Below are 144,179 nucleotides of genomic sequence, written 5' to 3'. Positions count from 1 at the left end.
TGAATAACGGTCCTACCTTTACCATTCAATGTTTCATATGTAACAACTTTGGTCATAACTCAGACATGTGCAGAATAATGATAAATAATTTTTAGAATAAGAGATGCTATGCTTGTGGAATATTAGGACACATTTCTAATCAATGTAGGATGAGACAAAATTAGATGAACTTCAGGCCTATGCAGGGAAATGTTGTTTGTCATGCATGCAAAAAATCCAATCAAACTGCAAAATATTGTAGAAGCAAGAATGCGATCAAGAATGCTATGGTAGACAAGAACAGACTAGATGATAAAAGTAAAGCGAAGTTTGTGTTACCAAATTTTGCACATGCCAAATTTAGTGCCCTAATGAAGCCTTTCATTCATTCATTTTGAAAAAGGTCAAATCATGAATGAGAAATCAGAAATGCACTCTTTCTATCTAACTTGTTTGCTTCATGTGTAGATACAGGAAAAGTAAGATAGCATGTGGGTTTAAAATGTGGCTCCCATGAGGGTTGAGCTCAGCATGCTGTAGATCATAGAGATATTATGCTCCATTGTAGATGAAATGGTGTGGTTTTAAAAATCGTAAGGCCAAAAGAAACTCAGAGCAAATGTAATCGACCTGTGTAAAGTTTTTACTTGGGTGCCAAAGAGGGTTTTAAAAGGTCAGAGAACTTCCAAGCATTTTCAGTTGCCAGGTAGGAAGACCATTTATCCCACATTGGCTGCACAAAGGGAGTCTATCACTTTTAAATATGAGATCATAAGTAACTATAGTGTCAAAGCTTACGGGATTTTGGCAAGTGGGGGATTAAGGAAGTGGTTGACCCCGCATTCATGCGCATCTCAAGGTGTCCTAATTTTGTGATCAGTTGGCAGGAAGAGACTAAACGTCGAGCAAGTAAGGAAGATTGAATGTAGATTAGAGTCAATCCAATGGCTGTCGCTATGTCACGATGGTCAGATGCTCACCAGATATCATTGCAACTTGGCGATTGATGACGTGGTGGGGTAGAGAGTATAAGACCAAGGACAGGTGGCAGACAGGTGGCGGTCTAGTGGTGATTGATGACATGGCACAGATGGGTGGCTTATCAAGAAGACCTTGGTCATAATGAATCCCAAAAAGGTTTCACCGAAGGCTCAATTCCATCAACATAGGGTATATCGAAGAAATCGGAAGCAGTCCCGTCGAAAGAATAATATTGATGAAACTGCAGGTTCGATGAGACTTGTAAATGGCTCACTGAGGGAGTTGTTTGGCAGAAAGAATGATATCTGACAAAACAAGATGTGTGGTAGGCCTGATAGATAGGTGGTGCCTAGGTGGATCTTTGGAGCTAATCAGAGGGTACCACATGTTGACATGTGGCACAAGAGAGAAAATCAGCTGAGGTTAAAGGTCAAGCAAGTTGAAACAAGATCAATGGTGATGCAAGAGATCTGAGGGCCATCGCTATACTACATGATGAAGATGCTCAATGGTTATCCCCCGTAACATAGTGACTAGCGATGTGGTATTTGAGGTGGCCATCTAGGTGGGTTCAGAATGAATGCGAATGCACCACATAGTAGAGATTAGATGAAGAACAAAGTCAGATGGTAGGGCATGAACCCTAGAACCAACTAGGAAGTGACATGTGGTGAACCTAACATAAAAGTAGGTGAAATGCAAATATCATTGGCCATCAGAATAAGTGTTTTAGTGCTAACCTGATGATCCGATGAAGAAAGCAATGCTAGTTACAATCAGAAGCCAAAAGTGGTGGCAAGCAACGTAGTGTCCAGGGATCCATGCGTAATGAGAAGAGAAGTCATCAGGTAGTTTGAGGTTTGGTTACCTAGCTTAGAGCAAGTCTGCATGAGTCTTTCTTGTGATATTGAGGTGATAAGGATTGATTTTTGAGTGCCACATGGGTCAACCCTTAGTTGACTAATAATTGGAACTGAACTACCCACTTAAGAGCAAGTTTGCATGAGTTTTTTTTTTATGTTTTAAAGCCTTTTTGGGTGGCTTTTTTTTCTATGAGAGGATCATTTTTTAGAATAGATATTTTTAGTGGCAGTTTAGCTTCAGTCATTCTGGAGTTATCTTTCCTCTACCTTTTGGAAGGTTTTTGTATATAGGGAAAAAAGTTTTATCTTTCTTGTCTAGTTCTTGATCATTCTCTTGCTGGTTTTAGCAGGGAATACATTCTTGTAGCTCATATGCAGTAGTTCTATGACAAAATTCTAAATAAAAATTACCAGCTTATGCCTTATGTCTTTACAGTTCATTTTCTTATTCATGATTGAGAGCTAGTTTATTGTATTATTGTTTAAATAACCTTTAAATTTTCTGTCTCATTCATAAGTCATAGGTTGTGCATTGTGATAAATTGGTTCATTTGGCTGATTGTGAAATTTTTCTCTTTCCTTTCAATTTCTTGAAGTTTAAATCCTTTGCATGAAATATTTATGTGTTATGAACTAGAAGTCTATTTGTGCAGATTGATATTTTTAAGATTGTATTTCTATCATTTTGAGATATCTTATTGATGCTTCACTTTGGTTTAGCATTTGCAAGTCTTTCTATTTTCATTTTTAGTTTTCCTATCCCTTTCCTCAGTAAATATGTAGAGTTATTCATAGGAAACCACCCCTTCATTTGGAGGTTAGTTCTCACTAAAGGCAATCCATAGGCTTGAGAATTATCCCATGTGTCACCAAGTTGCTTGATTTTTCAACTTGTGCATTTATGGTTTAATTTGAGTGAAAACAATTTTTGGCACACTTGGTGGGACATGTTTGAGCTATCTCAGTTCAACAAATATTCACTTTTGCTGGTTTTGGTGTGAGAAGTAGCAATTCTAGCCTTTAGAAGCACCAATTTTCATACCTGGCGATTGATTTTCTTGGTTTCTTTGTAGATTCAGTGATATATTGTAGCATATGAGAAAATATCAAACCAGATAGAGAAAGGATTTAGTTGAGCATATTGAGCTACCACCATCACAGAGAAGGTCAAGGACAACGAAAAAGATAGAGAAAACAACAAATTCAACTATTGAGTTTCTAGAAAGTTTGTCAGTTGAATCTTTTCAAGAAACTCTAGATTCTGACCTCCTTTCTAATTCTTCTCCTCTACCTAATTCTCAGCCTAATGTTGCCACCCACATAAATCCTCCTTTTGCAACTACTCCAATTTAACAATCTATTACCCATATAGCACAAGTAAATCCACCTGTTATCCCAATGGCTCTGCCAAGAGCTCAACCTTTTGTACCTTTTAATCAAGGTAGCCCTTTGAATTTTACTCATTATGATGATATCCCTATAGCAGCATTGAAAAGCCTACATTTTTTCATAGGAGAAGATCAGGCCACTCCCATCGAACATATAAGGGATGTAGCTTTGCTGTGTGGTGTACATCATATCAGATAAGAGATTGTTGCAATCAGACTCTTGGCTACCTCATTTAAAGGGAAAGTGCTTCAGTGGTTCAGAGGACTACCTGTAAACTCAATTGATACCTGGGATCAGCTGGGTGATAGATTAAATTCATAGTTTGAGGACAAATCTGACCATTTGTCACTATTAGAAAAATTGAGTACCATAAAGAGACCCCTTCAAGAGAAAATGACTGACTTCAATTTTTGTTTCCAGAAGACTTGGAGCAGAATCCCTATCACGGTAAGGCCTACTCCTACTCATGCATTTCTATCTTATCTTAGAGCCCTTAATAGTGACATTTAAGTGATGATTCAGTCTATGGGTGCAAATACTCTACCAAATGCATTTGATGTTTCTCTTAGAGAAAAAAACTGTCTAATTCAGGCTGGCAAGATAGCCCCTAGGCCCCAATGCCCATATTTCTAGAAATATAGCCTATTGTACCTCTTTTAGAGCCTCCTCTAGTCGTTGTCCCACCTTACCAACACTGTATTATCAAGTTGCAACCCAAACAAATACTATCACACTCCCAAATCAAGAGTTTCAGGAGTTTAAAAATGAAATGAAAACTATGTTCCAAGGCTTTGGTAACAAAATGACCAATATTGAGAAGCAAGTTTACCAGAACACCAAGCCTTATCAAGCTCCTTATCAGAACAACTAGCAGAACATGCCTCCTTATCAAGATGACCCTCAAGGTCAAAGGAGAAATTATAACCAAAGATCCAATATACCTTATAATCCCAACACTACCAGCACATCCAAAGATATCATCCCAACTCAAAACAACATGGCATCGGATTATGATTGGTGTTATCCTTGCAACCAACCTCTTAATCAGACCACTTATTTAGATGGTATGCTACATCAAGCACTCATGGTTCAAAATAATGTTGTTCTCTCAGAAGATAGTACTCATGGAACTCATGATCAACAAGTTTCTCATTCTGAACAAGGCCCAAATGTTACCTTGGTCAATTGGCAAGGTGAAGAATTCTGTGGAGTAAATCAGCCACAAGATCAGAATCAGTCCTACACTTCTATTGAGACCAATACACGGTCCAAAAAGAGAGCCATTGATATAGGACATCAAGCTGATAAAGGCATCAATCAGGTTTCTACAAGCCAACAAACATGACCTAGACCTCAACCCACTCCGAATAGTAAGGAAGGATCAACCAAGAAGTCAATTACATACAAAACAAGTTCAAGATGATGCTGTTGTTAAAAGAGGGTAGTAGAAGGTTAGTACGAGCTCATTTAATATTTTAGATCAATTGGAAAAGATGCATGTCAATCTCTCAATGTGGGATTCCTTATCTCTTCCAGGGCAAAAGGATTTGCTTAAAAATGCCTTGTGTAACATCTCTTTGTCACAAGAGTTTCCTAATGAGCAACCCAAAGTAGTCTTATCCAATGCTCCTCAAGAAAAGAAGGGTGAGTGACAAACTCAAAAGGTTAAACCCCCTCCTTTTTATCTAACTTTAATCATAGGGTAGCACCTAGCACATAATTGTATGATTGATTCAGGTGCAAGTAGTTTTGTCATGCCAAAGAAGATAGTCTATAAGCTAGGTTTGACATATGAGCCTCTTTCAAAAGGAGTAGTCCAACTAGATGGGACAACAGTAAACATAGTAGGTGTGATTAAAAATTTGGATCTCATATTGCATGCATGCCCAAACTTCTCAATCCCACAAGATGTCTACATCATAGATCTTCCACCTTACTTTGCTTTATGCTTGTCCAGAGATTTCACAACCAAGTTGGGTGGGTATTTGTCTTCTGATTGGTCACACATGTTTTTTAGAACAAGATATGGTACCAAAGTGACCATCAAATCAGAATTTTTAGCTAATGATCATATAGAACCATACATCCCAAGTGCTATTAATGCAAATTTATCTATACATGAACCTAATGAACAACCTGGTATCCTAGATTGAAACAACCCAATAGAAGGGATACCTGATGTAGTATTAGATGAATGGGAAGTAGAAAATGATGAAGAAGATCCATTCAAGCATATGGAAGAATTAGAGCTAGGTGTCTACATGATCCATGAGGAAGGTGTTGCAATCCCTAATCTTGAAAAGGATGACAATCGATTATCCAATTAGCAAGGTGATCAACAGAACAATGAATTGTGGCAACTCTATTTTGATGACTCGAGGAGCAAGGTTGGTTCTGGAGGTGGTGTTATGTTAATCTCTCCTGAAGGTAAGAATTACTTTTTAGCCTTTAGATTTTCTTTTAGCTATACTAATTGTATACACATAAAAATTGGCTATGAGAAATTAAATAAAATAAATATTTTATATTTATTTAATAATTATTCTTCTATTAAATAGTTAATTTGAAAAGATTAATTAATTTAATTCATTTTCATGTCTTTCTATTAATTAATATTTTATTAATTAATTCATTTATCATATTCTTCTAATTAATTAAATATCTAATATTTAATTATTTTTTTAACCAAGTTAATTAAATATTTAATATTTAATTATCTCCTCCAATCAATTAAATATCTAATATTTAATAGTTATTCTCCTATCCTATAGTCTCAAATATTAAATAATTCCTAAATTATTTAATCTTTCTTATCCAACTCACCCTCCATCTCCAATTTATCTTCCCTTTGCCAACTCATCAAACATGTGGCTAAGGAAATTAATATTTCTTAAATATTAATTTATCATTTATCTCCAACTTCCAAACTTAATGAAAATTGTGTACGTACACATATTTCATAACCATCTCCTATGTTCTCTCCAACACTCCCTACATCTTAGGAAGGACTTGAGTCCACTTGTCCTCTCATGCCTAAATTTCCTCCAACCATCCCTAGATTCCCTCAGTCAGCAACCTAGTCAAGGTGAGATGAGTCACACTTGTCTTCTCCTTCCCCCTTTCTCTCAACCTTCACCTTTGCTCATAGCCTTTCAAAACTACAGATCTGATTAGGATCATTGATTTGAGCCACATCATCTTATCCTCTCAAAGTCTATAAAATCAAGAGCTTCAGTTGAGAGAGTTAATCTTCAAGAATCTTCAAGTTAGACTTCAAGAGACTGCAAGTGCATTTTGCAAGCTAATCTTATGCATCCGTGAGTTTTTGAAGAAAACAGAAATATAGCAATCATCATATAGCATCATAGTATAATCATTTTAGCATAATCATGTAGAATTTGTATATCATAGTGTCAGTTAACTACAAGTTATTACTCCATTCTTCATATGCCATCTTGGAAGCCAACTGTGCATTATCTGAGAGCACACCATTTGCAACCAGGAACAGTGGAGCTAGGACACAATGAGACATAAGCCATGAAGGTAAAATAATGTTTTATTTTAGTATGTATTTCATGTAGTTTCATTAGTGGATTGTGGATTTCCTATATGCATTTCCATTGTATTTTGTGAAACTAACTTTATTACAGGTAACATTTTGAGGATGAAATTCAAGCTCACACATTTTGACACCCACCGTGGGGCTGGACCTCGCATATACCTTTAAAAATCTTGCAAAAAGTTAAATTAACTCATTTGTAATGCAGATTCATGCATGTGTGAAATTTTATATCGCTTTTGTTCGACATGTTAGCATATTTGCATGATAGGTTAGCACATATGTCATGTAGGTTAGCGCTTTTGTGTGAAAAACTGTGCACTTGCATCATATGTTATCACTTTTGTCATAAATTCTATGCATTCGCATCATAGGTTCATGCATTTGCATCTAAAGTTAGCGCATATGTCAAAGAAATTGCGCTTTTGTATCCATAGAGCAGCGCTTTTGTAGTCTAAGTTAGCGCTTTTGATCTGCAGTTTAGCACTTTTGAATAGAAAGATAGCGCATATGTTAGGTTGTTTATAAAACTAACAAAATTTTCTTGTAGGTCCGAATGTCCAAGAAATCAGATATTTTAGATTACTAAAATGCATGTGCAGGATGACATTTAAAACAAATTTTATGCATTTTATCATCTAGCTAATTAAAAGTCTTCATTTGGGAAGTAATATATCATATCTTGTTCATCTAGTTTAACTAAGAGGATGAATTGACAACATGCAATTTGCATTTTTGGTATTTTCTCTAAAATAGTTGCACATAGACTTTTAAAAGGGCTAAAATGAACACCATGCTTGTTGGAGCAACATCTCCAAATAGGACTTAGCCAATTATTGCTTTGAAAAGATTAAAAAGAACACTTGTATTCCGTGTCTCAAAAGTGGTAGGTATATGCTCTCCCCTTAATTGGGTGACCAAAAAGCCAAACCCACTCTTTTATGCTTTGTTTGCTTTCAAGAAATTAAAATCCTTTTAGAGGGACTACCTTCCTGAGCTGCCTTGAGGGGGCTAGTGAGAGGGGAATGACCTAAATTGAAAATGGGATAATACCGAGTCCTTCCAATCCACTATAAATAAATCGTGTTTGTGATGAAAGTCTCAAACAACATGTGCTAATAAGTTCATACCGACACTATGTTTTCCCATTAACCCTATGGAGCGTAACCTCTATAGGTTGGGAACCTTCTGTATTTACAGAGCTGAAAGTGCTGCATGTATGGCCACATGACTAGAAGCCTTTACTAAAAATGACTTGTACTAGTTGCCAAAATCCTCCTAGTTGTTGGTGCAGGAGGTCGGACCTCTGAAGCGGCTCACATACATACAGTTCCTAGTAGAGATATAAAGTTTGCCATGAGGAGATTTCATGGAAACTGGTGTTTGTTTGCCCCGAAGAAGTGAGTGTCGAGGGTGGAGCTAGTGGGGTCAAGCATCTAAATATCCACTTTGAATAGCATAGCCTCGGGGGAAACTCCACATGAGATTCAACAGCTATTGTCTTAGCTTGCCATAGGGATTGTACTTTCTTGTGCATTTTGTTTATTAAACACTGTGTCTTCTATGTTTGTAACATGTTCCAAATGGTCAAAAATTGAAGAAAATTATCATGTACAACAGAACAAAAATCCAATAAATTTCTGAAAAAGTTTGATCAAAAAGGGTAATACAAAAGCTTTCCAACAGTTGAAACACCAGACCAAAATCAAAGTATCAAAACATCAACAACAAAATAATTCTTGAGGTAGGTTTTGTCTCTAAACCATCACATACTTTTCAAAATAGCTCAAACAACTAGGTTACTAATCCAACAAGTTATACTCAAAAGGTTCTATAAACATCAACATTTAACAAGCCATCGATTCAATTACTATCTTAAGTGCAAAAAATCAACATCTTTTGTCAAGTTTCTCATCAGGATAATCAAATCCTCTATCATGAAGCTTGATCAAATCTATACTAGGTTCTTAATCTTGGACATATCTTTCCTATTTTGAACCTAGGTTATATCAAAACCAAAATCACACCAACTTTGGAATCAAACAAACTTGTGAATTTTCAAATGCTTATATGACTTTTAAGTATCACTTTAAGAAAACAAAACCCAGTTATAAAGCTACTCAGAAAAGGATAAGATTCTTGTATATGAATTGCAAGATCTTATTGAAACATAGGACATTCTTACACCATTTTCGTCACTACTTACGTGGCTATGGTATAGAATTTGATGGTGAAACTCTACAAAGATGTTCCTTTCAACAAAGAGATGCTTTATCCCAATGAACAAACAATAGTGGTAAGATCAACAAAGCATATCTTCCTAAACCAATAATCACCTATTGACTTTGTCCTTTGGGAATTTCAACAACATTGAAATAATCACATGCCAGTTTGGACTAGAGCCCAACACGAGAAACTTAGAAAACAATAAAAAATGGAGGAAGAAGATATTCCTATATTCCACACTCTTGGATTTACCGCTGTTGATGAAGAAGCAGTCAATAGCACCATTAGAGACCTTGAGAAAGATTTCAAATTTGATAGGCTACTGGAAAAATTGTTGGCAAAACAAAAAGAAAAATATCTCTTAATGTTGGCAAAATATGGAGCTAAACTACCACAAGACTTTAACATGGAAAGCTTGAAACAAGATGCAGAGACACCCAAAAAATAGATGAGCAAAATAATGAAGATGTGAACAAAGAAAGTAACAGAGAAATAAGGAAAGAAAGGGATGATAAAAGAAAAGAGCGTAGTGACAAAAAGACTCACAAAGAAACAAGAAGAAACTATGTAGATAATCCCCTATCAAACCTTACTCAACAAGTACAAACTCTTCAACAACAAATACAAGACATGCAAAATGGGACAAGCTCCAAGAAATATTCATTAGAAGATATATGCCCATATCCTTTTGATAAAAATCTGAATATGATACCATTTTTGCAACATTGTGAGATTCCTAAATATGACAAATACGATGGAAAATCTGATCCTCAATATCACATTAGGGAGTTTTGTACTATGAGCATGGAATTTTCTCACGATGAAACTTACCTTATGCGTCTTTTTCCTGGAAGTTTAAATGGACAATCAATGGAATGGTTTTCAAGATTACCATCCGGAATCAAATCCTTTGAAGAACTTGTGAATAGGTTTATTTCACAATATTCCTACAATATAAGGAATGAAATAACGATGCTAGATCTTTGCAATGTTAAACAAAAGAATGGTGAATCCTTTATGATTTTCTTACAACTATGGAAATGCATGTTTAATAGGTATCCCCAAGATGTACCTAATCAAGAAAAATGGACATATTCATTGATAATCTTATCAGTGAAATGAGTTATCGACTAAGGATGCAATGTCCTCCCTCTTTTGCCAAAATGATCGAGAATGGACTAAAAATAGAGAACACAATGGTAAAGAAAGGAGAACTAAAAATTTACAATAATTCATACAACAACAACAACAACAACAATAGTAATAACAAACCCAAGTTCTGGTCAAAGAATAGGAATGCCAACAATGAAGGGAATGACGATAATAGTAATACAAAACAACAACAACCAATTTTCAATCTATCAAGTCAAAACCCAAGCAATAACAATCCTAAAAACAATAAAGCTAATTCCTTTTTCTCCAATGCTTGAAGAAAATTCACAAACATTGGAGAATCTTTAGAATCAGCTCTAAAAACTTTACTTGCTAATAAATTGATTGTTTTGCCAGAAACAAGAAATTATTAACCACCAATGAAGCCCAATTGGTGGAATGACAATAATTTTTGCAACTATCATCAGAATAAAGGACACCTAAATAATGATTGTCAGAGATTGAAACACCTTATCCAAGATCTAAACGATAATGGAACCATTACAATGGATAGCCATAAAATGAACAAATCACACCTGGCTTTGAAAACTCCACTCCCAAATTATGACAAAGGTGAATTGTCCCAATTAAAAGATGACAAAGGAAAAACCAAGGTGAATTACACTTATACATATGATGATGTAGTAAATGTGATTATTGTTAACGAAAATTCATCTTCAAAACCAATCAATGTTATCATGAGAAGCAAAGCAAAGGTTAACTTTCCAAGTATAGAAAAAGAGCCAACACCCAATCCACAACAATACAATTTAGTAGAGCAATTACAATGAATGCTCGCTCAAATATCAATTCTGGAACTTCTCAAGATTTAACCAATGCATAAGGACATTTTGGAGAAAGCTTTAGTGGAAACAACAATTCCAAAATATGGTAGGACACCTCATAGCTCCTCATTCTTATCATTTTTTGAAAATGATGATGTATCCTTGCAACATCCTCACAATGCTCCCTTACATGTTGAAGTCTCTATAAATAAAACTCATGTCAAATGTGTTCTCATAGATGGAGGAGTTGGATTAAACATTTGTGCATTAAGTTTGATAAAAGCTTTGGGATATTCAGAGAATGCAGTAGACCCAAAAAAGAAAATAACCATCAAGGCTTATGATGAAGCAAAACGTTCTTCTAAAGGGACTGTTGTGCTACCAATAAAGATAGGACCTGTGGAAAAGGATACATTGTGTCAAGTTTTAGATTTGAACCTCTCCTACAATATTCTTTTGGGAAGACCATGGATTCACAAGATGCAAGCAGTTGCTTCTACATATCATCAATGCGTAAAATTTCCTCATGAAGGAAAAGAAATCACTATAATTGCAAATTCCAGTCAATATTGCAATAATTTGAAGCCAACAAAAGATACAAGAGTTCCACATAACAAAGAATCAGTATATCCTACCAAAGAAATTCAAGCAAAGTTATGATAAAATTTTGAAGAAAAGCTCAAGTTAAATGATGAAGGAATGGGAAAGTATTCTTTGCAAAATTTTCCACTTTCCCCTAAGTCATATGGGAAACCTACAGATATTCAATCAAAGGCATCAGGAAAATCAAAACATATGTTTAAAGGAACCTTTGTTAGTGCTGGAACTCTTGAAGAGGAAAATGAAGACAAAGATATTCTTGGTTGGTTATACAAAGATGAAGATAAAACTATAGCAACAACAACAGAAGTCAATATTCCCATAAAACAATATGGTAAAGGATATGAAATCATGCAAAAGATGGGATATGAAGGAAAATGACCAATTGGTAAGCAACATCAAGGTATTTTAGAACCCATTTGTCCACACTCACAATCCACAGAAGATACATCTGGGCTAGGATATTTCAAGTCTAATCAAAAGCAACATAATCATCAACAACAAAAATGGAGAAATAAATCAGTTTTTAAAGAAGAAAATTGGCAATAAAAGCTACATCAAGCGGCCGAAACAATAACCAATAATAAAAAAGGCAAGAAGAACATGAAAAGAAAGAAAAGGAGATCATCATCCAAGGTGAAGAAAAATCTTGTCAACAAATTCTGAAAATACAAATAAAGACAAAAGCTTCACAAGATATTCTAGAAGCAGTAAAAATAGAGATGGTAGAAATCAGAGAACTCTTTGCACCATACGGCATTCCAATATGGTATAGTTGAGTAATCTTGGATTAGGATTCAGAAATAGACTCCAATGAATATGAATGGAGTCCAAATGTCTTATCCACCACATCAAGTAAAGAACATAATGAAGATCAAGTAGCTATCATGAAAGAAGACTTGTCTATAGCAGAACAAAAGATGAAGTTAGAAAGAAGGCAAGAAAAACTCAGAATCCAGAGAAAAGAGGCATATGCAAAAAGGAAAGGAAATGAAAAAGATAGTGAAGCAACGCCACAAGAAGTGCAAACACGGATCGGATATGGAAGAACCATGGAAGAGCTAAGGGATAGTCAAGTTGGACTAACTATTAGTCCAAAAGAAGTTGAGTTTGAAAGGAGACAAAATCTATTAAAAGAATCTACTTCATCATGTGCACAAATATGTCAACTCCAAAATGTAAATGAGGTCAATCAAGAAGGAATTTGCTATATCAAAGATTTGTGCATGGATATAATCCATTAATTTAAGGGACAAATGTCAGTTGAAGGACCACTTGAGTGTGAACTACAAAATGCTAATATTAATCTTGTTAAGACTAATCCGGAAATGCTTGAGAAAAACAATTCTCAAAAACATTTAATCTATGATAATACCTATTCTACGCCAAGTTATGATCATTATGTCATGAACATTGAAACACCTAATGATGACATGGATTATGATTTACCCCTTCTACATCTTGAACTAATTGATTGGGATAATTTAGACAACCCCAAACTAAATGTCTTTTCGAATGATCATGACTTAGCCGTGTACCTTAACATTGTTGAACCTTTCCATCCTAAGATATCTTCCATTGTAGAATCAAGTGATGTTTCTCATAGCTAGGAGAATGCCAAACTTTCCAGTCACAAAAGCAAAATAAAACAAGGAAAGAGACCTATTGTTGAAAACCGTTTCATGGCAACATTAGATCAATCAAAAGAGAAAACAAAGGGCGTATCTGATGGTGAAAACCTCCTAGAGGCACTAGAAGATGGAAAGTTTGACATTTTTCCTACATATTTTCAAGAGGGATCTGCTATCCTAATAGAACCAATAGAAGTAGTAAACATTGATACATCAAAAGATCGTAAAATACTTCATTTCACTAGCTCATTATCAGAAAGAGAGAGGAAAGAGTAAATGGAATTCTTTAAGTAAAGACAAATAAATTTTGCTTGGTCTTATGCAGATGTGCCAGGACTTAACCCAGATCTTATCATGCATCATCTTAATGTGGATTTAAAAGAAAAACCTGTTAAGTAGAAACTAAGAAAGATGCATCTGCATATTGCTCTCCTTGTCAAAATTGAGCTCAAGAAACTATTAGAAGTGGGTTTCATAAGACCAGTTGCTTATCTAGAATGGGTCTCAAGTATCGTACTAGTAGAAAAGCCAGACAAAAGCATAAGAGTCTGTACAAATTTTAGAGATCTAAATAAAGCATGTCCAAAAGATGATTTCCTGTTACCAAACATTGATATCATAGTGGAATTATCAACAGGCCATGAGATGTTTTCATTAATAGATAGCTTCTTAGGATATAATCAAATAAGAATCACACCTGAGGATCAAGAGAAGATAACTTTCACCTGTGTATGGGGAATGTACTACTGGAATGTTATGCCATTTGGGCTTAAGAATGTAGGAGCAACTTATCAAATGGCTATGGCGACAATTTTTCATGACATGATGCATACATTCATGAAAGATTATGTCGATGACATACTTGCAAAATCTCACACAAGAAAAGAACATTTGAACATTTGAAGTGAGATTTTTGACAGGCTAGAAAGATACTAATTGAGATTAAATCCAAAGAAATGTGCATTTGGAGTAACCTCTGGAAAGCTCTTTGGATACATTATATCAGCTTGTGGCATCGAAGTAGATCTTGGAAAAGTTAAAGCTATCATGGAGATGGAGTCACCCAAGAACATAAGTCAATTGTGATCTTTACAAGGAAGGTTGCAATCAATCAGGAGATTTGTTTCTCAATTGGCCGATAGATTTCTTCCATTTACCCATCTTCTACATAAAAATGTTCCATTCAAATGGGATACAAAATGTGAAGAAGCTTTCTTACAAATAAAAGAATATCTTATGAGTCCTCCATTACTGATATCACCAACCAAGGGGAAACCATTGTTACTCTATGTCTCAAAAACAAGTGTATCATTAGGCGCTCTCCTAGCTCAACATGATGATGAAGGAAAAGAAAGAGAAGTTTATTATATCAGGAGAACTCTTGTTGGCTATGAGTTAAATTATTCCTCAATTGAAAAGATATGTCTAGCAATTGTATTTGCAACCCAGAAGCTACAACATTATATGTTGATTCATTCTGTAAAACTAATAGCAAAGATAGATCCTCTCAAATATCTATTGAGCAAGTCGACATTGATAGGGAGACTAGCCAAATGGGTTATGATACTAAGTGAATTTGATATAGAACATGTTGACCAGAAAGCTATCAAGGGACAAGTCATCGCTGATCAATTGGCTGATGCACCTCTACACAATAACATGCCTTTGCACATCGAATTTTCTGATGTAGATATCTTGACAGTAAGTACACAATTTTGGGAATTGTACTCTGATGGTTCTTATACCCAATATGGATCAGGCACAAGAATCTTTTTCATCACACCTCAAGGACACACAATTCCTAAATCATATAGACTGTGATTTCCATGCACCAATAATACTACTGAGTATGAAGCATTGGCTATAGAGCTTAAAATGGCCATTGAATGGAATGTCAAAGAACTACATGTCTATGGTGATTCACAAATTGTCATAAATCAAATAAATGATGAATATCAAACAAAGGATGATAAGATTATGCCATACAAATAGTTGATAGAGGAATTCGAAAGACACTTTAAAGAAATCACAATCACCCAGATTCCCAAAAATGAGAATAAAGCAGTAGATGCGATGGCTACAATAGCATCTCTCTTGAAAAATAAAAAGAATCAAGAGCATTATGAATTTCTCATGGAAGATATTTGAATGCCTACCATCCAATCCTAGCATACCTATCGAATTTTTCATATATCAGGAACCAGTGAATCCTTATACGGTCAAACCTACCAATATTTGAAAGATCATATCCTTCCTCTAGAATTATCTCGTAATCAACAAAGAAACTTTATCTGTTAGTCCTCTCGCTATACCATTATTGTTGATATCCTATATAGGCATGGTCTATATGGTACATTGTTGAGATGTCTTGAAAAAGATGAATCTGAGAGAGTTCCTAATGACATTCATGCGGGTATCTGCAGTACACACTCAAGTGGTTTAACATTGGCTAAGAAACTTATCCGTATGGGTTACTTTTGGCCTACTATGGAAAGAGATTCATTCACCTATGCTAGAAAATGTAAACAGTGTCAGATCCATGGAAATCTAATCCATGCACCAACACAAGAGTTATATCCTATGATGAGATCATGGCCATTTTCACAGTGGGGCCTTGATTTGGTAGGAAAGATCAATCCCTCATCTTCTAATGGACATAAGTTCATTCTGATAGCTACTAAATATTTTACTAAGTGGATTGAAGTAGTTCCTTTAAAAATAGTGACAAGAAAACAAATATCATCATTCATCTTGAATTACATAATCTGTCGCTATGACGTTCCTATGACCATTATCACTAATAATGGAAGGCCATTCAAAAATAAAGATGTGAAAGAACTATGTGAATAGTTTCATATCCAACATAGGTTCTCTACTCCATATTATCCACAGGGAAATGGTCAAGCTGAGGAATTAAACAAAACTATCTTGAAAATCTTGAAGAAAATAGTAAATGAAGCTAGAAAAGACTGGCACATTCAGCTAAATCCTACTCTTTGAGCCTACCAAACTAGCATCCACACTCCAACAGGGGAAACTCTATATTGTTTGGTCTATGGATCAGAAGCTATATTACCTATAGAAGTAGAGATACCTTCTCTGCGTGTATCCTTGCATGGTCTTATACTAGAAGAAGAACAACGAGTTTCTCGACTCCAAGAATTAGAACTGATTCAGGAACGTCACCAAAATGCAACAGAACATTTGAAAGTATACCAACAAAGAATGGCAAGAAGCTATAACCACAAAGTCAAGCCGTGTATTTTCTAGATCGGAGATATAGTTCTAAGGGAGAATCCAAGAAATCAGGAAGTCCGAGAAAAGAAGGGAAAATTTGAACCAAATTGGCTAGGACCTTTTGTCATAGTGGCAACATATGGATCAGGAGTATACAAGTTATCTACTCCTAAAGGTGATTGGTTTGATGAACCTATCAATTCTATCTATCTCAAGAAATTCTATGCTTGAGATATAAAGTCCTGAAAAAAAAAAATTAATAAAAAGCATATAAAATCCAAAAAATGCAATAAATTTAGATGGTGAAAACCTGGTAAACAGGTGCTATCTAAAAACGTGAGTTCCTCCATCTATGAGATTTCTTTGCACACATATCCACTCCATCCTATTGCATCTATCATTTCTATCTATCGCTAGCTTTTCCATTCCATCTTTTGCATCCATTGCCCTGAACCATTTAGCAAGAAATATGCAGCTTACCAATAGTTAACCAATCTTTGACATACTTGTCGTAGTCACTGTCTTAGACCTTATCAAAATCAATCATATCTGCATTTGTATCCTATCGTGGTTTGGATCTTGATCAATTCAAACATCCATAATAAATTTTTATTTCCACTGGGGGCAAAATCCTAATTCCTTTTGCTAAGGTGATCTTTTGAATCTTTAAAATCCAAAAACATCTAGGGTTTTGAAATAGATAATGAGCAACAAAGCAATGAAGATCAAGGCATTTCATCAATAACTAAATTGTCAAACTTAGAAAATGAAGAATCAACCAATAAGCTATAAAGGATTATCAAAGATCATTCATTAATATGATTATATCAGTTAATGACCATTAGAACATGTGAATGACATACAAGGTTCAGTGTTTATATCTTAATTTTATTGCTAATCATGTACTCTATGCAACTCAAGGATGTCCATGACTAGAGAAGCTATGATGGGGCATGATTATTTTTCTTTGATTGCTGTCTGTGGTTTATCTCTTACTATGGTATGAACTTGTCTCAGGATATGATCAACAAAAGATCAAGGAGGATGTTCCAAGTCATGCATGAAAGAAGATACTCCTTGTCTGTTCTGCAAGCAATACTTAGGTCAACTTGATCCATTATATCAAGCTGCTTATATTAACTTGCTATATCAAAATCCATGTAAAGAATACTCATGTCAACTTGAATCATAATGTCAAGTTGCTTGTATTTTCTTACAACATTTTAAAAGCTCAATGATAAAATCAAGCACTATTACAAGATTGCATATGAAGACTGGCAGTATCATTTTTAGTTAGATCATTTCATTAGCTCATTATTCATTTGCATTATAAGAATTCATTTGTTAGTTGCATTATAAGCATATCATTTCATTAAATAGATCAATAATCATAAATAAATATTGAGTATACTTGGACAAACAAAAATAATTTTCATTTGATCATTATAGGTGCATTCATTTTAGAATCATTTTAATCATCATGCATTTCATTTAGTTGCATCTTTGCACTTCGATTCATAATCATCATAAACATTACATAAAAACTCAAAAATATTTCATATAGATCATTTGCATTTACATAATCATAAATCAAAAGAAAATCAATCATTCATTTGCATTCCATATAGATCATTACATTTGCATCATTTAAGTTAGAAATCATTTTCATTTGCATCCAAGATCATCGAAAATCAACAAAAGCATTTATCATTGCATCATCATATAAATTATCATCATAATAAAAAGAAAAGATCATATCATCATCCATATAATCACTGCATCCATATAATCAAAGCATCATCATCAAATAAAGTAACATGCATATAAATCATCTTCATCATATAGAATCCATGTCTAAATATAGAACATCATAAAACAATAAAAGTCTAAGTATACAATGATATCAGATAAACAAGACAAATGCCTCATCCAATGCAAATCAAGTCAAGGCTATCCTATACCACTACCACCTGATTCTATCCGTCTCTATGGCTGTGGGTGAGAAGATCCATAGATGCCTATCTCCCATGCTACCCACTCCTTTGAGGAGGTCCCATGACCCCACCACTGCTAGTATCCATCAACACTGTGGTATGATAACTACCTGCTCTCTGGCTCTCTGCAACTGCCTCCTAATATCATTGTCATCAGTGGGAAGTCTCCTTCCTGGCCTGAACTAGTGCTCTAATAGTATCCATCAAGAGAGTACCTGATCCAACCTACTGAATATGATCTAGAAGACCCTAAGTGTCCTGCTATCTCATAACAGCTCTATCCCGCTCAGTAATAAGAGTCTATACCTGTGCTCAAAGTTGATCAATCTGTTCTCTCAGACTGTCAGTAGTATCCTACCCTAGCACATCATGCTCTGGTATAACCACATCTTGCATATCATGCATTGGTGCAACCTATTGTGGTACATCTTGCTGTGGTACATGAATTCCAATCCCCTCACCACCAACCTGTCCAACTGTTGGAATCTCAGTTTGAGTAACTCTCTGAACCCGTCATCTAATCAGGGGAACATGATCCTTAGGATCCTCATCATCTCCACCATGTGCTGCAATAACTCAAGGATTTGGCTGATTCTATCTGAAATCAATGCCTCTCCTGCAACCCCCATCTAGTCTAGTCACCCTACCTCCTGTCAATGGCAACCCTCTTGGTGATCTCATACCAGTCCTGCCATGCTCTCTCCCAATTTGTCCAACATCTCTCCCACCCATAGGATGTGGTCTCTCAATCCTACCAGCTGGTCCAAATGGTCCTCCATGGACTCTCAATTGACCTCCCCTTCATCTAGGTCTCCTACCACCACCTCCATCCCCACCATCATCTCCACCTCCCCCAACCTCATGAGAAGCTCTAAGCTCTCATCTCTGTTTGTGTCTCCTAGAAACTAGATCATCTGAGTCATCCTCATCATCTCCTGAGCTGGAAGGAGGATCTGCTGGATCAGTAATGCGAGGAAATGGATGAGCTAGTATATACTGAGCATACTCTGTAGTAACCCTACGATCAAGAATGTGTAATCTCATATCATAAGCCACTCTCAGAATAGCAACAAACTTTGCACGAGAAATCTCAAATGACAACGATGGTCCCCAATCTCACCTATCTCTATACCGCCGAGCATATATCATCACATGAGTAGGCATAGGCTAGATGATACCAAACTGTCTCAAAATCTGACCAATCAACTATCGCTCAATAATAAAAGGTGTCCAACCAATGAGATATCTACTCTGCATGATGAATGGTAATGTTTGTGCATCATCCATCCATGAATCACAATCAAGATATGGTCTCCACGTGATGTTGTCTAATGAATCAAGCACCCAACGCCAATACTCCATCTTACCTAGATTATGCTAAGTAAGGATACTTGCATAAAAATATACATATGGCTGCCTCTCTCCATGAACTCTATGATGGATAGGCTGAGTAACAGCAAGGTGCTCTCAGCACCAAATTTGCAATAAAGTGCATCCAGTAGATAAACTCGCACTCTCATCATACACTACCTGATGAATATCATGATATAAGTGTGCCAGCATGCAAACACCCCATGCATATCAAGTACGATGCCAAATCATACTAAGGAGAATCTCAACCCATCCAATGGAAAAACCTCATGATCTCCTATCAGGATATATAAATCATCCAATCAAACCAAAAAGAATAATAGGAAGAGCCTCGTAATACATCACCATATATACCCATCAGATCTCTCCCCTACCAATGCTCTCATCAACAAACACAACTCTGCAAGCCTTTGTACCAACCTGATCTTGATAATCATACTGCACTAGCTCGCCAATCACTGGGATATGCAGAATCCTGTAGACATCCTCCAGAGTCACACTAATCTCACCCGTCGACAGGTGGAAAGTGTTATGCTTTCTATGCCATCTCTTGACCAATGCTATCAACAAACCTCTATTATGCGTAGTCTTAGGCATATATAACAAATGGCATAAACCACAGGCATCTATGTGTCTAATCTTAGCCTGGGTAAGCTCTAGGACTAAATGACACACCACCGGTAATTTCTCCTGACACTGAAGAACATCAAGTTTCTCCTATTTTTGTCAAGAGAAATCAAATTGAATCATCAAATATATCTATATATCAAATCAAATTGAATCATCAAATCTATCTATCTATCAAATCAAATTGAAGCAAATTACACTATCAAAATATTTTAAAAACCTATCAATCATGGTTTTTTATCAAACACTAAGTTTACTCAAAAACTTTGCTAAGCTCTTACATCAGAAATTAAATCAATTTCTTACAGCTACTCAATTGATCCAATCTATCAATCAAAGCAATCAAATCAATCAATCAACCTATCTATTCATCTATCAGGCATGCAATCACTCAATCAACTCTCTGTTAGGAAACTCACAGATATTGAGAGGGGGGGTGAATCATTATCTAACTGGTAATTAGAATTTCTCAACTTAAAACATGCAGAACATATTGTAACAGTGTATCGGTATGCAAGAAATAATGCAATAAACATAAATGAAAGAAACCACATGAAAATCATAGCATAACATAATGATTTAATGAGGAAACCCAATGTGGGAAAAACCTCGGTGGGATTTGTGACCCACAATATTCACTTACTGGCCAATAAGAGAGTATTACTTACAATAGGGGCCTGCACATGCAGGAAGGCCAACTGTCTAGAGCTCACTACTCAAATGGGAAGTCTCACTGACTTACAATGTGGATTATACAAATCCAATAACTTGTGTTGTTTTACAATAGCATCTTCAATGCCAGATTTAGTACCGATTCCTTCTCTGTTCTTTACATATACCTCTTAACCTATATTTCACATAATAGGTCTGCTTAAGCTTTTCTCCTTACTTTTTCGCTTACATCACTTACTTCCTTGCTTACAAAATGTCTACAATGATCTATTTTATATATGTCATTTTACAATGATATCAAGTTGAATTACAAATTTTTTCAAATAATAAACAAAACATGATATATCAAAAATCCTGTCGGCCTCTTTGCCGGTATGCTTCCTTTCTCTGTGTCGGTACCGGTGTTCTGAGTGCCAGTGTAGAGTGTGTTCTGCTGGTGCCGGTGTAATGCCTTGCCAGTGCCATAGGATTGTAAGGTTGCCATCAATGACAAAACCTTCAATCACATACAATGTCTCATTTTAGTGTGCATATGCCAACAATCTCCCCCTTTGGCATTGATGGAAACACTCATGAGAAATTTCAAAAGTGTATCATAAAATGTGAAGTCCAAAAATGTTACCAAAAATGTGTGCTCCCCCTAAGCATATGATTCCTGTGATATTTGAATTTTCTCATACCACTACTCCCCCTTTGGCATCAATGACAAAGGTTGTCAAGATGTCAGTAGAGTTTGTAGTTTCAACCTTGTAACTGGGTAGTTACAATTTGAAATAGATATGCCAAAATCAAGTTTATACTCTCCATAAACTTTTTACTATCTCTTATTACTGTCTTTGTCCTTTTAGCTGTACCGGTGAGATGCTGCAAATGCTCTGCCGGTGTTTTCTATCCCTGTATTAGTGCCTTAGATATTTCCTTGTGAAATGATGCTAGATAATCCAATCTTGGACTTAGTTTTAGTCTAAGATGCTTTGCCTTATTCACTATTCTCTCCTTTTCTCTTTCTAATTTAAGTAATTATTCCTCAAAATTTGTTATTTTTTGCTCAAAAAATGATAATGTATCAGGTGAGTTAACAAAATTATCAGCAAGTTTATTGATTTCATCTTGTACCTTGCTTATTTTCTTATCTATGTCTACAGTCAAAAAGTTTGTCTTACAGGTGTCTTTGTACAAAGTTTTGTACTCTTTCAATAAGTTACACAGTTCCAGTAGAAGTGTGTCAAAATCTCTGGTACACTTCTTTATCTACTCATCAAAGAATCTTTGTTTTTCAATTTCCAATTTATCCTTCAATGCCTCTTCCTTTATTTTCTCAATGTTTTCTGTGATATATTTACACAAGGTATGAAGTTGTCCTAAAGAATCTTTATTGTCTATATTACAGTTAGGAGCAATTACCTTCAAAATTGGTATGGTGTCATCTATAGCCTTATAAGCTTGTGAGCTGCAATCTGTTATCTTTTTAATTGAATCTAATAGTACTTTAATCACATTAGTTTATTTGTAGCCTGATGATGAGGAACCTACATTCAGAGTACTGCTGGTGGAAGTAACCAAGCTTGTTGTTTTTGTCTTGTCCTCCTAGGTGAGGGTGTTGTTGCCAGTGAGGGATCTCTTTTCCTTACAACTCTCTTGAAAGTTGTAGGCATGTCATTCTCTGAATATGTTCCTACCGATGATAGGTGAGTTTTAGGTTGTGGAGCTGCTAACTCATCCTTTGTTATACCAGTTTGTTTCATTACTTTTTCCTTGATTTCCTTTGCTTGCCTAGAACCTCTTCTCACAACTACCTCAACCTTTTTCACTATTTTATGGGATTGTATTTGGCTTTCAATAGTTTCTACATTACCAAATACTTCTTCCTTAGGTTCTTTAGGGGCTTCCAGAAGTTCTTTAGCATATGTTTCATTTATATGATCATCTATTTCGTAGCCCATCTCTGTTACCCAGATTATCCTAGGGATGGCTGCTTCCATCTAGATCTCATCCTTTTTGATTACAAAACATATATCATCATTATATTTGTCAACAATCTTTTGTGATAATCTGATTCTTTTCTTCATTTTGGCCTTAAGTGCTTGAAAGAAATCATGGATATTGTTTTCCTTATCTTCTCCCATATTATTGAATAGTTTTGTTAGCTGTATACCTACTGGTATATCTTATCCAAGTTCTTTGTAGCTTATACCGGGAACCTTTTTGGTTATATGTAGCATCAGACATGCTAGCAGATTTCCAAACTTGAAAGTTCCTTTCTTATCCTTCTTAATCTTGCCTAAGTTATCAATTAATTCATCCTTCAACCACTCACATACATCAATCTTTGCATTATCTGTCACCATGTCATAAGCACTCTTAATGCATAAACTTGAAACTGAATTAAGTCTATTTGCATGAGTTGCCTTATATCCTAATATCATGCTGATAAATCTTACATTAGTATCTTTTACTTCATTTACTCCTAAGGACCTTTTATCAGATGTGGCACCAGTTAGGTTCATAACCAGGTCATTGGAAACCTTCTTGGTTTTGTTTGACCTTTTACCAGTGGTCGGTAACCCTATGACAACTTTCAAAGCTTCCTTGGTGATTTTGTAATTGCATCTAACTAGAAAAATTCACCATGTACCCTGCTTAAGACTATCTTAATCACATCCTTGGGGAATTCAGGAATGCTAAGGATCTCTGTAAATCCTAGGGTTTCAATGATCTTATGTTCATCTTTTACATTGTTAGATTCATCACATATGATAGATTTAAACATGGTTTTAATCTCTTCATCTCCTAGTTCCTCAATGTTGCAGTGAATGTAAATTCTAGGGTCTTCAGCATAAACAACTCCTTTAAGAATTTGAGAAAAAGAACCTAAAGTATCATCTTTCTTTGCTACCTCGGGAGCTAATTGAAATACGGGCCTAGGTCTTTTTACAACTTCAACAACAGTAGGGTTCACTATATATTCAAGTGCAAAGGTGGATGCCATGATAAAATACCTTTTACTACCTTTAGGATGGATGATTGCTTGAAGTGTTCTTGCCTCTTGCTCAAAATGCCTTAGCTCAGAATCTTTGCGCTCTTCATAGGTTTGAAATCTTTGTGAAATGAAATGGAGCCAAAACCTCAAATTTATAGTGTCTTTTTGCCATCTACCACATTAAATGCATGTTAGTTAAGTATTCACTTAACATTGTCTACCGATAATAGACTAATTTTCAACTTCTCATATCTAACCGAGGGAATAATAGCACATGTGTCATTAGATCACCAAACCCTCAAGGAAACTTTCTTTAATTCAATGAAGAACTTCCTGCCAGTGGAGCATCACTCTGTGCCGCCGGTGAAGCATCACTCTATCCTGCCAGTGAAGTATTGATTGGTTCTACCAGTGGAGGAGTATTCCCAATATTTAGATTAGCTTTTCTAATCCATTGTTTTGAGAATTCTTGCTTAACCTCTTCCACTTTTTCTTTACCTTTCAAGCTAGAACTTTTGTTGTCTATCGGTGATCCTTTACTTCTATAGAATTTTGCAATATCCCCAATCTTGTTACATGCATAACAAGTTATATTATTCTTCTGAATAGCTTTCCCATAACCTATGTCAGTTTGTGTTCTACATTGATTAGATAAATGTCCAAATCTTCCACAAACATAACATCTCACATTCATTTTGCAATTCTCATAATTGTGACCAACTTTGTTGCATTTAGAACATTGACCGATGGGTATGTTGATATTCTAATAATTTCTAGATCTACATTCATTTGCTCTATGACCATACTTATTACAGTTAAAGCATTTTCCATTGAATTTATAAGCATTAAGTTGCCTTACCGGTTTGCTGTGATCCTATGTGTTTGCAGTACCAGAGCTTTCACCAATTTCAAAGCCAATTCTAGAAGTGTCACCTTTAGGTTTTTGATTCTTTAGCAAGGTGCCAAGTTCCTCTGAGATTTTCTTGAATTTTTCTTTATGTTGATTTGCAGTTTCTAGTTCTCTTTATAAGACTTCTTTCTGTCTCATTAGTTCATTTGAGTCATTTTGAGTGTGCATCATATTTGTCTTTAATAGATCATTTTTATAGCTAAGTCTTGTGTTCTCATTTGCTGCATCACTTAGTCTTCTTGTCAATTCTTCTTCATTCTTCTTCCTGTCTTCAATCTCTTTACAAAATCTCATAGTCATGTCCTGCATCTCATTCTTTGTAGTTATGTTCTCCAATTTCAGCTTACTTAGCATATCATTAAGTGATTCCTTCTCATCATTCTCATTTTGCATCTTTTCACAAAGTTCTCTTCTCTTATTTCTTGCAATAGTAAGATTCTCTTGAAGTGCCTAGATGATATCCTGAGCTTCTTTAAGATCATCTTCTAGTTTGATATTTTTCAATTTTTCTGCATCATAGTCTGAGAGAGCTGCTTCAAGTTGCTTCATCAGATTTTCCATCTTTACCAGTGTCAAGATCTTCCTCAAGATGTTAGGCTTTTGAAAATAGAGGACCAAGCTCTGATACCAATTATTAGGAAACTCACAGATACTAAGAGATGGGGGGGGGGGTGAATCAGTATCTAACCGGTAATTAGAATTTCTCAACTTAAAACATGTAGAACATATTGTAACAGTGTACTGGTATGCAAGAAATAATGCAATAAAAAGAAATGAAAGAAACCACATAAAAATCACACCATAACACAATGATTTAATGAGGAAACCTGGTGTGGGAAAAACCTTGGTGGGATTTGTGACCCACAATATTCACTTATTGACCAATAAGAGAATATTACTTACAATAGGGGCCTGCACATGCAGGAAGGCCAACTGCCTAGAGCTCACTACTCAAATGGGAAGTCTCACTGACTTACAATGTGGATTATACAAATCCAATAACTTGTACTATTTTACAATAGCATCTTCAATGCCATATTCAGTATCGATTCCTGCTCTGTTCTTTACATATACCCCTTAACATATATTTCGCATAATAGGTCTGCTTAATCTTTTCTCCTTACTTTTTCGCTTACATCACTTACTTCCTTGCTTACAAAAATATCTACAATGATCTCTTTTATATATAAGAGTCATTTTACAATGATATCAAGTTGTCTTACAAATTTTTTCAAATAATAAACAAAACATGATATATCAAAAATCCGGTTGGCCTCTATGCTGGTATGCTTCCTTTCTTTGTGCCGATGCCAATGTTTTGAGTGCCGGTGTAGAGTGTGTTCTGCTGATGCCAATGTAATGCCTTGCTGGTGCCATAGGATTGTAAGGTTTCCATCAATGAAAAAACCTTCAATCACATACAATGTCTCATTGGAGTGTGAATATTCCAACACTCTCAATTTTCATCATCACTACCTATTACACATGTTAAATCTACTTATCAAAGTGATTTTTAGCTTTTGCACTTATCAAAAATATGAAATTTAAGCAAAAGCGCTATCCTATTAAGTATTTGCGCTAAACTACAACAAATGCGCTAAAACTAAAGGCAAATGTGCTAACCTAGTGCATATGCACTATCCTTTTTAACAAAAGCACTAAAACTATAGGCATAAACGCTAATCCATGCAAAAGCGCTACCTTTCTAGGCATATGTGCTAACAAACAACACATTGGGCTACCCTATGCATATGCGCTAACATCTTGAACACAAGTGCTAATGTACCGAGCATATGCACTAATCTAAACATTTGTGCTAGCCTATGCATATGCACTAAAACAAACTGCAAAAGCACTAAAATAATGACAAAAAAATTGAAAAAATTCAAAAAAAGGCCTAAAAACATGAAATTTTGAATTAAAACTTGAAAACAAGGCTTAGGATAAGATACATACTAGATACCCATACTCGACAGGTCGCTAGTAACACATAACTCACTCAAATCGATGACACTCCACTAGAATCACCATTTCGCCACCTCAGCAAGAATATTTTCTCCAAAAAGCTGACAAGGATAACAATGAAATTAAAATTATCCTTGGTTAATTTTATATTTAGTATTTTGCAAAGTAATTAATTTCAATGGGGAAATTTAATTTGTTTTTTCCAAATGAATTTAATTGACTAAATTTTTATTATCATGAGATTAATCGTTCAAACCATAATTTTTGACAATTTTACGATCAATCTCTTGAGGGAGCACACAATCAAGATTTTCAATTTCTATCGGGCACTATCAAGACTTGATTTAATCTTTGAAACAATGTTGTCTTGACATTATTTCAAAGAGGAGCAAAATGTATACACATAAAAATTGGCTATGAGCAATTAAATAAATATTTTATATTTATTTAATAATTATTCTTCTATTAAATAGTTAATTTGAAAAGATTAATTTATTTAATTCATTTTCATGTCTTTCTATTAATTAATATTTTATTAATTAATTCATTTATCATATTCTTCTAATTAATTAAATATCTAATATTAAATTATCTCCTCCAATCAATTAAATATCTAATATTTAATAGTTATTCTCCCATCCTATAGTCTCAAATATTAAATAATTCTTAAATTATTTAATCTTTCTTATCCAACTCACCCTCCATCTCCACATCATCTTCCCTTTTCCAACTCATCAAACATGTGGCTAAGGAAATTAATATTTCTTAAATATTAATTTATCATTTATCTCCAACTTCCAAACTTAATGAAAATTGTGTACGTACACATATTTCATAACCATCTCCTATATTCTCTCCAACACTCCCTACATCTTAGGAAGGACTTGAGTCCACTTGTCTTCTCATGCCTAAATTTCCTCCAACCATCCCTAGATTCCCTTAGTCAACAACCTAGTCAAGGTGAGATGAGTCACACTTGTCTTCTCCTTCCCCCTTTCTCTCAACCTTCAGCTTTGCTCATAGCCATTCAAAATTGCAGATCTGATCAGGACCATTGATTTGAGCCACATCATCTTATCCTCTCAAAGCCTATAAAATCAAGAGATTCATTTGAGAGAGTTAATCTTCAAGAATCTTCAAGTTAGACTTCAAGAGATTGCAAGTGCATTTTGCAAGCTAATCTTATGCATCCGTTAGTTTTTAAAGCAAATAGAAATATAGCAATTATCATATAGCATCATAGTATAATCATTTTAGCATAATCATGTAGTATTTGCATATCATAGTGTCAGTTAACTACAAATTATCAGTCCATTCTTCATATGCCATCTTGAAAGCCAACAATGCATTGTCTGAGAGCACACCATCTGCAACCAAGAATAGTGGAGTTAGGACACAATGAGACATAAGCCATGAAGGTAAAATAATGTTTTATTTTAGTATGTATTTCATGTAGTTTCATTGGTATATTTTGGATTTCTTGTATGCATTTCCATTGTATTTTGTGAAACTGACTTTATTACAGGTAACATTCTGAGGATGAAATTCAAGCTCACACACTAATAATACAACTGAATATGAGTCACTTGCACATGGATTGGAATGAGATAGAAAAATAAATGTAAAGTGTTTGCAAGTATTTGGGGATAGTGAGCTAGTGGTAAATCAAGTAAGAGGTTTCAATGTGACCATGTCCTTAAAATGTATAAGCATAGAATATGGGACTTAATTGAAGAGTTTGATGCTTTCAATTTTCTGATCATGCCTAGAAATCAGAATAAGGAAGCAGATAAGTTGGTTTCCTTGGGTGCTCAATTTGACATACCAGATGAGGTAAGCAATATTGAAAAACAATAATATATCAAAGTGGTTGTTAGGCCTTCAATTCCAGATAATAGTGTCAATTGGGAAGTCTTTGATTCAGATGAACAAATTATAATTTTTCTTATTGAAGAGGTTGAATTTGCAGCTGGTAATCAACATAAATTTGTAAAGCAATATGAAAATCAGATCGTTCAATTGAAAAGTAATAAGCTACCAAAGGGATTGGTAACCCTTGAGTAAATCTTTAACACTTATGATTAGGTTAGAAAGGAAAAAGGTGGCATGCTGGTTAAAGAGGAGAACTACAAACCTATTGAGACCTTTAAAGATAAGTTATTAAAGCTTGGAAAGGTATGTACAACTAAAGAGAAATAGACATTTGTTTTACTTTGTCAAGAGTTCAATGATGTATTTGCATGGTAGTATGAAGATTTGAAGGAATTTAACCCCACATTAGCCCAACACACCATAGAGTTGGAAGCTAATGCCAAGCCTGTAAGACAAAAGCAAAGGCCCCTTAATCCAAAACTCAAGCATCTCATGAAGACAAAACTAAACAAGCTAATCCAAGGTAATATCATCTTTCCTATAAAGCATACATCTTCGGTTTTAAATTTGGTTCCCATAAGAAAGAAGAATGGCGAGCTTAGACTTTATGTAGACTTTAGAGATCTTAACAAAGATTCTCTAAAAGATCATTACCCACTGCCCTCAATGGAGTAAATATTACAAGTAGTTTTAGGTTCAGATAAATTTTCACTACTTGATGGTTATTCTGGTTATAATCAGATTCTAGTAAAAGAGGATGACCAATTTAAAACTGCCTTTACTACAAAATGGGGAACAATGGCATATAGGAAAATGCCTTTTGGTTTGTCTAATGTAGGAGCAACCTTTTAGAGGGAAATGGATATGGCCTTCCAAGGTATTATAAATAAATTTGTTTTTATTTATCTTGATGACGTAACCATTTTTTCAAAGCATGTGGAAGAGCACTTTTCTCACTTGAGGCAGATTTTTGAAAGGTGTAGAGAATATGGAGTATCTTTGAATCCCAAAAAGTGCATTTTTGTTGTACATGAGGGTAAGTTGTTGGGATATATTTTCTCCAAACATGGAATAACCATAGATCCAAAGAGCGTAAGTGCTATTATAGCTTTGCCTTTATCTTCACATAAGAAAGGCCTTCAAAGCTTTATAGGTAGAATCAATTTTGTAAGAAGATTCATCCCCAATATATTATTTCTTTTCAAGCCATTGACTAGCACGTGTCTACCCCAACTATAATGATAATAATAATACCTCTAATTAAAATCTCAATCCAAAGTTTGGACATTCATATGGTAGAGTTTACTATTTTCATAGCTGGTGTTCATTTAGTTGTCAATCAAGGAATGTAAAACTTGAAATGGGTTTGCAATATATATGCACTAAGCTCCTTAAATGATTATTCTGCATTACTGCAGTAACTAAGATTATGCAGAAAGGAAAGGCAGGAATGGAAATCATAAAAGACTACATGAAAGCTTCACAAAACATTGCTAGAATGATCTAATGAAAATAATAGAAATCACACCGTTCTGTCTTGGCTGCAGGAGTAGTCAGTGGATCTATTTCCAGTGGCTGCAGGAACAATCCAGTCATGAACTTCTACTGCAACTAAGTAAAAACTAACATCAATGATCATAAACACAAGATCACTCACCAAGTGGGCCCCCTTGGATGAGTGATATCAAACTTCCAGCAAAATACTTTTAACAGATCAGAACAACATATTCTTTATTCATTTCTTCCTGAAAATGATTACATATCCTAAAAGAGAAAATTCAGAATGCTTGTAAAAACTTTGCTCAATTCCTTTCCATCTTGTCTAAATCTAAGAAAGAAGGAAGAGCTTATTATAAAGAAAAGATCAACTACAATGGACAACTCAAGTTACGCCTAGAAGAAGAGGTGCGTTATTATCAGATGAAGGAGATAACTGAGGGCTTGGCTGCAGGAATCATGGATCCTGAAACTGAACCACATTCTTTGTATGCCAAAGTGATATTTTGTGAATTCAATATGCACTAGAGTTAAACTCCCATGGTGAAGTACAACTTCTCTGATTATGCCATACATTGTGCTTGCTCGAATCCCCTTTAGTTTGATCTCCAGTTATCTGAACGTGATTCTCCAGTCCTTAGGTGTGAAAGAAAATCATCCACTGCAGCATCAATTATTATTTGCACTAAAACAAAAACAACATACAAGGACATGCATATGTATCTTACTCAATTAATACATTCATTAACTCACATATGACATTATCCTAAATAATTTGCATATCACAGGGACACATCATTTGGCTGTAGGAATAAATTGGCATGGCTGCAGGAATTAACTGACAAAGTTCAAACATGATTTCATAAGTTCAGTTTTAAAACATGGATTACATATAATCAATTCACAATACTTTATTATCACAATGCAACCCAAAAGATGCCAAAAAACCTAAGAGTCATGATAAAAAACATGTCAAAGCATTGAGTTATCATGCCCCCCAACTTTAAGGGTTTGCTGCTCCTGTAGCAAAAGGAAAATTTTTTATTTTTGCTGAAACTCTGAAATCACCAACAGTGTCCTGTCTAGTTCCCTTGGAAGGCAAATTCCAATAAAATCCTTTCATTTTCTCCAACCTGGACCATCTAGTTGTTTCTTCTACAATTGCATCATAATTCTGTTTAGTTGGTTGGCATGCCAAAAGTGGCCACATAAGGATTAGAGGCTAAAAGATCAATGGCAACCAGTTGTTGGCTTTCTCCCTGCCTAGCTGTATGTATCTGGAGGCTCTTTGTATGGCTACATGAAAATTCTATAATGAGTAAGGTTCTCCCAATTTTAAATGATCTAGTAGATTATTCCAGCGTTGAGTTAACCCTTCTAGTGCGGTTGTCCTGTGGGTCTAAACCAAATGCTCATATGCTTGATAGACTTCCTCTCTCATTGGAAGTACTATCTTACTAACATCATCTATTATTAGCAACTTTTTCCAATCATAATACAGAACCCTGGGTGCTTCTGATTCCCTTCTCAATGGTAATGGACAGTCAAGCTCTAATTTTTCAAACTCCCTAGCTTGTGGTCCTATGATCATCTCATTTTGGATCCATGACATTAAAGCTCTGAGATGGATATCCCCAATATACAATAAAGGATTCCATTCTCTATCTTGGGGTACAACATAGTTATGTAAATATAATTCACATAACAAATTCCTTACAACATGTGGAGAGGTTTGATAAGCATGATAGAATTCCTCAGGTGTTTCCAAGGATGGATTAAGGTCCCTAACAATGCGGTTTAGTCTAAAATTCATATACCACTCTTTTAAATGTACTGCATAAACTCTTGGGGGTTCCCTACACTACATCATCTCAGGAACCTACCATAAATCACTTCTACCTTAGCTTCTAATTCCTCAATTCTATTATCTTTCTTTTCAATCTCTTTTTGCTGCTTATTAATTATCCCCTGCAACCTATCCTTCTCTATTTCCCATTGCCAAAAGAATGTTAAAGCAATTGATAAACTACTTAGGGATGAAGGAGGTCTAATAGGTCTTACCTTAGACCATGAAATTTCTTCAATAAACTCCTCATTCTGAGTTGACATATCTCCCACATTTTCTTTAGGTTGCTATAGAACATCTTCAACAATTTCTTCACATTGCAATGCCACAGAAGCAAGATTTGCTAGCTTATCCATTACAACTTCTTCCTGAATTTCTTCTTGGATTTCTTCTTTTGTAGGGTTTTCTTGAATTTCCTCTTCCACAGGGGTTTTCTTGCATTTTTTTCTTTGCAGCATCTTCTTCTTTTGAAGTTTCTACTACAATAACCTCTGCTAGATTACTCACAGGTTGAGTCTTCTATGTCCTCCTTCTTGTTCTCCTTACATACACTTTTGAAATGACTGCAAGAGTTTTTTTTTTTGTTTGATGCCTCTTGGATACAAGAGGAATCTATGTTTCTTGGGGCTGGATAACAAATTCTTCATCTGATTCATCCTTTTCCAATTCTTTTCCTTCCCTTTGCAAAACAAGTGAATCTCTTTGAAAAGAAGTAGAGGGTTGTTCTTCGATTGACTTTGCTTCAATATTTTCTTCCATAATAATTGCGGCTCTTTCAGCAACTAGCAAACCCTCATCTTCACCAAAAAGATCTTTTGCAACAATTTCTTCTTGAGCTAGCAGATTATTCACAATAGGGGTATCATCAACCCTAAATTGCAGAATATCCCCAAATACACCCCATTCCATTTGTGAAACATCTCTTAGGGACCATTGTACAAGCAACTTAACCAGTCCATGATGGTTAACAGAGCGTTTTCCATATTTTTGAGTCTCCTTAGCACTTATAGAAATGAGATGGTATAAGAAATTAGGGACATTAACTCGCTAGCCATGATGCAAATGACTAAGTAACTTAAAACAAGGTGAATGCAGATTTGAATACCGCCCTTCACATGTAATATATTTCATAACATACAAAGCTACTTGAGGCCAATTTGCTGGTAAAGAAACCCTTCTAATCCCTTGTCTATCCACCATTAATGGTCTATCAATGGAAATTATGAACTCTGCCCTGGCACTCCTTGCGTCTTTTGATTCTGGAAAGAGTTCTCTTTCCTATAGCAACCCTGTGACCTCTACAATTCGCTGCTCTGTAGCAGTTACCCTTAACCCTTTAACTATAGCTTCTCCTTCATCAAAGGAATGCATAAATTCCGCAGCTATTTCATCATTGTAATCCCTAATTTTCAAGAAATAATCCAACCAACCGTGGTTTCAGAAATAATGCTCATAGACAACATCCTACAACAACCCTTCATGGACCATTGACTCATGGCGAATTAGATCACCACCCATCTTTTACTCTGATACTTCCGTAGCTTCAGCAAAATGTTTGACAGTTTCACAAAAAACTAAAATCTACATATCTTAATTTTGGTGGCAGACCTTATTAATCACTTGTGTGAAATAATAATCATCATAAGTAATGTCAGTTAGGAAATCAATTCGGGGTATCAAAAAACTGATAATAAATCTTATTGGAAAAAGTACCATAAAGTACCCCCCCAAACTTAACCTAGCACGTGTCCACATAGGCTAACAAGAATTCGGGATTGGAGTGGATTTAAACAGGGTAAAATCACAATGAACTAATAAATACATAATTAAAATAAAGTACAATATACACGTACCTACAATTGGGTGAAAATGATGGTGAAATGAAATGAAGTGACAGGTAAAAAGGTGGAATGGAATGTAGTGGATGAAACTTTATGTACTGAGAACAATATTCCCATGGAAATATATTATTATGATACGGTGAATAAGTTCACTACAGAGGCTGCAGGAACATCACCTTTATCAATATGCTCAAGTGCAATAGGAAGCTCATGAATTGATACCGAATCATTGGCAGTTGCTATAGGGACCTTGCCATTTGCTGTAGGAACTTTTATTTCACTTTGTGGAGCAAACTACTGCAGGAACTATTCTCTAGTAGCTGGCTTGTGATAAAGTCAAAGTCAGTGTCCATTCACTAAGAGTTTAAATTGAACAAGATCTATTGTGGACAAATGGACTGCTCCATTCTAAAAAACTTCTTCTACCTAATAAGGACCTAACCACCTTGTTTGGAGTTTTCCCATAGTATCTTTATATCTAGAATCATACAGGAGTGCCCAGTCAGCAACTTTGAATTTCTTTTCTTTGATATATTTATCATACCATCTTTCTCTTTGGTTTTGAATCAATTCTGTCTGTTGAACAACTATCTTCCTCCATTCATCAAGAGCATTTAACTGCTGAATGCATTCCTTGTGTGCTTTAGACAATGTCATTTTCAGTTGTAGAGCTGTTCTCAAGGTTTTATGCTCAAATTCAATAGGCATCATTGTTGTTTTGCCATAAACCATCTCAAAAGGTGTGAATCCAATTGGTGTTTTCCATGTTGTTCTATATGCCCAAATTGCCTTTGAAAGTCGATGAGACCAATCTTTCTTGTGGATAGACATTGTTTTTGTAAGAATAGCCTCAAGCTCTCTATTGATAACTTCTACTTGTCCATTAGACTATGGATGATATGGAGTAGATTTCCTATGTCTTATATTGTATTCATTGACCAAAGCTTTTATCAATGTTGATGTAAATTGAGGTCCCTGATCTGAGACAATTTCCCTTGGTACTCCATACCCTGTAAATATTTCTTCATAGAGAAACTCAGCCACCTTATTATCTCTTTCATGTTGCATAGCTCTAGCTTCTACCCATTTTGTTACATAGTCTATACATACCAAGATATAAGATTTGCCATTAGAAGGTGGATCAATGAGGCCAACAAAATCTAATCCCCACTTGTCAAATGGTGTAACAGATATTTGAGGATATAGTGGCATCTCATCAGATTTTGTAGGTCTGCCCATTTGCTGACATCTATCACATTTCCTTGTGTACCGAGCTGCATCCTTGTGTAATGTAGGTCAATAGTATCCAGTATTGAGTATTTTTAGTGCTGTCCTTTTGGCAGTAAAATGACCTCCACATGGCTTATCATGACATGCATGCAAGATTTCATATGTTTCATCTTCTCTAACACATCTTCGTATGACTTGGTTAGGTCCATTATAAAATAGACAATCAGCAATCCATGAAAAGTTAAAACTTTTTTCGACTAGCAACCTTCTTTCCTTAGGAGAAAAAGAAATTGGCATCTTAGCTACAGCTAAATAGTTGGCAATATTAGCATACCATGGAGTATGAGCCTGTATGAGAAACAAATGCTCATCTGGAAAAGTGTCATCTATCATTGTACAATCTTCCTACAATTGAATACATGAAAGATAATTTGCAACAACATTAGACTTTCCTGGCTTATCAACAACTGTGATATCAAATTCCTACATCAACAATAACCAGTGAGCTAGTCTACCGGTAATTGATGGCTTATTCATGAGATATCTAATTGTAGTATGATTTGTATGCACAAATATGGGATACCTTGTAATATAGTGTCTAAACTTGTTAAGGGCATATATGACAGCTAGCATTTCCTTTTCAGTAACTGTATAGTTCAATTTAGGTCCCTACAAATTCTTGCTGATATAATATATTGCATTTTCCAACTTGTCAACTTTTTGTCCCAGCACTACTGCTACGACATAATCAAATGCATCAGTATGGATTTGGAATGGTAGAGACCAATTTAGTCCTTTTAGAACTGGTGCTTCATTGCATGTTGATGTCTATTTAAATTCTGCATCTTTAGTAAGCAGTGAATATAAGGGACTTGCAATTTTGCTGAAATCTTTGATAACCCTTATGTAGTATCCAACATGGCTAAGAAAACTTCTCACATCTTTTAGCTTCACAGAGTCATTAATATGCTGAATAACCTCAATCTTTGCTAGATCCACTTGTATGCCTTGTACAGATATATGATGACCAAGGACTATTCCTTCTTCCATCATAATGAAACACTTCTCACTATTTAGAGACAAGTTGTAGTCTTCACACCACTACAAAACTTTCCTCAAATTATCTAATGCTTGATCAAATTCAGAGCCATAAGTTGTAAAGTCATCCATGTAAATTTCCATAATATCTTGAGAAATATTAGAAAAAATACTGATCACTGCCCTTTGAAAAGTGGTTGGAGCATTACACAACCCAAAAGGAAGAACAAAATATGCATATGTGCCCCATGGGAAAGTAAATGTTGTTTTCTCCTAATCCTCGAGAGCTATTTGTATTTGATTATAGCCACTAAATCCATCCAGGAATGAAAAATATCTCTTACCAGCAAGAGAATCCAAAACCTAATCCACAAATGGTAGTAGAAAATGATCCTTCCTTGTGGCTAAGTTCAAGGCTCTATAATCAACACATACTCTCCATTTGCCTCCCTTTTTTAGGAACTATCACCAAAGGTGATACCCATTGACTGTTAGAGATAGGATAGATAAACCCAGCTTTCAACAATTTCTACAATTCTTCTTTAACTATCTCCTTCAAGGCAGGGTTGACTCTTCTTTGAGGTTGTCTGAGGGGGCAACACTCATCCTTTATGTAAATGCAATGAGTACAAACTACTAGATCAATTCCATTCATATCCTTGTAATCCCATGCAAAAGCATTTCTATGGAGTCTCAGCAAGTCTACTAGGCTATCCTTTTGAGTATCTGCTATATTCTTATTGATGTTCAAATATTTATTCAATTCCACCTCTATCTTGATAGTAAGATCAATTTGATTTATATCAGAAAAATGAGAATAAGACAATTCCCGTGGCAACAAGGTATGCAAAATATTAGTGGCTGCAGGAAAGTCCAAACCTGCAATATTTGGAACCAATTCCTACAATTCTTGGTCTTCTATTAATTCATTTATCAGGACCTTATAAAAAATTTATTCTTCATCATATAACTACATGAGTGGCACTCAATTAATCATCATAAGGTGATTAATAGAGTCAATTTCTTCAGATTCCTCTCCCAAAATAGGCCAAAAAGCCTGTTGCTGCTCAAGCTGAGGTTGTGCTAGGGAATACAAGGCTAATGTTTTTGTGGAACTGCCATCTGAAATAGTCATGTCTCCTGATCTACACCTAATATATGCATCAACTGTGGCAAGCCATGGTCTTCCCAAAATGACTGGATATCCCACGAATGTTGCTTTTGGAGATAAAATCATAAAGTCTGTAGGATATTCCTTGGAATCTAGAATAACTACTATATCTTCTATGATACCATCAGGTCTTACTGCAGAGCCATAAGCAAGTTGGAGAACTGTGGGTGTAGCCCTTAAACTATCAATCTCTAGATGTTTCATTACTTCCCTTGTCATTACATTAATGGCTGCCCCTAGATCAACTAAAACATTTTTTATTTGATTTCCATTAATGACTATACTCACAACAAGACTACCTGGATCAGAATACTTTAAAATAGCAATTTTTCCTAACATAATATTAGCCAATTGACCCATAACATGAACTCTTTGTGGATCCTTTTTCTTTCTACCAGGTTTCTTTAGGCATGCTTCTCTCAATGCCTTACCATATATAGGGACATCCTTTATTGCTTGCAAAAATGAAATTTTAACACAAATGTGCTTCAGTTGATCAAGAATATCAAAGCTTTGCTATTGTTAAGTGGAAACTTCTTTGTCTTTTAGTTTGTGGGGAAATGGTGGTAATATTTGATTCTGAGGTATTATATCTTTAGGATTAGAGATTGGCTGCTCTTCTTGTACCTTAGTAATAACCAGATGAGAGGGATTAGGTAGAGTTATCCTAGATCAGAGGTGAATATCATCTAGTGATAAAGAATAGGCTGGGTATTGATTAGCATCAGCTGAATAAGCTTGTTGTTGTTGTTGTTGTTGTTGAGATTTGATATTTGGATTAGGCAATGGTTAAGTAGGCAGCTGCGTTGGCTTAGGAGGTGCAACTGTAGCTGCAGGAGGAGGCATTAAAATAGGAGGTTGTGACTACTGAGTAGGGGGCTGATATCCAGAAGATTGGGATGGCCATGATGGGTTTCTCCTCCATTGAGAGGTAGGTTGCCAATTCCTTTGAAACTGGTTCTCTGGACCTTGAGGTGGATACCAGTTTCCTTGTGGCTACTGCCACTAGTGAATTTGATTAGCAAATTGCTATCCTTGGCCTTGTGATCCATACCAATATGGATAGTTACTAAAATTTTAAGAATACTATGGTTGCCATTGGTTATTTGGTGCATAAGAATTACCACTATAACCAGAAAAGGAAAGTGTATCGGGTGGCATACCTCATCTTTGAAAATTTGGTCTTCTTTGAGCAACATAGAAGACTTGTTCATCCTCACCTTGAATTGGTTTGAAATTAGGTACTTCTACATTTGCAACCATCTTACATCTGCAATCTTTCTTCTGTTACTTACAATGAGGACAAAATTCTACAAGAAATGCATCAACTTCCTCATGCTTCTTCTTAGCTTCCAATGTATCCAACTAAGTAGCCATATTGTTTATAATGTTCTCCTTGAAATCTTTTAACAGATGGCTAAGTTCCAATCTAGAAACTCTAGTTCCAGATGCTGATGATGGTGCCCTTGGCTTAAATCTCCTATTCTTCTTAGAAGTAGATCTAGAATTCTTCTTGCAAATTTGTCCTATTTCAGCCCAATTAGATTGTGTAATGTCACCTCCTCCCATAAGATCTAAGGAATCAGTGCATTCATCATTGATACCCCTGAATAATATCAATTTGAGGGAATCTTGATTCAAAGGACTTCTTGACACTGAACAAAAACCTTTCTAGATAATCCTCAAGGCTCTCATCTTCAGTTTGTGTCATTCTAAAGATATCATCCCCATGATGATCAGTGCCTCTACAATGATCTTTGTATTTTTCAAGAAATAATTCTTTCATCTCATCCCATGTGTTGATTGTGCTACTACCCAAGCTCATAAACCATCTCAAGGATGACTCCTTTAAAGTGGCTAGAAAAATTTTGAGTCTATGGGCATTTGTAGTATAGTCAAAACTCCTATAGAGAACATCAAAATCAAACAGAAATGTATCCGGATCCTCTATCACCAACCCATAGAATTTAGGAAGTGAAGATGTTGGAATGTTCTTGAGGTTAGCATTATCATGCTGGTCAGAGATGGGAAACTCAAACATTGGACTAGGTGGTAGTGGTGGATTATTCCCAACAGGAGGTGGGTTCCCTTGCATTGGACTTGTGGGGGTTGTTACTATAGGAAATTCTTCTTCTTGTGGACCAAAAAGGAACTGAAGACTACCTTCTGGAAATTCAAACTCAGGGTGATTCAAATTCTATGGGACTTGATATAGTTCAACAAAAGGGTTTATATTTAGGAAATTATCTTCTATATGAGTAGGATGAGTGAGCAGAAATCTACCTCTGGCATCTCTTCTTCTATTATGCATGTAGATTCATGAAATTTCAAATAATCGACTAGAAACTAAAATAATCATAAAAGGTTTTTAGCTTGACACCATCCCCGACAATAGTGCAAAAAATGTCTACCCCAACTATAATGATAATAATAATACCTCTAATTGAAATCTCAGTCTGAAGTTTGGACATTCATATGGTAGAGTTTACTATTTTCATAGCTGGTGTTCATTTAGTTGTCAATCTAGGAATGTAAAACTTGAAATGGGTCTACAATATATATGCACTAAGCTCCTTAAATGATTATTCTGCATTACTACAGTAACTAACATTATGCAAAAAGGAAAGGTAGGAATGGAAATCATAGAAGACTACATGAAAGCTTCACAAAACACTACTGGAATGATCTAATGAAAATAACAGAAATCACACCGTTTTGTCTTGGCTGCAGGAACAGTCAGTGGATCTATTTCCAGTGGCTGCAGGAACAATCTAGTCATGAACTTCTACTGCAACTAAGTAAAAACTAACTTCAATGATCATAAACATAGGATCACTCACCAAGTGGGCCCCCTTGGATAAGTGATATCAAACTTCCAGCAAAATACTTTTAACAGATCAGAACAACATATTCTTTATTCATTTCTTCCTGAAAAATGATTACATATTCTAAAAGAGAAAATTTAGAATGCTTGTAAAAACTCTGCTCAATTCCTTTCCATCTTGTCTAACTCTAAGAAAGAAGGAAGAGCTTATTATAAAGAAAAGATCAACTACAATGGACAACTCAAGTTACGCCTAGAAGAAGAGGTGGGTTATTGTCAGATGAAGGAGATAACTGAGGGCTTGGCTGCAGGAATCGTGGATCCTGAAACTGAACCACATTCTTCGCACCCCAAAGTGATATTTTTTGAATTCAATATGCACTAGAGTTAAACTCCCATGGTGACGTACAACTTCTCTGATTATGCCATACATTGTGCTTGCTCGAATCCCCTTTAGTTTGATCTCCAGTTATCTGAACGTGATTCTCCAGTCCTTAGGCGCGAAAGAAAATCATCCACCGCAGCATCAATTATTATCTGTACTAAAAAAAAAAACAACATACAAGGACATGCATATGTATCTTACTCAATTAATACATTCATTAACTCACATATGACATTATCCTAAATAATCCGCATATCACAGGGACAAATCATTTGGCTGTAGGAATAAATTGGCATGGCTGCAGGAATTAACCGACAAAGTTCAAACATGATTTCATAAATTCAGTTTTAAAACATGGATTACATATAGTCAATTCACAATAATTTACTATCACAATGCAACCCAAAAGATGCCAAAAAACCTAAGAGTCATGATAAAAAACATGTCAAAGCATCGACTTATCAGCATGCTTAAGAAAAAGGTTACTTTTAACTAGTCTAAAAAGGCTAAAAATAATTTTGAACAAATTAAGACTGCTATAGCATCAACACCTACTGTGATTAATCTAGACTTTGCAAAGGATTTTATATTATATGCTTTTGGTACTTTTGATACTATTTCAGCTATGTTGATTCAAAAAAATGATGAAGGATTGGAGCAGCCAATAGCATTCTTTAGCCAAGGCCTAGAAGGGTACGAACAAAATTATTCTTTTGTTTAGAAACATGCATTAGCAGTCATTAGAATTCTAAAGAAATTTAGACACATGCTTTCGAATAACAAAATTCACCTAATGGCTGCTCATCCTAGTATAAAAGATTTTTTGTTGAATAGAGATCTTAATGACAAAAGAGCTGGCTAGATCATGAAAGTGATGGAGTATGATGTCAATATAAAGGTAACAAAGCTTATTAGAGGTAAGGGACTATGTGAACAACTTGCTGGTCACACTGAAAAAACCGAACAAGGGAATGAAGAAGCTATCCTTTTTCATGAAGATAATGAACCAATTGCTATAGAAACACCTCCTATAAGTTGGGTGCATGGAATGATGCATTTTCTCTAGAATGGTGAGTGTCGTAAAGGCCTGAACAATGCTAAACAAAGATACTATAGACTTCAAGCTATTCCTTATATCATTTTGGATGGAATTTTGTTTAGAAAATATTTTAATGGTGTATTCTTAAGATGCATAGATTCAGATCAAACTGAGAGAATATTAGAGGAATTCCATAATGGACTAGCTGGTGGTCACTTTGCACCACAAACTACATCATTAAAGATCACAAGGGCACGATATTTTTGGCCTGATTTGTATAAAGATGCATATGATTAGTTAAGGAAATGTAAGAATTGTTGGTATTTTGGCACTTAGTTGTCATTGATGTCAACTGGTGGAGATTGAGCATGACAGAATGTTAAGATGTGCAACCAGTACTAGATGCTATACTGGTCAATAGGTGAAGAACACTCTACTGGCAAAGGGTTTTACTGATATGTGTTTATCAGACCAATTGAACATTGGAAGGCCATGTCTTGATTGGTGTGATGTCATGTGAAGCTGAGGTGGAAAGTAGGGTGTGGTTGGTGAAGCTTCATCCATAGGGTCGATGAAACGGATATTCACCATTAATGAAGGAACCGCAAATCAAGGGATTACATCAGACTGATTGCGGCTCAAGGAAGAAGGAATGATAGAGGAAAATCAGGGTAGTAGTTGGCACTTGGATCGAAGGGAGAAGATCGGATTGAAAGAATACCTTGAGAAGGAAACAATGGAGGCATTAATAGAAATTTGACAGATGTAAATCTATATAAAGGATCATGCTTCCCTCGTTTGTAAAATGTGTCTTAAAAGGTGCAGAAATGACGAAGATAAATAGATGGACTTGACGGTGATCAAATCTTGCAAGATCTGATTGGATTTGATTTGCCTTGAGGATGGTGAAGAAACCCTAACCACTTGGATTTTGAATTGCTTTTGGTGGGAAATCATCTTATAAGAAACTGGAGCAATGAACCAAAAAGTGTTGATGTTGTTGAGAAGATAGTGGAGAGGAGAGAAGTTGGAAGTAGAAAACTTGAGAAGGGGTGTCAATCAAGTTACAGTATGAGTAAGCAGGTAGACCAGTAAGAGGATTCTACCAGTAGTTTCATAGATGGGTAGTTGAGCCTAACCGGTAAAGCATGGCAGAGTAGGCAACATCCTAGTGTGACACAATGTAGTGAGAGATTATGTGTGAAAAGGAGGAAAAAATAATAGAGAATCATCAAGCTCAGATGAAGAGGAATTTCGACAGGAAGGAAACTCTAAGATTTTTCAATAATGGAGATTTGGTTTTGAAGTGGGATGAATTAAAGAGTAAGCTTGGAAAGCATGCTAAATTTGATGCCATATGGGATGGCCCATACATCATTACTGAGAAAAAACAACATAATGCTTTTCAGCTTTCAAAGTTGAATGGTGAAACCCTTCCAATCCCAATTAATGGGATTCATCTCAAAGCTTGGCTTTGAGTTTTCTTTAAGCTAATAAGTGCCTATGCACATTTTATTTTCTATTTTTCTATTTTTCAATATGTGCTTTTGCACAATTTTGTGGTTTCTATTTTAGGCAACACCACTCTTGGTTTTTCCTAGTTTTCTTGTTTTGTTTTGTTGTCATGTTGTGGAGCAGCTGAATTTCAAGAAGTTCCATTTGGAGAGAGGGTTCAAATGACTCCATAAGCCCAATGGATAAGCCATGACTAGTCTATAATGTTTAGCAGGCAAACACTCCGCAGAAGTTGCCAAAAAAGTTACCAAATTTTGCACAAGCCAAATTTAGTGCCTTAAAGAAGCCTTTCATTCATTCATTTTGAAAAAGGTCAAATCATGAACAAGAAATTAGAAATGCACTCTTTCTGTCTAACTTGTATGCTTCATGTGCAGATACAAGGAAAAGTAAGACAACATGTGGGTTAAAATGTGGCTCCCATGAGGGTTGAGATCAACATGTTGTAGATCACAAAGATATTATGCTCCATTATAGATGAAATGGCATGGCTTTTAAAACCGTAAGGCCAAAAGAAACTCAGAACAAATGCAATTGACTTGTGTAAAGTTTTTACTTGGGTGCCAAAGAGGGTTTTAAAAGGTCAGAGAACTTCCAAGCATTTTCAGTCGTCAAGCAGGAAGACCATTTATCCCACATTGGCTACGTAGAGGGAGTTTATCGCATTTAAATATAAGATCACATGTAACTATAGTGTCAAAGCATATGGTATTTTGGCAAGTGGTTGATTAGGGAAGTGGTGGACCCTGCATGCATGCGCATCTCAAGGCATCCTAATATTGTGACTGACTGGTGGGAACAGACTAAAGGTCGAACAAGTAAGGAAGACCAGATATAGATCAGAGTCAATCCAATGGCTGTCGCTATGTCACAATGGTTAGATGCTCGTTAGATGTCATCATGATTTGGAAATTAATGACCTGGTAGGGCAGAGAGTATAAGAACAAGGATAGGTGGTAGACAGGTGGTGGTCTAGTGGCTGTTGATGACATGGCATAGATGGGTGACTTATCGAGCAGACCTTGGCTGTGATGAATCCTAAAAAGGTTTCATTGAAGGCTCAGTTCCATCAACATAAGGTATATCAAAGAAATTAGAAGCAGGCCCATCCAAAGAATAGTATTGATAAAACTGCAGGTTCGATGAGACCTGTAAACCGCTTGTCGAGGGAGTAGTTTGGACAAAAGAATGATATTCAACAGAACAAGATGTGTGGTAGGCCCTACAAATAGGTGGTGCCCAAGTGGATCTCTAGAGCTAATCAGAGGGTGCCACATGATGACACATGACAAAAGAGAGAAAATTAGCTAAGGTTAAAGGTCGAGCAAGTTGAAGGAAGATCAACGGTGATGCGAGAGATTTGACGGCTGTCGCTATACCATAGGATGAAGATGCTTGATGGTTATCCCCTACGACATAGCGACTAGCGATGTGGCATTTGAGGGGGTCATCCAGGTGGGTTCTGAATGAATGAGAATGCACCATGTAGTAGAGAGTAGATGAAGAACCAAGTAAGATGGTAGGGCATGAACCCAAGAACCAACCAGGAAGTGATACGTGGCAGACCTGATAGAAAAGGAGGTGAAATGCAAATATCATTGGCCATCAAAATAAGTGTTTAAGTGCTAACCTGATGACCCAATGAAGAAAGAAATGCTAGTTACAGTCAGAAGCCAAAAGTGGTCGCAAACAAGGTAGCGTCTAGGGATTCATGATTGAGAGCTAGTTTATTGTGTTATTGTTTAAATAACCTTTAAATTTTCTGTCTCATTCATAAGTCATAGGTTGTGCATTGTGATAAATTGGTTCATTTGGTTTATTGTGGAATTTTTCTCTTTCCTTTTAATTTCTTGAAGTTTAAATCCTTTGCATGAAATATTTATGTGTTATGAACTAGAAGTCTATTTGTGTAGATTGGTGTTTTTAGGATTGTATTTCTGTCATTTTCAGATATCTTATTGATGCTTCACTTTGGTTTATCATTTGCAAGTCTTTCTATTTTTATTTTTATTTTTCTTATCCCTTTGCTTAGTAAATATTTAGAGTTATTCACAGGGAACCAACCCTTCATCTAGAGGTCAATTCTCACTATAGGCAACCCACGGGCCAGAGAATCATCCCATGTGTCACCAAGTTGCTTGAGCTTTTAGCTTGTGCATTTATAGGTGCAATTTGAGTGACAACAATTTGAAGAAGCTATAGGGAAGCATAAGAAGATGTGGGTTAAGAAAGAAGATTCAAATGTTTAGAATGGCTCCACACTTGATTTCATTATTGGAACCTCATCTGATAACTAAGGCATTTGACCTTAGGGGGAAGGTTTTCATGCAGATCCTTAAAACCCCCTTTCGAAGATCTATAATGAGTCAAGGATGGTTGCAAAAGATGGAGATTAGTTGTGCAATTGATATCTATAAGATTACATGCCTATCTGAGTATCCGGTGATGAATTCTTGAAGATGCAGGCTATCCTGATGATTTTAGGGTTGTGCATTTATTACAACTTAAAGTTAGGTTTTTTGATGGATAAAAGTCATTTCAATCATTCATTCTTCACATTGAGAACAAAAAGAAAAGAGAAGAAGAGTAAGGTGAACAAGGTTGAGTAGTGATAACTGAGCTTGAAGTGATCCAAAAGTGAATCCTAGCATTTGGTTAAATTTGAAAAGGTATTTACCCGTGTTCAAAATGTTAATCTTAAAGGACCCGATTAATATTGAGAGGGGGAATGAATTGATATTAACAATAATTTTAAATCAGAAACTCACAATCATAAAACTTTCACCCTATCAAATATAGATCAATACTAGAGTCATTTACTAGTACTGGTATCGACTGATAAACTTCTGCTAAAATGATATATCAATACTGCACATTAACCATGCATAAACTTAAAGTAAAGCAAACCATCACATAAAAAATATTCACCAGACAAAAGAGCTGGTTGGATCATGAAAGTGGAGTATGATGTCAATATCAAGGTAATGAAGCTAATTAGAGGTAAGGGACTATGTGAATAGCTTTCTGCTCACACAAAAAACAACAAACAAGAAAATGAAGAAGTTGTCCTAGTTCATGAAGATAATGAGCCAATTGTTGTAGCAACGCCTCCTACAAGTTGGGTGCAAGAAATGATGAATTTTCTTCAGACTGGTGAGTGTCCTAAAGGCCTAAACAATGCTAAATGAAGATACTATAGACTTCAAGCTATGCCTTATATCATTTTGGATAGAATTTTGTTTAGAAAAGATTTTAATGATGTGTTCTTAAGATGCATAGATTCAAATCAAACTGAGAGAATACTAGAGGAATTCCATAATGGACCAGCTAGTGGTCACTTTGCACCATGGACTACAACATTAAAGATCATGAGGGCGAGATATTTTTGGCTTGATTTGCATAAAGATACATATGCTTGGGTAAGGAAATGTAAGAATTGTGTAGTATTTGCAGGAAAACAGAAGATGGCAGCTTTACCCCCGCAACTTGTTCAAATTGAACAACAATTCATGAAGTGGGGTCTTGATTTTATCAGAGTCATCAATCCAACTCCAAGTTTTGGGCATAAATGGATCTTGACAGCCACTGATTACTTTACTAAGTGGATTGAAGTTGTACCCTTGAAGGAGGAAAATGAAAGTGCACTCCTAAACATTTATCAGGACTTAGTAGCAAGGTTTGGTATCCCTAATTCTATTATTTCAAACATTGCATTAGCTTTTGTAAGATTTAAGATTATTGATTGGGCTGTCCAGAACAACATATTTTTGAGTACTTCATCCAATTATTACCCTTAGGGTAATGGAAAAGTTGATTCTACTAATAAGAACTTGATTAGGATAATCAAGAGGACAATAGAAGATAATCAGAGAACTTGGCACACTTAGTTGAAAAATGCATTGTGGGCTAATAGAATCACCCCTAAGAGAGCTATAGGTATATCTCCCTATGTCCTCGTTTATGGTAAAGAGGCAAGACTTCCAATTTTAGTTGAAATGCCTACACTAACTCTAATTAGAGAGCTAGAAATGTTGCAAGAAGAACCCATGCAGGTTAGGTTGCCAAAACTCATGGAGTTGGAGGAGGTGAGAAAGCAACCATTGATGACTATTGAAAATCATCAATCTTAGGAAAAAGAAACATAATGTTTTTCAGCTTTCAAAGTTGAATAGTGAAACCCTTCCAATCCTAGTTAATGGGATTCATCTCAAAGCTTGCCTTTGATATTTCATTTTAGTTAATAAGTGTCGATGCACATTTTGTTTTCTATTTTTGTTGTTTTGAGTTTCAATAAGTGCTCATGCACAGTTTTGTGGTTTCTGTTTTAGGCAACACCCCTTGTTTTTCCTAGTTTTCCTATTTTGTTTTGTTGTCATGTTGTGGAGCAGCTGAATTTCAAGAAGTTCCATTTGGAGAGAGGGTTGAGATGACTCCATAAACCCAATGGATAAGCCATGACTGGTCTATAGTGTTTAGCAAACAAACACTCCACAGAGGTTGCCAAAAATATTACCAAATTTTTGCACATGCTAAATTTGGTGGCCTAATGAGGCCTTGCTTTCATTCATATTGAAAAGTGTCAAGCAAATCAACAAATATTAGGTCAAATCATCAGCAAGAAATTAGATATGCACTATTTTTTTTAACTTGTTTGCTTCATGTGTAGATACAAGCAAAGTAAAATACAACATGTGGGTTAAAATGTAGCTCCCACGAGGGTTGAGCCCAACATGTTGGTGGAGATGGGCATTACAAAGATAAATAGATCATAGAGATTTTCATGCTCCATTGCACTTTCAATAATGGCGTGGCTTATCAAACCTTTAGGTAAATGCATTATTGCCAGGCATAAAACCAACACAACTCATGCCAAATCCTCCTTGCTACGTGATGAAATGGCATTTTGAAGGCTCAAAATTTTTCAAAGGCTTAGGCATAGAACACATGCAATAGCAGGGGATGTGTAAAATTATTTATCCCACATTTGTAGTGAGGAGGAGAGTTTTAATATTTAAATACAAAGCCCCACACATATCAAGTGTCAAGGCTTAAAGGCTTTTGACAAGGCTAGCTCAGCGTTAATGGGCCCCGCAGTGCACATCTCAAAGCACCCAAATTTTGGAACTCAGGCAAATTAACTAGCGAGAAAGTTAGGAAAATCAATGGTGATCGCAGATGACCTGACGGTGGTCAGTATACTACGATACAAAGATGCCCACAAAATACTCACTGCGACTTGGTGACAAAGCATGTGCAAAAAAGGGGTGGTTAAAGGGCATGCAGGTTCAAGGAGGATCAACGGTGGTTGTTGATCTGCTATGCGAAGATTATCGCCTGTTACCCATTGTGGATCAGTGATAGATGAGATGGCATCCAGTGGTGGATGAAGTGGCTGACACATTGTGACACACAATAGAAGGGAGTAGATCAGCTAAGGTAAAGGTCAAGCAAATCAAGGAAGATCGATCAGTGATGCAAAAGATCCAATGGTCGTCGCTATATCACGAGATGAAGATGCTTGATAGTTATCCCCCACAACATAGCAACTAGCAAGGTGGCAGTTGAGGTGGTCATCCAGGTGGGCTTAGAATGAATCAGGATGTTCCATGTGGTTGAGCGTAGAAGAAGAATCAGGGTAGGCCCATGTTTAGTGGTAGGTCCAAGTGGCGATTAGGTGAATCCGCTGGTGAAGAAAAGATAAGTCCAGTGGTGGGTCCAACCTAAGGTGAGATGGCGGTCACGTGGCAAGTCAGATGGTGGCTATCTAGGTGGGCTCAAGGCAAACTAGGAAGTGACACATGGTGGGCTCGACATACGAGGTGAGCGACCCAGGTGAGATAAGGGTCATGCAAATTGAGAAGATCCAACGACAGATCCGAGGAGGATCAACGGTGGAGTAAAATTCTAAGACTGCTAGCGGCTATCATTGTACTAAGGTTGTGAGGTTCCCAAAATGAATATCTATCATGGACCAGCGACAAGGAAGAGACAAGAAAGTGGTTGGTTTGGTCATGCTTAGGTGGTGCCTTGGTGGTGGCCACAGATAAGCTAGGAAGTGACATGCAACAAAAGTGAGAAACTTAGTCAAGTTAAAGGTTGAGAAGGTCTGAGAAAGATTGAGAAAGTCTGAGATGATCTAGCAGTTGTCGCTATGTTGTAATGGGAAATAGCTCGATAGTTATTCCTCATGACTTAGTGACAAGGCGAACCTAGGAAGAGGTGGGTCTGGTCTAAAGTGCTAAGGTGAAGTGGCAATCGAGTGGCTGGCAAGGTAGCATCCAGGTGGACTCAACGCAAAATGAAAAGAAGTCATCAAGTAGTTTGGGGTCATATTTAAGCTTGAGAGAAAGTTTGCATGAGTTTTTCTCATGATTTTGAGCCTGTTTTGGTGGCTTTTTATTTCTACACGAGGACCAGTTCTTAGAAAGATATTTTTTAGTGGGAGTTCATGTTCAGTCATTCTGGAGCAATCTTTCCTCTACTTTTTGGAAGGTTTTTGTATAAAGTGAAAAAGTTTTATGTTTCTTCACTAGTTCTTGATCATTCTCTTGCTGGTTTTAGCAGAGACTATATTCTTGTAGCTCCTGTGCAGTTTTATGACAAAATACTAAATAAAATTATCAGCTTATGCTTTATATTTTTTGGAGTTCATTTTCTTATTCATGATTGAGAGCTAGTTTTTTGTGTTATTGTCTAGATAACCTTTAAATTTTTTGTCTCATTTGTAAGTCACATGTTGTGCATTGTGATTAACTGGTTCAGTTGGTTGACTATGAAATTTTTTCTTTCCTTTCAATTTCTTGAAGTTTAAATCCTTTGGATGAAATATTTATGTGCTATGAACCAGAAGTCTATTTGTGTAGATTGGTGTTTTTAGGAGTGTATTTCTGTCATTTTGAGATATCATATTGATGCTTCACCTTAGTTTAGCATTCACAAAGTCATTCTATTTTCATTTTTAGTTTCCTATCCCTTTTCTTGGTAAAGAATTTAGAGTTATTCACAGGGAACCAACCCTTCATCTAGACATTAATTCTCACTATAGGAAACCCATAGGCTTGAGAATTATCCTTTTTGGCACCAAGTTGCTTGAGCTTTCAGCTTGTGCATTACGGGTGTAATTTGAGTGATAAGAGGCATTTGCATGAAGATTGCATTAATGATATGTTACTGTTAGGATTCCCACAGATACTGAGAGGGGGGGGAGGTGAATCAGTATCTAACCGATTATAAGATTTTCTTAACTTAAAACATGTAAAGCATATCAATACTGTATACCGGTAAATAGAAAGTAATGCAATAAATAGAGATAACAACAACCACATGAAAAACACACCATAACATAGTAGTTTAATGAGGAAACCCAGTGTGGGAAAAACCTTGGTGGGATTTGTGACCCACAATATTCACTTACTAGCCAATAAGAGAATATTACTGCTACAATAGGGGCTTGCAAATGCAGGAAGGCCAAGTGCCTAGAGCTCACTGCTTAATTGCAAAATGAGAAGTCTCACTGACTTACAAATTGGATTATATAAATCCAATGTCTTGTACTACTTCAAAATAGCATCTACTATGCTAGATCTAGTACCGGTTTAAGCTCTGATTTATACATAAACCCTTAACCTATAATTCGCATAATAGGTCTGCCTTATTTCGCCTATCTTCTACCCTTTTTTTTTCTCAACTAAATGATCTACAATGATCTCTTATATATATGAGTCATTTTACAACTTGCCAAGTCAGCTTACAATGATTTTATAATAATTAACAAAATATATTATAAACAAAATTCATGTCAACTTCTGTGCCGGTATGCTTCCTTTCACTATCGATGGTCTTTGTGCCAGTGTAGAGTCTGTCTTTGCTGGTGCCGGTAAATTGTCTTGCCGGTGTCATAGGATTGCAAGGTTTCCATTAGTGACAAAACCTTCAATCACCTACAATATATCATTGGAGTGTGCATTTTCCAACAATCTCCCCCTTTGGCATTGATGGCAACACTCATGAGAAAAATCCAAAAATTGTTATCCAAAAAGAATCTGCCAAAATTACCAAAATTGTGTACCAAAAGAGTATGTGCTTCCCCTGAGCTGATGAGTCATTTGCTGATTATTTTTCTTATACCACTACTCTCCCTTTGGCATCAATGACAAAGGTTGTCAAAGTGTCAATTGAGTGTGGTTTCCAGTTTCATCCTTGTAACTGATTGGTTACAATTTGAAATAGGTCTGCCAAAACCAGATTCAGGCTTCCAATTAACTTTTTGCTATCTTTTATTGCGGCCTTTGTCCTCTGAATTGTACTAGTGAGGTGTTGCATTTGCTTTGCTGGTGTTTTATGTGCTTGAATCAAAGCATCAGATATTTATTTTCTTAAGGAGGCAAGGTAGTCCAATTTTGGACTAAGTCTCCATTTTAGATCTTTAGCCTTTCCTTTTATTCTTTCCTTCTCTCTTTCCAACTTTAGTAGTTCTTCCTCAAAACTTGTTATTTTCTGCTCAAAAACTAATAATGAATCAGATGAATTAATGAAATTATCAGCTAGTTGATTTATTTCCTCCTATATCATGTTGATCTGGTTGTCTATATCAACTGTCAAAAAGTTAGTTTTACATGTATCCCTGTACAAAGTTTTAAATTCCTTCAGTGTACTACATAGTTCCAGTAAAAGTGTGTCAAATTGCCTTGTATACTTCTTTATTTCTTCCTCAAAGACTTTGTGTTTTTCCTTCTCTAATCTCTCCTTGAATGCTTCCTCTTTTATTTGTTCAATTGTCACAGTGTTGTTAGTAATATACTTAGACAAAGTGTCAAGTTGACTCAAAGAATCTTTATTATCTATATTACACTTAGGTGCTATCATTTTCAAAATTGGAATGGTATCATCTATTGCCTTATATGCTTGTGAGATACAATTTGTTATCTTCTTTATGGAATCCAAAAGAACTTTTGTTACATTAGTTGATTTGAATTCTGCATTTGATGAACCAACAATCTATATTCTGGCAGTGGGAGCAATTTCCTTACTTGTGGTGATCTCTAGTAGGTCAGTTTGTGTTTCCATTTCTTTAAGCAAAGGTTTGGATTGCTCAGCTGATGCTTGTGGCACTGTCTCTATATGAACCTGTTGTTGAGAGGGAGCCTGTTGCTTTGTGTGAGCCTATTTCTTAGTGTTGTCATCTATCAATTTACCTTCTGTACTATCTGTTACCGGTGGCTCATTAGCCATATCTATTTTCCCTGTTGAAACCTTATCTACCATAATATTGACTTTCTGAGTGTCAATGTCCATGGTATATAATACCTCAGAATTGGGATTTGTGTCCTCTTGTGGTATGTCCATACTCTCACTAGCCAGTTGATTGTTAGTGGTAACTATCGGTGGAGTATCCAGAGGTGGTGGGAATAAGTTATCTGTTATTTTTATGCTAGGTGGTCCACCAACCTTGCCTTTTCCCTTATCCTTATCCTTTTGATATACTTTGATGGGTTTAGGGTTTCTATATTCTTCCTGCTTTTCCTTCTCTACAAGGAATATGTCCCATGCAATAGCAGTTTCCTCTGCTACCCCATTCACTCTACCAACCATAAGTGTTATATGCCGGTATGCAATTGAAAATACTAACCAGTTATCCTCAAAGATCAGATCATCTATCTCTTTTGGTGAGTTAACAGGATAAACAACAAGTAGTTTTTCAACTTTTATTTTCTTATCAAGCTCTACAATAGCTTGCCTTCTAGCTTCAAGTCTTTTAAACATTTCTACTAGTAATTCAACTACAACTTGCATTAAAAATTTCTTGTAAATGTCCAAGTGTAGAATTACACTATTTTCAACTTCCTCCTTGTCATCAGCTGATAATGAATCATATAATTTATTGATGTTTTTCAGCTTTCCATCCTTTGTTATTTCATCTAGAAGTTTGTCAATTGGAGCAATGGTTTGTTGAGTCTTCTTCTTGGGTGTTAACTTCTTCTTTGGAGTTACTTTTCTAGTTGAGGGCCTTATTGCCTGTTGTTTCTGTTTGGTTCTTCTAGTAGAAGGTGTAGATACTGGTGAAGGTTCCCTTTTTTCTCACAACTCTTTTAAATGTAGCTGGCATATCACTTTCTGAAGAGGTTACAACTGGTGAAAGGTGAGTTTCTGGCTATAGTACTTCTAACTCATCTTCAGTAATACCAGTTTGTTTAAGTACATCTTCTTTGATAACTTTAGCTTGTCTAGATCCTCTTCTAATTGTTGCTTCCACCTTCTTTACCCTTTTCTTTGATTGGATTTGATTTTCAATAGTCTCAGCACTGCCAAATACATCTTCTTTAGGTTCCTTGGGTGCTTCTAGGAGGGCTTTTGCATATGTTTCAATTATTTGGTCATCGGTTTCATAACCCATTTCAGTAACCCAAATGGTTCTTGGGATAACTGCCTCAATCCAAATCTCATCCTTCTTAATAACAAAGCATATTTCATCCTTATACTTATTTACAATTTCTTGTGATAATCTGACTCTGGTATTCATCTGGGCCTTCAATGCCTGAAAGTACTCATTTATATTCTTTTCTTTGTTTTCACCCATGTTATTTAGTAAATTAGACAATTGTTTGCCTACTGGTATATCAAAACCAAGATTTTTATTACTAATACTGGGCACTTGTTTTGTTATGTGTACCATTAAATAGACAAGTAGGTTTCCAAATCTAAATGTCCCCTTTTTGTCTTTCTTTATCTTTCTAAGACTATAAATAAGTTCATCTTTCAACCATTCACACACATCTATTTTTGCATTATCTTTAATCATATCATATGCACTCTTTATGCATAGGCTACAAACTGAATTTATACTATTTGCATGTGTGGTTTTGTAGCCTAAAATCATGCTAATGAATCTAACATGCTAATGTTAGGTTAATCACTAGGTCATTTGAGACCTTCTTTGTTTTATCAGGCCTGTTACCGATGGAAGGTAACCCTGTCATAGATTTTACTGCATCTTTTGTAATTTTGTGAATTGAGTCCAACCAGAAGAATTCACCATGAACCCTGCTTAAAACTATCCTTATAACATCCTTAGGAAAATCTGGAATACTGAGAATTTTAGTGAAACCTAGGGTTTCCACTATCTTGTGTTCAGCTTTAACATTGTCGGTTTCATCACAGATTACTAATTTATACATGTTCTTGATTTCCTCATCACTTAATTCTTCTATGTGACAATGTATGTACATTCTAGGGTCTTCAGCAAAAACTACTCCTTTGGGGATTTGAGAAAATGCACCAACATTATCATCTTTCTTGGCAATCTTGGGAACTAACTAGAATATGGGTCTAGGGCATTTAATCACTTCAACTACAGTAGGGTTGGCTATGAATTCAGGAACATATGAAGAAGCCATGGATATAAATACCTTTATCTTCCTTAAGGATGATTGCTTGATGAATTTCTTTTCTTCTTTGCTTGGAATGCCTTCGCTTAGGAATTTTTGCACTTTCGAAGATTTGAATGCTCGGTGAAATGAAATTGGACCCAAAACACTGATTTATAATGTTATTTTTTCCAACCACCACATTTAATGCTTGTCGATTAAGTAATCACTTAAATTATCTACGGGTATAGAAGTAATTTCAACTTCTTACCATTAACTGAGAGAATTATAGCATGTTTCACATTTGATTGCCAAACCCTCAAAGAATTTTCTTCAGTTAGATGAAGAGTCTCCTATCAGTGGACTGTTACTCTATTTTGCCGGTGGAGGAGTGTTCCTATCACCATTTAGATCTAATTTCTTGATCCATTGTTTTGAGAATTCCTTCTTTACTTCTTCAACCTTTTCTTTACCTTTCAAACTAGCACTATTATTACTTGCCAGTGAGGACTTGCTTCTATAAAATTTAGCAATATGTCCAATCTTGTTATAGGCATAACAAGTCACATTATTTTTCTGAATAGCTTTCCCATATCCCATGTCGGTTTGTGTTCTACATTGATTAGATAAGTGTCCAAATCTTCCACAAACATAACATCTTACATTCATTCTGCAATTCTCTGAATTATGACCAACTTTGTTGTATTTGGAACATTGACCGGTGGGTCTATTTGTGCTTTGATAATTTCTAGATCTACATTGATTTTCTCTATGACCATACTTGTTATAGTTAAAGCATTTACAATTAAATTTATAAGTAGTAAGTTGTCTTACCGGTTTGCCATGATCCTATGTGTTTGTAGTATCGGAGCTTTCACCAGCTTCAAAGCCAAGGCCATTAGTGTCACCATTTGGTTTCTGATTCTTCAGCAAGTCACCAAGTTCTTCTGAGCTTTTCTTGAATTTTTCTTTATGTTGATTTGTAGCAGCCAATTCTCCTTCCAAGATATTTTTTTGTCTCATGAGCTCATTTGAGTCATTCTGTGTATGCATCAGATCTGTTTTCAATATATCATTTTCATAACTAAGTCTTGTATTTTCATTTGTAGCATCATTCAGTCTTCTAGTCAAATCTTCTTCATTCTTCTTTCTATCTTCAATTTCTTTACAAAATCTCATAGTCATATCCTGCATCTCATTCTTTGTTGTTATGTTTTCTTGTTTCAGCTTGTTTATCAAATTGTAGGCACCCAAAATTGTCATGTCTAATTAAATAAATATTTTATTTATTTAATTAATTCATTTATCCTCTTCTAGCCTTATTTCTCATTTAAATAAATACATTTATTTATTTAAATTATCCCTTTCCTAAATTAAATAAATATTTTATTTATTTAATTGACCTATTTCTTCTATTAATTAAATAAATCTTTATTTATTTAATTAATTCATTATCTTTTTCTACACATGACACATGTCATTCATCTCTTAATTCATACACTACCTACCTCTTTCATTATTTTGGTATTTCTTTTACCTACCCTCTAATCCTAGCCGACCTCTCTTTTTACACCTCTCAATCTTAACCCTCCATTTCTTATTGTGTCTTCTACTTAAGGAGATGCTTTCTTCATTGTTAAACCCTAATGACTGATTTTGGAGTAGTTGGCTACACTACGATCCTACTTGCAACCACATTCCATTCTTTGTTGAGCTCTTGTGCATATAAAAATCTGAGAGCAAATATATCAAACAAGATCAATGGAGATAGGAAGAATGGAGATCAAAACCCTATTGGACATGTGATGGTATAATCTTTGTGATTTTGAGTTATTTGCATTGTCTTAGGTAATCTTCATATGTTATGGTGGATCTTTGTTCATTGTTAGGCTAGGGTTTAGTGGTTGGATTCATTGTAGCCTTTCAATATTGTTGTTAATTGTTATCCATTTTCACCATACACACAAATCACTAAGAGTTTCCTTTTCATCATTCTCATTTTGCATCTTTTCACAAAGTTCTCTTCTCTTGTTTCTTGCAATGGTAAGATTTTCTTGAAGTGATTGAATGATATCCTGTGCAGCTTTTATATCATCTTCAAGTTTGATATTTTTCAAATTTTCTGCATCATAGTCTGAGAGAGCTCCTTCTAATTGCTTCATCAAGTTTTCTATCTCCACCAGTGTCAAGATCTTCCTCAAGCTATTAGGCTTCTGAAAATAGAGGACCAAGCTTTGATACCAATTGTTAGGATTCCCATAGATACTGAGAGTTGGGGGGGGTGAATTAGTATCTAACTGGTTATAAGATTTTTGTGACTTAAAACATGTAAAGCATATCAATACTGTATACCGGTAAATAAAAAGTAATTAAAATAAATAGAGATAATAGCAACCACATGAAAAACACATCATAACACAATAGTTTAATGAGGAAACCCAGTGTGGGAAAAACCTCGATGGGATTTGTGACCCAAAATATTCACTTACTGGCCAATAAGAGAATATTACTGCTACAATAGGGGCCTACACATGCAGGAACGCCAAGTGCCTAGGGCTCACTGCTCAAGTACAAAATCAGAAGTCTCACTGACTTACAAAATGGATTATATAAATCCAATATCTTGTACTACTTCAAAATAGCATCTACTATGCCAGATCTAGTACTAGTTTAAGCTCTGCTTTATACATAAACCCTTAACCTATAATTTGCATAATAGGTCTACCTTATTTAGCATATCTTCTACCCTTTTTTTTTCTCAACTAAATGTTCTACAATGATCTCTTATATATATGAGTCATTTTACAACTTGCCAAGTTGGCTTACAATAATTTTACAATAATTAACAAAATATATTATAAACAAAATTCCGGTCGGCTTCTGTACCGGTATGATTCCTTTCACTTTTGATGGTCTCTGTGCCAGTGTAGAGTCTATCTTTGCTGGTACTGGTAAATTGTCTTGCCGGTGTCATAGGATTGCAAGGTTGCCATCAATGAAAAAACCTTCAATCACCTACAATATCTCATTGGAGTGTGCATTTGCCAACAGTTATATTGTCATTGATGTCAATTAACCAGTAATGATATTGTTGTATTATTGTTTTGTAATCGGTAGGATGAACAAGTGAAGGAAACTGTAACCGGTATAGGAAGAATTTGTGGAGTGAACTGATAACAAGTGTAAACCCTATCTATTGATGTAACCGGTAAACCCTACCCATTCTTGTTGATAAACCCTAACTGATTAAGTTTGGTGAATTGGTTATATTGGTTTATGATCTGATGATGAGAGATAATGATTATGACGCATATGATTATTGTATGAAGACAATTTGAAGAGATTTTGGCAAGTTGTTGTAATGGTTTTTGTCTAGGGAATGAGAAAATGTATTGCATATAAGGCAAAGAACGTGATGAGTTACTAAGTTCAATGAAGTAGTGATCAAGGAGCGTTCAAGGTTTTCTTGATTGATGTACATAGATTTGTATGTAATCCAATGGTCATACTTGAACCGATTTGTTTGAAATCTATATGAGAATTAGGTTTTTGTTGTGTTACTGACCTAATTGATTTGTTTATAAGGTCGATGAAGTTTTTTAGTTTAATGAGTTGGCAAAGAGTTAGCTAAGATTAGTTGCATGTGTGGTTGCCAAACTGGATGATGTATCTATAGTTTGAGTAAAGGCAGATAGGAGCATGAAATGGATCTGATCAAGAAAGTGTAGTGCTATTCAAACAGATCAACAAACATGTTGTTTTATAACAATTACAATAGAATTGAAATCCATTAACTAGATAAGCTCTAACAAGGTGATCCATTACCTTAGATATTCAAATCCTCTACCAAGGTTACTCCTTACAAGGTATTTCTTCTAACAAGGCATTGTAGTCAATCTCTTAATCAGGTGCTTCCTAACAGGATCAATTCTTAACGGGACTTTTGTAAAGCTTTAACAGGCTAGGCTCCTAATAGGGTGAACTTCAAAAGAGTTCAAATAGTTATCTTATGAATCTCATCTCACCGTGGTTTTTACCTATTTGGGTTTCCACATCAAAAATATTTGTGTCAAGTGGTGAATGTTTATGTGGTTATGTTTTTATGGTTTATTTACTTAACTACTTAACTACTTAACTACTTTGATAAGTCATGATAACCGAAAGAATTGAGAAATGAAGAAGTTGTTTATTGTTAATTTGTTGTAATAGTCAACTGGTTAATCTTATGAGTTTTTATATTATCAATGGTATTAAATTGATAGTTCTAAGTTTACTTTGAGAGATTGATATTTGAAATTGGTAAAGTTATTATTAGTTTTTATATCTACTAATTCACCCCCCCTCTTAGTATTTGACCAAATACTTATTCTTTCATCATACCATCAATTGGTATCAAAACTTATCAAGTCCTCTAAGGTCTTATCCTAATAGCTTGAGGTAAAGATCTTGCAGATCATGATGAAGAAGGAAGGTCCGAAGTTTAATAGAGAGATCCAAAGCATATAAAGTGATAGAATTAAAATTTATATCAAGAGTCTGGGAAGCCAATATTGGGAACATGTCGATACTAAATATGTTGTACCTATTGGGATGTTGACTGATGATTAGAAGAAAGAGCAAAAAGAAAATCATCAACCATTAGAGACTATTATCAGTTCTTTGCCTGCTGTAGAGTATGTAGATGTTCATGGTCTTGAGACTGCATATGAGGTATGGAAAAAGCTTGAAGCAATTTATAGCAATGATGAACATGTTAAGATTGCTAAAGATGAGAGTCTAAGAGGAAAGTTTGATGACATGCAGATGGGTGAAGGTGAGAATATCCAGTAGTATGGTCAAACGATAAAGGAGATAGTTGGTGAAATTAAGAGTGCAAGAGGTAAATGTTGGCATATGTGTAGAGCATGATGACATGATGATATTGTATGTTGTCATTGATGTCAATATGCTAAAGTATGAACCAATATGTTGTAGTAAGCAAACTGGCAAGAGAATCGAAATGATGATGTAAACCAGTATTTGTGAAAAAGTGAAGCGGTATGTTTGTTCAAGGTGAACCGATATGTTGGAGTGAGAACCGATAAATAGAAGTTTTGTATCAGAGTTTCATTTGGCATGACTACCAGTTGGTAGTCTCAGCTTTAGGGTTTCTGATTGATGCATTCCAAGATTGTGTGATTCAACCGATGACATCTTATGATGAGATAGAATTGTAATGAAGACCAGATAAGTGTTGCCACGTCAGACCTATGTGTGTGAAGGATTTCCTTGAGGATCTTGCATGGAGATTGATCCTATCTACTGCGGGAATGTGCGAAGTCTATAAACAGTGGAGAGTGCATGATGAGTTATCAGCTTCCTGAAGCAGCAAAGAATGAACATTGGAGAATGTCTTGAGATCTATTCAAGACTGTTGTATTTGATGTAGTGTGATTAATGATTGAGATTGAACTGACTGGATTGTAAAACCTAAATGTTTAGCGTTTAGGGTTTATGCTATCGACCTATTTGTTTCATATAAGGTCGATGATGTTTTTCATTTTGAAGTTGTTGGCAAATGCTATGTGTGTATCCAAGTGAAGAGATACTTGATTCTTGCTAGACTGGAGAAGTGTGTTGATACTTGCAGAGTGTGATTGCAGAAGAGGAGGAGCTAAAGTGGATCTGCCTTGGCATTTAGTGTTGTTATCAGATCAGTGTATTACCTATTGAAAAATTAGTGTGTCATGTGTGGTGCCTTTCATGTGATAGTTTAGTGTTTTATGTCAAACTAGTAAAATATGTTGAACTAGCAGTCATTATATTTTTGATGATAGATTACTTGTTTATGCATAAGTGTGAAGTGGAAATGAGGTATTTGATTGTATGGAAAGCTAAGGGTTACTAGTAATAATCTGATTTAGACCGATGTTATTGCTTGCCAGTCAAAGTTTAGTGTGTGTAGTCAAACAACCTTAGGAAAAGTGTTTTTGCCTGTACTTATTCACCCCCCCCTCTCAGTACCGGTTTGGTACTAACTATTGATTATTCATTCATCAATTGGTATTAGAGCATCTTCTAGGTCCTCTATGTTGTAAGCTTAACCGCTTGAGGAAAAGATCCTACTCTAATGATGAAGAGGGAAGGTCCAAAGTTCAATAAAGATGATTTTAAAATATGGAAGGACAGAATGAAAATATACATCAGAAGCATGGGTGCTCAACACTGGAGCTATGTTGAGAATGCTTACATTATCCCTACTAGTACTGTCACCGATGATCAAAAGAGAGAGATTCAGGAGAATGGGCAAGTCATGGAAGCACTAATTAGCAGTTTATCTGACATTGAGTTTATTGATGTTCAGGATAAAGGCAATCCCAAAGAAGTATGGGATGCTCTTGATAATATTTATGGTGGTGATAAGCATGTGAAACAAGCTAAGGAAGAGAGCCTTAGGGAAAAGTTTGAAGACATGTCGATGGTTGAAGGAGAGACCATTCAACAATATGGAATAAGAATCAAAATTGTTGTTGGAGACATCAAGAGTGCAGGTGGTAAAATAGATGATTCCACTATTGTTAGCAAAGTCTTATGATCCTTATTACTGGTCTATGCAATAAGGGTTGTTACTATTTAGGATTTGAGGTCTATAGAAAAGACAAAGGTATTCTTAGACTCCATCATTGCTAAGTTGATAGCTTATGAGCTAAATAATTATGATGGTACTATTCAGAAGACTGAATCAGCCTTTACAGCATCTGCTACACCATCTAGAAAGGGTAAAGAAGCTAGTACCAGTTGTGAACTAAGACAAAGCAGATAAATGGATGATGAGGAGATCCTGATGGAATTTGAAGCTCTTCTTGCCAAGAGACTTCCTAAGGGAACTGGTAAATATAGAGTTAAGCTCCCTTTCAAATTCTTCTCTTGCAATAGGATAGGACACATTGTTGTATACTATCCTAATGGTGATAATAAGGATAAACTGGAGAAGTTCAAGAAGTTCAAAGGAGGAAATAGGAGAAACTATTTTGTAGCAGTTGATGAAGGTGTCACTGATGAGGAATCAGAAGATGAAGAAAGTGAAGACATTGTGTTTGTAGTAGTTAAGGAAGATGTGTTAGACAAGAAGGCTCTTGTCTCCCACTTTGATAATTCCAATGAGTGGATTATTGGTAGTGGTTGTTCTCACCATATGACTCGTGATCAGAGTAGGTTTCTATCTCTAGAAGAGTATGATGGTGGTGTGGTTTGTTTTGGTAATGATGCACCATGTATGGTAAAAGGTAGAGGGTCCATCTCTCTAAATGGAAAAAGTAGTGCTGATAATGTGTATTGGGTAGAAGGTCTCAGACACAATATTTTGAGTCTTGCCCAGCTGAATGATAATGGACTCACTCTGGAATTCAAAGATGGAGTGTACAAAATCAAAGGAAAGAATGGTGAACTGATGGCTACTAGTATGCAGATCAAAGGTAACCTATTTCAGCTGAATGCAAATATCAGTACATGTCTAATGGCTAAGTTTGATGATAGTTGGATATGGCATAGGAGACTCTGCCATGTAAACTTTGATAATATTGTGAAATCTAGTAAGATAAAGGAAGTTAGAGGATTGCCTATGCTAATAAAACTGGAAAATCCTTTGTGCAGAGAGTGTCAACTGGGGAAAATGTCTTCCTCAACCTTCAAAGGTAAATCTTTCACTGTAGACAATTTACTTGATATTGTGCATACTGATTTGTGTGGTCCTATGAAAACTAGGAGTGTGCAGGGAGATAGGTATTTTATGATTCTTACTGATGATTGCTCAAGAATGATGTGGGTCACATTCTTGAAGGACAAGTCTAAAGCCTTTGGAAAGTTCAAAGCCTTCAAAGAACTAGTTGAAAAAGAAATCGGTAAGAGGATTAAGTGCCTAAGAATTGATCAAGGAGGAGAATTCACTTCTAGTGAATTCAACAAGTACTGTGAAGAGAATGACATCAAGAGGAAACTGTCTGCCCCCCAGACTCCACATCAGAATGGCCTAGTAGAGAGAAACAACCGTACTTTAGTTGAAGCAGCCATAACAATGTTGATCCAAGGAAAAGTTGCTCACACCTTTTGGAGAGAAGTGGTGAGCACTGTAGTCTACACAATGAACTGAGTACTCATCAAAAGGGGTAAGGATAAAACACCTAATGAGTATTGGACCAGTAAGACTCTTGTAGTAAGCTACTTTAGAGTGTTTGGTAGCAAATGTTATATCAAGAGGAGTGAATATCAGAGAAAGTTTGATGCAAAATGTGATGAGGAAATATTCCTAGGGTATTCCACAAAGAGCAAAGCTCTCAAATGTTTCAACAATAGGACTCAAAGAATTGTTGAAAGCATCAATGTCAGAGTTGATGAAACCTCTGAGAAACTTGAGGAAACTAATAGTGAGCAAGTGGTAGAATAACTAGTTGTAACCTTCTGGGAACCAGTTGTAAAATAGCCTAGTACCAGTAACTATGCTCCTACACCGGTAAATACTGATGCTAATGAAGATGAGGATGAAGAAGAAAAGCAAGAGGAAACAACCAAGATCATTCCTAGGTATGTAAAGCTGAATCATGATCCAAAGTAGATCATAGGAGATAAGGATGTAGGAATTCTTATGAGAAGAAAGGTTAGAGAAAACTCTTGCATGATCTTTGAATTTGAGCCTAAAACATTCAAAGAGGCACATAAAGATGAAGATTGGATCAAGGAAATGGAAGAGGAACTTGACCAGATAGAAAAGAATGGTACATGGTCTTTGGTACCCAGACCTAAGCATCAAAATGTCATAGGAACCAAATGGGTTTTCAAAAATAAGCCAAATGAAGATGGCACTGTGGTAAGAAACAAAGCTAGACTGGTGTGTAAAGGATATGCTCAAGAAGAAGGAGAAGACTATGCAGAAACCTTTGCTCTAGTAGACAGATTGGAAGGAGTTTGTATGTGTCTTACATATGCAGCCTTCAAGGGATTCAAAGTATATCAAATGGATGTAAAATCTAAATTCCTGAATGGAATACTAGAAGAGGAGGTGTATATAGAGCAACCAGATGGGTTTTCCCTATCAGAAGATAGTGACATGGTGTGTAGGCTACATAAAGCCTTGTATGGACTAAAGAAGGCACCTAGAGCATGGTATGAATGCTTGCACTCCCATCTTGTCAAGATTGGATTTGAAAGAACAAGTGAAGATAGCAATATCTACTTGAAATCAAAAGGAGATCAAATTTTGATCTGTGAAGTATTTGTTGATGACATAAGTTTTGGTGGAGATGACAAGATGAGTCATGACTTTGCAGATGAGATGAAGAAGGAATTTGAGATGTCACTTATATGAGAGATTAAGTTCTTCATTGGACTACAGATTCAACAAATAAAAGATGGAATATTTATCACTGAGTCCAAGTATGTCAAAGAGGTGTTGAAGACCTTTGGCATGGAAGACAACAAACTGGTTGGTACACTGATGGTGACCAGTTGTAAATTATCAAAAGAGGATGACTCGGTGTTGGTAAATGAGAAGGAATATTGATCAATGATTAGTAAATTGCATTATGTAGTACATAGCAGACTAAACATTGCACATGCAGTGGGCATTACTGCACGGTTCTAGAAAAGCCCAAGAGAATCCCACTTGGTAGCAATCAAGCAGATTCTTAGATATTTGAAGGGAACTATTGACTATGGATTATGGTATCCATACAGTAATGATTTCAACTTGAAAGTGTTTACAGATGCTGATTGGGCTGGTAATGTGGACGACTGAAAGAGTACAACCGGCAGTGCATTCTTTCTTGGTGGTAGACTAGTCTCATGGATGAGTTAGAAGCAGAGTTGTATCTCTCAGTCTACAGTAGAAGCAGAGTATGTTGCAACATTTATGAACTACACCCAGACAATTTGTATGAAACTTGTATTAAATGGCTTCAAAGTTCCTGTATCTAAACCGGTAAGTATATTTTATGACAACACAAGTGAAATTAACATCTCCAAGAATCTAGTTTTACATGCTAAAACCAAGCACTTCAAGATCAAGTATCATTTCTTGAGGGAGAAGATTCAGAACAAAGAGGTTGTATTGGAACATGTTTCCAGTAAGGAGTAGTTAGAAGATATATTCACCAAGCCTCTACCGAAGGCTACCTTTACCTATTTGAGAGGTGAATTAGGGGTATTTCCCCTTGAAAAGGTGAACTAAAGGTGTGTGCTCCACATCAGTCAAGTCTTACATTGATATAATTTTTTTAGGATTGGTGTGTTGAAGGATGCTACTCCTTAGGGGGAGCAACTTAGTGGAACATAGATGTGTATGCCTCCACTTTGGCATTGTTGTCAAAGGGGGAGAAGATGTGAAGCAAAAAAGATATCTATTGTATTGGGGAGAAGATGTGAAGTAGAAGTAGATAGATATCTTTGTATATTGCCATCAATGCCAAAGGGGGAGATTTCTGGCATATATGCAGAGCATGATGACATGATGATACTGTATGTTGTCATCAATGTCAATATGCTGAAGTATGAACCGGTATGTTGTAGTAAGCAAACAAGCAAGAGAACCTGTATGATGATGTAAACTAGTATTTGTGAAAAATTGAAGCGGTATGTTTGTTCAAGGTGAACCAGTATGTTGGAATGAGAACCAATAAATGGAAGTTTTGTAACAGAGTTTCATTTGGCATGACTACTCGTTGGTAGTCTTAGCTTCAAGGTTTCCGGTTGATGCATTCCAAGATTGTGCGATTCAACCGATGACATCTTATGATGAGATAGCATTGTAATGAAGACCAAATAAGTGTTTCCACATCAACCTTGTGCGTGTGAAGGATTTCCTTGAGGATCTTGCATGGAGATTGATCCTATCTACCTCGGGAATGTGCGAAGTCTCTATAAATAGTGGAGAGCACATGATAAGTTATCAACTTCCTGAAGCGACAAAGAATGAATGTTGGAGAACGTCTTGAGATCTATTCAGGACTGTTGTATTCGATGTAGTGTGATTAACGGTCAGGATTGAACCGACTGGATTGTAAAACCTAAATGTTTAGGGTTTAGGGTTTATGCTACCGACCTATCTATTTCCTATAAGGTAGATGATGTTTTTCATTTTGAAGTTGTTGGCAAATGTTATGTGTGTATCCAAGTGAAGAGATACTTGATTCTTACCAGATTGGAGAAGTGTGTTGATACTTGTAGAGTGTGATTGTAGAAGAGGAGGAGCTAAAGTGGATCTGCCTTGGCATTGAGTGTTGTTATCAGATCAATGTATTACCTGTTGACTTCTAACCATTTCAGCAGTTGGAAATCCCTTAACCGGGTAGCTTTAACAATATTTTGTGTAAATCCTTTAACAGGGTGACTCAACTCAATGAGTTCTTCAAATCCTCTTGTGAGCTAACCTTTAACAGGGTTCTAACCTTTAACCAAGTATTTAGCCATCTCTTAACCAGGTGATCCCTAGCAGGATCGATTCCTAGCAGAACCTATTGTAATAGTATTTAATCGGACTAGGCTCCTAATAGAGAGGACTTCAAAGAGTTCAAAGAGTAGCTTGTGGGTATTCATCCCCACAGTGGTTTTTCCCAGTTAGGTTTCCACGTGAAAAATCAGTGTGTCATGTGTGATGCCTTTCATGTGATGGTTTAGTGTTTTATGTCAAACTGGTAAAATATGTTGAACTAGCAGTCATTATATTTTTGATGATAGATTACTTTTTTATGCATAAGGGTGAAGTGGAAATGAGGTATTTGATTGTATGGAAAGCTAAGGGTTACCAGTTTATGTCTTTCACATTCTCATTGTGTTTTACCGATAGTAATCTGATTTAGACCGGTGTTATTGCTTGCCAGTTAAAGTTTAGTGTGTGCAGTCAAACAACCTTAGGGAAAGTGTTTTTTCCTGTACTAATTCACCCCCCCCTCTCAGTACCAGTTTGGTACTAACTGTTCATCATTCATTCATCAGTAAAGTGGAAGATTCCATAGTGATCAGTAAGGTGCTGAGAACCCTACTACCAGTCTATGCTATCCGAGTTGCAGCTATTGAGGAGCTGAAGTCCATTGACAAAAATAAGGTAACTCTTGACTCCATCATTGGCAAGCTTACTACTTTTGAATTAAATGGTTATGATGGTAGTGTATAGAAATTTGATTTTGCATTTAGACCTATTGTTCACCAAAAGTGATAACCCAAGTATACCTGCAAATCTCAATCAATGAAACACCTCAGGGCTTGGACAACATGACAAGGATATGAATCCTTCTACTCTTCAGGCTCTGCAAAACCTAGGTAGGTATACCTTTGATACATTTAATCAGACCTATTACACACAAGACTGCATCAATCAAAAGCAGATGGATCTCAAAAGGTTCAAAAACTAAGAGATAACTGTAGATGGGCTAGATCCACACTTGCAATTCAACATTTTGAATCATGAGATGGAGGGACACTTCCACATAACATAAAATATAAAAAGATATTCTGATTTTTTATTTTTAAAAGGTGTTCTAACAACCTTTCAATATTACAAGAGACCAGTGCCTTATCCAAGCCACAGAGTCATGCATAAAACTGGATGAGAAATCTCAGATGCAGGTTCTTTTCAACATTAAATTTTCATGTATCAATGCCTTACATTAATACAATCCTCTGCTCTGTCACAAAACCATACTTATATGTAGATATCCAATATGTATTCAAAATCATTAATGTTGGGTTTTAGGATTTAAATCCTTCCTTGAAGAATACCCAACAGACAACATTACACTCTTAGAGGAATCTAAAAGAGACAACTCAAATTATCCTTGATAATATGAAATTATATGAATCTGAGTAAATTTTGGAGACAATTTCATGGAAACTCACACATGCCTTGCATATGTGTGAACCTACAAACATGAAACTAAACCTATAGTAAAGACAACACTGAAAACATAGACGAACACATTGTCATTTGCATTGATAAAAGGATGCCATCACTGGAACCTGCAAATTTCGGATTTCTCCCTTGGAGCAAATCTCTCAAAAACTAGAACCCCTACAACTGAGAAGAATTGGGAATAAGAAGGAGAGGGAAGAGAATCAAATCTACAACTGAAAATTGCCAAGTGTCTCCCTTCTAACTAAATTTCATTCCCATGGAAACTGCTTCCAAAATATCCCACATTTGTCAAAATTAACCTCATAATCAGATTCTTCACTCTGAGAGCTTTTTGGCAATATATAACACTTTATATTTTGGCCAAAATTGAGACCCTAGACGAATTAATTCCCATTTGTGCTCAGTCATTTAAATTTTTCAAAATTTAATATAGTTTAAACTATATCATTTATTCATTTTAATTTTGATTTTTGCCTCCATTTGGTCTTGACGCTTTCGCCACATGGTGGGATCTGATTGGCTGATGGGGTTGACCAGATGCCACCTAGGATGACACCTCATCACTGCCACATCATCTGCTTTGTCACTGCCACTTGGCCACCACACGTACACCACCTCAGCACCACATCATCGCCACCTAGGTGCCACTTGTGCACCAACTATGTGCCACGTCATTGCCACTTCACGGGGACCCACCTTCTGGACCGTTGACTGTACCTGCCACCTGGCTTTTGCAACTTCGTAGGGTGTAACTTGTGTGCATCTTCCTTTCGTGAAATAGCGCGCACTGTTGATCTCTCTCGAACTTGCTCACTCGTTAAGCCGACCTTCCTCTACAAAATTTTGCCTGCCTGCCTCAGGAAGCGTGCCTATGTGGGGTCCACTTGGTCCTTAGACATTATAGATGAGTGTGATTGTGCATTTAAATATCAAAATGAACCATTTCCCAATGAATGTGGGACAAATAGTTTTGCCTGTGACTGTGCATTTTAAGCTTTCTCCCGAGTTTAATGGCAATTTTTTTCATTTTCTTTTAAAAAACTTCTTCTAAACTTTACTCATGCCTTCCTCACCATGCATAGGGAACATTACATTAAGCTTGGCAAATCTGCAATTACTTGGAAGGTTTACGGTCTCCTTTCAGCAGTCACGCAGAGAAAAAAACAAACAAACAAAACTTTAAACGTGCCAATGGTGTTTGCACTGAAGAAATTCATACTGCCTTTCCTTCACCATACCATGTAGGGGGGTGTTGGACAATGCATCTGGTTCACACATGGAGGACTAGCTTGGTTGTGAAGTTTGGTTTATACCTGCCAACATCATTTTATTTTTAAAAAACCCCCACTCTCCATGCAAGAGCTGACTAGCAAAGGGCATGTAGAGCTGGACTTTACACCAAGTAATTGTATTTTTTTTTGGTTTTAATGGCCTTCAGCACCTGGATCACGCAGGGGGAGAAAGGACCTGCAGATTGCATCATACCATACTCCACATACCACACAAGGCTCCCATTTTATTTGAAGAAACTGGTTTAATCATGGCCCATGCCATACGTAGAAGGAGGGAGGCCATTTTAATGTTTAAATTTGTTTAACATTGTGAACATTAAAAGTGACTCATTTGTTTATAGATTTGGAAGTCACTGTGTTTATGGTATAACCCATACATGGTTTCCTCAAACCTCATTCCTTTTATTTAGAAATCTGGAATTTATTTCATCAAGCCTTTCCACAACACTATCATTTGTGAGCATGCCCAATAGCACAGTCACAATAGTCTTCCTTAGCTGGGAGTGAAAGAAAGGGCCATAAAATCACAGTTACAGCAGTAAATCCCATGCCCCACTTAATAATCCACATCTTACTTGCCAAATGCATTTGTTTAAATGTTTTAGTTTGCTACTGTAGCTGCTACCAAAGGGAGAAATGGGTGTTGGCATGATTGCTTCAGCATGCCACTTTCCATAAGTTGCACATTGAATGTGGTCTCAAACAACCACTTGTATTTGCTTGAGAATTTCAACATTGGCTGTCACCATGCCACGCACAACAAGGAGGGAGGCTGAAGATTTAATTTTATTGCCATTTGGATTTGCTATTTACTATTGGTTGGGGATCTCTACTGACATCAAAACCACATGAGCATTTTCCTTGCTCTTGATTGCTACTCCTTTGACCACCACGTTGCCTACTGAAACTTGCCATGTGGGTGGAAGAAAAGGGTGTTGGCTGGGCTTCACGCTTGCCAAAAGAATTTGGTTGATTGTTTATAAAATAGAATGCCCACTCCACACTTTACCTCAGCAAACTCACCATAGACGTGGAGGGAGATTTCTGGCTGGCAATAACCTGTCTTGCCTCAATTATGCGCATTCTGGTAATCAAGCATACATAAAATTCCCATTTTCTTGTCAAAGGCATATCTTCATTGTCTTCTCTTCACAATGATTAGACTAACAAACATCTAATCTACAACTTCCTCTAGCATCATCATGTCAAAAAGGGAGATTGCATACCATGAAAACTGAACAATTCGCCACAAAAATTAGTGCACAAGCATGGGCCAAGTTGGGCCCCAAAGTGGGTCCGACTAAAACAAATTTCATTTTCAAGCTACTAGCCTCTGGAATATCTTCACAGACCTCAAACATACCTCTGGAAATGATCGGCATCATTTTTGGATCATTAACCCGCATTTTACAACCTTTAGGTGATTACGCCACAATTTTCGCATTTAATCGCAAAGACGTAAATTTTCAATGTGGTCAAAACACCTTTCTGGAGCTCGCCGTCTGACAAGCGTGTACTTTGATATACAAGGATGAATTCTACCAAACAATTTCTCAAGATGAGTCTCGAGCGAAGAGATATTAATTTCCAAAAATGCCCAACTGGCTTTGTTGACACTGCGGACTTGATGAAGTCAATGTCCTTGCAACACATGATGCCTTTCTCAAAAATATCAAATGACCTCCGTAGGTCCTCAAATTAAAAAAATAGGTACCTTAAAGTACATATTAAATCTTTGAATTCTTAGTTCGATCACCAGACTGATAGGATGCAAACGGCGCGCTCACCAAAATGGCTACATTAACTGATATAACACTGGAGTGCGGATAACTGAATTTGATGGCAAAATGATCTCTTTTGAAAACTGATCAAATGGATTGGTAGAGCCTTGAAATTTGAAATGTAGCTCATCATTTATACCAACATCAGCCCAGAAAAAACATTATGGCATGACGCTTACTGAGGCAACTTTTACACTTGTGCGAAACAGGGCTCCGACTAGCTGTCGAAACAGGGACTTGCCAAAACATAGAAACTGCAAATGGATTTGGCTTCAAAAACTAAGCAAATGGATTCATTAAGACTTGAAAATTTGTGAGCTCACTCAAAATTATGCATAGAATTGAATCCACTTTGAATATCTTCATGAAAATCAATAGGGAAAAAGATGTAATCTCCCAAAATAGGCCACTCAATAAAAACTGCATTTGTGCCTAAAATGCACTTCCAGCTCACCCCTCAAATTGGGTACCTCATAAGCTTATCCAAATTGGATTCTGAAAGTTGCACATCACTGAATAGGCCAAATGAAAGGCATGGGACATGAATCCTGAGCCTTACCCTCTGAAAATCAACTAGCTCCATTTTACCCCCTTGCTAACTAGGCCATTCAAACTGACTCATTCAGGTACTTTTCTGACATGTAGGGCAGAATTTTGAAATGGGCCTCTAAACTTGATTCAATTTTAATCAATCCCAACAATACCTTCTATTTCTAACCCATTTGTGAGGAAAAGTAGAGATGTTAGTCACAGTTATGAATCTAGATCCAATAGAGAAGCTGATGATGAAGATGGTTTAGTTGAGCTTTAAGCATTGTTGGCCAAGCGATTGCCTAGAGGTATAGGTAAATATAGAGGTAAATTACCTTTGAAATGTTTTTCATGCAACAAGATTGGACACATCACTGGTAAATGTCCTAATGGTGATAATGAGCACAAAAGAGAGCAATTCAAGAGGTACAAGGGTAAAGGCAAACAAGATTGTCTTATTTCTATTGATGATGGTATCACTAATGAGGAATCTGATGGTGATGCTAATGAAGACATTGTGTTCATATCTATTAAAGAAGAGATATCACACCAGAAGGCATTAGTATCCAGGATGGATAACTCTGATGATTGGATCATTGATAGTGGTTGTTCACATCATATGACCGATGATCAGAGAAAATTTCTTTCTTTGAAGGAATTTGGTGGCGGAGTTGTAAGATTTGATAATGACTCACCTTGCATGGTTAAAGGTAAGGGATCTATTTCTCTTAATGGAGAAAATAGTGCAAATGATGTCTACTGGGTTGAAGTTCTAAAGCACAATCTTTTGAGTGTGGCACAACTCAATGATAGAGGATACCCATTGGAGTTTAAAAATGGTATGTACAAAATCTATGGCAGCAAAGGTGAACTAATTGCAACCGGGAAGAAAACTAAAGGTAACTTGTTTCACCTTAATCCTAAAATCAGCAACTGTTAAATTGCAAAGATAGATGATAGTTGGCTTTGCATAGGAGATTTTGTCATATAAACTTTGATAACATTGTTAAAGTGAGTAAGTCCAATACAGTGAAAGGTTTGCCTTAGTTGGACAAACGGATTAATGCTCTATGCAAAGAATGTTATTTGGGAAAGATGACATCCTCAACTTTCAAGAGCAAATCTTTTTTAGTAGAACATTTGTTAGATCTGGTTCATACAGATCTTTGTGGACCAATAAGACAAAAAGTATTCAAGGTGACAGATACTTTATGATCTTCAACTGATGATTACTCAAGGATGATGTGGGTCACATTCTTGAAGGATAAGACTGAAGCTCTTGGTAAGTTCAAGGCATTTAGGGCCTTAGCTGAGAAGGAGAGCAGCAAGAAGATAAAGTGTCTGAGGACAGATCAAGGTGGTGAATTTACTTTTGAGGAATTCACTAGGTATTGTGAAGAAAATGGTATCAACTGGCAACTTTCTGCATTGAGGACACCACAACAGAATGGTATTATAGAGAGAAACAACTTCTAAGTTGTTGAAGCTGCTAGGATGGTGTTGATACAAGGAGGTGTAGCGAAATTTTTTTGGAGAGAAGATGTCAGTACAATTGTCTACACTATGAACCGGATTTTGGTAAAGAGAGGTAAGGACAAGACTCCTTATGAATATTGGTATGGTAGATCACCCGATGTTAGTTATTTCAAAATATTTGGAAGCAAATGTTTTATTAAGAGAGGTGATTATATTAGTAGATTTGAGGCTAAAAGTGATGAAGGTATATTTCTTGGCTATTGCACCAAGAGTAAGACCTACAAGTGTTTTAACAACTAGACACAAAGAATTATTGAGAGTGTTGATGTTCGAGTGGATGAATATCCTGAAGTCTTAGAAGAAACTAGTTTGGAGAAAAAGGATGAAGATCCTTGCATTTTGTTTTTGGAATCAGAGACTATGAAATCTGAAACCGACAAAGTAGATATTGATGTACCAGTTCAGCCGGAACAAATAAATTCAGAAGAAGATGATGATAATGAAGAAGTTGAACCTAAAGATAATGATCATGTTATTCCAACATATGTGAGACTGAATCACAATGCTGAATAAATTATTGGGGATAAGGATGTTGGAGTACTAACCAGAAGAAGAATTATAGAGAACTCTTACATGATCTCCACTATTGAACCAAGAACTACTAAGGAAGAATTTGGTGATGATCATTGGGTTAAAGCTATGGAGGAATTAGATCAAATTGAGAAGAACAACAGATGGACCCTAGTAGCCTGACCAGTAAATAAAAATGTGATAGGTACTAAGTGGGTATTCAGGAACAAGTTGAATGAAGATGGTGTTGTAGTTCGCAACAAAGCTAGGTTGGTTTGCAAAGGTTATGCACAAGAGGAAGGAGAAGACTATGGTGAGAATTTTGCACCAGTGGCAAGACTGGAAGGTGTCAGAACTTTACTTGCATTTGCAGCACATAAGATATTCAAGGTATACCAGATGGATGTTAAGTCAACATTTTTCAATGGGATACTAGAAGAAGTATACATTGAGCAGCCAGATGGTTATGATTTGATTGATAATAAAGACATGGTATGTAGATTGCATAAGGCTTTATATGGATTAAAGCAGACACCGAGAGCATGGTATGAAAAAATTCATACACATCTAATGAAGATATTATTTCTGAGAACCAGTGATGATAGTAACATATATCTCAAATCTAAAGGAGATAAAATACTCGTCAGCGAAGTATTTGTTGATGATATCATATTTGGAGGTAATGATGACATGAGCAATAGTTTTGCAGATGAAATGAAAAATGAGTTTGAAATGTCTTTAGTGGGAGAAATAAAAAAAATTATAGGCTTGCAAATACAATAAATGAAGAATGGTATTTTCATCACACAATCTAAGTATGTGAAAGAGGTCTTGAAGACCTTTGGCATGAGTGACTGTAAACTAGTTGAGACACCAATGGTTATAGGTTGTAAGTTGTTTAAGGAAGATGAGTCTAAATCTATTGATGAGAAGGAATATAGGTCAATGATTGGAAAATTGCACTATGTTGTTCACAGCAGACCAAACATAGCTCGTGCAGTTGGTATAGTTGCTCGATTCCAAAAGAATCCCAACGAAACACATCTGATAGCAACCAAGAGATTTTTAGATATCTGAAAGGTATTGTTGATTATGGATTATGGTATCCATATGGAGGAAATTTTGACTTGAAGGTGTAAACAGATGTAGATTGGTAGGAAATTTTGATGACCAGAAAAGCACAACCAGTGGAGCATTTTTTCTTAGAGGAAGAATTGTTTCATGGAGTAGTAAAAAGCAGAGTTGTGCTTCACAATGTACTACTAAAGTTGAGTATGTTGCAGCTTACATGAATTGTACTCAGGCTATATGGATGAGGCACATTTTGGAAGGTTTTAAGATGAAGATTTCACAACCTATAAAGATTTTATGTGATAATACAAGTGCCATAAATATTTCTGAGAACCTGGTTTTGCACGCACGAACGAAGCATATTGAATTGAAGTATCATTTTTGTATACACCTAAAAATGGTCTAAAGATAATTAATTAAATAAGAAATTATTTAATTAATCCCCCTCCCTAATTTAATTGAATTCATTAGCAATTTGATTAAATTCTCCCTTTCATCTACTTATTAATAAATCTAAAGGTTTATTTAATAGGTTCATTTCAATAGTCCCCTTTGATTAATTAATTCAAATTAATTAGTCCTCCCCCTATTTCAATCAATTCTTCTAATCCTCTAATTAATCAAAACAAATCAATTTTTGAGCTGTTAAAAATTAATTAGTCTTTTCCTATTATTTGAATTTTTAAATTCAAATTACCCATATGCCTCCTAACTTCTATCCACCTAACCTAACCATCCCTCTAACCTAACCCATTCCACCTAACCTTGGGTTTTCCTAACCCTATCCTGTCTTGCACATCATAACCTCCTTATCCTAACCTCTTATGGTGTGGATATTCTCGCCTTGAGACACGTGGCACTTTGGCCACATGTCTCCCCTCTTGGACACTTGCCCTCTTATGAGGAACGCTCCTTGACACTTGTCACCACAGAGATGACAAGTGTCCCTTCCTCCAACCTCTTCTCCAACCTCCTCCAATTTCACCCTTGATATCTTCAAACTCAATCTTGACCGTTGACTCTTGCCACCTCACCCCTAGCCTTGGAAATCCTATAAATATCTCCCATTTTGGAGCACAAAGCATCTCATCTCATTATCCATTTAGGAATTATTACTATAGGCATATCATTTGAGAATTGTTATAGGCAATTGCATTAGCTTAATTTGATCATTTTCTAGAATGATTGCTAAATCATGTAGCTTAATCAATCTCTTTTCTAGCTTAATTACATCATCATCATAGCTTAATCATGCATTTAATTAGCTTAATTAGACTCTTGGATAAATCTATCATAATCAATCTCATCTAGCTTGCATATCATTATCATTTCAAATCCTCCATCTAGGTGTAGTCAACTCATTGGGATTTCTTATCTAGATCTGAGAGAAAATCCATACTCACATATCTTAGGATGCGATAGGTTTCTTGGTCATGGTTCATCTTTCATTTGCTTCTTAGTTTCTAACCATGCTTGTAATGATCTCTTGAGTGTTTGTGTTGCAGTTGCAGGTATCACACTTCACAGGAACAACATTTTGGCACCCACCGTGGGGCCGAAAATCTCATTTTTGGCCTCTTAACATCATCAAATTTTCAATCTAACAAGTTTCTGGCCAAGTCTGATTCATAATTTCGTACGAGTTCCCTTTCTAGCTTGTACAAGCTCCTTTATGCCCTCATATGAGAAGGTGAGAATTATCGTATGATCAGGTGAGTATTTTCATACAAATTTTTGCTTCCATGTTTTCAAAACATATTGCATTTTAGGGTTTTCATGCTTCAATTTGATTATTACTATTGCTAACCCTAGTCTGTTTGGTAGTTGTTCAACAACCTAACTGGTTTTTGCAGGACAATTGTCAAAGATTACACTTGTCAAAGCTTCATTTCATCAAAACACATCATGACTACTAACATATCTATTTTGTAGGTTGCCTAGGAGGACTCAACCAAACTTTGTGTCTTCTTTAAGTTTTCTAGGCACACTTATTTTTCTAATGGAAATGAACAAACATGTCTTATGTGTTTTGATGATAGGCGAGTATGGTCTCACTTTTCTTAGGTTATTAGAAAGCGAGACTCATCTTTTTCTTTCAATAGTGCATATCTTTAGCGGTCCTGCCCTCCCGAGGAGCCTATAAGGCCAAAGCCATTAAGGCCGGTGAGAGGGGAATGACCCAAGTGGGAATGGATAATGCCAAGTACTCAAACCCACTATAAATTAAACGTGATTTGATGAAAATAAAGTCAATAGCAGTTCTCAGGAATAGCTCTCCTCCGTACCTTCGGGTATATCAAACCTTGGTTTTCAAGGCTAGGAGACCTCTTAATTGAGTCTATACCCTGATGTGCTGAACGGATCCCTTACTAGTTCTGATTAAAATTAGAAGCTACCTGATTCATCTCTGAAAGTGGGATAATCTTTATGCAAGAGAGATAGTAACTCTCCCAAGACACTTGCTATATCATGCCCCCATTAGCGTTTGGAGTTGGATAATATGGTGTTGAGAATCCATTGTGTGAGACTCAACGACAGTATTCTGATTAGCTATTGGGTGTGTACCTAAGTTTGCAAGCAAAGGTTTTCTCTCTCATCCAACTTCCTTAAGATTTAGCATGTTGTGCTTGAGGTCACTTATCATATCTTGTGTTTGTTGTGTCTTCGTCCCTAAGATAGAAAATCAGACATCTAGAAACTAGAAAATAGAAGTAAAACATCAAACTTCGTTTATCAAAAATTTGTCCAAACAAAATTTTTGTCTTTGTTCAGTCCTCTATCGTATGAGTTTGATAGTTTTTCGTACAAAGCACCTAGTTCATCATCTAGTCTAGTGAGAATTGTCATACGAGTCATCTTAGCACAAATTTTTTTGTTATCTTTTATCATCCGGTCCAATGAGAATTGTTGTATGAGTCATCTTAGCAAAGAATTTTGTGTCATCTTTTGTCATCTAGTTCTATGAGAAACCTCATACAGGTTTATGTCTTTTGTCATGCAATATTTCTGGTTTGTCGTATGAGCCTATCTAAATTGTCATTCATGGTTCTATAAGGTGTCGTACAAATTTATGTCTCTATTTGTCTAGAGTTGTCTTCTTGCATGCCTTTTTCAGATCTATCATATTTGCTTGGTCAATTTACAGTGAGCATAAACACTTGATATTTTTCACTGTATGCTTAGATTGTCTCCTTGGTTTGCTTGGTCAAGTTATCATCTGTCAAAACTGATTCTAGAAATAGACACCTCAAGATTTTCAAGTATTTGCTTTCAACAAGTTCAAGATCTAACATCTCAAAGTGCATTATCACAATCTTTGATAAACTGATCACTCAAAACATAGTTTCTCATCAGGATCTATCATCCTCTATCATGAAATTACAACGTTTGGTCAGGACAACCTTGTCCACATCATAGGATATATCATTCCAATTGGACTTGGTTTTATCAAAATCATCATAATTGCACTCCAAATCCGAAGATTGAAAAACTTGCAAACTTTTAAACACTTAAATCATCTTTTCGTGTCATATCACTCTATCACATTTACATTGATAGTTGATCACTTATTGAAACAATTTTTAGCTAATTGAATCCTTGCACAATATTCAACACATGTATATGCCCGTTTTAACTAGAGTGCAGAGACATAAGATTGCTGAAATGAAAATTGAAACATTCGAAATAGATGAAGATCATAGAAACATGGAATACCAAAGCAAAATACAAGAAGACATAACAAGTCAACATATCAGAGAAATCAAACAAGTCCAAAATTAAAATCTAACTATGTCAAAACCTCACAAGGATTCAAATACATCTCCAAAGAAAGGTGGCTCTTTTATGCAACTCTTAGAGAGATCCCTAAGGGATTTTGATGAGAAAGATCTTGATCGTGCACCTATGTCTAACAATGGTTCATTCCCCCATAAGAAAATTGACTTTCCAAAGGCATCTATTCCTACACCTCTTGAAAGCTTGAAAGAACCTTCCATAGAATCATCACCAAACAATACACCCAAAGATGAAGTTCCCCAAGGGATATCCATGATTGCCATCAAACCTATTTCAGAGGATCCTATTCAAAGCCTATCTCCTTCATATCTAAGCATTTATTCCTTGCAACATCCCCATAATGCTCCCTTGCAAATTGAAGTCCTCATTCATATAACGCTCATTAAACATGTCCTAATAGATGGGGGAGATGGCTTAAACATTTTCTCATTGATTCTTGTCCGTTCTCTAGATTATTCAGAAGATGCAGTTGATCCCCAGATTAAGATCACATTCAAATCATATGATAAAGAAGAGCATTCCTCTAAAGAAATTGTGATATTACCCATCAGAGTGGGACCTTTGTAGAAAGAGATAGCATGCCAAGTTCTAGACTTGGACTTATCATACAACATAATCTTGGGAATACCATGGATGCATGACATACAGGCTATTCCATCAACATTTCATCAGTGCCTAAAATTTCCATACAATGGGCAGGAAATCACAATCTCAGTAGACTCAAATCAATTGCAGTGCTATAGTAATCTACAACTAGCTCAAGAGGTCATTGTTCCACATAACAGAGAGGCAACATCTTCAAGCACACAATCCAAGGAACAATCATTTGCATCAATTTTTTCAAGAATGGAAAAACAAATGCAGCTAAGAGATCCAAAGAATGGAGAATATTTTCTATCATGGAAAAACAAATAAGAGCAACTTGAAATTGAAAGGGAAGAAGTAGATATATATGTCAATCTAGTTCATGCATATGCAAGACAAATGTTAGTAACTAGCCCACTTGAATCAGGATCACATTTGGTTGACTTGGACTTAATCGGGGACAATCAGGAGCTACTTGTGTGAGGTCATTATGATGAGAGTATCATTCTAGACATAGAAATGCATATTTAAATCTCTAACATCTCTATCATGGCCCCTAATATCTTTGAAACAATTCACCTTGAGGATCCTTTACCCTTAATCCATCCTAAACTTATGGACTGGGAAAATGAAAGACATACCACCATTGGTACCTTTCCTAATGACCATGCCATATCCTTATATCTTAATGCAATCGAACCTACAAAAAATTCCACTAGGGATTTTTCTAACGCATCTTCAAGTCACGTGGGTGCCAAATCTCCTAGTCGCAAAAATGAAAATAAAGAAAATAATATCAAGTCTACTACTGAAAACCATTTATTGGCAACACTAGACCTAGAAAAATAAAAATAAAGGACTCATCTAATGGTGAAAACCTCCTTGAGGTGCCAAAAGATGGGAGATTTGACACCTTGCTCGAATATTATCAAGAGAGGTCATCTATGCTCATATAACCAACAAAGGCAGTTACCATAGACACAATTGATCTACATCCACTAATATTTCTATCAAAACATGAAGGGCATAAATATTTGGAACCCTTCAGAAGATGGAAAATCAATTTTACCTGGTCATATGAAGACATTCCAGGGTTAGATCCAAATCTTATAATACCTCACCCGAATATCAGTCCAAGAGAAGGCATCAATAATGGGACACAACATGGATCAGGAGAAATCATTCTATTCATCACACCACAAGGTCATACAATTTCAAAAGCATACAAATTAAGTTTTCCATGTACCAAAAATACAACAGAACATGAAGCTTTGGTTACAGGTATCAAAATGGCTATAAAATGGAACATTACACAACTTCAAGTCTTTTGAGACTCTCAACTCATCGTCAATCAAATCACTAATGATTATCAAACAAAGGATGAAAATTTAATACCTTATAAAAAGATAGTTGATGATATCAAGAAATACTTTGTAGAAATAACTTTTCAGCAAATTCCAAGGAACGACAACAAAGTAGCAGATGTCATGGCAACACTTGCTTCTCTCCTTCAAACATGGGAAAATCAAGAGCATTATGAATTCCTGGTGGAAGAGTTGTTTTACCCTGCTAATAATTGTCTTCATTCCCAAACTATCTATCACCTTGTTGGGCATAATGCCTCCCGCTATGGTCAAACTTACACATACCTGAAAGATAATATCCTCCCTCCTAACTTATCAAAAAACCAAAAGAGAAATTTTATTCGCCAATCCTCCCATTATACTCTCGTCATGGATACCCTTTTTAAATGAGGTCTGAACGGTACTCTTTTAAGATGTCTTGAACAAGAAGAATCCAAGAAGGCCTTACATGAAGTCCATAATGACATTTGTGGCACTCATTCAAGTGGTCTTTCCCTTTCAAAAAAACTCATACACTTGGGCTATTATTGCCCAACTATGAAATAGGATTCTTTTCAAATAGATAAAACATGCAAACAATGTCAGATCCATGGAAATTTGATTCATGCACCAACATAAGAACTTCATGCTTTGGAAACATCTTGACCTTTCTGCCAATGGGATCTTGATCTAGTAGGAAAGATAAATCATTCTTCCTCCAATGGTCACAAATTCATCCTTGTAGCTACTGAATATTTCATAAAATGGATTGAGGAGGTACCTCTCATCAATATCATAGGAAAAAAAATTGAAGCATTTATCTTGAACTACATCATCTGTCGCTATGGAATACCCATGACCATTATCACTGATAATGGGCAACCATTCAAGAATCAGGATGTCCAAGAACTATGTGAGAAATTCAAGATCCAACATAGATTTTCCACACCCTACTATCCATAAGGGAATGGGCAAGAAGAGGCATCAAACAAAACCACTTTGAAAATCCTCAAAAAGACTGTGAATGACTAGTATCCGCACACCAACAGGTGCCACACCTTTCTCTCTTTTCTATGGATCAGAAGAAATACTACCAATAGAAGTAGAGATACCTTCTCTATGAGTATCATTAAAAGTCCTTATCATAGATGAAGAAGAACGAGTATCTAGATTGCAGGAGTTAGAATTGATCCATGAACAAAGATAAAATTCCTTTGATCATTTAAAAGTATATCAACAAAGAATGTGTCATAGTTACAATCACAAGGTCAAACTAAGAACATTTCAAGTTGGGGAACTAGTACTCAAAGAAAATCCATGCAACCAAGTAGATCGAGAAAAGAAAGGGAAGTTTGAACCAAACTGGTTAGGTCCATTTGTGGTCACAACATTATTTGGGTCGAGAGCATATTAGCTTGAGGAACCCATTAATAGCATGTATCTGAAGAAGTTTTATGTCTGAAAAAGAAGAAAAATCCAAAAATAGTGAAAAAGCAGAAAATCCAAAAATAGTGAAAAATTAGAAAATTAAAAAAAAAATTAAAAAAATCAAATATGAGAAAAAGTGCAATAAAAACAGCTGGTGAAAACCTGGCAAATATGTGCTATCTATCAGCTAGCTCTTCCATCTATTGGTTCATGCATCCTTCCACTTGCATTCCTTTCCATCTGTATTATTCATATCCATCATAAAGCCTTTGTACATACACAGGCATCCCAGGTGGCTTGTCATCATGGCTTGGATCACTGGGTATATCATAATGACTTTGTTTCTAGGCTTGGGAAAAAATCCTACACCTAGTTGGGGGCAATTTTTTTTATCATTTTGAGCTTAATCAAATAGGAAGAACAATAGTTGGGCAACTCTTATCAAGCAAAAACTGAGACACATCCAATATTGAATACGAGATCAAATTGTCAACCATCAAACTATCGCATGTCATTCTAAGCACATCACACACTTTTCAATGGATGGTCTTTTGGACAATGATTTTAACATGATTGTTCAACTTTTCTATCTCGATTTTCAGTATCATGATTTATGAGTGACTCTAGGATATCTCTGACTAGAGGAACAAGGAAGGAACATGGCATTTTTCTTGTCTGCCATCTATAAATTAATCATTAATATGTGAAAATTTGTTTTAGGACATGATCATGAGAGTATCATCAAAGACATTTCCAATTTGCATATAGAAATGCTTAATACTGCATGTTTTACACAAGCAACACTTAGGTCGTCTTGGTTCAATTATACCTTGATGCTTGTGCTAACTTGCAATATCAAAATCCAGGAAAGTAGTGCTCAGGTCATCATGGTTTAATTATACCATTGATGTTTGCACTCACTTCCCACATTTTAAAAAATCTTAATGATGACAAAATGCAATAACCCAGTGACTGATTTGGTCGTAGCTTTGCATTTTATTTGCATTTAGCTTACATTTCATTCTTGCATGGGATCCCACAAGCTCATTTTATCCAAGGTTAAATCTATCATAGGAATCATCAAGGTGTCGTCATAAGTGTATACACAATCAAAATGATGACTCATCTCTCTCTAGATATTGTCAACCTAACGCAAAATTTATGTTACCTCCTCAACAAAACCAACATCAGCATATTTGAATCTTCTTGCAACTTGATATCAACAAATCTGTCAGTTCTTTACTCAATAAACCTTATCAATTCTATCAATTGATCACATCTAACATGTCTTATACAAGATGTATCTTTCCTAGAACCAGACGTTCTAATCAAGTCTTATATAGGATATATCATTCCGAAAACCAGATGCTTTGATCATCTTTGTCTTATACAGGAGGTGTCATTCCGGAAACCAGACTAAATCTCGATCTTCTCAATCTAATCAATCAAGCTTTATCAATAATCAAGAACCACATCACCATGATCATAGAACTCACACTTTCATCAACCATAGTTGCAGAAATAAAATCAATTCTAGTTGGGATATCAATTTCGCAAAAATTCACACTCCGAAGATCAATTATCTCAATTGATCTCTTGAGGGGGCATCATCATACCACAATTTATCAATCAATGTCTAGGGCATCCTATCAAACCAATATCATCATCAAAATGAGGTTATTCTTTGAATCGATGCATCATCACACCTCACTTCAAAGAGGGGCAAAATGTATACACCTAAAAATGGTCTAAAGATAATTAATTAAATAAGCAATTATTTAATTAATACCCCTCCCTAATTTAATTGAATTCATTAGGAATTTGATTAAATTCTCCCTTTCATCTACTTATTAATAAATCTAAGGATTTATTTAATAGGTTCATTTCAATAGTCCCCTTTGATTAATTAATTCAAATTAATTAATCATCCCCCCATTTCAATCAATTCTTCTAATCCTCTAATTAATTAAAATAAATCAATTTATGAGTTGTTGAAAATTAATTAGTCTTTTCCTATTATTTGAATTTTTAAATTCAAATTACCCACATGCCTTCTAACTTCTAACCACCTAACATAACCATCCCTCTAACCTAACCCATTCCACCTAACCTTGGATTTTCCTAACCCTATCCTATCTTGCACATCCTAACCTCCTTATCCTAACCTCTTATGGTGTGGATATTCTCCCCTTGAGACACATGACACTTTGGAAACATGTCTCCTCTCTTGGATACTTTCCCTCTTATGAGAAAGGATCCTTGACACTTGTCACCAGAAAGATGACTAGTGTCCCTTCCTCCAATCTCTTCTCCAACCTCCTCCAATTTCACCCTTGATATTTCCAGACTCAATCTTGATCGTTGATTCTTTCCACCTCACCCCTAGCCTTGGAAATCCTATAAATATGCCCCATTTTGGAGCACAAAGCATCCCACCTCATTATCCATTTAGGCATTGTTACTATAGGCATATCATTTGAGCATTGTTATAGGCAATTGCATTAGCTTAATTTGATCATTTTCTAGCATAATTGTTGAATCATGTATCTTAATAAATCTCTTTTCTATCTTAATTGCATCATCATCATAGCTTAATCATGCATATCATTAGCTTAATTAGACTCTTGGATAAATATATCATAATCAATCACATCTAACTTGCATATCATTATCATTTCAAATCCTCCATTTAGGTATAGTCAAGTCATTGGGATTGCTTATCCATATATGAGAGAAAATCCATACTCGCATATCTTAGGTGAAGATAGGTCTCTTTTTCATGGTTCATCTTTCATTTTCTTCTTATTTTCTAACCATTTTTGTAATGATCTATTGAGTGTTTATGTTGCAGTTGTAGGTATCACACTTCATAGGCATGACAATTTATTGAGGGAAAAAGCATAGAGTAAAGATGTGATCTTAGAGCATGTTTCTACCAAGGAGCAGCTTGTAGATATTTTTATGAAACCTCTACCTAAGACTACTTTTGAGTATCTTAGAAGTCAGCTAGGGGTTGTCCCTCTTCATGAAGTCAGTTAAGTACGATGTAGATTACATCAGTCCTAGAGCTACTTGCAGAATTTTATAAAAGGATTGGTGTAGAAGTGGATTTATTCCACAAGGGGAACAACAAGTTGTAGATTGTTGATGATGCATAGTTAAATTTGACATTACATGTTTTACTTTCTATTTGGCATTATTTTCAAAGGGGGAGAAGAATTATGCGGTTATGGGAAGAAGAACCAGTGACAAGCTAAAGACATAGAGAGGATGGTGAATACCTGGTAATGTAAACTAGGATTCTTATTCACAATCACTGTAGTAATCAATGGTATTGATATTTGTATTGCCATCAATGCTAAAGGGGGAGATTGTTGGAATTTGCATGAAGATTTCATTAATGATATGTTATGTTGTCATTGATGTCAATTAAGCAACAATGATATTTTTGTATTATTGTTTTGTAACCAGTAGGATGAACAAGTGAAGGAAATTGTAATTAGTATAGGAAGAATTTGTGGAGTGAATGGGTAACTGGTGTAAACCCTATCTATTGATGTAACTGGTAAACCCTAACCATTGTTGTTGATAAACCCTAACCAATTAAGTTTGGTGAATTGGTTATATTGGTTTATGATATGATGATGAGCGGTAATGATTATGACACATATGATTATTGTATGAAGATAATTTGAAGAGATTTTGGCAAGTTGTTGTAATGGTTTTTGTCTAGGGAATGAGAAAATATATTGCATATAATGCAAAGTGCATGATGAGTTACTAGGTTTGATGAAGCAGTGATCCAGGAGTGTTCAAGGTTTTCTTGATTGATGTGCAGAGATTGCTATGTAATCCAACGATCATACTTGAACCGATTTAATTGTAATCTCTATGAGAATTAGGTTTTTATTGTGTTATTGACCTAATTGATTTGTTTATAAGGTTGATGAATTTTTTAGTTTAATGAGTTGGCAAAGAGTTAGAAAAGATTAGTTGAGTGTGTGGTTGCCAAACCGGATGATGTATCTGCAGTTTGAGTAAAGGCAGATAGGAGCATGAAATGCATCTAATCAAGAAAGTGTAGTGCTATTCAAACAAATCAGGAAATGCCTATTGTTTTGTAATAATTACAGCATAATTGAAATCCCCTAACCAGGTAGGCTCTAACAAGCTTGGTGTTATTCAAATCCTCTAACAAGGTGATCCATTATCTTGGATTTTCAAATCCTTTACCAAGGTTACTCCTTACAGGGTATTGCTTCTAACAAGGCATTATAGTCAATCCCTTAACCGAGTGATTCCTAATAGGATCAGTTCTTAATAAGACTTTTGTAAAGATTTAACAAGCTAGGCTCCTAACAGGGTGAACTTCAGAAGAGTTCAGATAGTTATCTTGTGAGTCTCATCTCACTATGGTTTTTACCTATTTGGGTTTCCACATAAAAAATATTTGTGTCAAGTGGTGAATGTTTTTGTGATTATGTTTTTATGGTTGATTTACTTAACTACTTAACTACTTTGATAAGTCATCATAACCAGAAGCATTGAGAAATGAAGAAGTTGTTTAATGTTAATTTGTTTTAACAATCAACCGGTTTATCTTGAGCATACTTTTAAAGGTCATGGTCCATTTTTTTCAAGGCTACTATCCAAACAAAAAGATGCTTGAGTCCTTCATCCATCCCCTATCATGTGTCCATCTTCTATTGAAAAAGTAAAAAAAAAACAAGTGAAAAAAAAGAAAAAAAAAAAGAAAGAAAAAAGTAAAGCAAAAATAATTCACCCTCTAGTGAAAACCTAGTAAACAGGTGCCTTGGGCAAGTACCGTGATGAAAACCTGGCAAACAGGCATCATGCGTAATCTATGAACTTCTTGCACACCACACTTGGGGGTAGGTTTCCTCCTTCATATCATATTGCCCTTCATTATCCTATCATACCATGTCATACTCCTTCATGTCCTATTACCCTTCATATCCTATTGTCCCTCATGTACATATCCCCTTTTCCACCTTTGATCTTGACAAGGCCGAGGAACATCATGAGCATCATGCATCTTGTTTGCAACTTTTAGTCTATCATAGCTTTTGGTCATTTATCCATTTGCTTATTACAACCTTTCATCCATATTCCCTGTCTTATTGCAACTTTCTGCCACTATCCCGTATCCTATCCTGACCTTCAGTCCATGTCCCTTATCCATTCTTGGTCTTGCTTATCCTATCCATATCTTATCACTATCCATACACTCTTTTTCATTCCTTGATCTTGATCTGACATAAGGACGTGAAATGCAAAACATAGTTTCAAAAACCTCTTGACATGTCCCTCATACCATGTTCCTGCTTTACATTGTCATATCCAGTCTCTTGTCCCATCACACAATAGCCCTTGAAAATTGCATCTGTATTGTCTCCATGATAAAAGGCCTTTGTCTTCCCTCTATCCACCATCATTTCAGAAAGCCTATTTATTCACCTGTCATATTCCTTGCTTTGCTAGACACTGGGGGCAAAATATCTTGAAATAATCCAAAAAAATCAAATAATGTCCTACAAAATCTCTAAAAAATTGAAAATGTCCTAAAATAATTTAAAAAAAAATCAAATAATGTCCTGAAAAAATATCTAAAAATTGAAAATGTCCTGAAATAATAAAAAAAATTAAAAAAATGTCCTAAAATAAATCATTAAAAAAAATAAAAAAATCAAAAAAATGTCCTGAAAAGAAAGAAAAAAAATCTCTAAAAATCAAATAATGTCCTGAGAAAATCCCTAAAAAAATCATATAAAGTCCTGAAAAAATGAACACAAAAAAAAACAAAAATTGTAAAAACTTGAAAAGCATTTTGCAAAAAATATCCCCTTTGTGCATACGACAAATCATTGAGCATCCCTCCAATGACACACAATCATACATTGTGCTTTAATGAAATCACGCTTAAATGGATGAACTTTTCAATCAAACCAGACATTCAAACTGATCGCACTTGTCATATCAATCAACCACAAATTTATTTGTCCTTGTCACTACTATCATGGGTCTTATACAGGGTGTGGTATACTCAAAACCAGACTATGTCCTGTCTTAGACGGGGTACCGCATGTCCTGAAACTAGACAGCATGATTGTCCTATCAACGCTTTCAACTTTTGACAATGAAGATCAAGATGTTTGTTTGACTTGTTGGAATTAGTGAGTCTTATCATTTATTGATTTATTTTCGATCATGTTCCTATGTTGCTCGATGATGTCACTGAGTGATTTAGAGTGACTGGGATGGTTCATGGTCCTTTTCTTTTTTGTTGTGATTGTTGTTTGTCTGTGATGTGTCTGTCTTTCGCAAAAAGGGTTGCATTTTAGCTCTGGCTTTCAATGCCTTGATGCTCTGCATCCACTTTGCTACATTAAATAAAGGTTCTCACCTACAAAGTGCATTACTGAAAGCAAGTTTTCCTTCATCTCTAACTATCCTCTGTCTAATTTCTTCTTACTAACATTTCTTTCGTTAGTCTTGGCAGTCCATTCGAACCTATCATCTTCTGTCATTCTTATCGATCACTTGGCCTCTTTTCTGGATTTTTCTAGCCAATTCCTTGAGGGGGCATGCATATGTCATTATTATTGTCTGGGGCATTTTCATTATTGTTCTTTGAAACAATGCTTAAAATCACATTGTCTCAAAGAGGGGCAAAATGTAGACACCTAAAAATGGTCAATGCTTGCGGAGTCATACTTTAACATTTGCGCATTGCCTTATTTTAGGTTTTTTGCGTCGCATTAACATTTCTCCTATGTCATGCACATGGTCTTTATCATTTGCGAGCATCGAGTCTTTCTTCTGCATTCTTCATTTGCCTCACTTTCAATTTTGGTCTAGTCGATAACAATATTTGTCATGATTTTGGTCAATCTTATCTTGTTGCATCAATGTGCGTATTCATTTGTCATCATTTTGGACATCATCAATCCTAATTAGGGTTTTGTCCTCTTATCAATATGCAATTAATTTTGTCATCGATTGTTGTCATTTTCAAACTTGTCATTTTGCAATCTATTTGGTCATCGATCCTTGTCTTCTTGTCAACTTTGTCATTTTGCGATCGATTTGTCATTGATCGTCATCATCTTTCTCAATTATGTCAATTTCGATCAATTAGTCATTGTTCCTCGTCAATTGGTGCATTTATCAATCAAATCACTTATCAGCATTGGTCATTTATCAAGTCAGAATCATGATCAAATCGAATTGATGTCAATTATCTTTTGTCAGGACCTAATTGTCATCCTCGCATTTCTAATTCATCTTTTAGGGTTTCATGATTTTATTCATTTAACCCTGTTTGTCATTTCTCCCTCTAGGTTAAATAATTTATTTATTTATCCTAGGTCTTCATGTCATAATTAAATGTTTAATTTAATTGGCTAACTAATTATTCCTCTTTTTGTGAATTAATTAATAAATGAAAAATTGTTAATTAATTCACTAAATTCCTAATTTCCTCATTTTCTAATTTCCTAATTCCTATTTTCCAATTTTCTAATTTTCCTAATTTCTAATTCAATTCTATCCTATTTTTCTCCTAATTTCATGGGAATGACATTTCAATTTGTCATAATTTGTCATAATTGACAATCAATCAATTTTGACATTTCAATTTGTCATAATTTGTCATAATTGACAATCAATCAATTTTGACATAGAAATTTGTCATAATTGACAATCAATCAATTTTGACATAGAAATTTGTCATAATTTTGTCATAATTATCAATCAATCAATTTTGCATAGAAAGTGCAATTTGTCATAATTTGTCATAATTGACATTCTTGATTTGTAATTTCCATTTGAATCTCTTCATGCTAATTTGATCATCTCTCCAATTTGTCTATAAATTGGATGAATTTCTTCAATCAAGACTAATCACATTATCGAATGAATCGATTCCCGAATCAATCACGCTTCGAGTATTCTTGAGCAATCATCTTGTCTACTTGGTTTCATATCATGATCATGCACTAGTAGGTGAGATCCACAACAAAGCTATTTGAAGAAGAAAGAAGGACAATGGAGCCACATGAAGGAGACATTCAAGTCTGCATTTGGTTTGCTTAAGTTTTTGATCTTGAATATCTTGTTTTCATATCTCAATTGGATGTAATTAGGATTGATCATTGCATTTGAGCTTTTGTGATTGAGCTATGACTAATATTGATTTTCTTTTATGATTTCTGAATTCCTACCTTACAACAGTATCCAAATGCAAGTGTACCCTTCATTAAACAAAATGGTAGATAGTGTCCTCAGAATGGAAGATGTGCTTATAAAGAAAGGAGATATATCACTTTTGAGAGAAACACAACAAGGTTCTAGTTCCAAAGAAAAGAACAAATACTGGAAATACGACAAAGATAACAATAGAAACATTGTTAATAATGGAGTGGTAGACACTGTTTAAAAAAAATCAAAGCCCATAATATTTAATCTGGCTAGTAGCACACAAGCAGTCAAAGTAGCTGAAACTGCAACAGAAAATCCTCCAAAAAAATTAAAAGAATGGTTTAAAGAGAAACCCTAGATTTCAAAGCCTAAACACGATTCCACTCCTCTGGTAGAATCATATATGAATCAACTTTTAAAACTTTATTGGCAAATGTTCTCATAATATTGCCAGACAACTCTAGACCATATGATCCTGAAGTTAAACCTAAATGGTGGAGGGAAAATGAATACTGTGAATATCATCAAAACAAGGGTCATACAACAAAAAACTGCATGAAGCTCAAACATGAGATTCAAGACCTCATTGATGCTGGCAAAATTGTTGTAGGAAATTACATGACTAATGCTGATTAGAAAGCTTTTAAAGATCCCTTACCTGCTTATGAACATGGTGATTCCTCAAAATCCAAGGGAGGTGCCAAAGTCAATTACACCTACACTAACAATGACAATGTGATCAACATGATTGAATCTTCCCAATCTGAGTATTGCAATGTGATCATAATCAAAGATAAACAAAATAAAGCACAAACTGCAAATGTTGTGACCCGTACTCAAAAAAAGGTTACTCTCCAAGGAGATAGTTCCTCAACTCCTAATCAAACAACATCAAACATGCCAACTTCTTCAAATAGATGACCAGATACTATCACAGCTAAATCTAAATAGTTGGTTTCATCATCCTCTCTTGGTTATAGTATTATCAAACAATTGAAAAGAACTACTACTCAAATCTCCATTTTTGAACTGCTTAAGATCTCTTCTGCTCATCAAGAGATCCTGGACAAAGATTTACTCACTACTAATGTCCCTAAAAATTTAGATGTAGATCAATTTCAATCTATGGTGGGTCACCTGACTTCACCTCATTATCTCACCTTCTTTTAAGAAGATGACAACTCACTGAATCACCCGCATAACCAACCATTACACATCGAATCTATGATCCATAAACACTGAGTCAAATGTGTTTTGATAGATGGAGGTGTTGGGTTGAATATTTGTACCTACAATCTACTGACACAACTGGGCTTTTCTGAAAATGTCATTGATCCAACAAAGAAAATAACAATCAAAGCTTATGATGAAGAAGAAAGAACCTCTAAAGGTTTGGTACTATTACCAATCAGGGTAGGACCTATGGAAAGAGATGTTATCTTTTAGGTGCTTGACCTTCCTCTTTCATACAACATCTTACTAGGAAGGCCATGGATTCACAAAATGAAAGTAGTACCATCTACATATCATCAGTGCTTGAAATTTCCTTATAACAGAGTTGAAGTCAGTATTCTTGCCGGTACAAGCTATACCTATAATACATTAACTCAGAGTACTGATATATTTGTTCCTCATAATAGAGTAGCCTCTATAGCTGAAAGTTCAGAAACTTTGATGAAATATTTAGAAGAGAAATTGAAAATCACATATACTAGCATGGATGGATACAAAATAGAACCTGTACTTTCACTAATGTCTCTTCCTCCATCACCAAGATAGTTGGGAAAACCATTAGAGGTTATGAAGCCACAAACTTCAACTCCAAATGTCATTTATGATGGTATCTTTGTACAATCCTCTACTCCCCTTGCATATGAAATAGAAGAGGATGTTGTTCTCAAATGGCTTTTCAAAGAAGATAGTAAAAACAAAGAAATACAACATTGTGAAATTTCCTCGATACAACATGGTCCAGGCTATAAGATGATTCACCGCATGGGATATTCAGGTACCGATCCTCTCGACAAGCGTCAAGAAGGTATTTTTGAACCTATTCAGCTAAAAACTAAGTCTACAAATGATAAAGATGGACTTGGATATGATCTAAGAAAGTCATCAGATCAAAAGAGCACTTCTCATCATCAGTCTAAGTGGAGGAAAAAGATACTACCTTCAACATCATGGGAAATCAATACTCAACAAACTCAGGAAGAGTATGAAAATGAACAAGAAGAATTGAAAATCAAGAGAGAAGAAGTAGTTGGTAATCAAGTTCCAATTATATCAGCAATAACACTACAAGAATTAGAAATCCCAGAAGACATGAGAGAAGAAATTAAAGGAATTAAAGAGTTGTTTGCACCATTGAACATTCGAGTCACATATATAGGTAGAACACAAATAGATGATTCAGAAACTGACTCGAATGAGTATGAATGGGGTCCAGATCATCTTTCAGATATATCTACTACAAAAACTCCTCAAGAATATAGTGATATCATAGATGAAGCACAAGAGACACTACACTTAAAGTTGTAAAAGGAAATAGAGGAAATCAGACTAAAAACACAAGGAGATTATGAACAACAACTGAAAGAAGAAAGAACACAAGAAAATTATTCACCTACTATATCTCCCTCTAATGAGATAGAATAGATTAGGTATGGCACTACAAAAGAAGAATTAGAAGCTACAGAAGTAGGGCCAGTCATTAGTTCAGAGGAAGTTGAATGGAAAAGATGATAGAGAGTAACAAAGCCATCAAAGTTATGTCAATAGGTATGTCAAATACAAGTGATCATTGAACCAAATCATGAAGGAACTTACAACATCAAAGATGTAGGTATTGATACTATATATACTTTTACTAAATCACTTGAAGAAGAGTCAAAAACTTCATCTAATGACTGATCACTTTGACATAAGCTCTATTTATGACAATACCTATTCAACATCAAACTATGAATACTTTGTCATGAATGTTGAGATTCTGCCTGCTGACCCTATTACTGTCACACCATGATATATAGTCTAGTCTAAAATAGGGGACGGTGCTAGGAGTAGGTCTGTTGGGTTAGGTCCACTAAATATTAACATGCACTTTGATAATCATGTTGTAACTCTTCCTAGTCTCGAGACACTTATGCAAGGCAATCTTCTGGAACTCAACTTGTCGATCTAAGGTTATGATGATAATACCATGAACTCCCTTAAACCTATTAAAACTTTATCTTTGGTACATCCTGAACTAATTGATTGTACTCTTCATGATCAACCTTTGAATATACCTACCTTTGCCAATGGCTACACATTAGCCTTCTATCTTAATGCAGTTGAACCAATGGATTCTTCCACCAGTTAACAAAGTAGGAACATGGAAGCAGCAAGTGTCAAGTATCTTAGTCGCAAAAATAAAAAAAAATAAAAAAAAGAGATCAGATTGTGAAAACCACACTGTGGTGGTCTTAGAATCAAAAATATTAAAAATAAAGGATGTACCTAACAGTGAAAACCTCTCTGAGGCACCTGAAGGTGAGATACTTGACATTTTGCCTGATCACTTTCAAGAGCGATCATCAGTGCTAATTGAACCTACACAACCAGTAAATGTTGGAACAGAAGAAGCTCATCACAACATACATGTAACTCAATCCTTAACAGATGAAGAATTAAAAGAATTTGTTGATTTCTTCATAGAAAAGAAGATTAATTTTGCATGGACGCATGCTGATATGCTAGGTCTAGATCCTGACCTCATCATGTACCATCTCTCTATCACTCCCAGAGTCAAACCTGCTAAGCAAAAACTCTGAAAAATGCATCCTCACTTTCTATTATTGTTAAAGTTGAGCTAGAAAAATTACTAAAAGATGGATTTATCAAAGAAATAGATTATGCCAAATGGATATATAATATTGTACTTGTTTCTAAACCTGACAAATCAATCCGTGTTTGCATTGATTTAGATATTTAAACAAGGGCAATCCGAAGGATGATTTTCCACTACCCAATATAGACATGATCGTAGACATGACTGCTGGCTATGAAATTTACTCTTTAATGGATGGGTTTTTAGGATACAATTAGATTAAAATTGCACCCAAGGATCAAGAAAAGATAGCATTCACCTATGCATGGGGAACCTTCTACTAGAATGTAATGCCCTTTGGTTTAAAGAATGCAGGTGCTACTTATCAAAGAGTCGTAACGACAATTTTTCATGACATGATGCACAAAAACATGGAGGATTATGTCAATGACACTCTAGTTAAGTCCATGAAAAAATCAACACATCTATCAGAACTAGGTCAAATATTGGACAGGATGGAAAAATTCAAGCTCAGATTAAATCCTAAGAAATGTGCATTTGGAATTACATCTAGTAAGCTCCTAGGATATATTGTTTTAGAAAAAGGAATTGAAGTGGATCTAGAAAAAGTTAAGGCTATCATGGAAATGCCACCTCTAAAGAATATTAGTCAAATGAGAAGATCACAAGGATGCCTCCAATCAATAAGATGTTTTATTTCTCAGCTAGCAAATAAAGCTCAACCATTCACAAAGGAATTATGAAAAGGAGTCAAATACAACTGGGATGAAGATTGTGAACAACATCTAAAACAAATCAAAGACTATCTTTCAAACACACCTATATTGATGCCACCAATTCAAGGTAAACCATTGATTCTGTACATATCAACTACCGATACATCACTGGGGGCACTTCTGGAACAACATGATGAGAATTAAAAGGAAAGAGATATATATTATATCAGCATAACTTTGGTGTCCTATGAGATGAACTATACTATCATAGAAAAGGCTTGTTTGGCATTAGTATTTGCATCACATAAATTAAGACACTACATATTAGCACATTCTATTAAGCTGGTGGCTAAGATTGATCTGCTCAAATAACTTCTCAGCAAAGAAACACTTATAGGAAGATTTGCTAAATGGATCATGGTTCTTACAAAATTTGATATTGAATATATAGAATGCAAAGCCATCAAAGGACAGGTTATTGCAGATCAACTTGTTGATGCTCCACTTGAAGATAATCAACCTTTGCACATAGAATTTCTAGATGAATCCATCTTGCACCTTACTCAATGACCATGAAAGATGTTCTTTGATGGGTCTTTTACTCAACATGGTTTTGGTGCTAAAATACTTTTTATTACTCCTAAAAAATATTCAATCCCAAAGGCTTACAAGATTCTCTTCCCTTGCACAAACAACATTGCGAAATATGAAGCTTTGGTAAATGGGATCAAACTGGCTATCGAATGGAAGGTTGTTGAATTACAAATCTATGGAGACTCCCAACTCATTATGAACCAAATCAATGATATATATCAGACTAGAGATGAGAAATTTATGCCTTACAAGCAAATGGTTGATGATCTCAATAAATACATTATCTTTATATCATTTCAGCAAATTCTCAGATCAGTAAATAGAGAAGTAGATGTTATGGCTACCTTGGTGTCTATACCAAAGCTACAAGAATCTAATTTTTGCTTTGAATTCTTTGTGGAAGAGTTACATTATCCTACCTATGATTCTCCTAAGTCCTAGATGGTCTTTTCTATTATTGGACATGACTCATCTCACTACAGCCACATTTACTCTTACCCGCATGACCCAATTATCCTTGCTAATCTTACTCGTAATGAGAAAATGAACCTAATCCCTCTATTGTTGAAGATCAGTCACATGATCAACATGAAGAAGACAATGTGTATGAACAAAAAATGGTTGAAGAGCATGAACCTGAAAATGAATGCCATGATAGCCTAAATGAAGGTGGAAATAGACATCTACAAGGTCAACATTCTCTTCCTAGTGGTAACTATAATTTTGAGAAGATTGTCGAAGATACAATCTCCCATTACATAACAAACACATGCTCTCATGAATCCATTGGGTTTTCAATTGAGGAGGATAGTAGTATGGGACATGTTAGTGAGTAAGATGACATATGTTCTATCATCACTAAAGGAATCTCAGACTTGCTAGCAATAAAGTACCTAAGATATACACATGGAAAAAATGAAGTCATTTTGCACCCAGCTAATGTGATTTTTGATAGTGAGGTTGTCTCTTATGATACATTGAGTAATGCATCTACTATCAATATCCTTCCCATGATGGAACTAGCTGATATGAAAGAGGACAAAGAGCTTGAATGCATGGGATTATTTGATTTCAACTTTGACATGTGTGCTAATGCTAAGGTTTTCCATGCTAATAAAAACTCAGTTATTTCTTGTAGTAGAATGCGTATGGATGCTAATGATGGCACTCTTTGTGAGAATGCTAGTGTACATGAGGGGGGAGTGGCTCTTGGTGGCTATGATCAAAGTGGTGATAGGCTAGAAGGAAGTGATATTCCAACATGCACCCATATTGCTGATATGAATGATATCAAATGGGACTCAGAGCCAAAGGCTGAAACATTTTTTCAGCTTGATGATTTATAGTTGCATGAGAGGATCATTTGTGATCATTTTCCTTCTCTTGATGACAATTTTCTTATTATAGATAGTGGGAGGGTGGATTATTTTGAGAGTTACTCTTTTGATGAGAAAAATAATTATTTGAATGAGGCCTATATTCCCAGTTGTATATTAGAATGTGATCCTATGCTTTTTCAACAGGGAGATGCCTATCTTGAGTGTGATAGTGATTTGAGTCATGATGTGTGTTGTGTTCAGGATGGAAGTATGTTTTTAAGCAAGAATGACTTGTTTTGGTCACATAGTGTTTTCAATTTTCAATCATTACACAAGTTTTAGAGGATCAATAGTGAGTGCAATGATAATTTTAAGTAGGGTAGTTGGATAAAAAATGCCAACATGTTTGAATCATGGCATTTCAACTATACTTTCAGATTGGTTTCAATGCAGTCAAAGGAAAACCATGTTATGATAGAGGAAAGCATTGGTTGACCTTTTTAGATGGCCTTGAGCCATCACATGTGGTTTGACTTTCAAGCCACAAGCAGCTTGGTGTAGAGTAAACCTTTTTGACTTTATGCCCAATGAAGTAATTTTCATAATACTCTTGAATTTCCTATTCATGGATAATTCTTGAAGTTCTAATTTTCTTAAAGTATCTCTTTTCTAGGAACATTAGATTAAGTCTTGTACATAGTAGAGTAGTTTTCCTATCTATTTGAGTTACCCTATCCAGGTAACTTCCTTTTGGTCTGCTCTGCTCCACCTGAGATTCTAAATTCTCGCTTCATTCCAGTGTAATAAACATCCCTAACCAGAGCCACTGATATTCTTAAAAATGATTATGCAAAATTCTTCATGCCTTAGTAAAATTTATGGTCATTTTGAATTAATGTTGCTCTCTTTTCCTATCCTTGGGGTTTGGGGTGTAGGGTTTTTGAATTTCTAGTTAAGTCTTGTTAAAAAAAACCATAAGCCCGTTCTAATTTGGCATTAGCTTTTTTGCTACTTAAGCCAAGGGTCTATGCCCATGGCGGGGCCATGTCTTTCCCTAGGCATTAAGTTATTTCTATGTCAGCCCCTATTAATATTTTCCTAAGTGTGCATTAATTTACTTATGTTCGGGGCCCCTTTATTATTTTTATCCAATGCCTTTATATTTTCCTAAGTTTAAACTTTTAAATATTTTGATCTTTATATTAACGATCGAGCAAATCTGACAGCCCACGCTACTCCACAGTTGAAGGTGAAAATAAGATAAAGACCATGGCATTACAAGATGATGCCACATGTCTTGAGTAGGTAGGGGTGAGTTGACAGTTTGACCTTTCAAAAATTTAATGTTACCAGTTCCTAAAGAGTAAAGTCTGAGTTACTAAGGGCTTTCTTATCTCCACGTGCTTGAATGGATGGAGATGTTTTAATTTCTACAAAAAAAATTCTTGACTCTTAAGGGGATTAAAGAGGTGGTCAAAGTGGTAGTGAAATAAAGCTCAAACAGATCTAACGTCCCTTGCAACCCTATGAAGGAAGATGCATGAAGTTTAAGGACCGTCGCATCATGAGATGATGCCACATGCCCAAGGTGGGTTAGGGTAGCTGATGGTGGGGTAGCTAATGATAGTGAGATAGTAGTAAGGTGGTGGTGAGTTGGAGGTGCCATGTCATAACTTTCACGGGTCATCTTGCCATGTTTGATGGTTAATGTTAGATTAACTAGTCTTGATCGTTTAATGCACCAACATGGAGGAAGATTGATAGTTGAGATTCAAAATTCATTTCAAAATGAATTGGCATTGTTTTTTCACACGCACGAGTAGGTAATGGTGGATGGGGTCTGGTCTACTAATAGAAAAATAATGAAAGAGAGAAATATTCTTATTTCAAATTACAAGAGGCATTTTGATCATGAGCAAAGACTGTTTTGAAAACCAATGGAGATTGTTCAAGCTCTCACAATAGAGTTAGGATTTTCTGGTGCAATTGAAGTATCTGGCAGGTAGTTTTATATTCTTGCAGTGGTTGTTTCCTCGGGGAGCAAACCTAGTGTGTCATGAACAACATTAAAGTGGGCTCATATCGGATATTCATCGACAACACCAAGGATGGTAAAATGCATGAAGTATCAGAGAAGAAGTTGCAAATATTTGGATGCAGTTAGAATATTTTGCAACAAAGGAATATTTTGTAATAGAATCAAATGTGTCTAGTCATCCTAAAGACAGGTGTCTCCTCTAGCCTATAACTTGTTTTCTCCCTTATTTCTATAAAAGGGATTCCAAGGCCATGAGAAAGGGTTCCTCTTCTGGCTCTGGTAGTAAGTTTTAGGAGGAATGAGAAAAGTGTAAAGTCCTTTTGCAGAGAAAATTAGAATGAGTCCTATGTCTTAGATTTTGCAGGTTCTTGAAGGAGTCATATGTAAATTGTTTTATGATAGAAATAACAAATGTGTTCAATAGAAATACAATTCTAATCTATTTCTCTCCAGTGTAAATTTTATCATCTTTTGAATGAAGTGAATCAAGGGTTTCTTTCATTCAGTGCATTGTTGTGATGTATGTGATTTTTGTTTATGCTTTGATCCAAGGGATCAATTAAATGCTAAAACAAGATTGTAGAGTGGTAGGACTTGTTAAGGGATTTGAAAAGTTGTCTAAGTTGGGATTTTAGATAAGAAATATTTTAAGGCAATACTTTCTTAGATCTAAATACTATTAGATATAATTCTATTATAAATCATTTCATATCTTATGAATTCAAGTACCTAATGGAATAAGGCATTGATCCTAGCTTCTTTTAAGTCTTTATAGTCAATCTTATGCTCCATTCATCTATATTTGTTACAAATTCTTGATTATCAGAATACCTTTCAATTCATGTTTGTTATTGTGTGTTCTACCCATCTCATGCTCCAATTAGTTTGAGGATCACTGAAGGATTTGCCATCCTTGAGCATCCTCCCTCTTGTTGAGCCTACATATGAGATCATCTACTTTGTTTTAGTGAATCTTTGTGTATGGTGCAGAGATCATAAAAATTCACTAAGGGGTCACTTGTTAGATACTTGATTAGTCCCAAAGATACTGAGGGGGGGGGGGGGGAGGGGTGAATCAGTGACTAACCAGTGAATGAAATATTTAAACTTGTTTGCAAATTTACAACCCAAATTAATGTATTGATAAACACACAATGAAGAAATAAAGAGAAATAACAATATAACCATCAATGTGAACCATAACACAAATATTTTTGGTGAGGAAACCCAGTAGGAGAGAAACCTCAATGGGATTTGTGACCCACGATATTTACTCACTCGCCAATATGAATAAATATTACTTATACAATAGGGGCCTGCACATGCAAGAAGGTCAATAGCCTAGAGCTCACTGCTCAATCACAAAAAGGAGTCACACTGACTAAAAAATTTGATAATTAAATCGAATGATAATTTATTGCTCAAAATAGCATCTCCAATGCTAGATTGAGTACCGGTTTAAGCTCTATCAAATAACTCTTCTATAAACCTTTCTTTTCTCTACTTTGCTCTTATTCACTCATAAAATTATTACATCAAAATGCATATATAGATATTCTCTCTAATATTCAACTTGCATTCATTACCTAATTACATTCCTTTCATACCTATTTATGCCTACAAAATGACCTATAAGGTCTCATACATATATGATTCTTTACAATACATCATGTCAGCTATACAAATAATATTACAATACAGAACAATATAATTTCCACATCGGTTGGGGTGTCAGTAAGATCTTTTTTTTGGTGTAGACTAGGTGTTGATGTGAATAATTTGTAGTGCCTATCGGTACCGGTAGATGATGTCTATTGCCGGTGTAACCTATGAACTATGTTACCAGTTGGTTTCTATCAATGACAATATCAACTATTCGCATCTGAGTGTATGATGCCAACAATCTCCCTCTTTGGCATTGATGACAACACTCATGAGAAAAACCAAAAACTAAAATTGCCAAAACCAAAAGTTCTCCCCCTGATAAAATGATCTCCTTTAGTATACCTTTTCCTTTTCTCTATCACACCCCCTTTGACATTAATGACAAAGGATGTCAAAAAAGAATCAAAGAATTCAAAATTCTACCTCATATCTTGTAATTGGTTATGTACAATCTGTAAGATATCCACTACAATTAGATTAAGTCCTTGTAAAAATTTAGAGCTACCAGAAATGATATCCTCAATTTGTCAGATCATGTTGGTTAGATGATGCATTTGTTCCTTCGGTGATCTTCCTCTTGGAAGAGTAGCCTTAGATAGTCCACTTCGGTGTGTCAATAGATTGTCCAATCTAAGACCAAGTTTGTTCTTTAACTCTTGGGATTTTAACCTTAATCAATCTTTCTCCTTTTGAATATTTTCTATTTTCTCCTCATATACTACCATTTCTTGATCTAAAATTGAAGTGAGTTCAGAAGAACCAATCATGTTGTCTACTATATCATCAATTTTCTTCTGTGTTTGTTTAATCTCATCATCAATATCAGTAGTCAAATAGTGTGGCTTGAAAACATCTCTATACAGTTCCTTAAACTCCAAAATTATTGAATTTAGTGTCGGTATTAAGGAATCTAACTTTCCTATATAGTCCTTAATAGATTTATTAAAGAAATCTACCTTCTCCTTATTTACCCTTTCTCTAATTGTCTCCTCATTAATCTTATCAATCGACTGAATATTAGATGAAATGAATTTAGATAATGTGTCTAACTTACCAATAGAGCCTATGACATCATCTACCTTACATGATGGTGCTATTTGTTGTAAAATAGGTAAGGTGTCATCAATAGTCTTAAATGTTAAGGCATTGCATTCAATGATCTTCTTGATAGAATCTAATAAAACATCTGTCACATTTGTAGGTCTGTAATCCATGGTGGAAGTGCTAGGCAGAGTGTGAGGTTTTGCATTTGGTTTTTTCTCATCTTCGGATGTCTGCACATTAACCATTGTTCTTCCTTTTGCTCACTTTGTGTTTCAAATTTGTTTTTGTTGGCATATGCACACTCCAATGAGACATTGTATGTGATTGAAGGTTTTGTCATTGATGGCAACCTTTTAATCCTATGGCACTGGCAAAGACATTGCACCGGCAAAGACATTACTCCGGTATCAGCAGATCACAGTCTACACTAGCACTCAGGACAGCGGCACTAGCACAGAAGAAAGGAAGTATACCGGCACAGAGGCCGATAGGATTTTGTTATACTATATTTTGTTTATTATTGTAAAAATGTGTAATCTGACTTGGAAAATTGTAAAATGACTCTTACATATAAAAGAGATCATTGTAGATATTTGGGATGATATGTAGAAGATATATAGGAAAATATTAGGCAGACCTATTGTGGGAAATATAGGTCAAGGGGTATATGTAAAGAACAGAGCAAGAACTGGTACTGAATTTGGCATTGAAGATGCTATTGTAAAGTAGTACAAGATATTGGATTTATATAATCCTCATTGTAAGTTAGTGAGACTTCCCATTGAGCAGTGAGCTCTAGGTAGTTGGCCTTCCTGCATGTGCAGGCCCCTATTGTAAGTAATATTCTCTTATTGGCCAGTGAGTGAATATTGTGGGTCACAAATCCCACCGAGGTTTTTCCCACACTAGGTTTCCTCATTAAAATCTTTTGTTATGGTGTGCTTTTCATGTGGATGTTCTTGATTCTATTTATTGCATTATTTCTTGCATACCAGTACACTGTTATATTATGTTCTGCATGTTTTAAGTTAAGAAATTCCATTAACCAGTTAGATACTGATTCACCCCCCCTCTCAGTATCTGTGGGATTCCTAACAATTGGTATCAGAGCTTGGTCTTCTATTTTTAGAAGCCTAACAGCTTGAGGAAAATCTTGTCACCAGTAAAGATGGAAAATCTAATGAAGCAACTTGAAGGAGCTCTTACAGACTATGATGCAAAGAAATTGAAAAATATCAAACTAGAAGATGATTTAAGGGTAGCTTAGGACATCATTCAGGCACTTCAAGAAAATTTTACTGTTGCAAGAAATAAGAGAAGAGAACTTTGTAAAAAATTGCAAAATGAGAATGATGAAAAGGAATCACTTAATGATATGATAAGCAAGTTGAAACAAGAGATCATGACAACAAAAAATGAAATATAGAATATGACTATGAGATTTTTCAAAGAGATTGAGGATAGGAAGAAGAATGAAGAGGAATTGACCAGAAGACTAAGTGATGAAGCAAATGAGAACATAAGACTTAGGTATGAAAATGACATGTTGAAGATAGATCTAATGCATACTCAGAATGACTCAAATGAACTGGTGAGACAAAAGGAAGACTTAGAAAGAGACCTAGAAACTGCAAATCAACATAAATAAAAACTCAAGAAAAGATCAGAGGAACTTGGTACCTTGCAGAAGAATCAAAAACCTAAAGGTGACACTTCTGGAATTGGCTTTGAAGTTGGTGAAAGCTTCAGGATTGCAAATACTCAAGATCACAACAAACCGGTAAGACAACCTAATGCTTATAAATTCAATGGTAAATGCTTTAACTATAATAAGTATGGTCATAGAGCAAATGAATGTAGATCTAGAAATTATCAGAATATCAACACAAACACTGATCAATGTTCTAAATGCAACAAAGTAGGTCACAATTCTGAAAATTGTAGAATGAATGTGAGATGTTATGTTTGTGAAAGATTTGGACATTTATATAATCAGCGCAGAACACAAACCGGCATAGGTTATGGAAAAGCTATTCAGAAGAATAATGTAACTTGTTATGCATGTAACAAGATTGGGCATATTGCTAAATTCTATAGAAGTAAAGGAACATCAGTAGACAACAAAAGTTCTAGCTTGAAAGGTAAAGAAAAAGTTGAAGAGGTTAAGCAAGACTTCTCAAAACAATGGATTAAAAAGGCTGATCTAAATATTGGGAATCCTCCTCCATCGGTAGAACCAACCAATGCTTCATTGACAGGACATAGTGATGCTTCACCAGAACGATAGAGCAGTGCTCCACCAATAGGAAGTTCTTCATCTAATTGAAGAAAGTTTCTTTGAGGGTTTGGCAATCTAATGAGACATGTATTATTATTATTCCCTTGGTTAGAGATAAGAAGTTGAAAATTACTTATTACCAGAAAGCAATGTTAAGTGAATACTTAACTGACATGCAATTAATGTGGTAGATGGTGAATAGACACTATAAAATTAAGGTTTTGGCTCCATTTCATTTCACCGAGATTTCAAATTTATGAAGAGCGCAAAGATTCTGAGCTAAGGCATTTCGAGCAAGAAGCAAGAGCACTCCAAGTAATCATCCATCCAAGGTAGTAAAAGGTATTTAATCATGGCATCCACCTCTGCAATTGAATATATAGCAAACCCTACTGTTGTTGAAGTGATAAAAAGACCTAGGCCCATATTTCAGTTGGTTCCTAAGATAGCAAAGAAAGATGATACCTTAGGTGCTTTTTCTCAAATTCCAAAGGGAGTTGTTTATGTTGAAGACCCTAGAATGTACATCCACTACAACATTGAAGAGTTAGGAGATGAAGAAATTAAAACCATGTTTAAAACTATGATATGTGATAATACTGGAAATATAAAAAATGAACACAAGATCATTAAGACCCTAGTATTTACAGAGATCCTTAGCATTCCTGAATTCCCCAAGGATGTGATTAGGATAGTCTTAAGTAGGGTACATGGTGAATTTTTCTGGTTAGATGCAATCCACAAAATCACCAAGGAAGCTGTGAAAGCTATCACAGGGTTACCGGCCACTAGTAAAAGACTAGATAAAACCAAGAAGGTTTCCAATGACCTAGTTATAAACCTAACTGGTGCAACATTGGACAAGAGGTCCCTAAGAGTTAATGATGTAATAGATATCAATGTGAAATTCATCAGCATGATATTAGGATATAAAGCTACTCATGTAGATAGACTTAATTCAGTTTCAAGCTTATGCACTAAGAGTGCTTATGACATGGTCACAGACAATGCAAAAATTGATATATGTGAATGGTTAAAAGATGAATTAATTGACAACCTTGGAAAGATCAAGAAGGACAAGAAAGGAACTTTCAGGTTTGGAAATCTGTTAGTATGTCTGATTCTACACATAACAAAATAGGTTCCCGATATAGGTTACAAAGAAATTGGATATGATATTCCGGTAGGCAAACAATTAACAGAACTATTCAATAATATGGGTGAGAACAAGGAAAACAATATTCATGACTTCTTTCAAGCACTAAAGACCAAAATGAAGAAAAGAATAAGGTTATCACAGAAGATTGTAGACAAATACAAAGATGAAATATGCTTTGTAATCAAGAAAGATGAAATCTGGATGGAAGCGGTCATCCTAAGGATTGTTTGGGTAACAGAGATGGGCTATGAAACAGATGATCACATAGTTGAAACATATGCTAAAGCACTTCTGGAAGCCCCCAGAGAACCTAAAGAAGAAGTATTTGGTAGTGTTGAAACCATAGATAGTCAAATACAATCTTAGAAGAGAGTGAAAAAGGTTGAGGCAGTTGTAAGGAAAGGTTCTAGACAAGCAAAAGCCATCAAAGAAGATGTATTGAAGAAAATCGGTATAATAGAGGATGAGTTAGTAGCTCCACAACCTGAAACTCACCTATCACCAGTAGGTACTTCTTTAGGAAGTGACATGCCTACAACTTTCAAAAGAGTTGTAAGAAAAAGAGATCCCTCACCGACAACCACACCCTCACCCAGGAGGACAAGGCAAAAGCAACAAGCAGTGAGATCTCTGGTAAGAAAGGCCACACCAAAGAAGAAAGTGACACCCAAGAAGAAGAAAAGGACAAATAAAGACTTGGCCCCTCTTGATATACTACTGAATGAAATCATAGAGGAAGATAAATTGAAGAACATAGAGAAAATATATGACACTCTAACAGCTGATGAAAAAGAGCAAGTTCAAAATAGTGTTATATTACACATGGATATGTATAAGAAGTTTTTAATGGAAGTAGTCAATGAAGTTCCAGATGAACTATTCAAAAGACTAGAAGCAAGAAGACAAGTAGTGATAGAACTAGATAAGAATATAAAGATTGAAAATATACTTGCGGTATATCTGGTAAACTCTCCCCAAGAAATTGATGACCTAATTTCTCAAGCCAACTGGATAGTATTTTCTACTGCACACTGGCATGTTGCTTTAATGGTAGGAAGAGTAAATGAGGTGACTGAAGAAATTGAAGATGGATGGGATATATTCCTAATTGAGAAAGAAAAATAAGAAGAGTATAGGAACCCCAAACCCATTAAAGTTTATCAGAAAGATAGAGACAAGGGGAAAGGAAAAGTTGGTGGACCACCTAGTATCAAGGTTAGAGACAACTTAGCCCCACCTCCTTTAAATACTCCACTGGTAAAAACAACAACTACAAATGATCAACCGGTAGCTGAGAGTATGGATGTAGAGGATAATAATCCTAATCTTGAGGTCCTATATACTTTGAATGTTGATACTCAAAAGATCAACATAGTAGTAGACAAAGATTCAACTAATAAGGCTAATATGGCTGGTGAGCCTCCGGTAGCAGGGGAAACTGATAAACCAGCAGAAAATAAAGAATAAAAGGTAGAGACTTAGACACAGACTGAGACAACACAACAAATAGAGGAACAAATAGAGCAAAAGGCTCTAGAATAGGAACAGGTACATAAGGAAATAGTGCCACTAGCAACTAGTGAAAAACTAGTGCTTAAAGAAATGTAGACACAAATAGACCTACCAGAGGTCAATATAAGCTTGGTTACTTCCACTGGTACTCAGAATGTCGATTCATCATCAGGATACAAATCAACCAATGTGACTGAGGTACTATTAGATTCAATCAAGAAAATAACTGACTGCAGCTCACAAGCTTACAAAGCAATTGATGATTCCATACCAATTTTGAAGGTAATTGCTCCTAATTGTAATATAGAAAATAAAGATTCTTTAGAAAAACTAGATACACTGTGTAAATATATCTTAGAAAACATTGAGAAAATAAAAGAAGAGTTAGTGAAGGATAAAGTAGAATTTGAAAAACAGAAATTCTTTGATGAGCAAATAAAGAAGTACAATAGAGATTTTGACACACTTCTATCAGAATTATGTAATTTGTTGAAAGAGTACAAAAATTTGTACAAAGATACCTGTAAAACAAACTTTTTGACTATAGATATAGACAAGAAAATGAGCAAGGTACGGGATGAGATCAATAAAGTTGTAGATAGTTTTGTCAACTAACTTGATACACTATCAGTTTTTGAGGAGAAGATAAAATTTTTTGAGGAAGAACTACTCAAATTGGAAAGAGAGAAAGAAAGAATAATAAGGCAAAACATCTGAGATCAAAACTAAGTCCAAGATTGGACTATCTAGCATCTCTGCAGAAGGAAATTTCTGAGGCACTAATACAGGGAAGCAAAACACCAGTAGAGCATTTGCAGCATCTCACTGGTACAATGAAGAGAATAGAGACAACAATAAAGGATAGCAAGAAGTTTATGGATAGTATAAACTTGATTTTGGGAGATCTTTTTCAAATTGTAACCACCCAGTTACAAGGTTGAAACTACAAACTCTAATGACATCTTGACAACCTTTGTCATTGATGCCAAAGGGGGAGTAGTGGGATGAGAAAATTCAAATCACAGGATAGGAACCATATACTCAGGAGGAGCACACACATTTTTGGACTACACATTTTTGGATACTTTTTGAAATTTCTCATGAGTGTTGCCATCAATGCCAAAGGGGGAGATTGTTGGCATATGCACACTCCAATGAGATGTTGTATGTGATTGAAAGGTTTTATCATTGATGGAAACCTTGCAATCCTATGGCACTAGCAAAGACATTACACCGGCATTAGCAGATCACAGTCTACACTGGCATCGGCACAAAAGAAAGGAAGTATACTGGCATAGAGGCCGATAGGATTTTTTTATACTATATTTTGTTTATTATTGTAAAAATGTGTAAGCCAACTTGGAAAATTGTAAAATGACTCTTATATATAAAAGAGATCACTGTAGATATTTGGGATGATATGTAGAAGATATATAGGAAAATATTAGGTAGACCTATTGTGCGAAATATAGGTCAAGGGGTATATGTAAAGAACAGAGCAGGAACCGGTACTGAATCTAGCATTGAAGATGCTATTGTAAAGTAGTACAAGATATTGGATTTATATAATCCTCATTGTAAGTCAGTGAGACTTCCCATTGAGCAGTGAGGTCTAGGTAGTTGGCCTTCCTGCATGTGCAGGCCCCTATTGTAAGTAATATTCTCTTATTGACTAGTGAGTGAATATTGTGGGTCACAAATCCCACTAAGGTTTTTCCCACACCGGGTTTCCTCATTAAAATCTTGTGTTATGGTGTGCTTTTCATGTGGATGTTCTTGATTCTATTTATTGCATTATTTCTTGCATATCGGTACACTGTTATATTATTTTCTGCATGTTTTAAGTTAAGAAATTCCATTAACCAGTTAGATAGTGATTCACCCCCCCCCTCTCAGTATTTGTGGGATTCCTAATAGTTTTCAACATTACTATCACCCTTACTTTCTACCTTGTTGACTATCAGTTTAGCTATACTCTGTTCAGGTTCTTTCTCTATCGGTTTCTCTACCTTCTGCTGAGTGTCAACATTTATAGGTTTAGTTTTCTTTTCTTCAACATTCTCAAAAGATTTATCTATAATTACATTGATATCCCGAGTGTCCACATTCATGGTAAACAAAATGTTTGACTCTAGATCAATATTCTCAATGTTCACTTCCTCTATTTTCTCTTCCTCATGTTCAACATGTGCCTCAACTTGTTCTTTAACCTGTTCCTTTGCTTGTTCCTCAACTTGTTTCTCTGCCACTACCAGCGATGTGTCTTTAGCTGGTGGGGGTAGGTTATCCTTGATAGTCAAGTCAGGAATAACACCAACTTTGTTCTTACCCTTATCACTTTTGTGATATACTTTAGTGAAAGATTTGTCTATTTTCTATCTATCCTTCTCTTCCTTCTTCTCCTTTTACACAAATAATATATCCCATTTGTCAGTCATTTCATTAGCAATTTATTTGACTCTCCTTGCCATAAGGCTAATCTGCCAGTGACCACTCACAAAAACTATTCTATTTGCCTCTGAAATTAAGTCATCAAATTCTTGTTTGGAATTAACATGATGCACAACAAGTAGAGCCTCTAATTTCAGTTTCTTATCTAACTCCATTACCAACATTCTTTTAGCTTCTAACCTTAAATACAAATCATTAGGTAGATCATCTACAACCTCAATAAGAACTTTCTTGTAGATATCAAGGTGCAAAATAATGCTTTCCTCTATAGTGTCTTTATCTGAATCCTTGAAAGAATGATAAATTTTATTCACATTTCTAAGGTTACCTTCTTGTGTGATTTCATTGACCAACTCTTCCGGTGTAAGAGTACCCAGTGCCTTAGGTTCTTGTTTCTTCTTTGGAGTTACCTTCTTCTTCGGACCACTGGGCTCTCTTACAACCTATTGTTTCTTTCTTTGAGTTCTTGTCTTTTTGGGAGATGGAGTAGGTGATGGTGAGGTTTTCTTTTCTTCCTGTCCACTCTCTTGAATTCAACTACCCTATCATCGTTAGAATCAGAAGAAGTAGCCACAAGGGAAATGTGAGCTACCGGTATCTGCTCTGATTGACTTTCTTTCACGCTAGCAGCAATACCACCAAGACTCATCAATCTTTAGAAGAATCTTTCATAAACTTATCTCTTTTCTTTCTCTGCTTCATCATAGCTACATCAATTTCAATTATTTCTACATTTCCAAATATTTTCTCTAATGGTTCCGATGGAGTATCTAGGATTATTTTTGCATATGAGTCCAAGATGTGAGAGTCCACCTCATATCCCATTTCAGTAATCCATATAGTTCTAGGTCTAATTGCTTTCATCTAGATCTCATCTCTCTTCACTATAGAGAATATTTATTTATCATATTTATCTATAATGCTTTGGGAAATCCTTTGTCTCTATTTCATCTTAGTTTATAAATTCTTAAATTAATCTTTAACCAACTCATCACTGTTAGCTCCCATACTGGTAATTCCCTCCTTTATATGGTTTCCAATAGAAATATCATAGGCAAAATCCTTATGACCCATACCAGGGATCTCCTTTGAAAAGTAAAGCATTAAACACACTAACAAATTTCCAAATTTGAAGGTTCCTTTCTTATCACTTTTTATCTTATCCAAATTTTCTAGCAATTCATCCTTTAACCATTCACAAATGTCAATCTTTGCATTGTTTATAATCATCTCATGTGCACTATGAATGCATGAACTTGACACACAATTCAACCTATTTGTATGACCAACTTTATATCCAATTACCATGCTAGAAAATTTAACATTTTTATTCTTTATGTCATTGACCCTAATTTACCGGTTGTCATATGTAGCTCCGATTAAGCTCATAACTTCCTTGTTAGGGATTTTCTTCTTCTTGTCAGGTCTAGAACTAGTGGAGGGTAAACAAGTAACAACTTTAATAGGTTCCTTGGCAATCTTGAATACTGAGTCCAACCACATAAACTCTTCATGAACTCTGCTAAGGAAATAGTGGACAGCTTCATCTGAGAATTCTGGTATATAGAGGATGTCTATGAAACCTAAATCCTCAACTACCTTATGTTCTGGTTTCACTACCCCATTCTTGTCAGTAATTACATTCATATACATATTCATTAAATCTTCAGATCCTAAACTTTCTATGTTGCAATGTATGCTCTAGGCTCTTCAGTAAATGTGACTTCCTTCAAAATTTTAGAAAATGCACCAATAAAATCATCATGTTTTGCTATCTTGGGAATGATCTTAAAAATGGGTCTAGGTCATTTAATGTTTTCCATAATGGTAGGGTTTGCTACAAATTCGGGAACAAAATATGAAGATGCCATTGTGAAAGATAAATACCTTTTAACTGTGAAATCCTTGAATGCTCTTAAAATACCTTTTCCACTTTGCATTTAGAATGCCCTTTCTCAATTTCACTCTCTTTGAATGCTTAGATGCTTGATGAATTGAAATGAGAGGTTACAATGCCTTTATAACCAAAAAATGACTTACAACTATAATAAATGCTTCGCCAGTGAAGTGAAAAACTCCACATATTTGTCAGTAAAGAAGAAATATAACTTCTTACCATCAACCAAGGGTAAATGCATGATTTTTCAATTTTTTGTCTTACCCCTAAGGATTATTCCTTAGTTAGATGAAGAATATCCTATCAGTGCAGGATTACCCTATTCTATTGGTGTAGTGATAGATTCATCACCTCTCTGATCTCTCTTTCTAATCCATTGTTTTGAAAATTCTTGCTTGATTTCAATCACCTTCTCTTTGCCTTTGTTATTATATCCTTTATTGTTCGCTGGTATAGTCTTGCTTCTACAAAATTTTACAGTATGCCCAGTCTTGTTACATGCATAACAAGTTACATTGTTTCTCTGAATAGCCTTTCCATAACCTTGACTGGTTTGAGTTCTGCATTGATTAGATAAATGGCCAAATCTACCACAAACATAGCATTTCACATTCACTATGCAATTGCTTGAGTTATGACCATTTTTATTGCATTTGGAACATTGACCGATGGGTGAGTTTGTATTTTGATTATTTCTAAATCTGCATTGATTTTTTCTATGACCAAATTTGTTGCAATTAAAACATTTCCCATTAAATTTATAAGCATTAGGTTACCTTACCGGTTTTCTATGATCATGATTGTTTGTAGTCTTGGAACTTTCTCCATGTTCAAATCCAAGTCCAACTATTTCTCCATCAAGTTTCTGACTTTTCAACATATCATCAAGATTATCTGAACTTTTGTTGAATTTGTCTTTGTATTCATTTATAGTGACCAACTCACTTTCCAAAGTGCGAACTTCTCTCAAAAGTTCCTCTTTGTCATGTGGCATGTGAATCAAATCAGTTTTAAGCATATCATTTTCACAACTATGCCTTAGAGATTCATCTAAACTTTCATTAAGTCTTCTAGCCAAATCTTGCTCATTCTTCTTCCTATCTTCAATATCTTTGCATAGTCTCATGGTTAAATCTCGCATCTCATTCTTCATGTTATTGTTCTCTTGTCTCAATTTCTCTGCAATATCTCTGAGAGTTCTTTTCTTCATAATCTTGATTTTGCAATTGCACATGTAGTTCTTTTCTTTTATTGTTTGCTATAACCAGGTTATCTTGAAGTGCTTTGATAAATTCTCGAATAGTTCTGAGTTCGTCTTCTAGTTTGATATTCTTCAATTTTTCTGCATCAAAATCTTCAAGAGCTCCTTCCAATTGTTGTCTCAAAATTTCCATCGGTATTGGTTTCAAAATATTCCTCAAGATGTCAGGCTTCTATAAATAGAGGACTAGGCTTTGATACCAATTGTTAGATACTTGATCAGTCCCAAAGACACTGAGAGGGGGGGTAAATTAGTGTCTAATCAGTGAATGAAATATTTAAACTTTTTTGCAACTTTATAACCCAAATTAATGTACCAATAAACAAGCAATAAAGTAGTAAAGAGAAATAATAGTATAACCAGCAATGCACACCATAACACAGATATTTTTGGTGAGGAAACCTTGTAGGGGAAAAACCTTGGTGGGATTTTTCACCCACAATATTTACTCATTGGCCAATATGAATAAATAATACTTATATAATAGGGGCCTACACATGTCAGAAGGCCAATAGCCTAGAGCTCACTGCTCAATCACAAAAAGGAGTCACACTATCTACAAAATTGGATAATTAAATCCAATGATAATATACTGCTCAAAATAGCATCTGCAATATTGGATTCAGTGCCAGTTTAAGCTTTGTCAAATGCCTCTACCATAAACCTTTCTTTTCTCTACTCTTCTCTTATTCACTCATAAAATTATTACATCAAAATGCATATACAGATATTTGCTCTCATATTCTTCTTGCATTCATTACCTGATTACATTCCTTTCATACCTATTTATGCTTACAAAATGACCTATAAGATCTCATACATATATGAGTCTTTACAATACATCATGTCGGCTATACAAATAATATTACAATACAAAACAATATAATTTCCATGTCGGCTGGGGTGCTAGTAAGATCTTCTGTCGATGTAGACTGGGTGCCAGTGTGAATAATCTATAGTGTCTATTGATGCCAGTGCTGGTAGATGATGTCTATTGCTGGTGTAACCTATGAACCATGTTACTAGTTGGTTGCCATCAATGACAACATCAACTATTCTCATCTAAGTGTATAATGCCAACATCACCCTTCCGAGTTTTGTAGAGCCCAAAGTGTAGAAGGATTTGTTTGAATCCTTGTCAATTGGTCCAATTTCTTGAGGATTTTAATAGTTGGAGTTGGCTTCGCCATAGATATTCGAAGAATCAACTTAGTTTTTTCCTCTTGTAGTGTTAGCCCATTTGGAAAGCAACATTGCCATCCCACAAAACACACATGGAAATTTCAATATGGGTAGGAAGAGATGAAAAAGAGGAGATACTCTTGCCACCCCATGAAATAAAGGAGGATATGTAAAGTGCAGTGCAGAGAAGTTAAAGATTAGGGCTTCCAAGAAATGAACACAGACTAAGTGAAATGATGATTTCATGGCATGAGCAAAAGGAGACTATGACAATATCAATTGGATGAGCAGAGCATTCAACACATTCAACACATGATGCATTCAATGATGCCTATGATTACAAGGACATGGGCCTATCAATCTCCATGGATTTTGGGTGGTTCTATCTGCACATAGAACTCCCCAAGAATGTGGCATATCAAAGAGACACACTATATGTCCTAGTGAAACATGAGCATTGGTAAGACACTGAAAATCTGCCATGGCCACAAGGATTCTTTCTTAAAGGGTATGCCACACCGAAATATTGGAGGCATCAATGAATGGGTGCAAGCATCACAAAGAAGGAAATGCCCATATGGATGTGGAGGGAAAGAGAGTTCCCTGCCACCCCACAAACTCTTCAAGGTGACCAAAAATGGTTATGAAGTAAAAAGAAAAACACTAATAAAGGAAAAAGGAAAAGGCCAAGACACAAGAAAGAATTATGCCAACTAATATGAGATCATTTTCAAGTGTAGGTATATTAGGGTTTACAATTTACAAGAAGATCCAAATGAAAGGAAGATTAAGATTGCGATCAGAGTTGATATGCATGGTGATCCTCTATAAAAAAATAAGCATGTGTGATGAGTTGCACAAGTAGTAACATAAGATCCAATCATGGTGCACTCTATAAGTTGTCATTAGGCATGTATATTATGATGATTGGTCTAGAGCCTAATCAACATACATCATGTTTGCTGAGGGGAAAAGTTGATCATTCTGTGCAAAAGCAAAATATAGTTGTTCTAGTATGGTACTATTCCAAATCTCATAGACACAAATCGAGTGTATTATAAAGGAAACAAATGAGATGGAAGAAGACTAATGTGCCATTTGGAGAATGAATTTATGTCCCATTATAGCAATTATGGGGTGAGTATTTTTGTAGTTAGAAGGTTAAAATACAACAGGGAAAATGTTTTCTTCCTGAAGGGAAAATAAAAGAGTAAAAACAAGCAGGGTGAAATGATTTTCACTTATGGTAAGTGTTCACTCAGAGAATGGAATCCTTTTGTAAAATATTTCAAAAAAATGAGTCAAAGGTTATATACAATTAGGTAATCATTTTACCAAAATTAAGTGGCTGCACAAAAAAAGTGAAGGATCAAATGAGAGACTTCTACATAGCAAGGGGACAAATATTTTATCTATTAGAGTTGATATGTTTCTTAGAGTTGTTCTTTCCAAGTGTGAAATGCTTTTACTTGTGTAAAATACTTTCTGAGAAGAGACTTGCTGAAAATTCTTATTATATGAAAGTGTGTGCATAGTTTGATAAATGAATCAAGTTATGAGTTATAAGGTAGATGAGAACATAATGCAATTAAAAATGGACATTTCTTGTTAAGGAAAATATTTTCATAAAAAGAGAAATATACAGGAAAAGGACAACCACTTTAATGGAATTGTAATACCCACCATAGCGGCTTCTCTTGGCATGGACATTATTTGTTATATTTGGTGATATTGGACTCTATATTTCTTTATTAGAGTAGATGATGAGAAATATTTAGTTATATTTGCACCTTTATGTTTCAGTATGTTATTTGATGCATTAGTGAGTTAGGGGTTTCATTTGGTTTGTGTACATGATTTCATTATGATAATATTTTCATATGGCTACTATATTATATGTTTATTATCTCGAGCTAACAATGCTAACCCAATCATGCTTGGAATAGATTACTATATGAGATATCTGTAGGATGCGGGGAGGTAGTCATAGTTACTCTACGAAGACCCACATGATGCCGCACTTCCCCTTCTTGTATGTCATTTGTATATGGATATATATTTCTATCATTCGGCTATGCAAGATTGCAGGTACTAGGCATCGACTCCACTTAGCTACACAGGTATGAGCATGCCTCTAAATCCTTGAATGTTGTTGTTGTGGAGATAACACCAAGGTTCCCACAAGTAAACCAATTGGATGTAGGTCTCCTATTTAGGAAGATCACCCTATCTTGAGGGTTGGGCAGTGTCATGTTTATGATGGGTATTGGGTTGATTATTTTGATTGGTTCTGATTTATGTTGCTCGTAATTATTTTTATATAATGTTTGGTTATTTATTTGATAGGATACCTACACATTAAATGATTTAAGTGGCTTATGTTATGTTGCATTAAAAAGATGAAACAAAAGTAATATGGATGTATTATGTTATATTTATGAACATATATATATATATATATATATATATATATATATATATATATATATATATATATATATATATATATATATATATATATATATATATATATATATATATATATATATATATATATATATATATATATATATATATATATATATATATATATATATATATATATATATATATATATATATATATTCACATATATGGGTGCACACATATATGCCTACATATATATATGTATTTTGTGTATGTGTAATATAAGATTTGTTTTTATTAATTCTATATATATATAAGGGTAAAATAAAAAGATTGAGGTTTAAAATAATGTTATCTTAGTCAATTGAGTTTTGAACCTATGACTTCTCTTGTATGAGTCTTGATAGTTACCATTGAGCTATATGTGTTATTTGAAATTTTTATTAGCTATCTAGTATTTAGTATACTTATTTCAATGGGGTAACTATTAAATTTTAAATAAACTATTATAGTTAGTGTTAATAAATAATACCAACCATAGAGGTTGGAACAATTTCTTCTTGTAAAACAACCTCTCCAACTATACAAGTTGGTATTATTTATTGAAGTTTGTATTTTTGGAGGAGGGGGTTGGCAATTTTTGGGAAGATAAATCAGAAGGAATTTGAAGGCTTAGGAGCAGGAAGAGAGATTTGCACAGGAAGAGGTTGGATTTTTGCTTGTTCTTTCTCAAAAGATTTTCTCCGCAGGACCCAAGGTAGGCCTCATTCCAGGAAGAATCCATGTGGCTTGCTTGTGCTATGCTTGCATAATTTAAATAATTATTAGATGAAAATTTATATTTAAAAGTCATAGTATTATTCTAGAAATAATTTCTTCTGCTTCTTTCCTTGTTTGTGTAAGGGATATGCTTTGGTTGGGAAATTCAATTTGGAGAAAATGAGTGTCATGTTGGGGAGTAATGACTCTGGTATATATATATATATATATTTATGATCTATAGTGATTCAAATATAAATATACATCTATCATTAAATGTCATATCTCAACCAACAACTATTCTTCAAGTGTCAAGTATCAGCCCAACAAACAAGATTTCCATTGATTGTCTCAGTTTTGATAGTTCTGATTCTGCTAATCACAACTTTCATTTGAGATACTATTTTTGAAATCTCTTTAATGAAGCTGTAGATATTGAGGTGTACTAAAACATAGTAAAACTTTAGGAAAATCCAACAGTTTGTTTGAAAGTTATGTTCCCTGTACCAAGACTATTTTTTTGTCAATCAAAACTCAAAAAAAATTTATTGTTTGTGTCATTAGGGCATCAAATATCTTTCTCAAACTAAAACCAAATGATACTAAAATAAATGGATATGAAAGATAAATATTATAGTAATCCAAAATATTTCATCTTTTAATGGTTTAAAATGAATTTATAAACATCCTCTTTTACACAACTCTATCAAAGAGGATTTTAAATAGTTTTAAGAAAATTTATTTAAAATTTTATTATAATCTTTCATTGAGGCTAAAATTAAATATAAATCATACTATATTCTCAAATATATTTCAGTCTTCACTCAAACCATTTATCAAGATAAATATCTATTAAACAACAATGAAACATGGTTCAATTTTTATGGGTTTTTGAGTTGTTATTTGGGTTGCTTTTCCTTCTTAGGGATTTGGTTGATTTCTATAGTAGGTACCTCTATTTTAAAAACCTCTAATTCATGTATGTGAGGTGTTCATTATAAAAATAAAATAAATTTTTTTGTATATGTTATGTATTTGCCACCTCCCTCATGCTTGATTGTGACTTAGAGATAAGGGTCAGACTCATCCTTATGGTTTGGAGGTCATGGGAGAGTACTTGAACTTATATGCTTATTGTGTGAGATGAATTATTATTTTATTTTGATGAATGTTTGAGTAGGGTAACTAGATACCCTATTTGGGTGGCTCAATATAGGTTGCCAAGACCCAAAGTGGTTGCTAGGAAATCCTATGAGTGGTTTTAATTCAAATGATAACCTTTTTTAAAACTGAACTTGGGTTGGGTTGGGCTATAACACACTAATATAAGATAAATGATTATTTTAGTCCATATAGGCCTATTGGAGTACCACGACCATTGTTACAGGCTGGGTGGATCCTTTTGAGAGGGGACTACGGTACATGGTAGGCAGGGTGGATCCCGACATTAAGGCTATATGATGACACCCACCTAGTAGGTGTTCTGGTTCTCTCTCTCTTGTGATGTTATTTGATGTTGTTATGTGATATGTGGTTCTTGTTTATTTTTTGGGGGAAACATGTCTCATAGCCTTAGTATTTCCCTAGTACTTGCATGGACCTTGGTTTTATCTCCTAGCACGGGGAGTGGACCTTTGTGGTTCCACGTGGTTGGGTGGTAAATATTTTTCGAGGTGTGTTCATGATCTCTTTTGATGATGCTTCTTGATCCTTGATTGAAGATGTTGAAGACCTTTCTTTTGAACTAGTACATTCAAATATTGTAAAGATTATTTGTAAGCCATGAATGGCCTTATAATAAACATGTAATTTTATGAAAAGCATTGTAAAAGGGAGGATATTTTATGGGAACTATTATAAGGGATGATTACTTTGTATTTGAAACCATGTTTAAAAAAGTTATGTTACCCTTCCTATTCTATCTCTTTATGGTCTTATTGTGTTGTTATGAAAATTGAGTAGAATGCATTAATAGAAACTACAATTGCATTATTATATATGTTGTTATCAAATGAAAAGTATTAATTGCATGGATGTTGTAAATAATAATCAAGGAGAAAATGATGCAATAGATAGTTATTCATTCTATAGTGGGAATGGGATTATGGGAAATATGATTTTTATGTACTTTTACTTTGGTCTCAAATGAAATGATAAAAGCTTTGTAGCATATCAATTAGATAGTAAAGTTAATGTGTTGTGAAATATTATATCATGCTAAAAATTAAGAAGATAATTTTATGTTTATTTTATGCACATTATGTTATGTGTTAAGATGTTATATCTTTCAATTATGTTGATGAACATTAAAGGGAACCTATAAGGGCATTAAGTATGTTTACTTTCTAGAAGTGGTAGATGTATGTTATATTAAAAAAAATAAAAAATAAAAATTGTAGCATATTTTGGAACTTTGTTCTTGTCCTACTAGGTTCCCTGGCGGGGCATGACAATTGGTATCAGAGCCATAGGTTTCTACACTGGGAGCTCTAGGGTCTATTATTCTTAGTTAGATTATATTTTGCATCTATATATATCCTTTCTTATGTTATGTTACTCTCCCAGATGGCCCCCGTTACCCATAGAGTAGCTAGGGTTGGAAACCAAAACTCTGCCTCTAGGTCTCAGCAAGAGAGTTTCCAAGCAGACTATGAGGGAGAACAATCCCAAGGTATCCATAGGGAAGAGAGAGATGAAAGTCAGAATAATGAATCTGAAGGGGTTCAATTAAGGGGCATGATGGGGGAGATCCTATAGAGGTTAGAAACAATTGAAAATAAAGAAAACCATGAGGAAGGAAATAACTCTCAACATCATGACAGGGAAAGAGATAGGAGCCCTAGGAGAGAGACAAGAAGGCCAGATAGTGATTCTACTGCTCACATGAGGGATTTACTTAGGGCTAAGATACCTCTTTTTTTTTGGCAATGAGGGGGGATCTATGACAGAAACTTGGATATTTGATCTTGAAAGATGTTTCACCATGCACCCTTTTAGTAGCAATGTTAAAGCTAGATGTGCCATTATGCACTTAAGAAAGTTTGCTTCAACATGGTGGTGACTGGAGGAAGAAAAACTCCAAGTCAGCATAGACACCATTTCTTGGGAATTATTTTTAGAAATCTTTAAAGATAGATTCATGTTAGATCAATGGAGATAGGGTAGAGCAGAATAATTCCATCACCTAAAGAAAAACAACATGTCGATTGAAGATTATGAACGAAAGTTCTATGAACTTAAGCCCTTCTTAGGTTACAAGGAGGATGGACCTATGTTGGTGCAACATTTTATTAGGGGATTGAATGACCATATTTCTAGGGATGTAGCAGTCTTCGAGATGCAATAGCCAAAGCCTTTCTGGTTGAGAGAAATATTAATTTGGCTTTAGGAGGCCATTCCAAAAATTGAGGTAATAGTGTTGGGGCCATCTCTAAGGGGAAACAATATCAAGGGACATCAGGCTCTAAGAATCAACAATCAACTCTCAAAGGAGGATATTTGTCACACAAGAAAAAGTCCTAGAATTACAATCAGAGTGGTAGAAAATTTCAATACCAGAAAAATCATGGTAATTCTTGCACCCAACAGAAGTATACCCCTCAACCATCCTAAAATTCTCAGAACATTAATAAAGGGAGTTACTAGCAATTGAGTGCACCATCTACAAGAAATTTTGTGAGAAACACAGGTTGTTATTCTTGTGGGCAGCATGAGCATATTGCAAGACATTGTCCTCAATGCACCAAGTCCCTCGCAAACTAGAATCAAGCAGCCTCCGAACCCACAGTAGGAAATGCAGGCCAATCCCATAGAATATTTGCTGCAATAGAGCAAAAGCAAATTGATCACCAAGCCATAGTTATTGAAACTATGGGTTCATTAAAGGGTAAAACTATATCTATTTTATTTGATCCTAGAGCAACTGATTCCTTCATATCTCCATCCTTAGTAGAAAAGTGTGGGCTAGTGGCAAAAGGGTAAGTAGCTAAGTGGCAGGTAGAACTAGCCTCTAGGACCAAAATGACCACAGATTTATGTGTCTAAGAATGTGAATTGGGATTAGGACCCTTCACTACAAAGGTAGACCTTCATGTAATCCCTCTTAGCTCTTATGGGGTTGTTTTAGGTATGAATTGGCTAGAGGAGTATGAATCCAACATAGAGTGCAGAAAGAAAACCATATATTGCATTGATGATTTTGGTGAGCATAGAGTGATAGTAGGTATTCAATGACCCATATCTCTCCATATGATATTTGCAATGCAACTTAAGCGATGCATGCAAAAGGGATGTCAACTTTTTGCAGTATCAGTTAATGATCTTGATGAAGAGGAAAGTAAGGAAGTAACACTTGATCACCCCTTGCTTCAAGAGTTTGTTGATTTGTTTCCTAAGGAAATCCCAGGAATGCCTCCAAAAAGGGATATTGATTTTTGTATAGACTTGGTACCAGGAGTGGAACCCATCTCCAAGGCTCCATATTGCATGACTACTCAGGAACTAAGTGAGTTAAAGTTACAATTAGAGGAACTATTGGAAAAGGGTTTTATAAGGCTGAGTGTATCACCATGGGGTGCTCCAGTGATCTTTGTGAAGAAGGATGGTTCTCTTAGGCTTTGTATTGATTATCAACAACTCAATAAAGTTACCATTAAGAATCGATATCCACTACCCCATATTGATGACTTGTTTGATCAGATGAAAGGGGCAAAGGTATTTTCCAAAATTGACCTTAAATCAGGATACCACCAGCTAAGGATCCATGAGGTTGACATCTATCGTACAACCTTCCGTACTTGATATGGCCACTATGAATTCACTATGGTTCCTTTTGGTCTAACTAATACTCCTTCAGTATTTATGAGCCTTATGAATGGAGTATTCAAAACTTACTTGGATAAGTTTGTGATAGTTTTCTTAGATGATATACTGGTGTACTCAAATACAATGGAAGATCATGAACAATATCTACACCAAGTGTTACAATGTTTACAAGAGAATCAATTATATGCTAATGTTGAGAAATGTGAGTTCTTTCAAACTAAAGTTAAGTATCTTGGTCATGTTATCTCAGGGGAAGGAATATTTGTGGACCCAACAAAGATTCAAGCCATTGTAGAATGGCCAACACCTGCTAATGTCTCAGAAGTTCATAGTTTCATGGGCCTAGCCAGCTATTATCAACGTTTTGTTATGGGTTTTTCCAAGATAGGTCATCTTATCACTTCCTTACAGAGGAAGGGAAAGAAGTTTATTTGGACCAAAAAATGTGAAGAAGCTTTTTAATGTTTAAAGGAGAAGCTAACCAGTGCTCCAATTTTGGCAATACCTAACCCCTCAAAAGATTTTATGGTTTGCACAAATGATTCCTTGGAAGGCATAGGGGTAGTATTAATGTAGAAGGTAGAGTTATTGCTTATGAGTCTAGCAAATTGAAAAACCATGAACTCAACTATCCTACTCATGATTTAGAGTTAGCAGTTGTAGTTCATGCCTTAAACCAATGGAGACATTTCTTGTTAGGACATCGATTTGAACTCCATACAGATCACCGTAGCCTTCAGTACATATTTACTCAGCCTAATCTCAATGCCAGGTAGCACAAGTGGATGGAATTTTTGTGTGAATATGATTTTGAGGTAAAATACATTCAAGGAAAAGAAAATATAGTTGCGGATGCCTTGAGCCATAGGAGGCATGAGATATCAACAACAATAGTTGAAGTTGATTTGAAGAGTAAGATACTTAATTCACTCCCATTAGATGATTGGTATCAAGAGGTTCGATCAGAGATTGCTTCAGGAAGAACACTAGAAGGCAGATATATTGGATATGCAATGGATAGTGATGGTCTTCTTAGGTGTATGGGATGTATTTATGTTCCACCCTCCGATGGACTTCAAAGGTTAATTTTAGTGGAAGCCCATCGTGCACCTTACTCGGCACATCCTAGTGTCAAGAAGATGCATGCAAATTCAAGGCAGCTTGACTATTAGGTAGGAATGAGGAGAAACATAGTAGACTTTGTATCTTATTTCCTTGAGTGTCAAAGGGTGAAGGTAGAGAACTAGCATCTAGCAGGATATTTACAGTCCCATGCAGTTCCCTTATGGAAATGGGACATCATTTCTATGGATTTCATAGTTGGCTTGCCTACATCTTCACGACATCATGATGCCATTGTGGTTACCATTGATCGGTTGACTAAGGTTGCTCATTTTTCTCCTCTTAGATCTTCATATACAACATCTTCAGTAGCACATATTTTTGTCAAAGACATTGTTAGATTACATGGAATTCCATGTAAGATTATTTCAGATCGGGATCCAGTGTTCACTTCAACTTTTTGGATAGCCTTGCAACATGATTTAGGGACTCAGCTAAACTATAGTACTGCTTACCATCCTAAGACCGATGGTTAGATAGAGCGAGTTAATAAGATTTTGGAAGACATGTTGAGGATGTATGTGATGGATCGACAATCCACTTGGGAGGATTACTTGTATCTAGTCGAGTTTGCATATAACAATGGGTATCACAGTTCCATCGACATGTCACCGTATCAAGCCTTGTATGGTAGACCTTGTCACACACCCTTGAGTTGGGATAGATTGGATGATAGGACACTTCTTGGATCAGAAATGTTACAGGATATGGAAGTAAAGGTTCAGGGTATTAGAGAACATTTGGCAACTACACAAGATAGACAGAAGAAGTATGCAGATGCTCATAGGGTTGATAGGCAATTTGTAGTTGGTGATAAGGTATTTTTGAGGGTCCTCCCTCGTAAGAGCCCAATTCATTATGGAAAAGGTTCTAAGCTGGCACCTAGATTTGTAGGTCCATTTGAGATCCTGGAGAGGATAGGACCAATTGCTTATCGACTCGCCCTGCTGCCTAGCCTTGCACGTATTCATGAAGTATTTCATGTTTCTATTCTTAGAAAATATATTCCAAATTTGACACATGTATTAGATTGGAATTCTTTACAAGTCATGGATGGGTAGTTGGCTTTGGAGCCAGTACGTATACTACAGTAGCAGACCCTGACCCTCAGGGGGTGCACCATAGAGTAAGCAAGGGTTCAATGGGACCCAGATGATGAAAATTTAGCTACATGGGAGGATTTGGGTAGCCTTAGAGCTACTTACCCCTATTTGCTTATAGGATTCCAGGAGTAAGCCTAGTTCTAGGGGGGAGGATGTAATACCCACCCTAGCAGCTTCTCTTGGCATGGACATTATTTGTTATATTTGGTGATATTGGACTCTATATTTCTTTATTAGACTAGATGACAAGACATATTTAGTTATATTTGCACCTTTATGGTTCATTATGTTATCTGATGCATTAGTGAGTTAGGGGTTTCATTTGGTTTATGTACATGATTTCATTATGATAATATATTCACATGGCTGCTATATTATATGTTTATTATCTCGAGCTAACTATGCTAACCCAATCATGCTTGGAATAGATTACTATATGAGATATATGTAGGATGAGGGGAGGTAGTCATAGTTACTCTACGGAGACCCACATGATGCCACACTCCCCCTCCTTGTATGTCATTTGTATATGGATATATATTTCTATCATTTGGTGATGTAGGATTGTAGGTACTAGGCATTGACTCCACCTGGCTACACAGGTATAAGTGTGCCTCTAAATCCTTAAATGTCATGTTTATGATGGGTATTGGGTTGAGTATTTTGATTGCTTCTAATTTATGTTGTTCATAATGATTTTTATATAATGTTTGATTACTTATTTGATAGGATACCTACACATTAAATGATTTAAGTGGTTTATGTTATTTTGCATTAAAAAGATGAAACAAAAGTAATATGGATGTATTATGTTATATATATATATATATATATATATATATATATATATATATATATATATATATATATATATATATATATATATATATGTATTGTGTGTATGTGTAATATAAGATTTGTTTTTATTAATTCTATATATATAAAAGGATAAAATAAAAAGATTGAGGTTTAAAATAATGTTATCTTAGTCAATGAGTTTTGAACCTATGACTTCTCTTGTATGAGTCTTGATAGTTACCATTGAGCTATATGTGCTATTTGAGATTTTTATTAGCTATCTAGTATTTAGTATACTTATTTTAGTGGGGTAACTATTAAATTTTAAATAAACTATTATAGTTAGTGTTAATAAATAATACCAACCGTAGAGGTTGGAATGGTTGCTTCCCGTAAAACAACCTCTCCAACTATACAAGTTGGTATTATTTATTGAAGTTTGTATTTTTGGAGGAGGGGGTTGGTAATTTTTGGGAAGATAAATTAGAAGGAATTTGAAGGCTTAGGAGCAAGAAGAGAGATTTGCACAGGAAGAGGTTGGATTTTTCCTTGTTCTTTCTCAAAAGATTTTCTCCGCAGGACCCGAGGTAGGCCTCATTCCAGGAAGAATCCATGTGGCTTGCTTGTGCTATGCTTGCATAATTTAAATAATTATTAGATGAAAATTTAAATTTAAAAGTCTGAGTAGTATTCTAGAAATAATTTCTTATGCTTCTTTCCTTGTTTGTGTAAGGGATATGCTTTGATTGGGAAATTCAATTTGGAGAAAATGAGTGTCATGTTGGGGAGTAATGACTCTGGTATTTATTTTTAGTTTTATTATATATATATATAAAAAAAAAAAATTATTTATGATTTATAGTGATTCAAATATAAATATACATCTATAATTAAATGTCACATCTCAACCAACAACTATTCTTCAAGTGTCAAGTATCAGCCCAACAAACAAGATTTCCATTGATTGTTCCAGTTTTGATAGTTCTGATTCTATTAATCATAACTTTTATTTGAGATACTATTTTTCAAATTGCTTTAGTGCAACTATAGAAATATAGGTGTGCTAAACCATAGTAAAAATTTAGGAAAATCCAATAGTTTGTTTGAAAGTTACGTTCCCTATAACAAGACTAATTTTTTGTCAATCAAAACTCAAAACAAATCATTGTTTGTGTCATTAGGGCATCAAATATCTTCCTCAAACTAAAACCAAATGATACTAAAATAAATGGATATGAAAGATAAATATTATAATAATCCAAAATATTTCATCTTTTAATGGTTTAAAATGAATTTATGAACATACTCTTTTACAGAACTCTATCAAAGAGGGTTTTAAATAGTTTTAAGAAAAATTATTTAAACTTTTATTATAATCTTTGGTTGAGCCTAAAATTAAATATAAGACATACTATATTCTCAAATATATTTTAATCTTCACTCAAACCATTTATCAAGATAAATATCTATTAAAAAACAATGAAACATGGTTCAATTTTTATGGGTTTTTGAGTTGTTATTTGGGTTGCTTTTCCTTCTTAGGGGTTTGGGTGCTTTCTATAGTAGGTACCTCTATTTTAAAAACCTCTAATTCATGTATGTGAGGTGTTCATGATAAAAATAAAATAAAATGTTTTACATATGTTATGCATTTGCCACCTCCTTCTCATGCTTGATTGTGACTTAGAGATAAGGGTCAAACTCATCCTTATGGTTTGGAGGTCATGGGAGAGTACTTGAACTTATATGCTTATTGTGTGAGATGAATTAATATTTTATTTTGATGAATGTTTGAGTAGGGTAACTAGATACCCTAGGTGGGTGGCTCACTATAGGTTGCCAGGACCCAAAGTGGTTGCTAGGAGATCCTATGAGTGGGTTTAATTCAAGTGATAACCTTTTTTAAAAATGAGCTTCGGTTGGGCTGGCTATAACACACTAATACAAGATAAATGATTATTTTAGTCCATATATGGCTATTGGAGTATTGCGAGCATTGTTACAGGCTGGGTGGATCCTTTGGAGAGGGGACCGTGCTACATGGTAGGCAGGGTGGATCCTGACATTAAGGCTATATGATGACACCCACCTAGTAGGTGTTCTGGTTCTCTCTCTCTTGTGATGTTATTTGATGTTGTTATGTGATATGTGGTTCTTGTTTTTTTTGGGGGGGAAACATGTCTCATAGCCTTAGTATTGCCCTAGTACTTGCATAGACCTTGGTTTTATCTTCTAGCATAGGGGAGTGGACCTTTGTGGTTCCATGTGGTTGGGTGGTAAATATCTTTCAAGGTGTGTTCATGATATCTTTTGATGATGCTTCTTGATCCTTGATTGAAGATGTTGAAGACCTTTCTTTTGAACTAGTACATTAAAATATTGTAAAGATTATTTGTAAGCCATGAATGGCCTTATAATAAACATGTAATTTTATGAAAAGCATTGTAAAAGGGAGGATATTTTATGGGAACTATGATAAGGGATGATTACGTTGTATTTGAAACCATGTTTCAAAAAGTTATGTTACCCTTTCTATTCTATCTCTTTATGGTCTTATTGTGTTGTTATGAAAATTGAGTAGAAGGCATTAATAGAAACTACAATTGCATTATTATATATGTTGTTATCAAATGAAAAGTATTAATTGCATGGATGTTGTAAATAATAATCAAGGAGAAAATGATGCAACAGATAGTTATTCATTCTATAGTGGGAATGAGATTATGGGAAATAGGATTGTTGTGTACTTTTACTTTGGTCTCAAATGCAATGATAAAAGATTTGTAATGTATCAATCAAATAGTAAAGTTAATGTGTTGTGAAATATTATATCATGCTCAAAATTAAGAAGATCATTGTATGTTTATTTTATGCACATTATGTTATTTGTTAAGATGTTATATCTTTCAATTATGTTGATGAACATTAAAGGGAACCTGTAAGGGCATTAAGTATGTTTACTTTCTATAAGTGGTAGATGTATGTTATATTAAAAAAAATAAAATTGGAGCATATTTTAGAGCTTTGTTCTTGTCCTACTGGGTTCCTTGATGGGGCATGACATGAATTTCTATTTTTAGTCATAGAGAAGATGTATGCTCTAGTCAGAACCAAAATGGGGAAGTTTTTAGACAAAGCACAATGCATTGTACAAAAAGAAATAGGGGTGTGAGCTGCAAAGTCAGAATTTGGTGTGTTAACATGGGAGGTAAAAATATGTGAGTGCAAGGCTATTTTTCAGACTATCCAAGTGTCAAATTCAAATTCAATGATGTAGAACAAAGACAGATTTGAGGAGAAAAGTGCATATTTTAAATTAAAAAATTCAACAAAGAAGAAGACATATGTCATATTTGGAATCTTCTAGGGATTATTTTAGGGTTTTCTTCTTTGTGTACTTAGTCTTGTTTTCATGTATAGCCTAAAGTTAGAGTATGCATGAGAATACTTTCAACTTGTACTTGTTTTTTTATTGTTACAAATAGTTTATAACCATAATATATACAAGCTATAATGTTTTCTTGTAGTTGTCTCTAGTATGTAAGAGCATCATTTCATAGAATGAATGATCAAAGATCTTTTATTTTGTCCTTGCAAGCTCAGGTGTTTATCTTGTTTTTTGCTTCTCTTCAAGGAAGAGATTAAAATTCTTCTTATAGGATAAATAAATGGTGATATATGCATGTAGGATATTCAAGAATGGTTGCAATGGAACTGTAATAGAGCATATTAATGTAATGCATTAATGTTGGGAACTAACTAGTTATATTTTAAACTATATGGTTTAATGTCTGCATGTTGATAGTTGACTCTGCTGCTCTAAAAGGCACTAGTCATTGGTCTTGCACCCAGTTTTTAGAATCACAAGTATTCTCAGATGTCATTTCTTTTTTTTCATAGGAGTTAGTATTAGGAGTAGTCTTAGTGTAGAAATCAATCCCAAGTGTTGAGTCAAATTTGAAAAGACAAGATTGTAGCCAAATTTGAAGTTCATACACTTTCCTTGGCATATATCCATTGGGATATTTGTTGTAACTTGTGATGCCATGAAAATTGGAAGTTTTAAGATATTTAGGCGTTGCTCAGGTACACCCACCTTGGTCTTGCAAAGCCAAAAGTGCATGAGAGTTTAGTCTTGTGAATGAATCTCATTCATTGGCCAAATCCAACCTTGAACTTGTTGATAAGAAAGTGGTTAAATCTTCAGGGTTTGGGGATCTATTGATTTGAGAACTGACACATTCTTTGAAAACAACTTTAATAGGATTTGTAATCTTCAACAAATCTCCCACAACTTGAATTGAACTAATCCTCACTAGATTATCAAAATTATTATGACACATCCTTCAATGCTATAACTATCTCTCATTAATCTGCACCATTAGGCATTATCCACCAACAATCCTGAACTGATAAACATTTCCATTTGTCCTCTTTCCTGCTATAATCACATTTTTGGATCTTTTCTCTAATATCATACCCATCATCCTAGAAAACAAGATCATATCCATTCTACACATTTGACCAACACTCAAAAGGTTATGATTTAATCCTTTAACATATTAAACATTGTCAGTATTATGTGTGCCATCAAAAACAATTGAACCAATTCTAATTATCCTAGTTGTATAATCATCTCCAAATCTAACAACATCTCCATCAAATTTTTCAAGCTTTACAAACTTACTCTTGTCACCATTCATATGATTTAAACATCCACTATCAATAATATTCACCTTTATCTCTTCTAGCATGAAAAGAAGATACAACAATACCTTCTATTTATAAGCATCTTCTAGAGCTTTTTCCCTTTGTAGTGTCATAAAATTGTGAACCTAGAAATTTTTGATTGCATTAGGGTCCTCAAGCATGTGATTTCAAATCCTCTAGCCTGATTAGAGACCAGAGATTGCTCAACCCTAGAAACAACTTCTTCCTTGGCCTCTGCATCACCCCATCTGCACTCTTCCCTAGAGAAAGGGGTAGGAGAGGGGTGTGGAACCACTGCCCCCCTTGGATAGGGGCATGGTGCACTTTTCCTCCTAGGATAGGGGCATGGTGCCTCTGTCCCTACCCTATTTTGGGGTAGGACCCTTCCTAGGGTTGCATTGTTGGTTATGCATTGCGTGGGAAACTCCCTCGATGTCGGCTCATGATGAAAATCAAATCCACTAACATGTATTTAAGGAGAATTCATCCTCTCATTTGCATAATTTGAAGTTGGATAAGATTGGAGTGTGTGAAGTTGCATAAGTGATCAAGCATTCGAGCATTCAGGTATTCTTTTCCAGCATTAAGCATTCTCAAGTCTCTCTTCAAGGCTAGGTGTTGCATTCAAGTCAAGGATTCAACCATTGAAGAGGAGATTGATTTCAACATTCAATTCCACATAAGAATTTCTATCAACATTGCTACCACAACCTCCCTTGAGGTGATTCACAATTCAGTCTTTCATTTACATCTATTTGCAAGTATTTTTTTTCATTACTTGGTTAATTCCAAAACTGGGGTTTGACCTAAAGGCAAACCCCCAATCCTAACCCATTTCCTCTCTTTTCTGTATGTAGGTTGCAATTGTGCATCTATATTTTCATATTTAGACTTCATTTGTAGAGGCAGAAAAACCCTTTCATTTCACGGATTTTTCGGAGGACCATGTACATTCTTGCCATGGTCCAGGCAATGTTTCCTCAAATTCATAGGGAGACATCATCTTGACATATTATTGCTAGATCCGAGTGCACAACTTCATCCCATATTTTGATATCAAGTTATAATCAGTTCTTTATCACTTTTGCACTACATAATTCAATCAATTCCTTTCCATATCAAACAATGAAGAGGGGATCAACTTATCATTCCCATTTCATTTAGAATTCAATCTACCATCTTCATGTGGAGAGATTGAATCTATTGAATTATCCTCTCCTATTCCTAATGTAATATGGTGAATAGTGTTTGAAGGGTAATCAACAATGAAACTCTCATTTCTTTGAGGGAAAGGGTAGTTTCCTTCTTGATCTATCATTCATCATTTTTCCATCATTACACCCTCACAATTTTTCTAAGGTCAACAAAACAAGATTCTTCCTTTACCACCAAGTAAAAAATTTTATTTTCTTCTCCATAATTAGATTCATCATCAAAAATATTTGCATCTTCTTTAAAATAAACCTTCCTATTGAACTTTTCTTTGAATTCCTTATTCTTTCGATTTGCAATTCTGTCAAGAAATCTAAAAGCATAATTATCTATCTTTCCACAACTCAATCATTTAAAGGGCAATTTATCTTTGTACTTTTCAGTTCATTTCTTCATCCTTCTCAAAAAAATTTCCTCCATCTCATCAAAGTTCTCTTCATCAAATTCCTCATCTTTTATTGATTTAGTACCCTTGAGTGTAGTACCAAACCATCTCTCCTAAAAAACAAGTAAATATCCATACAAGTATTCTCTAGCATACTGTAGTATCATAAAATTGTGACCCTAGCAATTTTCAACTACATTAGGGTCCTCACACATGCAAATTTGAATCCTCTAGCCTAATTGGAGATCGAAGATTGCTCAGTTTGTAGAAATAGCTTCTTCCTTGGCCTATGCATCACCCCATCTGCACTATGCCCTAGAGAAAGGGGTAGGATAGGGGTGTGGAATCACTTTTTCCCCTTGGATAGAAGCATGGCACCCCTATCCTTGCCCTATTTTGGGGCAGGACCCTTCCTAGGGTTGCATTGTTGGTTGTGCATCAGGCAGGAAACTCCCCCTATGTCATCCCATGACAAAATCAAATCCATTAACATGTATTTAAGGGTCATTCATCCTCTCATTTGCATGAGTTCAATAAGTTGGATGAGTGGTAAATTCATAAGCGATCAAGCATTCAATCATTCTTTTCCAGCATTAAGCATTCTCAAGCCTCCCTTCAAGGCGAGGTGTTGCATTCAAGTCAAGGATTCAACCATTGAAGAGGGGATTGATTACAACATTCAATTCTACACAAGCATTTCTATCAACATTTCTATCACAACCTCCCTTGAGGTGATTTACATTTTAGTCTTTCATTTACATCTACTTGCAAGTACTTTCTTTCATTACTTGGTTAATTCTAAAACTAGGGTTTGACCTAAAGGAAAACCCCCAATCCCAACCCATTTTCCTCTTATGTGTGTAGCTTGTAGGTGCACAACTATACTTTTAGATTTGGGCTTCATTTGCAGAGGTGGAAAAACCCTTTTTGTTTCATGGATTTTTTGGAGGACTGTGTACGTTCCCACCATCGTTCAGGCAAATTTTCTTCAAATTCGTAAGACAACTTCATCTTGACATCTTACTACCAGATCCAGGTTCACAAATTCATCCCATATTCTGATCTCAAGTTATAATCAGTTCTTTGTCACTCTTGCATTACATAATTCAATTAAATTCATTTCCAAATCAAACAAGAAAGAGGGGATCAACTTAGCATTCTCAATTCATTCAGAATTCAATCTACAATCTTTGTGTGGAGAGATTAAATCTAGTGAATTATCCTCTCCTCTTTCTAATATACCATGGTGAAAAGTACTTGAATGGTAATCAATAGGGAAACTCTCATCTCTCTTTGAGGGAAAGGGTAGTTTCCTTCTTGATCTATCATTCACCATTTTCCCACCATTACATTTTGGTGAACCCGATGTCTTACATGCTTTCCTTTGAACAACATTGCATATTTTTCATTTACAAGTTTCAAATTTCTGCAAACTTAGTGGTTAAATCATTAAAAACCCTAGTTTTTAATTTTAAAATTGAACTTGTAATTTGTAAAAATTGCTTGTGGTAATCTTAGATCTGAAAATTGCTTTGTTTGTCAAATTCAATTTCCTCATTATCTTGGTTTAATTTGCAATTAAAATTTACAAAATTAAGAGGTTACTTGTTAAAACCCTAATTTTCAAAAATCATATTGAACTTGTGCAAAAATTGGATTTCAACATAATTTTCAGATTTCTGATTGTTCTTAGATTTGTCTGTAATCCTACAATTCAAATTTTCAAATTCCCCTCTTCTTCCCAAAATTCAAATTTCAAAATTAAGTGGTTAGGTTAGCAAACCCTAATTTTTAAAATTAACTGGATTTTTTGTGAATTTCAAATCAATTTTATTTACATTCAAATTTCTAAACATTTTCTAAGGTGTCACTATCCATTAGGTTTGACCCTTTTCAAAATTACAATTCAATACTTCTTTTTCTTCAAAACCCTAATAGGGTCCTATTTTCACATTAGTCCCTTCATTTTGCCCATCTAAAAATCATAAAATTTGCCAATTTTTTGGGTTTAGATTTAAAATCGTTGTAGTATGCATCCCTAAAAAATTCAAAAAAAGTTGGTCAGACCATGTGTGTTCCCGCCACAGTCCTCGACTATTTTCTCGAAATTTTGGGAGACTGTTATGACTATATTTACTAGCCTAAATCCAGAAGATTGGCTGATTTTATCAATTTTTGATCCCTCTAGAATTGGAAATACCTTCAAAATTCAACATTTCAACTTTCCATATTTTTTTAAAAAATTAAAAGGTTAATTATAGTCTGCCCTGATTTTAAAAATTCTGATTTTAAGATTAAGTGGTATTCCCTCGGCCCTAATTTTAAAATTCCTATTTCCTTCCATTTTTTGGAAATTGTGTCATTCCCCTTCCTCCAACAAAGTTCAAATTGTGTAATCATTATTTTCTTGAATTTTGAATTACTCAATTTTGTAAGCTTTGTTCTACAATTCAAAATTTCAGATTTTCCCTCTAGTGCATGAGTTTTATAGCTATTAGTCCTACTTATCATATCCCCGTTAGATGAAGTATTAGAATTAAGGCTTCCCAAGGCTTAATTACTGAGGAGATGGAGTCTAATTTGGGTGACTTCTTTAATGAGGATCATGCTAATTCTTCCCATCCTAATCATGTGCCTATTCACCCCATTAATGAATCCCATGATGAAGAAGAAGCTTTAACTAGGGTTTCTTTAGATCAACTTTCTACATTGGACAATCAATTTGATAGCTTTCAACAATGGATGTCCCAGTAATACCCTAATAGTGAAGCTCTTCCATTAATTGCAGGTCTTAAGTGCATGCTTCAAAGTGATAAGAATGGAATTGATATATTGCATGACATTGCACATATTTTTTATTCTAATGTCATTCCTATCGAGAGTGGTGCCAAAACCCTAGGTTACTCACAACCTTCAACACAAGTCAATTCCTCTATTCCTTTGACTAATCCTATGAATAGTATTCCTACTTTCACATCTAATATCATGGCTACTTCTACTCAAAATGTTATTCCTACAACCATAGGTCATGGGGACAATCCCTCTTCTTCATTTAATCCTCCATCGTTACCTATGTCTTCCATCAGTGTTCCTATTATTCCTCAACCAATCACTGTGACACAAGGGGGCAATTCCTTTAACAACTTTATTCCTCTTTTAATTGTCCCTTTTCCTACCCAATCATCACCTATGCCTACTTATCATAATGTCCCAACACCTTATTCTCAGTCCATGCCTTCTTTCAATAAAATCACACCACCTTCTCAACCATTTATGTCTAACATCAATTCTTCTACCAAAATAACAATCAACAATCTTGCCCAAACCATGTCTTCCTTACAACAACAAATTGCCTTCATAAGTCAATTCAAGTTTAGTGTTCCCACATTTTATGTTGTAAGCCCACTTTCTCTTGATATTGTTAAATTTGTGCCACCTAGACATGTTGAGATCCCTCAATTAGAACTCTATAATGGAAAAGGTGATCCTCTTATGCATGTCAAAACATTTCCAACCTTGTGTACTGATTTTTCTTATGATCAATGATTTCTTACAAAACTGTTTACAAGAACACTAAGAGATAAGGCCTTACAATGGCATTTCTCTTTTCCTTCTTATTCTATCATTTCTTTCAACAACTATCAAATGCTTTCATCCAACAATTTCAGAACAAAATTGGTCCTAAAATCACTTTGACTGATTTAATTTATTGTAAACAAGGTATTAAAGAAAAAGTGACTGATTTCATTGGTAGATATAAGCATTTGTGTGCTCAAATTTATTTTCATGTACTTGATAATGATATTCAAATAATTTTCATTTCTAATTTACAAAAAGATATCAAGGAAAAGATACTTTTGTTTGAGTTTACTTCCTTTCCGGAGATGTGCGCAACACTCCACAATTATCAACTGGTTGTGAGTCAAATAGAGAAATCCACTCTTATGGCTCCAAGTAATAAGGGAGAGAGTGTTCAATAACCATTTGTGAAGTTCAAACCAATAAAAAGCTTCACATTGATGTCAATTGAACCGGTAATGGTATTTATGATATTGTTGATATTGTTGTTATTATTGCTATTGTCTTGTAACTGATAGGAAGATGTTGTAAACCGGTATGTAAGTTTGTGAGTTAAACTGGTAACAAGTGCATAAGGTTAAACCCTTTCTATGTTATGTAACCGATAAACCCTACATGTTGTTTTAATTAAACCCTAACTGATTAAGTTTTTTGAAATGGTTATGCTAGTTTATTATTTGTTGAGCGGTAATGATGGTGACACATGTGGTCATTGTATGAAGATAAGTTCAGATTGTTTTGGCATGTTTGTTTGATTGTCTAGGGAATGACCAAAGTGAATTGCATCTAATGCAAAATGCATGATGAGTTAGAAGTCTGATGAAGTAGTGATCATGGAGTGGTTGGAATTTTCTTAAAGAATGTGTATTTTTTGGTATGTAAATCCAACAGTCACACTTGAACCGATTTGTTTGTAATCTCTATGAGAGTATTAGGTTTTTGTTGTGTTACTGACCTAATTGATTTGTATTGAAGGTCGATGAAGTTATTTTGTTTAGTGTTGGCGAAGTGTTGGCAGAAATCAGTTGAGTGTGTGGTTGCCTAACCGGAGAATGGATCTATAGTTTGAGTAAAGGCAAATTGAAGCTTAAAAGGATCTGATCAAGTAAAATATGTTGTCTTCTAACAATTACAACAGAATTGCAATCCCCTAACTGGGTAAGCTTTAACAAGCTTGGTTACTTCTTAAATCCTCTAACAAGGTGGTCCATTAGCTTGGATTCTCAAATCCTCTGCCAAGGTTACTCCTAATAGGGTATTTTCTTTTTATCAAGGCATTTTGTAAATCCCTTAATCGGGTGATTCCTAACAGGATCGGTTCTTAATAGGACTTATTGTAAAAGTTTTAACAGGCTTGGCTCCTAATAGGGTGAACTTCAAAAGAGTTCAAATAGCTATCTTGTGAGTCTCATCTCACCGTGATTTTTACCTATTTGGGTTTTCCATGTATAAATATTTGTTTCATGTGGTGAATTTTTTTGTGGTTATGATCTTATTTGTTGATTTGATTAACTTCTGATAAGGCATGATAATTGGAAGCATTAAGAGATAGAGTGTGTTGATATATGATTAAGCATTTGGATGTTTACAAGATTAAAGTTGTTATAACTGTTAACCGATTGATGTTGAGTATTCTTATGAGTATTGATCTTAACAGTGATATTCTATTGATAAGTTTACTTTGTGAGTTTGAGTTTGAGTTTGAGATTGAGAAGTTTGTATTAGTTTTTCAGTTTATTGATTCAACCCCCCCCCCCCCCCTCTCAATAATCTACCAGATACTTATTATTTCATCATACCATTAGAATGATCCAATCAACAACAACCATGTGAATTCTACAATAGGTGTGCCTTCTATTTCTAAGTTTTTTCAAAGAGAAAGACAATTTACTCCTTTGAATGAATCTTTACATAGTATTATGTCTCAGTTGTTGCACATAAATGTTATCAAACTTCCTCCTATAAAACAAATTGATCCTTCCAAACTTGCATCTCCTTATTTTGATAACAATTCCTTTTGCCAATTTCATCATCAACCTGGTCATGATACTGAGAAATGTTTTACATTGAAAAATAAGGTTCGAGACTTGATTGATAATAATACTATATCTATGGCAGGTGTGAATGATAAAGGGAATAAATAAATTTCTCCCCCTAATCAAAATCTTAATATTTTCACTAATCCCTTGCCATCTCATACCTCTAATGTTATTAAGATTGTGCCTATTTCTCTCATTTTTGAAGAATTCACCTCTATGGCTCCAAACTTGGTTAATATGATAGAAACACAAGATATGCCTAAGTATCCTTGTATTACATTTGACCCTAGTGAGACCATTAGAGAACTCGATGGCCCTTTATACATAGTCATGAAGGTTAAGAATATCCCTTGCCGTGGTGCCCTAATTGATCCCTCTTGCATGGTTAATGTCATAACTGAAGAGCATCTTTTCACTTTACGATTGTATAAAATAATATATGATACTTCTAATGTGGTTGTGAAGTTATTTGATGGCTTCTCTTGTCCTACCATTGGTTCTATCACCCTTCCTATTGAAGTTCATGCTAAATCCATGGATGTTGACTTTGTTATAATACCTGTTGGCATTATGTGAACCGATATGAAGACATAATGACATTGTATGTTGTCATTGATGTCAATATGGTGAGAACCAGCAAATGAGAGAACCGACATAACACTGTGAATCGACATTTGTGCGAAAGTGAAGTAGTGTGCTTGTTCAAGGTGAACCGGCATATGGTTATGGGAACCACATGGAAGCATTGTATGACTACCAGTTGGTAGTCTCAACTTCAGGGTTTTCGGTTAAAGTGCTTCAAGACTGTGTGGCTCAACCGGTGACATTGTGTGATGAGTTAGCATTGTAACGAAGAACAGATCATGTTGCCATGTTAGCATTGTGTGCATGAAGGATCTTGCATGAAGGAGATTGTTCCTATCTACCTTGGGAATGTGTGAAGTCTCTAAAATAGTGATAATGTGTGATGGGTTATCAACCGCCATGAAATTGGTGAAAATGGATGATGGAGAATGTCTTAAGATTGGATCAAGGTGAGGATTGAACCATTTGAATTCCTTAACCTAACAGGTTTAGGTTTTAGGGTTTATGCTACCGACCTATCTATTTTCCTATAAGGTCAATGTTGTGTCTCTTTCTGAGGTTGTTGGAAAAAGTTGTGTGCATATCCAAGAGAAGGGATATGTGATTCTTGCCAGACCAAAAGGAGAGAAGTGACACCTGCAGAGTGTAAGTGTAGAAGGTGAAGAGGAGCTTAAGCAGATCTACATTGGTATTGAGTGCTGTTACTAGATCATTGTAATACCTATTGATCTCTAACCACCTCAACAATTGGAAAATCCCTTAACAGGGTAAACTTAATCGGCTTGTTGTAAATCCTTTAACAGGGTAATTCAAAGCTATTGAGTTTGAAATCCTTTAGCTATTGAGTTCTTGAAGTCCTCTAACAAGGTAACCTTTAATAGGGTTTAAGCCTTAACCAGGTATTGTAGCCATCCCTTAACTGGGTGATCTCTAACAGGATCGGTTCCTAGTAGAACCTATTGTAATGTCTCTAACTGGACAAGGCTCCTAACAGAGTAGACTTCTAAAGAGTTTAAAAATAGCTTGTGGGTATTCATCCCCACTGTGGTTTTTCCCAGTTGGGTTTCCATGTGAAAAATATGCATCTCATGTGTGATGCTTTTATCTTGTGATGCTTTGCTATTGTTTGTCAAGCATATGATGGTTCTGTGTTTTATGCCTATCAATAAAACATGTTGAACTAGCTGTTATTATAATCTAATGATAGATTACCTATTTATGCATAAGGGAGGAATGGTAGGGTATTCTTGAGTTGAGTGAAATGCTAAGTGAGTAACTAGTTAATGCTTGCCTCAGTCACTCTTAGTTTTACCAGTTGCATTCTATTTCAAACCGGTGTCACTATTTGCCAGTCATTTGAAGTGTCTTTTGTCAAACCGGTTTAGGACTGTATTTTTGTCTGTCAGGTCGGTTTGTACAGATGCTTCCCTAGAGGGTTTAGGGGCAGTTCTTATGCAGGGTGGTAGGGCCATAGCTTTCAAGTCTAGGAAACTTAAGACTCATGAACTTAATAATCCCTTCCACGACCTTCAGCTTGCAGCAGTAGTGCATGCACTTGTGAGGTGGAGACACTTCCTTTTAGGACATCACTTCGAGTTGCATTCAGATCATCAGAGTCTTCAGTACATCTTTTCTTAGCCGAACCTTAATGCATGTCAGAGGAGATGGATGGAGTTCTTGTGCGAATATGATTTTGACGTTCACTACATCAAAGGAAAGGAAAATGTAGTTGCAGATGCCTTGAGTAGGAGACGCCATGAGGTTTACACCATATCCATGGGCACAGACTTGAGAGACCGTATACTTTGGCACTTGTCAGAGGATGGATGGTATGCAGAGGTTTGTCAGGTATTACGTTCTCAGGTTACTCTAGAAGGGAAATATGTGGATTATTCTTTGGAGTCCGATGGACTGTTATGCCACAGAGGGCGCATTTATGTACCTTCCTCTGGAGGGTTGTGAGAGTTCATTATCTCGGAAGCTCATAGAGCTCCTTATGCAGCGCATCTCGAGGTTAAGAAGTTGCATGCTGACTTGAGGTAGTTGTATCATTGGCCAGGAATGCGGCAGCTCATTGCTTAGGTAGTAGCTCGATGTCTCGAGTGTCAGAGGGTAAAGGCGGAGCACCGCCATCCAGGTGGGTTGCTTCAGTCTCACACTTTACCAAAGTGGAAGTGGGATACTATATCCATGGATTTCATCATTGGTCTCCCTATGTCTTCTCGTCACCATGATGCTATCTTGGTGACAGTGGACAAGTTGACCAAAGTAGCTCACTTTTCACCAGTTTGTACTACATTCACAGCTCCAGCAGTAGCACAGGTGTTCTTGTGAGACATTGTTAGACTACATGGTGTACCCCGCAAGATTATTTCTGATAGGGATTCTCTTTTCACTTCTACCTTTTGGAAGTCATTACAGGTAGCTATGGGCATTAAGCTCAATTTCAGTACAGCCTATCACCCGAAGACAAATGGTCAGATAGAGAGGGTCAATCAGGTGTTAGAGGATATGCTTCGTATGTACGTCATGGATCATCAGACCCAGTGGGAGGAGTATCTTCCCTTAGTGGAGTTTGCCTATAACAATGGGCATCACACTTCCTTGGGAATGCCACCCTACTAGGCATTATACGACAGGCCTTGCAGGATGCCCTTGAGTTGGGATCGCATAGAGGATAGAGTTGCTATTGGTCCTGAGTTAGTTTGGGATATGGAACAGCAGGTGGATTTGATTAGGCAGCATCTCAGAGAGGCTCAGAATAGACAGAAGAAGTATGCCAATGCAAAGAGGATAGATCGTAGTTACTTGGTTGGAGATAGAGTTTTCTTGAGAGTGCGACCACATAAGAGTCCAATCCATTACAGAAAGGGTTCTAAGCTCGCACCTCGCTTTGTAGGACCTTTTGAGATTTTGGAGAGGATAGGCCCAGTTGCCTACCGTTTAGCTTTGCCACCTAGCCTGTCACATATCCACAATGTGTTTCATGTTTCAGTTTTGAGAAAATATATCTATGATGAGTCTCACCTTTTAGATTGGGATGCCTTGCAGGTGGAGTCAGACGGGCAGCTAGCTTTGGAGCCCATTCGCATTTTGGCATGCCAGACATTGGCCCTTTGAGGTCAAGAGCTGGACTAGGTTAGGGTCCAGTGGGATTGTTATGATGAGGTTACGGCTTCATGGGAGGATGCAGCACGTATGAGATCAAAGTACCCTCACCTCTTTGATGAACTCCAGGAGGAAGTTCATGCCTAGAGGGGGAGGATGTGAGGCCTCACCTCGACTCAGTCTGACATTCAGTGGATTTTATATTTTAGACTATTATGGATACTTTATTTTGATGCATTTTGAGACTTAGAACATACATGATTTCAGGATTTGGATAACATTGCTATGATTTGATGATTTACTTACATGCTTTACGAGATAGAACACTACATGATTATTAGATAGAATGATATTGCAATGATAGATGTCGTTATTGAATTTGCAGGACTTTACTCTGAATATAGAACTATGATGTATGTTTAGTTTATGTGAATTGGGATGAAAATTTCTTATGTGAAATTGCTTGATAAAAGATATAGTCAATCTGTGCAGATGAAAATTGTATGCAAGTAATGATGTGTATTGTTATATTATTGAATTATATTATATATGGATATTTGGAAGTACTAATGTGTAAATTGAGATGTGCAGGAAATTTACCATGTGACCATGGAAAATTACGGAGAATCAAACCTAGACTTATGTATGTTCGTAAGCTAGGGTTTGTCTATTTGGAGAGACAACACCCCGTTTGTGTTTTATTTTATTCATAACAGTATATGCTACATGAGTGTCAAGTGTTATTTAAATTTAATGTGTAAAAACCACGAGAGACAATCTCATGCTTTATTTTTGTAAAAGTGTTTTATTAGTGTCACTTGGCACATGTGTGGATTTAAATTTAAATGTTTTATTTTGTCTCTTGGTGGGAAAGTGTTTAATTTTAGTTTTCTTAAATAAATTAATGTGTTGTAAAAATACTTTGGGAATATAATATTTGGAGTGGTCAACTTATGTTTGACCCGAAATTAAACTTCAGAGGGGTTTAAAATGGATTAAATGAACACCTAGGGGCAGTTTAATAGGGTTTCCTAAAGCCCATAAGGTATACCTAGGGGTTAAGGGTAATTTTAGGCAAGTTTCTACTTTATAATGATCTTTTTAACGCTTTAAAAATTTGTTTTTTTGAGTTGAGCGAAAATTGAAAATTAGAAGTTAAATCTAATCAAGATTTTTCCTTTTGGAATGAGAGTCTTTTTTGCATTTTTGCTTTCTTTCTTTTTTTTTGGTTTTTTTTTAGAATCTTGTGAGAACTCTGTGAGTGAGCTTCTTAAGCAAGATTTTTGAGAATTGGAGGGTAATCACCCACTCTCCATTTTTAGAGATAGAAGAAAATTTGAAAAGAAAATAATGTTATGGAATAAGAAAGATTGATTAAGGTAGAAGGATAGAGATTCGTGGATTGGGCAGCTCTTCATCAAGTACCATAGTAACCTTTGGGCAGATTAAGGTTGGTTTCAATTTTTACTTTTAATGTCTTCTTTTTGTTTATGTCTGGAAGTTGTTGGTATAAGAAATCTGTGTTCTTGAAAGTTTGTGTTAGAAAATCTTTTGGTATTTTTGCTTTATGAATTGTTGTGTTTTCAGAGTTTTCTCAAGATCTCTTACTCTTGGGAGAGAAGAGGATCTTGAGGGTGGTAGCAGTGACAACCCTCGAGTGAGAGACTCTCTTTTGAGAGCGATCACAAGGGATCTTTGTGTGACCCTTGCTGCATGGCCTGTTTGTGCAATGGGGGTCATAAGGAGGGATATAAGGCTAGAATGCCTTTGGGGGGCATAAGGAATAAGGGGTTGAGATTCTTGATATTATTATTGTGCCATGAGGTGGCTTCTTGTTTATTTCATACTTGCAGTTCTCCTCAGGGTATTGGTCCACTACCACCCTTTGAAAATGTTCATCACCAAAGTGTGGTGCTGTGAAAGCCAAGTTGGGAATGTGTTTGGAAAATTTGTATGCATTGCTTTCTATGTGTTTTCCTATTTGTTACCCGTCTAGGAATTGGTTCTCCGAGCTCGGGGGTGGCTACCAGTTAGCCTAGGCTGGGAGGTGAGCACTCCGTGGTCATATTCGTGTTTATCTATTATGCAGGAAAGACAGGAGAAAAAGAATAGGAACCATGAAAAAGACACTGAAGATTATTATTGAAGATTCTTAAATTCAGTTGTAGATGTTTGTTTAAAATTGTTATAAAAATATGCCACATTCATAGAAAAGAGAAGCAAGTTGTAATTATTGAAAATAGACTTGAAGATTTATTGTTGTGGCTATACAAATAAACATCCTGTAAATTGGTGGAATATCATAGAGTTGTTTTAAAAAAAAAGAAAAGCTTGTTTTATTTCTACTTCTGGTTTTTAGAGAAAGAAAAGTTATTTAAAGATGCATGCAAAAGCTTCTTGTATTATGAAAAAAAAATCGGGGATAGATTTTATTTAAATTTTATCTATATTTTTACTTGTGGCAAAATAGAAATTTATTTATGATGAAAGACCTTAAGTATTTTAAAGGAAAAAGATGTTTTATGTAAATATTTTATTAGAGGAAAAGAAAGAAAGCTATGAATCTTCTTTTCTAGAGAAGTATATTGAAATTCTTATCATGTTTTTCTAAATGGTATTTTTAGTTAGTGTGATAAAAAAAAACTTTATATATATATATATTTCTGAATTATCTTAATGTTTTTTCCCTTGTTATATTAGTTTAAAATTGTTGCATGTAAATCATTTCTTTCCTTTTAAAGAAAAATATATAAGTATACATTTGAATATTTTCACCTTTTAACTATGTTTATAAATTTATATAAATATAAATATATATATATATATTTATATATATATATATATTTATATATATATATATATTTATATATATATATATATTTATATATATATATATATATTTATATATATATATATATATTTATATATATATATATATTTATATATAATATATTTTAAAAAAAAAGAAATTATTTTGGGTCCATGCGGACCCCACTGTGTGTACGCACAGTGGAGGGCCGTGCGGCGCCCACTGTGTGCACACATAGTGGAGCCGCTTTCGGCTCCCACTGTGTGTACACACAGTGGACGGCCATGGCCGCCACTGTGTGGCCACACAGTGGGGAGCCACTAGCAGCGCCCACTGTGTGGGCACATAGTGGTGCCGCGGTGCCCACTGTGCGTCCACACAGTGGCGCACGACACTTCCCGCCTTCAAACGTCCGAGACCTGCAAAAAAAAAAATAATCATGGTTGCCAAGGGTTTCGGCCCAGCAAGCAAATTACCCTGTAAAAAAAAATATGGGTTAAACCCTAGCTCGGGTGGGGCTAGGGCAGATGGGTTTTAAAAAAAATAATATGCTAATTAGTTTTGATAATATATATGTGAGAAAATAGAACCCTAATTAGGGTTCGGGAAAATTATGGATTAATATTTAGAAAGTTAATTTGCTTTTGAATTAGAACTAAAATATTTAACATATATATATATATATATATATATATATATATATATATATATATGTATATATATATAAATTTTGATCATGATTTCGATTAAGTATCTAATTATAAATATATATATATATATATTTATATATAATTCTGGTTGTAATTTAGAGCAAGTAATAAAGAGAAATTTAAAAAGGTCGATTAGACTATATAGTCATATTGGAGATTAAATTAATTTTTCCTCTCCTATTTCCTTTAGCTTGATTAATTTAATAAACTTAATAACTGAGTATCTCTTGGAGATAAAATTAAAACGGTTAGTTTTCCGCAATTAAAATTAAACAATTTATCGATGCTTAGTTCGTTTCAGGATTAGCTCGAATTTAATAATGGAAATTTCATTAACGCTTGTCGTGAGAGTGAACTTGTTAATTAATTTAGTATGTTTTAAAATAAAAAATTTGTTCCGTTTTTGCCCTAAATTTTGGGCATGACATTTTGGTATCAGAGCAAGGTTTCCACACTAGGAGCCTTACTCACTTATGTTTTGCCTTAGAATATTTTAAATTATTTTGTTAAATGGAATTTTGAATTTAATTGAATTTAATTCTAAAAGAAATAAATTAATTGTTTTGTCTTATTTCCTCTTAGGATGCCTCTGTTGATGCGACAAGCTCGCAAGCGCGGATGGGGTCCTAGACGTGTGCGCATAGCACGCGATGAGGTAGAGAGGGAGGCATCGGTTTCAGAGGAGAACCCAGGAGCACCTCCCAAATAGCCAAATGAACCTAACTGTGACATTTTAGCAGCCATTTAGAGTCTTATTGGCATTGTTTAGGAAAGGATCCCAGTAAAGAACCCTCAGGGTAGGAGTCAGGACTCTGGGATTCATAGGTCTGTTGATAGAGAATGAAGCAGGAGCCCAGCTCCGATTCCTATAGAGAGTCAGGGTGGTAATGAGCCAGAGTCAGTGCATATGCCAGGACCACCTCCAGCGATGGAACTAGTTTATTTTGAGAGAGGTCGTTGAGATCCAGGGGATCTCATCAGGGAGGTCATGCACCTCCAACCACCATCCTTCGGAGGTTCTACAGAGGGAGTAGAGGCCGAGGCATGGCTTATGAGTCTTGAGAGGTGCTTTGCGTTGCGTTCTTATGAGAGCAACTTGAAAGCACGTGTTGCAATTCATCTTCTAAGAGGGACAACCTCCACTTGGTGGAGATAGGAAGAGTACAAATGCGGATTAGTTCCTGATACACTCACTTGGGAGATATTCACAGAGAGGTTCCGTGAGAGGTACCTATCAGAGCACTTCAAACAGCGTCGTATAGACGAATTTCATGATCTCCAACAAAAAGGCTTGTCAGTAACCCAGTATGAGAGTAAATTCTTTGAGTTGTTGCCATATGTAGATTATCTAAAGGATGAGAAACTTCTTGTAAATCGCTTCATCAGGGGATTAAATGCCAGTATAGCCGGTCCTGTTAGGATGTCTGCCCCAGAGAGCCTTCGGGTTGCTATACAGAAGGCATTGATTGCCGAGGAAATTCAGGTTAGACCACAGGACAATAGGGATCGGTTTTAGAACTGAAATCTCGCACCTCAGACTTATGGATTCCAGAAACCACATTGGAAGGGGA

The sequence above is a fragment of the Cryptomeria japonica genome, chromosome 1 (genome assembly GCF_030272615.1).
Source record: "Cryptomeria japonica chromosome 1, Sugi_1.0, whole genome shotgun sequence".
In the NCBI taxonomy this organism is placed as follows: domain Eukaryota; kingdom Viridiplantae; phylum Streptophyta; class Pinopsida; order Cupressales; family Cupressaceae; genus Cryptomeria; species Cryptomeria japonica.
The sequence above is the reverse complement of the archived record's forward strand: the minus strand, read 5'-3'. Positions refer to the sequence as shown.